The sequence below is a fragment of the Solanum dulcamara genome, chromosome 12 (assembly GCF_947179165.1).
Source record: "Solanum dulcamara chromosome 12, daSolDulc1.2, whole genome shotgun sequence".
Taxonomy (NCBI): Eukaryota; Viridiplantae; Streptophyta; class Magnoliopsida; order Solanales; family Solanaceae; genus Solanum; species Solanum dulcamara.
This window is the reverse complement of record NC_077248.1, coordinates 46,785,207-46,929,385: the sequence shown is the minus strand read 5'-3', so window position 1 is coordinate 46,929,385 and position 144,179 is coordinate 46,785,207. Positions and strand designations below refer to the sequence as shown.

Here is a 144,179-nt window from a genome sequence, read left to right as displayed (position 1 = left end):
GTTTTCGCTTTACCCTACTAATATTTGTTATTGACAGTCATTATTATTGGTTCTCCATCAAACCAATATACCTCTAAGAATATGTCATTGAGGATATACTTAAATTAAAACGTAATTTATATTTTGAAAAAGGAAGGCAACATATATAATGTCGCTCAAATGCGATAGAACAAGTTTATGACATTTCAGTTTGTTTTCATAGGCATGCAGAAACAACACTGGACATGCTTCAATGAGAGATGCACCGACAACAATACTGATGGTGAACACATTCTATATGGTAAACTCCTTCCCACCCCACCCACGGAAAAAAGGAGAAACCCCCTTTTATACTTTCACTTCCACAAAATCACCCTCATTTGGACAAGATATTCACTCATGATTCACCAAAATCGTTTTCGATAGTTGAAGCTGTAAACAATCTGGTGAGAACATTTTAATTTTAAATTGTACAAGACAAAGCACTTAAGTACGCTAGCGATTCTGACAGATTGAATTCTGTTGGGTTTTTTTTTTTGGAAAGACAAACAATAGGAATTCTTTTTCATAAAAAATAAGGCATAATAAGAAATCAGACCAAGTCAGATTGATCACTTGTTTCCAGTCTTCATTTTCACAGAAACACATCTTCTCAAACATTTTTCCATTAGAAACATAATTTCAAGGGAAAAGGGTCAAAAATACCCCTCTTTTTTATTAGCTAAGTTTGTCCTTAGATACGCCCCTGACATTGTCAAAGTATCCAAAAATATCACTCTTTTTAATGGTTGTCCACATGGCCTGACATTTGGGTGAGGTGGACACCACGTGGCATGTCACCTCAACGCCATTTTTTATTCATTGTTTTTCTTCTTTTTCTTTTTTCCTTCTCTTTCTTACTTTTCTTTTTCACAAACTTTTTTCCTTTTCCTCTTTTTCCAATGGCATTCCCCACCCGAAAATTCACCTGAAAAATAGATAAGAAGTAATTTTGACAAAGACATAGAGAAGCTGAAAATAAAAGGTTAAATTATTGGGAAAATCCAAAATTTATGTTCAACTTGGTTATTGGTCTTACACTCGTACTTCCGTGTGAACGCTTCTTTGACAAATCTGCCAAAGGTGGGATTTTTATACTTACAATTTGTTCTTTCATGCCTTTTGAAATTTTCTTCTTCTTTTTCTAAGTATTGTGGATTCTTGAGAAAATGAAGCTCTGTTTTGAAGTGGGGTTTGTTTATTCTGTTGTTTGAAATTTATGGCAACTGAAAGAAACGATTCCATTTCAATTTGAAGCTAGTTTCAGTGTTTAATTGAACTGCTAGAAACTGATTAAGGAAAGAAATTAATAAATTCTTTCTTTTCTGAATAATCTAATTGCTGTAGATACATGGACCATTCTATCTGGTTCATGTACTACTGCATTCTTTTTTTTCTTTTGTATGAACCAAGTATAACAAAGACGTTGAGCTCATCCCAGAGGTCACAAGCAGAAGGTTCCTGACGGATTCATAATTGGATATTGTGGCACCTCCACACATCTTTGTCACTGTCTTTTTTCAAGTGAAGTGTCGGGTGAGTTTGGGGATGTTTGGATTAGCTAACAAATGAAAGTAGAGGGGCATTTTTGACCCTTCTCCCTAGTTTCAACAATAGACCATTTAAAAGGAATGCCCCAAATTAACTGTGGCAAGCTCAATATGGGCTCTATTATCTTTTCCTTCAAACCACCAGTTGCTCAATTACTCTCAATCTCCTCTCGCCTCATCACCGCCATGAAAGCAAATCGACCATCTAACCTGGGAATTACACTGCACGCCAGCCTCCATTAGTTTCACAAGAAATTGGAGGTTCCTCATTAAACACACGACTCCTTTTCCATGATTGAAATACCATTTCTTTTTAGATGTCCCACTAGTGCTCCAGTTAACTCCCATAGACCTTCAATTGTATATTAAGGGTGTGTTTGGTATGAAGGAACATGTTTTACATTTCTTAGAACATAAGTAGTTTTCTTACTTAATTTCTAGTACTTGATAAGTAAGCTGAAAATATTGTTTCAAAAGCATTTATATATAATCAAGGTGAATACTATGAGGGTGGAGGTGGAGATAGGGGCTTTGGGGTGGGGTGAGGTGCACTGGAGGGTGAGGATGAGATAATTAATGTGGAATGCTACTTATGAAACCCGTTTTCTCTACTTCCACATGGGATGTCATTTTCCTCAATTTTAATGAACTTAATTTCCAAAAAATTTGACCAACCAAATATTAGAAAATCGGAGAACATTTTCTAGAAAATATTTTCCTCCATACACAACGCACCCTAAATACTATTCTTTCCATAGTTGAGTAGAGTCAAGAGTGGTTTCACAACAGCTTTAGGGGCCGTTTGGCTTAACTTAAAAAAGTAGCTTTTTAAAAGTAGTTTTTAAAAAGTCAAATTTTAGTAACTTTTAAGTTAAAAAAGGAAAAGTAGGGGAGTACCTACTTTTAAATTTTTTTAAGTCATTTTTAAAATATTCGAACACTCTAGAGGGCTAAAAACTACTTAACACGATCATACTTCAATATTTTTATTTATTTATTTTTTAACGGTGGTGTCCGGCCAAACTTGCACACAGCTAGACTAATTTCACGGGATATCTGTCACCTCCCACCAGTAACAGGTAGTAGGAAATTCTATCCACCAAGGCTAGAACATATGGAAAGAAATCACCTAGTGTTTTGTCACTGCAGGGAATTGAACCCGCGACTACCAGGCCACACCCTTGGGTGCTAGGTCATACTTCAATATTAGATGTTTCTATTTATTACTTTTACTACACAAAGGTTCAAGTCTATGCTACTCGGACTCTCAAAAATGTCAATGATGCATTTGGATTGTCCAAAAGTAGTGTATCTTTGGAGAATCCAACACGGGTGCAATATCATAAATGCGGCACAATTTAGGTTCAAAGCGCAACATCACAGAAAAAGCAATGAGATAGTAAATGAGGACTCCAGACTTGGAAAAGTTCATAGGAAAGACCCCAAATCCAAACGAATTTATAACAATGACAAATGAGAAAGAAATGAAAAAACATTTTCCACAAAATCATACCACTTTCACCATCAGACAACTCTCCAAGCCTTGAAATGGCATCTAGAAGTGCCTGCTCATGCTCCTGCAGAAGAAGAAAAGTCAGTATCCTTGTGCAGCAAATTTGTGAGTATTAACAGCTACTGGAAAGTGGAAAATTGAGTGTCAATAACCTTCAGCACTTTCTTTGCCTTCTCAACCTCCAGAGGATCTGGATGGCCAGCACCAAAGATCCTCTCCACCTAACCACATTAACCAGTCAATGAATCAATGCACAAAGTGAAATGTGAGGAAGACAACAAATGCAGCGCTTACCTCTTTGATCAATGTATCAGTATGAAGTAACTGAATATCATCAGATCCCTTCTTTCCTATGCCATTCTGTGATGGTGGAAAATCTTTTCTGGACTGAGCTTTAGTGAAGCCCCGACCTCTCCCAGCACCTGGAGCACTATCACGTCCAACAGGTCTAGTCATGGCATGACCTAATCCACCATAATTTCCATGATGAGAAATTCCAGGGTCTTCACCCTCCCACTGGATATCCTCAGGAGAAATCTGTCAGGGTATGGAAATACAAGTCAAAACCTTGAAGAAGCACTTCAAAAACAACTGAAAGAAATGTTGGAAGACAAAACTGATTACCATATTCCATACTATTTTGTTTCCTTTTTGATATACATTACCATACGCAAATTATGCAGAACTAGTGACAGGTGAATGAGGAGCTACACTTAACAGGAAAACTTTAGATTGTTCACATTTTGGAATATCAGGCATGTAACAGACATACATCTTGACGCCTCTTCAAAATGCTGCAGATGAATATCATGCAATGCCAATCCAAGAAATGAGGATATGCCCATTCATTTGGAATGGCGGTCCACTGAGCAAGTTAGTATGTCAATACCAGAATCAGAAGTCTCCTTATGTGATTAGTGCAAGTAGAATAATCATTCATTGAAGAATAACTAGTGCCTGAAACATTTAAGGGTCTTTTGGTAGAGCGCATTAGAAAAAATAATGCATGTATTAGTTTTATGTATTACTAGTACCTTGTTTGGTACATTTTTTCAACCTATGTACAACTAATACATGCATTAATTTAAGGGAAAAGACTCAAATATGCCATCAAACTTTGAGAAAAGGCTCATTTATGTCATTCGTTAAAAGTTTGGCTCATCTATGTCATTGCCGTTTGAAAAATAGCTCATCTATGCCGTTATTTTTTAACTCCGATTTTGCAAAACCACCCAAACAACTTTTAACACTTTTCAATTGAAGTTTTGGATCAAATGTACTCTTTTTGCTTCATCTTCTTTAAGAACACATGAAGAACACCAAAAACTCCAAATTTTCAACTTCTTCAATTTTTCACAAAATCACCTCAAATTTCAATAGTAGCATCCCTCCAAGCTAAATATCAAAACCCAATATCTTTTGAGCTTGAATTCAACCTAACTCAACAAGACACACTTAAAATTTCTTCAAAGTTTCAAAACTTCAACATCCTTCAATAGTAGAATTTTCTCCACAACTCACATCACTTGAAATTTTGAACATAGACTCAAATAACACTAGGGAAAAAAGTATTCCAAAAAAAATGGGAAATCAGTCCCAAAATTTCAAAAATCTTCTTTGATTCATGTTTTTGTTGTTGTTTTTGACACTAGAACCTTGTTCCGTACTGTTTTTTGAGTCTATGTTCAAATTTCAAGTGATTTAAAGTTGTGGAGAAAATTCTACCATTAAAGGAGGCTAAAGTTTTGAAACTTTAAAAATAATTTAAGTGTGTCTTGTTGAATTAGGTTGAATTTGATCTCAAAAGATATTGGATTTTGGTATCTAGCTCACAGGGAAGCTGCTCTTAAAATTTGAGGTGATTTCGTGAAGAATTGAAGAAATTGAAAATTTGGAGTTCTTGGTGTTTTTGAAGGAGCAAAAAGAGTACATTTGATCCAAAACTCCAATTGAAAAGTGTTAAAAATTGTTTGGTTGGTTTTGCAAAACCGAAGTTAAAAAATAATGGCATAGATGAGCATTTCTCAAATGGCAATGGCATAGATAAGTCAAACCTTTAACGGATGGCATAAAATGAGCTTTTTCTCAAAGTTCGATAGCATATTTGAATTGTTTCCCTTATTTTAATGGTATTAAGGTATGTATAACTAATACACGAAAATCCATGATATAAGTAATGCAAAAGGTTTTAATGCATGCATTAGCATGATTAAAGACACAATTGCCCCTCAAAACCTTTTCCACATCATTTCCACCATATTTGTGTGTGTGTGTGTGGGGGGGGGGGGGGGCTTATGTAAACAAATAATTCTTTTAGAAATTATGCAATGCATGTTATTTTTAATATACCAAATCAAACATGACATAAAAAATAATATCAGCATAACTAATGCAAGTAAAACTAATGCATGCATAACTAGTTCCAGTAATACTAATACACCATATTCAGCATTATTCTTATACACCATACCAAACAACTCCTTATAGCTTATTAACAATGGTTGAAGTGATACTACTTATCATACTCCAGAGAGTTCACTGCAACTTTTTCTTTGATGAAGCAGGAAATTTCATTAGAAAAAAAAAAAGCATCAAGCAGATTCTAGAAATTCCAATAAATACGAGACAACTCCTATGTAGACAAAAGACTATGCTAGGATCAGGTAGCTAACAAAGTCAAAAAAAGAAAATTATCAGTTCAATTTACAGTAGTTAGGTAATCCAGTTAAAGTTTATTAACAATGGTTTAAGTGATACTACTTTCATAGATTATTAACAATGGTTGAAGTGATACTACTTATCATACTCCAGAAAGCTCACTGCACGTAATCCAACTAAAGTTTTCAAATCATTTCAATAAACATCGAGGTTGACTAAACTCAATTGCCACAAAGTGACCTGTATTCTGCTGATGAAAGAAAAACCTGCTACAACTTAGAAAAAAGGTAACAGAGAAAAATTGAAAACGATAGTCTGAAACAGCTAAAAACCATCCTCCACCACAAAACAGATGATAAAAGGTAAGTGAGTTTTGGTAAAGCTGATCCAAGATACTATAAGCTTTTTTTCATAAAGAAAATCCCCATTCTAACCAACGTATAGCAGTCCGTGGAATACGAGAATATATATTATCCAAAACAAACTTCCCAAAAAACCCATATGCAAGACGACTTTAGTCATCCCTGGGAAAAAAACATAAGCTATCTCCAATAAACTCAGACAAAGGTGTCCTTCACATGCACCAGCAATGCTCCAACCGAAGGCTTTACAAGGAAGAAAAACGTAAGACTAATCATATAACACGATACACTTAAAACAGATTTATGTATGCTAAAATATCAACCTCATTTAGATGAAGACAGTCAAAAGACACGAATACAAACTCATCAATATATGGATGAGAGAAAAGGAAATTTCACAAAATCACTACTTGGCGATAAGATAATTAAGAGCTTGTACAACCAAACAATCTTAACATCAGCCATCCAAGGAGAACTGCGCTAGACAGAAAATGACAGAACTCTAACACTATACATAATTCTTTTTGAAACTGGGACTCTTTAACACTATACATAATACTGGCGATAACAACAAGAGTTGTTCTTGGTATCACTAGTTACTTATACTACAACTTTTGAGCTGACGCTTATACAGGGTTCTGCCAATTCATATTCCAGAGAATGGAAGTATGAAGAAGCCTTCCAAACTTAATTATATTTGGAAAGACACATGCAATGAAATATGGTTCTTACCATGAAACTAGGTATTACAACAACATACCCAATGCAATCCCACAAGTGGGGTTCGGGAGAGTAGGATGACCGCAAGCCTTACGCCTACCATTGTGGGGCAGAGAGGTTGCTTCCGATAGACCCTCCACTCACCATGAGTGAGTTACCAATAATTTACATGTCAACAACTATATACCCAGTGAATTCCCACAAAGTGGGGTCTAGGGAGGGTAGCGTGTACGCAGGCGTAAGACTGGGAGATAGAGAGGCTGTTTCCGAAAGATCCTTGGCTCTACCAATAATTTACAAGTAATAGGTTAAAAGCAGAACACATATAGTTGCCCATCAAAATTTGTGGTAACTTCTTATCAAGGGGAAATCAAGTAAAGTCAACTCACACAGGTTTATTGCCCTTCCCTAGCGTTTCTTTGAAAGATAAGGTCTATTTCATTATTAAGAATACTTTTGAACTTGCCTTCTGAATCTCTCCTACTATTTCTAATTGGTTGCTTGGAAGATCAAACTTGCCCATGAAAAGTTCAAGACATTCTTAACTACATTTTAAGCCAATAAATACATATCATACAATATTCCAAGTGGTAGAAAAGCAATGTTCTCGGTACCACCAACCTCATAAATCAATACAAAAAATAATTTTCCAATAGGACAAGCCAAAAAGTCATTTAAATGTTCTATTGCATGAGAAAATAGCATCTAACTACCTCAGCAAGGTTGACCCATTCCCACGTCTCATTTGCAGTACCCATATCATAAACAAGCGCATGTCTACCCTGAAAATTCGCAAGAAAACTTCAGCATTCAATCGTGAGGAGAAAAAAGAGTAAATGTTCCAAGTAAAAAAGATCAGGTGCACCTCAGCTCGATTAAAATCAGTTATGAGTGCTTCATAAAAATTATTGTCATCAGGCCATCTAGTTTTCACTTTCCTTCCAATCAATGGATCAAATGATGCTGCTTCAGCAGGTTCAGAAACCCGATTACCAAATTGGACTCTTCCAGAAGGACCAGGAGTAGGGTACTGCATTTTCATCGAAGACGCACCAGGCATCATCTGGCCCTATGAAGATACACATAGCAGGAAAACATCAGAACTATAGATTGATTGGTATGGTACGCAAGGTTCCAAGGTTCTTAGCACATCCGACTTACAGATTTATGCTTTTTACCCTTTGGCCCCACCATTGGTCCTCTCTTGGCAGCTGATGAAGATGGCTGGTTTGCAGCAGTCACTGGAGGTGGATGAAAAGTAGGAGATGGTCCAGCAAAGGATTGAGAAGGTAAAGATTGGGCTATCTTCTGTTTCTTCCGTGACGCTGAGACAGAAGGGCTGGGTATTGGATCATGAACAGATTGACCAGCACCAAGCATACCAGGTTGATGCCCACCAGATTGCCTCCATTCCCTGAAAGCAAGCGACGGTGTAACGTTAGCCTCAGAGCTTGACAAGCTCCATTATATGCAAAGATTAACTAAATAAATTTAAGAGGGTAATGTGAGGAGTAGATGTAAAAGCAGAACCTTATTCTTCTGATGACATCATCATTATTAACTCTAGCAAGAAGTTCTCTATGTTCTTCATTGGACAACCGTAACTCTTTTCTTAACTCAGTTATCAAGCTTTCTTTCTCCTGAAGAAATTATATTAGTGGAGCAGTCATTTAAACCTGATCAAAATAATACAACAACAGATTCACAAGTATACTAACAAAAATAATATTACCCATGTAATGGCATCAGCTTGAGCTTTAAAAGCTCTTAGAACTGAACTGTATGCTTCTTGCTCAAGTTGGTGAATTTGGGCCTCCATATCTGTTTCACCGTACATCCTCTGATAGGGAACAGAACCAATAACAGCAGACCTTCCATTTCCAGTAATGCGACCACTACCTCTTGGAATCCTATTTTGATGTGATGGAGGAAGATCATCATCAGTTCCTGCATAATATTGGGAGTTTTTGAGATCAAGAATGCTAGTAACCCTATGCATCATACAGAATTAAATAAAAACACAATACAAATAATAAAACACATCTATATGAGCACCATACTATTAAAAAGATATGTAAACTTTATTGCCAACACAGAGAATTATACAACTGTCACCTCATCAGAAGGGACCAAATACGGGTATGGACAACAACTACATTAAACAAAACGGATCCTCACCATTCCACTCTTGATATGGATTATGGATATAAGTATCACATTTTGTGCAATATACATTGACAGTAAACCTAAACTGCAGTGAAGGACAAAAAATAACAGCCATCAACAATAACAAGTCAGTTCGCCAGGCTATATGAATTCGATATAGCACCATTTGAACCCATAATAAAAGATAATGTCTTAAACCTAATATAAGCATACCAACACGTGTAAGCCTAAATCAAATTAGTTGAAATCACCTATACCATAGTGTTCTATTTTGTTCCCTAAGCTCACATTCATGGCGAGAGATGGTATCTCATTTATGACAACTTCCTTCCATGTGATTTAAGTTTATCTTGTCCCCTTAACCCTTCAACCGTCAATGGTTTAGCATAGGAACTGAAGTATTCGGAGATTTAGACAACACGTGGCCATACCATCTCAGGCGAGCTTCTTTAATCTTATACCACTCCCTAAATTTCCAAACTAAGATTTCAAATTTTACAATATTTCAGATCACGAGCATTCAAGTGGCATTCACATCCATAATGTAATTCAGATGCCCTCTATGATCACATTTTCTCCATAATAACAAAGTAAATGTTTTAAATTTAGAAGAAGAAAAAAATTAAAGGAGATGGATTCGAGCTCATTATTTCATAGAACACATTAATTCTTACAAGAAAATCAAACTAAATTTCTCTATAGGAAATAACCATGGAAAAGGACACGAACGTATCTCAAAGAAAAAGTTAAAAAGGAAAAGAATTCATTAAAATATGCCGGAACTAGACAGATTGAATACAACTGCTAAAAATTTCCAAGTCCAAAAACCTATTTGTAATAACAAGAGACAAGCAATTGGAATGTTTCACGTAAACAAGAATGTACATGTTAGCTCCACTAACCCTTAACCCCAACCACACTGGACAACCCTAATTGAACATTAAGTTGCAGAAACAAAACAAGAAAAATCAATTTTTTTTGTGAATGTAACAACTCACCACTGCTATCATAGGGCTCGTAGTCCATAGCCAGCTCGCAAACTGGAACTTGAAGAACCGAATAGAATAGAGTGAAGCCCAAAATGTAACAAATCAAATTGAACTCAAAACCCAATAGAAAACGAAAGAACAAAAGAGGCGGCGCGTGGGGTTGCAAGATTACGAGTTAGGGTTTTACAAGTACGCAAATCAATTGGGTGTAATTCAGAGAGAGAGAGAGAGAGAGAGAGGGGGGGCAAATATGAAAGTTGAAGAAGGGAGTATGAGTTTGGGAACACGGACGTGAAACAGGTTTGTAATATTTAGTTTAATGTTAGGATTTGAATTCCGCCTCCTTTGATCTTTTGCCGTTTTCTTTCTTTTTTCTTTCCCGTTTGATCTTTTTTGTTAGAGTCGTCGAATTCGCTTTTGCCCTCACGAAAAAAAATGTTTTCTGCCGCGACGAATTGGAAGCACGTGTTTTTGGCATCTGAATAATGAATTTATGAGATTGGTTGGACAATACTCCGAGTCACTTGCTAGGGGAAGCAAGGGATTCATCAGGTGTCAAAATTGAGCTCAAACCTAGATAATTCTTAAATTTCATGGAATTGACTCAAAACAGTTTGGATTGAGTGAATCAATCGATTCAAATCTAAATTTATTTTAAAAGAATTTTTAATTAAATTCAATTTAATCTCTAATTTCAATTTGTTTTAAGATTCTTTATTTGTATTGGTGTAATGTATGTTTTCATATTTAAGGAACTATCTATTTTATATCTTCTAGAATCTATTTGTTCATTTGTAATTTATTTATTTATTTTCTTAAATTGAAATTCGAATTTATGGTTATAAGAGGTAAATAAACAATATGTTAAAATTATTGAGATTAAGCGGGTCAAATTGAACGAGTCATGGCCCAACTCAATTTTTAGTTCATTTGAAGCCGAAGTAAATTTGGGCGGGTCATTACCCAATCCGATTTCTATATCAACCCTTTTTAATAAGTAAGGATTACACAAATCTCATAGTATTAAGAGCTAATTACATTTTATCGCTACTTTTTTTCAAATTACAAAAATTTTCGAATACATCTCAAAACATCCCGATACATCACGTAAAGCAATGTATCCAACCGATAAATCGCGTAAAGTGATGTATCCGACCGATACATTATATAAAGTGATATATTCGACGTCCCGATAAAGAGTGATGTATCGAAGAATAGGAGAGAGTAGGATTTTTGTAATTTTTTTCAAATGGTAGGGAGTTTTAGAAAATATGATAAAATAAGTTGTGTATTTAGGTAATATTTTTTTAATATCTCCAATTTTAACCCAGCTCGCCCATTTATCACTCCTAGATTCATCATGAACTCATAACTTTTTGATTCTATTCCATAAAAAGATACAAAATAATTTCATTTATCAAATTTAAGTCATATTTGTGGAGTTAACTAGTTTCAAATTACGTATATGTTGTATATGTATATATATTATTTTTAACTTTATAGCAGTTTTTCTCTGAGTGATACACATGAGAATATAATTGTGTAAATAGTTTATATGAAGAAAAAGGATTAAGTTCTCCCTATTGCTTTTTGCTTTAAAATTTTCATAAAGGTCTTTTAGAATAAATTTCAAAAACATTATTGTAAAATAGCTAATCGAAAACAATTGAAGATTGAAGCGGCTAAAATATCATTAGACTAGTCATTCAAATAGACAAATAACATCATTTCTTCGTTGTAATACTACTTTATATAAAGTACTTTTTTGCAACTTAATAAAATTGTAATATTAGGTTACACTCAATTTCAAAATTAGTGTGTTCCGAAGAACAAACTCCCATAGCCAATGCATTTTTGCTAGTTCTAACCACTAGAAATGCCGCAATATTAATGGACGATGGTGGAGATGGTAGTCTTCTTTTTCATACCTGCTTAACGGATAATACTACAAGCGTGAAGTTCGAGGGGAGTGGAACTTGAATATAATGGCTACTCTGATTTAACATCAAATTACTTGCGGATCGTTTGGTGGCTAGATAAGAAATAAGTTATTCATATATTAATTTTCATATAACTTATATGACGTTTGATAGAAAGATGAGAAATAAGTTATTCATGATAAAATTAATAAACATTTGGTTGACAATTTAGAAATCAACATAACTAATATATGTATAAGTTATGAAAAAATTCATGTATTAGTTTATGCAAGATAGAAGGTGGAATAACCAATACATAAATAATAAATTTCTACATAATTAATACATGCATAAAATAATACATAGACTCACTCATAACGAATACCTACTGTAACACCACGAAAACTTCTAGCAAAAATCCAAACAATTATTTGTATGTGTATAGGCCCAAATTCAATAATTTCTAATTTGTATGTATGTGTTAAGATCAATTTTGTATGTGTATAGGCCCAAATTTGATGATTTCTAATTTGTATGTGTGTGTTAAGATCAATTCCTAAGTGTTGGAAGAGTATTAGATGTGAATTGGGGTCATATATGACCTCCAACACCAAGTCAAGTTCAAAGTTTCTCTACAAATTGTGTTTTTCCATAAGATCATGAAACTTCAAACGACCAAGTTTGTTAGAATATAAAGAGTTAGATGACCCACAACCTATCAAATTAAAGGTTTATCACTATTTTTTCGACGGGTTGATTGTTCGTTAATTCGAGTTTGAATAGAAAATTATGATTGTTTTACTGGAATATGTTTGGACTGAAAAATTCGACAATGACTCTTGTTGATTCCACGAATCACCAAAATGCATAGCCGAAGTGGTTCAAAACCTCTAGAAACTGTTAATTTTGGAGATCCTAAGTCCCACTTTGGCGATATGTCGAATATTTTTGAAATGGAGCCTCTAAATCACCGATTTGGCTGATGGGATTCATTAAAGTGCCGTTTTCTTTGATTTTCCAGGTCTTCTAACATTCCAAGAGAGGTATTCTTCCCTTCTATCCTCTATCAACTTTCCAAACTCCATCTTATAACCTAATAACATCCTAATACATATAGCAACTCTCAAAATTCCTAATTCTCCTTCTCTCAAAGATCAAGAACATCAAGAAAGAGATTTTTCCAATTTTTCGAGATCTAGCTAAAGGCTCCAAGTTCAAGATTCTCTTCAAGAATCTTAGTATTTTTAATGAAGATTCTTTTCCAAACTTTGTTTTCAAGAACTCCATAGAAGGGCTTCTCAAGTTCAAATTATAAGGTTTCAAGCTCAAAGCTTTTCTCCCAGAATTTCAAAAGTTCAGGTATGTAAATCTATCATAATGAGGAACTAAGTTCTTCCTCACGACCTAAATCTATAATCTCAGTTATTACAATCAAAGTTAGAATTTCTCCCTTAAGTTCATGATTTTCAGGTTCTTATGTTTCGATTATGCCCATTTTTTATTCCATTATTGAAATCATTATTCTTCATGTTGTTGATGATCCTTGATTGATTTAGGGTTCATACTATTCTACCACATGAGTTTTTTTTAGCTAAAATTATTTGAAAACATTGTCATACTAATTCTTATTTATTGTTTTCATGAGTAAAGTATATTTCAAGATTTTAAAGAAGTTTTTTAAGAAAGAGTTCAAGAATAAATATATCTAATTTTAAGTGATTATTTTAGAAAAGTTTTAAGAAAGTATATTTTGCATCAAGATGTATATTTTCAAAAAGAAAGTATAGACGGTTTCTTAAAGAAAGTATACCTCAATTTTGAGAAAACATAGTCTTGTATTTTTTTAGAAAAGCATAGTCAACTTTTAAAGTAAAGTTCAGTTCAGTTCAGTTCTAAAGCAGTATTATTGAGCATAGGCCAAAGTAATAGATTTTCTGTTTTTTCTCTAAAGTGGGACACTTTTCCTAAAATGGGACACTTTTTCTAAAATGGGACATTTTTATAGTTATTGAATATTATTGCATTATTTTGTGAGTAGTATTAAGAATCGAGTTGGGTAAGGCTTAAGATAATTCAAACTCCCAAAACTGCACCACCACCGTAGGATAGGATCGTGCCATTGATTCAGGCGACTCCTCTTGATAAGGGCTCGAAGATTAGATCCAGTAGTTAATTTTGTCCTTTATGTGAGAAGCATGCATGAACAACGATAATTAGACATAAATAATATAAACATGGGATGCATGACCAATATCTTGAAAATATGAGTAAAACTTGAAAATATTTGAATATCATAATCATGTGGTCAATGCATCATAAACATCATGAGAAGTTTATACCATTCCAGATACCTTTGTGAGATATGACCTTTAACCGATATATAAGATTATGCGGGCTATAACATGGAATCTAGTGTTACTCCCACACCGAAAAGAGAGAAACTACTTGTCACGGTAGACTCCGTGAGAACATCATAAACTTGAGCTATTTGTGGATCCACTAGATAAGCCGTAAAGGCAAACCTACGCGGGTAATGTAGTTAGGGACTAGAGGTTGTTACTAGAGTTCCCTTGGGTCGCTCTTTGAGATTCCATACCAAACCCCACCTTAAAGTCCTCTCGGTGTTTATTTAGTATCCCAACGAAAGTGACATAAAACATACTCATTAACATCATTAGGAAAGACAATAATAGATATCAATCCAATATCATAAAATAGTCATAAGAGTATCACATTAGCATGATGATTCGTACAAGAATGAGAAAACCTTTCAATACTTATGAATCCGTGAGTCCATGAGAAAACCTTTCACCTCTTTAACATGAATATGTGAGAATTTCCTTTCACAACCATAGATATTTGCGTGAAACATTATTGAAATATCATTCATTACTTATCATGAGTCATTCAAAAGTCCTTGATAGCCATTCATAAATCATTCATAGAAATCCTTTATCAATCATGATCATAATTCTTTAAATTCACACTTGAAAGTAGCATAATGCATGGATCCATGAAAATCAATTGAAATCATGCAATTAAAACTTGAATCACACATAATTTAATCAATGATAATGAAATAAACTATAATTGAATTGACCCAACGCAATTTCATAAGAATTAGGGCTAGAAGATAATTATAAAAAAAGAATTTGAGAAAAAGCCTTTGGGACTCCATGGATGGAAGGATCCATGGATGAATTCCCATATAGCTTGGTCAATTAAAGCCCTAAAGGCAGTGTGAATAAGGAAGCTTGAACTTGGAGTTCCTTGAGACCCAGGGTCCTTTATACGGCCCGTGAAGGGTTTCATGGAGGTCCAAAAAGCTTAATTTTTCTGAGATCCTTTTTTAAACTTTATTTTTCGACTTTCGAACTTTCGGGGTCTTATATTTACCGTAGCAAGGTATTAGATGGCTCTAAAAATATGAGTAAGACATTGTATCATCATGAGGATCACGTGATAGTTGTCGATAAGAGAAACCCCTCAAGAAAAGTAAATTATGTTATTTTCAGTATTTTCTACTATCACATACATATTTAGTTGTAAAACTTAGTTGTTAAAGGACATGCATGCTTTACTTTTTAGTTGACAATTTTATAGTATACCTTCTGATTTACTCTTTTATTAAGTATATTCAGTTTAGCCAGTTGTTTCATTCAGCTATGTTACATACCATACTATCACAACCCAAGCCTAGGGTCTAGACATGACATGACGAATGAGGAACCTTAAAGTACCTCAAACAAGTCTCTTAGCATTCTTTTAGCCTTTCATAAGTAATGGCAATAAATAAACAAGCAGAAATCATAAGAGTAAATCTTCAACTTACATATGTCCAACAATACCTCTAACTTTTAGATTTAACAAGGCTAAGATAAGTCCCTAGCTCACCCTCAATCATAATAGAAAGATAAAGGAGTATTGTTCCCAGAATATGAGAACTCACCAAAAGTAGTCTTCAAACGAAATCTCAACTAGACACGTGGAGGAAAACGAGGAGGAGCACCCGTCCCTACATGATAATATCATATAGGCAAAAGAGTATGTGTTAGTTCTTTGAATGTACTAAGTATGTAAGCATGCATGAACATTGAGAAAACATTAAAATATTTATGTAATATGAAACATAATGCAATGCATGCATAATCAATAATATACATATCCTTTAAAAATTTATTTTGTGGGAAAATGACCATAACCGACATTTAATACCATGCGAGCTATTACATGGAATCCAACATAACCCCTTACGTTGGCCAGGGAGACTTCTTGCCGGGTAGAACTCCGTCAACTTCATTTATTTCTTTAACTTTAACTTTAAGGGCTATTTGTGGATCCATTAGCCTAAGCCTACAAGGGCTCCTATGTTGATACATAGTTAATGAGACAAAGGGTTGCTACTAGGATTTCCTTACCGAATCCCACCTCAATGACCCATTCGGTGCTAAGTCAATTCTACGGAATAGTTTAATACTTCAAGTATTATCATAGCATATAGCTTGAGAATTCAAAACATCATATTAGGTAGAATAGCTCGTTAAAACATTTGGTGATTCAAATATGCAAGAATTATCCTTATAGAATAAAGAATCCATCATTCATAGCATTTCATCATTCTTTTATTTTATAAAACTCCCTTTTTATCATAGACATTGCTTTCATAAATATTTATTTGGAGTCAAAGCTTTTAAGTCAAACTTCATTGAAAACATAGTAAAACTAGGTGGGTTCAAATCACTTCAACTTGCAAACATGTATGTAAATAAATATACATAAATACTTTAAAATCCATTAATTAAAAATCATGCTTTAAACAACCCACTATGAATTTCAAGAACCTTTAAAGAGATAAATAGACAAATTAGTTTCAAACCATCAATTCATACATATGAAATTATGTTGCATCAAAATAGATCAATAATCATTAGTTTAACCATGATTCATGCTATTAAGTAATAATAAGAATTACCCATAAGAAAATATTACTTGAAATCAAGAGACTTAATTGAAAGAGTTTTTGGACTACATGGGTGGAAGAACCCATTGATAAACACGCACATAACTTAGAGTAAAACTTAAAGAAAATAAACATAATTTATCATATAATCAAAATAATTTAGGCATGAGAGTGAAAAGAATACTCTCATTAAATCCTTACATACCTGGAATCTGAAGCGTTACTTAGAATCGAAGGACTTAATGAATATACTTGAATCCTAGTCTTTTCTTCTTGTTGGAGCATTTTGTGTACTATCCGAAGTATATCAATTATTGAAATAGTATTTCTACATTACTAAGAACTAAAACTATATTTTGAGAATGAGTAAAGAAGTGTATAGAGCGAAGAGTTGCTTGAAAAAGCTTGATGAACAAATTAATGAATTAAGGTGGGTATTTATAGGTGTAAAAGAGGGACCTAACAATAATTGAATAATTATAAAGAAAAATCTGAAAATTTAATGGAAGATTGTGATGTCATGGGTGATGTCAAATGAAAGACTATTGATGTCATGAGTGATGTCAAATGTATCTAGAGCTTTCCATGGTTGATGAGATGAACTTTCTTTTAACGGAATACCCTTTTTGGAGCTACGTTTGAATAAGATAACTTCCTCATTAGGATTTAGTGTCTCACATGAATTGTTGTTCTAGAAGTCTATTTTCATGTAGTTCAAGAATTAACTGATTTGGAGAATCCTACAGTAAGATGTGATTTTTCTTCTATAGACACTCCATCACATCACCCTGTCTTACAATAATTAATTTATTTGACCTACGTAACCTCCAAAACTTAAAATATGATCTTCACAAAAGTTGTAGGTAATGATATTGAAGTTCTTCAAAAATTTAAATCACCTAATTTGGACTATCATATGAAAAGTGATGCCCAAAATACAAAGCTATATCATTTTCATCGAGAATTGGAACATCATATACAATGTTTTTAGGGGATATTACACCAATGTAGGGGGTTATGTTGGATTCCATATAATAGTTTGCATGGTTTTAAATGTCGGTTATGGTCATTTTCCCATAAAATAAATATTTTAAAGGATATCTATATGATTGATTATGCATACATTTGTATTATGTTTCATATTACATAGATGTTTTAGTGTTTTCTCAATGTTAATGCATGCTTACATACTTAGTACATTCAAATTACTAACACATACTCTTTTACCTACATGATATCACCATGTAGGGACCAGTGCTCCTCCTCGTTCTCCTCCACTTGGCTAGTTGAGATTTCGTTTGAAGGCTAATTTTGGTTAGTTCCCTTGTTTCGGGAACAATACTCCTTCGTCTTTTATAGATTATAATATGTTGAGACCTATAGACACTTACTATGATAATTCATTCTTTTTTGATTGAGGGTAAGATAAGGACTTATCTTAGCCCTCGGTAAATCTAAAAGTTAGAGGTATTATTGGACATATGTAAGTTGAAAATTACTATTATGGTTTCTGCTTGTTTTTTTATCATTACCTATGAAAGGCTAAATGAATGTTAATAGGCTTGTTTGAGGTACTTTCAGATTCCTTATTCGCTATGTCATATCTAGGCCATAGGCTTGGGTCATAAAAAACTTGGTATCAGAGCCTGAGGTTTTGAATAGTCCCCAGAGTCCAACATACCACATCAGATAGGATCTTATTCATGGTTGTGAAGTGCGCCATAACTTGGAATAGGAAACTATGGGACGTTTAGGAAAGTTTTTACTTATTTCAAATTTATGTCATTCCTTAGAGTGTCCTAATCTTTCCTTTAACTAATGACCCATTTTGTATTTTCTAGATAATGACTTGTGGAAAAGCACCTCCAAAAGCAAGGGTTGATGATGAGGACCAAGCTCCTCCAGTTCCTAATGCCCCATATCATGAGGAAGGGGTAACCCATTTCGAGTTTTGCAATATCATTATGTTTTTGACTCAAGTCATAGCCAACTAAGGGAATCAAGGTGTTCCTTCTCCCCAAATGCAAAATTCGGCCTCTAGGATTCGATATTTCCAAAAGATGAATCCACCCGAGTTTAATTGTTCTAAACTAGATGAGGACCCTATAGAGTTCATTGATGAGGTGTACCAAATTGTGGCTATCATAGGTGTGCCACCGAATGAGAAGGCCGAGCTAGTGGCTTATCAACTCTAAGGTATGGCTCGAGTGTAGTACGAACAATGGGTTATTGAGAGGGATGAAAAAATAGGACCGATAGGATGGGAAGAGTTCAAAGGTGCCTTCCTAGACCGCTTTTTCCCATTGGAGCTAAGTGAGGCCAAAATCGAAGAGTTTATCAACCTCCGTCAAGGAAGTATGAGCGTGGGGGAGTATGCTCTCAAATTCACTAAGTTGTCAAAGTGTGCTCCCTTCATGGTCTCCAACCCAAGAGCTAGGATGAAAAAGTTTATTTTTGGTGTGTCAAGCTTAGTGTCAAAGGAGTGAAAAATGGCCACATTGGTCAAGGAGATGGACATATCTCGATTAATGACTTACACATAACAAATTGAAAAATAGAAGATGAGACAGAGATCAAGGGGGTTCAAAAAGGCTAGAGTGGATGGTGGAGGATTTAACCCTCAAAGGTCTGGTTATGGTAACAATGGCAAAGGCTAAGGTGGGCAACAGTTTATGGTTCAAGTTCCACTAATACTCCTCCTCTAAGGTTCAACAAGGACAAGGGTGCTAAACCAATGATTTCAAGAGAGAATGTTGCTACTTAAACTTTCCCCGCTTGCAAGAAGTGTGGAAGTACTTACAAAAGGGAATGCTTAGCCATCTCCAATGCATGCTTTAAGTATGGCAAGCTGGGCCACCATGCTAGGGATTGTAGAGATGGTGGTGGTAGGTTTGATGTGTCACCCGAAATGTTATTAGATCCTTATTTGGTGTCTACCCCCGTGGTTGAATCGGTTTTTGCTAGAAAGGTCTATAGGGGTTGTCCCGTGTCTATCTTGCATAAAATTATTTCGTGTGATCTTATTGAGCTTGACATGGTAGATTTCAATGTCATTCTTGGGATGGATTGGTTACATGCATCTTATGCTTCCATAGATTATAGGACTCATCGAGTCAAATTCCAATTTCTAAATGAATTTATTATTGAATGAGAGGGTCGTGATTCAGTGGTCAAGGGTAAGTTCATTTATTATCTTAAGGACCGAAAAATGATTCCTAAGGATTATATTTACCACATTGTGAGGGTTAGGGATATCGACTCCAAAAGTCTTCCTCTTGAGTCGGTTCCCACAGTCAATGAGTTCCTCGATGTCTTTTCCGATGACTTTCCCGGTATCCCTCCTAATAGGAAAGTTGATTTTAGTATCGATCTTCTCCCCGATATCCAACCTATCTCTATTCCTCTTTACCGGATGGCCTTGACAGAATTAAAAGAGTTGAAGGAATAATTAAATTACTTATTAGTAAAGGGGTTCATAAGACCAAGTATTTCGCCATGGGGTGTTCCTGTGTTATTTGTGAGAAAGAAGGATGGGTCGCATCAAATGTGCATAGACTACCAACAATTAAATAAGATGACCATTAAGAACAAGTACCCACTCCTTAGAATAGATTACTTGTTTGATCAATTGCAAGGGGCAAGTCACTTCTACATGATTGACTTCGGTCTGGCTATCACCAATTATGGGTGATGGAGTGTGACATTCCCAAAATGGCTTTTCGAACAAGGTATGGTCACTTTGAGTTTGTGGTGATGAGTTTTGGGTTGACGAATGCCCTGGTGACATTAATGGACTTGATGAATATTGTGTTTAAACCTTACCTTGATACTTTTGTGGTGGTCTTCATTGATGATATTTTGATTTACCCTCGGAGTGAGGAATAACATAAAAATCACTTGAGAGTTGTGCTTCAAATGTTGGGGGATAGGCAATTATTTGCAAAATTTAGTAAGTGTGAATTTTGGTTGAAGGAGGTGGCATTTCTTGATCACGTAGTGCCCGGTGATGGGATCAAGGTTGATCCTATAAAAATGGAGGTAGTCAAGAATTGACCTAGACCATTGTCTCCTTCAGACATTAGGAGCTTCTTGGGTCTAGCCGGTACTATAGAAGGTTCGTTGAACGATTTTCTTCCATCTCATCTCCTATGATGAAATTGATCCAAAAGAAAGCCAAATTCATATGGACGGTTGAGTGTGAGAAAAGTTTCCAAACCTTGAAAGATAAATTTATCTCCGCTCCTATTTTGACTCTACTAGAAGGATTAGAAGGGTTTGTAGTTTATTATGGTGCTTCAAAGATTGGTTTAGGTTGTGTCTTAATACAAAACAGAAAGGTCATAGCCTATGCTTCTAGACAATTAAAGGTGCATGAGCGTAACTACCCTACCCATGACCTTGAATTGGCGGCCATTGTTTTTGCTCTAAAGATTTGAAGGCATTACCTCTATGGGGTGTATATGGATGTGGATACCGATCATAAAAGTCTTCAATATGTGTTCACTCAAACGGATATTAATCTAAGGCAAATGAGGTGGCTAGAACTCCTTAAGGACTATGACATAAGTGTGCACTATCATTTAGGTAAAGCCAATGTGGTTTCCATTCACTTAGTAGAGTGTCTATGGGGAGTGTGGCCCATGTGGATGAAGGGAAGAGAGAGTTGGTGAAAGATGTTCACCGATTGGCTAGATTAGGGTTAAAGTTGTGTGGAACTGATGATGGTAGTATGGTTGTTCAAAATAGGTCAGAATCCTCTTTGGTGGTAGATGTTAAATCAAAGCAAGATCTTGACCCAACAATTATCGAGTTAAAGAAGTTGGTGAAGGAAAAGAAGATAGAGGTCTTTTTCCAAGGGGGAGATAGGGTGCTATACTACCAAGTCGGTTATGTGTCTGAATATTGATGGCCTAAAGAGTTTGATCTTGATGGAGGTTCATAATTCTACATACTCCATTCATCCCAGTTCGACGAAAATGTACCGAGACTTAAAAGAGTTCTATTGGTGTGGGGGGGGGGGATAAAGAAAGACATAGCAATGTTCGTGTCCGAATGTCTGAATTTCCAACAAGTGAAGGCCGAACATCAAAGTCCAGATAGCCTGGCCCAAGACATTGAAATCCCTACTTGGAAGTGGGAAGATGTGAATAGGGATTTTGTAGTGGGTTTACCCCATACCCGAAAGTGTCGTCATTCGATTTGGGTAATAATTGATAGAATGACTAAGTCGGCTCACTTCCTACCAATTAAGACTTCCTATAGTGCCGAATACTATGCCAAGTTGTATATTCGGGAGTTGGTGAGGTTACATGGTGTGCTGTTATCTATTATTTCAGATTATGGTACCCAATTCACTTCTTACCTTTGGAGATCATTTCAAAAGGGCTTTGGTACTAAAGTAAAATTGAGCACCACATTCCATTCTCAAATAGATGGGCAAGCCGAAAGGACGATTCAAATAATAGAGGATATGTTAAGGGCTTGTGTGTTGGAGTTTAAAGGAAATAGGATGATCATCTACTGAAATAGTTACTACTCAAGTATTGAGATGGCACCATTTGAGGCTTTGTATAGGAGATGGTGTAGAACCTGGTTGGTTGGTTCAAAGTAGGTGAGATGACCTTGTTGGGCCCCAATTTGGTACTTGATGGTTTAGAGAAGGTGAATATCATTAGAGAAAGGTTGAAGATGGCTCAAAGTCGTCAAAAGACCTATTTTGATACTAGAAGAAGGGATCTTGAGTTTAATGTGGGCGATTGAGTGTATCTGAAGGTTTCACCCATGAAGGCTGTGGTTCGGTTTGGTAAGAAAGGGAAATTGAGCCCTAGGTATGTAGGGACTTATAGAATCGTGAGACGTGTTGGCAAGGTTGCATATGAGTTGGAGTTGCCATTGGAAATGGTCATGGTTCATCCGATTTTCCATGTGTCTATGTTGATAAAATGTATGGGTGATCCTAGTTCCATTGTTCCTTTAAGAGTAGTGAATATGGAAGAAAACTAGACCTATGAAGAAGTTCCGGTTGAAATTTTAGACCGGCAAATTAAGAGATTGAGGAACAAATAAGTTGCATCTGTTAAAATCCTTTTGGAGGAATCAACAAATCGAAAGTGCTACATGGGAAGTGAAAGCGTATATGATTAAGCGATACCCTCGTCTTTTTCTTTCTACCCAAACCTAAGGTATTAAGTTGTCCTAGCTCAATTACTTGAAATCCTTGCATTTCAACTTTTCTTGTCATATGCATGCAAAATTATGAAATATATTTCGAATGATGTTTTAAATTGTACTATTGTATTAATGATGGGTTGTCGGTTTACACTCTACTCTACTCAAGCTAAGTCTTTTCTCATTCGAGGATGAATTTTCCCAAGGGGGAGATAGTAAACACCCCCTAAAAATATTGTATATGATGTTCCAATTCTAGATGAAAATAATATCTCTTATGTATTTTGGACATAAATTTTAATAGTTTACTCCAAATTAGGTGATTCAAATTTCTAAATAACTCAAACATCATTACCTACAAATTTAGTGAGACCATATTTTATGTTTCAGAGGTAAGTACGTCAAATAAATTAATTGTTGTAAGACATAGTGTTGTGATGAAATGAAGTATTTGTAGAAGAAAAACATATCTCACTGTAGGTTGCTCTAAATTGGTTGATTCTTGAATGACATGAAAGTAGACTTCTAGTAAAACAATTCATATTAAGACACCAAATCCTAATGAGGAAGTTATCTTTTTCAAACATAGCTTCGAAAAAGGGTATTTCGTTAAAAAGATGGTTCATCTCACCAACCATGGAAAGATCTAGATCCATTTGACATCACCCATGAAATCAATAGTCCTCTATTTGACATCAGCCATGACATCACAATCTTCCATTAAATTTTTAGATTTTTTTTTATAATTATTTTAATTATTGTTAAGTCCCTCCTCCACACTTATAAATACCCACTTTATTTTATCATTTTGTTCATCAAGCTTTTTCAAGCAACTCTTCTCTCTATACACTCCTTTACTCATTCTCAAAATATAGTTTTAGTTCTTATTAGTATAGAAATACTATTCTGGTGGTTCATATACTCCAGGTAGTAAATAAAATACTCTGGCAAGGAGAAAATGCTAGGATTTAAGAGTGTTTATTAAGTCCTTCGATTATGAGTAATGCTTCTGGTTCCATGTATTTTCTTTAATCTTTACTCTAAGTTAGGTGGGTATTTATCAATGGGTTCTTCCAACCATGTAGTCCAAAACTTTTTCAACCAAATCTCTTGATTTCAAGTAATATTTTCTTATGGGTAATTCTTATTTTTACTTAATAGAATTAATTATGGTTAAACTAATGATTATTGATCTATTTTTATGCAACATGATTTCATATGTATGAATTGATGGTTTGCAAGAAATTTCGCTATTTATCTCTTTAAAGGTTCTTGAAATTCATGGTGGATTGTTTAAGGCATGATTTTTAATTATTGGATTTCAAAGTTTTTATGCATATTCATTTACATATATGTTTGCAAGTTGAAGTTATTTGAACCCACCTAGTTTTACTATGTTTTCAATGAAGTTTGACTTGAAAGCTTTATCTCATTAATTATGTGTCAACATAGGAGTCCTTGTAGGCTTAGGCTAATGGATCCACAAATAGACCTTAAAGTTAAAGTTAAAGAAATGAATGAAGTTGACGAAGTTCTACCCGATAAGTAGTCTTCCCGACTAATGTAGGGGGTTATGTTGGATTCCATGTAGTAGCTCGCATATTCTTAAATGTCGGTTATTGTCATTTTTCCATAAAATGAATGTTGTAAAGGATATCTGTATGATTGATTATGCATTCATTGCATTATGTTTCATATTACATAAATATTTTAATGTTTTCTCAATGTTCATGCATGCTTACATATTTAGTACATTCAAAGTACTAACACATGCTCTTTTGCGTACATGATATCACCATATAGGGACCGATGTTCCTCCTCGTTCTCCTACACTTGGCTAGTTGAGATTTCGTTTGAAGGCTAATTTTGTTGAGTTCCCTTGTTTCGGGAATAATACTCCTTTTTTTTAGCTTATGATATGTTGAGACCTCTAGACACTTACTATGGAAATTCTTTTTATTTTGATTGAAGGTGAGCTAGGGACTTGTCTTAGCCGCCGGTAAATCTAAAATTTAGAGGTATTATTGGACATATGTAAGTTGAAGATTACTATTATGGTTTCCGCTTACTTTTTTTTATCATTGCCTATGAAAGGCTAAATGAATGTTAGGAGGCTTGTTTGAGGTACTTCGGGTTCTTCATTCTCCATGTCACGTCTAGGCCCTAGGCTTGGATCGTGACAAATTTTCTTCCAAATTTGGGGAGTAAGTTTTAGAAACACCTTGTCCCTAACCTAAAATTCTAAAGCACACCAATGTTTGTCAGCATACTTCTTTATTCATTTTGCTGCCTTTCTCAAGCTGGCTTGCGCCTCATCTAGCAACTCTTGCTTGTCTCGCGCATACCTATAAGCAGCAGGGAAACTGCCTTGTGATTTAGACTTAGCAACTTCTAGTGGTGTGTTAGGTTGAATGCCCAACACCAACTCAAGCAGACTCTTCTCTATTGCTGATTACCTATGCAGGTTGTAGCAGAACTGTGCACTGTCCAGCAATTCAACCAAATTCCTCTAACATGTAGTCACATAGTGTTTGAGATATTTTTAAGCAAATGATTGATCCTTTTAGTCTGTCTATCAGTTTGTGGGTGGTTTCCTGTTGAGAACTTCAAATAAGTACCCATCATTTTGAACAAAGCAGTCCAAAACCGACCAGTAAACCTAGCATCATGATCACTCACAATATCCAATGGAACACCAAAATTCTTTACAACATTCTTATAGAATAACTCAGCACCTATTTCAAAGGAACACAAAGTAAGGGCAGTAATAAAGATACCGTATTTTGAGACCCTGTCAACCACAACCATGATTGATTCTTTGTCATTGACTCTTGGAAATCCTCTAATGAAATTCATTAAAACAGAAGCCTATGGATGCTCTGCAATAGGTAGAGGCTGAAGTAACCCAGCTTCCTTCCATTTTTCTTTTTTGTTTTGTTGACACACTAGACATTATTTCATATAGGCCTCAATGTCATCTTCCATTTTTGGCCAGAAATAATTTTGGGACAACAATACCATCATCCTTTCAACACCTGATGCCCACATAAACAGTATCATATGTCTCATTTAGGAGTTTTGTTTGTAGCCCATCACCTTGAGGAACAATGATTCTTCCCCCTTTGAAATAAAACAGATCATTGTTGATCGAATGCCGACTAACTATACCCTCCTTCACTTGATCCATTAACTTAACATATAATGAATTATATGCAGCACTAACTTTGATCTTATCCAAAAAATTAGATTCAAGTCTAGTAATTGCATAAACAACTACAAATACCTTTTTGTGACTTAGCACCTCAGCTATTTGATTTTGCTTGTCTGGTTTATGTACCCACACGAAGTCATATTTAGTAAATATCTCTTGCCTTCTAGCCTACTTCGAACGCAGTTTCTGTTTAGTTTTAAAGTATGTATTAGCCATATTGTCTATCTTAATAACAAACTTCATCCCAAGTAGATACACCCTCCGGATTTGAAGACAATGGAGTAATGCCACCATCTCCTTCTCATGAGCAGAATACCTTTGCTTTGTAGGATTTAATTTTTTTCTCTCAAATGCAATAGGATACATCCTGCACTAGCACACCACCAATAGCATAATCAGAGGCATCAGTGTGTACCTCAATTGGAAGATCAAAGTCAGGAAGCCGAAATATTGTTCAGATGCAATGACCTTGTTTATGAATTAAAAGCCTTCTCTCTTGATTCTCACCAAGCCCATTTCACGTTCTTCTTTAGCTAATCCATGAATAGGGCAACCTTCTTTGAAAAGCCTGCTATGGACTTTCTATAATAGTTTGCAAGTCCTAAAAATGATCTCAGTTCTTTAACCACGCTGGGTTCTTGCCATTCTACAATTGCCTACACTTTCTTAGGGTCCATGCGCACTTGGTTTTCTCTTACCATATGGCCCAGAAATTTTATTTCACGACTAGAAAACTCATATTTTTCTATCTTGACCTAGAGTTGATATTCTCTAAGTTGTTGCAGCACTTTTCTTAAATGTAGCAGATGATCTTCTAGAGTCCTACTATATATGACTATATCATCTAAGTAGACTACTACAAAGTTATCAAGATACTCATAAAGTACATTGTTCATTAAGTTGCAGAAAGTAGCCAGGGCATTAGTCAGCCTAAACGGCATTACAAAGAATTCATAGGTACCATATCTAGTGACACAAGTGGTCATTGGGGCATCCCCCTCAGCAATACACACTTGCCAATAGCCAGACCTCAAATCCAACTTAGAAAAGAAACTAGCCTAGACGACCTATCCAGCATATCTTGAATCAACGACACCGGATACTTGTTCTTCATAATCACTTTGTTCAATGCCCTGTAATCAACACACATCCTAAGACTGTCGTCTTGCTTTTTTTAAAACAGCATAGGCGTACCAAATGGAGCCTTCGAAAGCTGAATCATTCTAGCATCAAGCAACTCAGACAATTTCTTGCGAAGTTCAGTCAACTCCAATGGCGATATACGGTAAGGAGGTCATGTCGGTGCCACTGATCCAAGAATTAGCTCAATCATGTGATCAATTTTCCTCCTTGGAGGCAACTCTTTAGGCAGTTTCGGAGGCATCACATCCTTGTACTCAGTTAATAACTTAACAACAACATCTGGAACTTTAATCTGCACATCCGATTTCACTTCAACCAACGTAGCAAGATAAGCAGGTTCACCTTTCTTCAAGCCTTTCTCAAAAGCCATAGCAGACAGTAGTGCAATAATTCCAGTATTTTTCTCACTTCCCTGGTTAAAAAGGTGGATTTATTTCATGAGTCCAGGGTCCTTCTCACCTATAAACATCAAACTATCTAAATGAAGAATAGGATCAACTTTGAATTTCCTCATAAAGTCGATTCCCAATAGCAAGTTAAAATCATTAAGTGGTACAATAGTCAGATTATGCACACCAGACTAGTTCCCTATTGTCAGAGGCACGTCAACAGCCATGCCATAGCCTGGTTGTGTGGTATAATTATCTGCCTTCATCCTTATTGCATAATCATTCACCTTTAGACTATATTCTTTGATAATCTTTGAGGCAACAAAAGTATGAGTAACACCAGTATCCACCATCGTAATCACACTCCTGTCCTTGATCTTTATGTCAATGTACATTAGAGTTCCATAGGCATCTTATAAATCATCCACCATTTCAGCAGCATTTATATAGACAACATGAGCAGCAATATCTTCATCTGTGTCCATTTTACTAACGCTAGACAAAGTGTTTAGCAAACGCAAAAGATTGACATAAGCAACAATATCCTGTCCCTTTACCTTTCCTTATTTCTCCTCTTCGGCCAGTAGATAATTTATTTTACCCTATTTAGGATAGTTCCTTACCTGATGGCCTAGTTTCTGATAAATCCAGCAAACCTTTTCACTAGTAGGCTTGCTTTGACTGGATGATGCAACATCCATCTTCCCCTTTCCTTCATGCCTTTGGTTTTCTTTCTTTCAGTCTTTACCCTTATCCATATTCTTAGTCTTAGCCGAAGGAGTTGGGTTAATAGTGGCACTGTTAGATCGGAAATCAATTAAGGCATTCGCTGTAACAATTGCACTTGGCAGATCTTGGACTTTCTGTCGGCATAATTCATTTTGTTCCCACCGCCACATTCTAGAAATGAAATTGTACAACTTATCTTTGTCAGACATATTTTGAATGTCCAATAACAACGATGAAAATTCCTTCATATACTCCCGATTAGATCTCAGTTGTTTCAAATGTTTGAACCTATCCTTAGCAACCCATGATGAGTTACTTTGCAGAAATTTCTCATGAAGTTCATCCCTTAGTTTTTCCCACGTATCAACCTTGGGCTTGTTTTCACTCTCATCGTCAACATTCTTTGTCTGCCACCAGAGAATGGTATCACCATGAAAGTAACAGACTAGAATAGTCAACTTGTCATTTGTAGAGACATGAGCACTAGAAAAGTAATGCTCTAGATCCACAAGAAATTTTCCAGTTCTTTGGAACCACGAACACCATCAAACAACTTGGGTTCAAGAACTTTGATCTTAACATGTTCTTCGCCTCCTTTGGGCAGATTTGCAACAGCCAGTCGAAGGACTATCACCTCCATCTTCAGATCTTTATTTTCCTTCTTAAGGCCCTAATTGTGTTCCTATAGACTCATGAAAAGCCTGCAATTCAACCAACTGGCCATCAACATTCCCATGATAAGTATGCATCACTGCATTGATGCCCTGAATTTGTGTCAGAACATTAATCGTACCTTCATCGCTTGCTGTCATGCCCATAATGGCCTCCAATCATTCAACCTTTTCTCATAAATCATTATAACTATTTCCACCAGCTATTGTCAGTGTCAAAACCCTTTTCTCTGATACCAGTTGTAAGGGGGTCAACTCATGATGATCTAACCCACTTTGGCAGCCTAACACTTAGACAACTCTTTTTCTTTTTTCCCTCAATTTCATTTGACACTTAGACAATGTCTATGAATATAGAAACACACCAGCACATATAGGAACAAGTCCCAACTTTATATTAAACTCGTGCTACAAAGAAGCATGCAAAATCAGCCTTACAAAAATCTGACCCAATGACTCTCTACCTGTGACTGGTCTACTTGTGCCATTAAATAGGCGACAACACCTAGTCACATGCCAGTCATGTGCTTGCAAAGTCAATTGACATTCCAATTAATAGGCCAAATTCAAAATTTAAATTAAACAAGTTTATCTACAATGCTGACAAAGGCCAAATGGCTAGAAATTGCCCAACCGCCCAACTGTCCATGTATGTATGAGGCACACGCGGGAAGTCTTTAATTATATCTCCAAAATTAGTCTCTGGCTACCCAAAATCATGCCTGCCCACATTCCTACACTGTACCTAGGTCCTGCCTCGCACAACTTGCCGTTGTGGTCCAGTCTCCTCAGGTTTTGCCTCTTCGTCCATCACTTAGACCACACTTGTTTAGCCACGTCCTTGCCAGGATCATAGCCTTGCCTTTCCTAAGCTATCCCAACCCTTGTCATACCTTAGCCATGTCTTGCCTTGCATGCCTTAGCCTTGCCTTAGCTTGCCCAGCCCTTGTCATGCCTTAGCCGTGTCTTGCCTTGCATGTCTTAGCCATGGCATTGCCAAGGTCTTGTCAATTAAACTTAATCTTGACTGATTGCATTGGGCCTTGACTAGGCTCATCATGTAAGTCCCTAGTCATGCCCGAGCCACTCAAACCATCAAGATGAGGGTCTAACAACGCCTACCAAGACCCACCAGTAGGTAAGCGAACCCATATCTCAAAATTATGAATAATGGGATGTAAGGGTAGAAGACCAATATTTAAACTAAAATAATAATAAAATAACCGAAACACAAATAAACAAGCGGAAGCAAATAAAAATATATACAAATAAAAAATCCATCCTAGAACCTGGAAGCCACATGTACAGTGCTACTAACAAAATGAGTACAAGTCTCAAAAGAGGACCACATAAACAAGACTGTCTCAAGAAGGAAAAACACAAGTCATAAATATATACAAAGGGAGAATAAGCTAGAGCAAGGCCTAATTGAAAATGAAACGAATTGTTGATTGTGTCATAAAGACCCTTATGTCCACACCCCAATCATCCCTGCAGAGGAATATGGTAAATTCAAAATTCTGTGTGCTCACCCTCGCCTCCGGTCAAGATTGCAGCTGGCTTAACATCAACGCTAATAGTTGGTGATCGGACCTCCATCATGAAAATAGATGTAAAGTATAGTATGAGTACCAAAATAACAAGTAACCAGTAAGCATCATATGTCGACTGAGCTAGAAAAGCAAAAGTAAACTGAAATGCAAGAAACTAAACACCACTAGAGACAAGAACAAGAAATCAAAGAGGTAGGTACACGAGCATACTCACACATAAAGAGAAAGAAAGAAGCTAACTAAATTCGCCAGGCTTCTATAAACCCGACGGGTATGCTCGTGTACAAGTCTAAAAGGAGCAACCCAAACGGACTCTCATAAGCCCGACAGGAGAAACGATAGTTGAAATGAAAAGAAGAAATATGATGTAGTATCATATATGTCACCACTTCCTGCGGACTTGAATCGAACCATTCCAAGAGCCTGAAGCTTTGAACTAGAAGCCTGAGAGCGTTTTAAGGACTTGAACCAAGGATAAGGCTAATCGTGGACTTGAACCACGTGCCAATAATACCAAGGACTTGAATTGAGGTAGAAGTAGCGATGGACTTGAACCAAGTGTGATAATAAGTAGCTATGTACTCGAACCATGGCTAAGCAAAGGCAAGGACTTAAAATGAGGCTATAATACCATGTCAAGGACTTGAATCGTGCCCGGTGGAGTGATTTGGGTATTGAACCACAAATAGATGCGAACCGATCAGAATTAGGATCAATGGCCATCCGAGCGTCACGGGTAGTACCCCCAATCTGAGTGCCATCAATAAACCACTCTAGCCCGAACCACATCCAACCAGAATCGATGAATATTGTTCTAAAACCAAGAATCTAGTGATATGGGACCGATGGAATCAGGGAGTTATGAATACATAGTTTCCAAGCTATGTTACTGCCTAGCTAAAGCTTAAACTATCAGACTCAAGTCTGCTATATCAGTCTATAAGGAGCTAAGTCATCCAAAGCAACGTCGGAGAAGTTCCAAGGACTAACGACGCTCAAAACACACAAGTCTATGATAAATACTAGTCTAATCCTAGACGAAGGCCAAACATGCTTCCTAACAACATAAAGCAAATACACAATACGCCACATGAAGTATAAAAAAATCAATAGTATCAGGAGACATGTTTAATAGCTTTAATTTCTCAAAAGTAGAGCCTAAGATATGATTTTTAGAAATTTAGTATGTTCAACACCTGATTACCCCAACCGAACAAAATTCAATATACAAATACTTAAACATTCTCAGTATAAAGAGGGGAAGTCGTAGCCTACCGTAGGCCGATCGCACGCATGCTCCATCTCACTAAACAAGAGTTTTTTCCTTCCGTACGACCTCTAAACATGGCCATGCTATCACAAATAGAATCACATCGTCAATACGGTTATTTTAACTCTAAAATTATCATATTTAGAGACAGATCAATTTTGGAGTCAAAAAATAAGTATGGGACCTACTCCAAAATTTTCCAAATTAACTCTATAATAGGTCCTAAACAGTACCCTAAACTTGTTTTCCAAAATACAGAACAATAAGGGGCTCGAATAAGCTCCAGCGATGACATGCATTAAAATTCATAATTTTCCACCATAAAGCTTATGGGACAGCTTCGCAAAATTTACCTCAAATGATGAGTCTACAACTATTTTCGAATACTAACCCACAAAGCCATGATAATTTTGGAGAATTGAGACTTTGAATCACTGAATTTGGTGGAGAAATAAGGGAGTTATCAAAGCTTGAAGATGCCAATAATGGTTGATTCCTGTCCTTGGTCTTAATTAAAAGATTAAGGAATTAGCCTTCGCGAACGCAACCTAAGTGGCCCGCGAACATGAAAGGTAGAGGTCTAAGCTTCCTCGAATGCGAAGGATATCCCGTGAATGTGGAGGCTTAACAACTTGAGCTCCATGAATGCAGCAAGGGTAATGCGGAGACTAGTCCACCAGGCCTCCATGAACGAGACCCTATGCCAGCGAACGTGAAGGGTAAAATACCCCTGCACCAGCAAGGTACTGCATCAACTGATTTTGCCAAACTTCAAATCCCTAATGGGGTGCTCAAAATTCATTTGGAAACTCATGCGAGCAAATGAGATAGCTACTCTGCCAAATTCAATATTTCAGACTCAATGGTGTATTTGAAATTCTCATACGAGTTTATTTTAATGAAAATCGGGTCCCACACCCAATTGCCATTTTAAGCCAAATTCAACAACTGGCCTCAAAATTAGACTGAAAGCCTAGAAAAGAGCATGAAGGGTCATTCTAGAACAAACTCAACATCCCAGAACTAACTACACTGACGGAATTTTCATTCGAGCGCATTTTTCAAGAATGTGACCAAAGTCAATCTTAGACCAAATTTCCAAGACTAAAGTGACAAATGACCTCAAACTAGCATGATTGCTTCGATACTCATGCCAACTATGCTACTTGCCTAATTTAGTAATTTCGGAGCTGATAGAACTGTTAGAATTCCTTTCTGAGGTCATTTACCTGAAGTAATGATCAAAATCAACTTTTCATATTATAAAAGCTCCAGAACATTGAAATAGGCCTAAAGCCCAAATGAATGACTAGGTGATCGAACAGTCCCACTACAGGAACACTCTACATAATAACATGAATACTTTAATACAAAAATGACCTGGAGGATCATTACAACATCTACTACTAAAAAAACTTTAGTCCGCGAAAGTAAGAGTCAAGAAGTACCTAAAAGCTCAAATAAGCCGGAGAACTGCTCCCATATCTCCTGCTTAGGCTCCCAAGTAGCCTCCTTGAGTAGGAGATGCCTACAACGGACCTTAACCACATGAATGGCTCTAGATCGCAACTATCTGACATCTCTGGCCAAAATAGCAGCTGGCTCCTCAATATAACTCAGATGATCATCCAACTCAACTGTATCATACTGGAGCTCATGAGACTCTCCTGGGACGTACCGGTGCAGTATCAAAATATGGAAAATTGGATGCATAACTAAAAAGTCTAGGGGAAAAACTAACTCATAAGAAATCTCACCCACTATTTTATAAATATGGAAAGGTCTAGTATATCTGGGACTATCCTTGGCTTGCCTCCCAAATCTCATCAAGCACTTCATAGGCGATACATAGAGGAATAATCTATCACCAATGATGAATCTCAACGGCCGACGCGTACAATCTTTATAACTCTGGTGTTTACTTTGAGCCATCCTAAGCCTATCCTAAATCACCCTTATATGATCTAAGTCCACTTGCATCAAATTTGTACCGCGCAGTCTAGGCTCCGTAGACTCAAACCAACCGACTAGAGAGCGACAACACCTACTATATAAGGCCTCAAATGGGGCCATCTGAATACTTAAGTGGTAACTATTATTATAGACAAACATTGCTAAAGGCAAAAAATGGTCCCACTGACCTCCAAAATCCATAACACAGGCATGTAACATATCCTCAGACCCTGAATAGTGCGTTTTGATTATCTATTAGTTTGCGGGTGGAAAGCCGTGCTAAGGTCCAAGAGGTTGAAGGTGATACATAGGAGGTTGAGGCCGACGTGATGAAATATTATCTCTATCTCTTTCCCTCTGTTCTGACTTGAGGTACTTAGTTTTCTCATGATTCACTTTTCCAAAATTCCTACATTTTAGATTTTCCATGTCTTTCATATGCATGCATGTCTATGAAATTGATTTTAAGTTATATTTTAGCTTGTGATTGGATATTCCTTGATTTATGCATTTTTAATGTGTCATTGCATTCATGTTGGGTTGCTATTCTTTTTCCCCGTTCCATTTATAATGATTTAGTTCTCATTCGAGAATGAATGTTCACACGGGTAAGATAATGTCAGACCACAAAAGTTTGAAATCCAAGTTAAGGAAAATGTTGCATAAATTGGACCTGGTGTACGCTTCTACAAGCCGACCTACGAGTCATAGGAATCCATACGAGTTGTAAGAAGGTAGTCGTAGAAGGCTTGGGCACTTGGAAAATTTTTGAGTTTTTGAGATGAGCTTATTTGGCAGGCCATATATCTTTTGATGAGCATTAGGTTAGGCTAACAGGTAAGGTCTTGAGGTAAGGAAAATTGGATAAGTATTGGATCAATCGAGGAAGATAATCTGCACACCGTATAAGGACCTATGACCCATATATGGAGATTGTAGGTCAAGGTGTGAAATTCCAGTAGCTTCATATTTTTTGCACTTGTTTTATGAGGAGTCCCTATGACCCAGAGGAAGGTTTGTAAGTTGAAGTTCAGAAACATGGTTTTTGGTTTTGGAAAAGTTAGGAAGACAAGAGGCTATGACGATCCATAAGGTCTTCGACGACCTGTAAATCTTGGTTGTAGGCCAAGTTTTAGAGACCATGTTTTGGAGGTCTAATTCCACGGGTCCATTGGATGACCCGTCATTGACCTACGACCTCAATTGTAGATCTCTTTGGCAGATTTTAAGAAGGGGTATTTTAGACTTTCCTCTTCTTTTAACTCCTAAACTACGCTGTTTTGGACTATTTTGTACGTCCTATAACTGCCCAAGACCTTTAATCTAACCTCATTCCCTCTCATTTATCAAAAATCCCTCTAAGGAACCAAGTTCTTTTCCTAAGGTTTCCTCTCAAGTTCAAGTATAGGGTTTCAAGTTCAAGGTCTTTTATCTTCTTTTCTTTATAGGTTTTTGATTTCCACGTATGTGGGAATGCAATGGATGTTCTTCCATCCATGGAGTCCTTAAAGTTTTCTCAATTATCTCTTTTATGAAATCCTCCTAACCCTACTTTAGATGATGATGCATTGGCTCAATTTAATTATGCTTTTACTTAATTCAAATGATATATTCATGCATGATTCAATCTCAATTACATGTTATCAATGAGTTTTACATGAACCTATGCATTATGCTATGAATTTCAAGTATAAACTATCTATTTATGATCAGTGATTCGATGAAGTACTATGTATGATTTATGAAAGTTATTAATTTTTGTTTTCAACCAAATAACCATGAATTGTGAAAGGTTTTCTCACAATATGAAAGAAATCATGATTTAGATGCTTAGAAAGGTAAGTGTCTATATGTTTATATTAGGATCGTGGTTTTTAAGGAGCTACTCGTATGATGTATTTTTTTGATGCATATTGGTTGATTATGGCCTTTCCTAAAGACTATAATTGTTGGGATTAACTTAGTAGAGAGAACACATTATGGGGACTCCACAACCTAGTAGCAACGTGTCACGACCCGACCTAGGGCCTAGTCATAACACGGCGATCAAAACTCTGAAGGGCTCCAACCAAGCCTCTTGTACATATCATAAGCATACATAAGGTAAAAATATAAAAGAGGAAATATCATAAGAGAGTCTAAATCATGAATAAAAATCTGAAAATGTTTTATGATAACATAGACTCAAACATATGTCCAACTAGATGCCTCTAAACATGAGTATGGGTGGGGGCTAAGACATGTCCCTAGCTCACCCTCAAATTTACAACGTAAACACAAGTTTTTTTAAAAGAGAAAAAAGAAACCAATTTGAAACTAGTCTCCGGTCAATGAGGACTCACCACAACACCTTCAAATAGGAATGCCTACTAGTTACGTAGAAATAAGGATCTTCAACCTCAACCCCTACATTATGAGACAATGTAGGCAAAAAGTATGCATTAGTACATTAGAATGTACTAAGTATGAGGGCGTGACATGCAATGTGAATCATGGAATGCAAAGGTCAAGTAAATCACATGATAAGATGCGATACGTAAAGTCATGAGAAAATCATATTGACCAAAGCATTTATAAGAATAAGTTCAAAATTATAACATACTTAAGAAATCATACATATGTGGAATAGGAACCATAGCCGACAATAAGACCATGCGAGCGATAACATGGAATCCGATGATACCTACATCGAGAAGGAGGAGGCTACTTTGCCAAGGTAGACTCCTAATCATGAACATGTGCTATATGTGGATCCACTAGCTAGGTCATAAAGGCAACCTACGGTGGCACGTAGTTTATGGGATATGGGGCTACTACTAAGGCTTTTGGTAGGGACCCCACCTCAAGTCCACTCGTTGCTAAGTCAAATTCCATGGAATATATACATAATATAAGATCATAATATCATATATCATAGTCATGATCATAGGCTTGAAATCATAGAATAACTCATTTTCATAACATACTTGTAATGTGAGAATTGTCCTTTCATCATTACAATCATATTTGCATAATTCATATCGGTAGGTCTTAGATCACCACATAGGGTCCTAAGTCACCTTTTAGGCCTTAGGTCACCACATAGGGCCCTAAGTCACCTTACTTCATAACTTGCATGCAAATTCATATCTTGAAACATACTTATAATCCATGATCATAATGGAAATACATAGTCATAATTCATACTTTGAAAATTCATGACCATAGCTTGAACTTGAAATTATGGTATGACATGAATGCATGATCAATTGACTTAAAAATCATAGAATTAACTTGAAAACATGCATGATCATAAATTTTATATCAGCCCATACATAATTCATATAGATAATATCATTTAGAAGTATAATTGAAAATACTCATAATTTGCATCATGAATCCTAGAAATAAAAATAGGAGAATTCATGGAAAAATCTTCAATTTAATTCAATAACCATCAAATTATATCAAAATAGACTCATGATCATGCTTTAAATTGAAATTCATGCAATTGGAATAGAGACCACAAAATCCAAAAAATACCATACTTTAATTTGATAGAACACCTTGAGAAATTGATTGGGATTCATGGATTAAAGGATCCATGAACCAATACCCACATACATTGAGTGAGAACACAAATTAATTTGGAAGAACTTTAGAATTTTGATAGAGAAATTGAGTGAATTTGCTTGAAGTCTTCAAAGGAAATCCTTGAGAGCCTTTTTGTAGAGAGAGAAATATTTGATAAATGAATTGTAGAAAAATGAATTGAATTAGAGGTTTAGGTTAATTTATTGAATTGAATTAGTTCCTAAAAATGTCTAGGTTCATTAACTAATAATTTGGGAAAAGTCTAAAATGCCCTTAAAAAGACTAAATTTGGCCAAAAGCCCTTCCTAGGTCCGCGACGCGGTCCTGTCGTGAACTATGCTGTCTTGTGCTGCTTCCCAAGTCTATGATGCGGTCTTGTCATGGACTACACTGTTTTGTGTTCTTTTCCAATCTAAAAATCCACTGAGACCATTTTCCCGCAGGTTTTGACCCCCTAATCGATATTTCGAACTCAAATTTTCCAAAAAGATTAAGGATAAAGTGTTACATGAGCGGCTTATTTCCAAGGCATTCTTAAGGTTTTTTGTGAGGGCTGTTACACAACCCTAGTTCAAAACTATGTTCCACTATAGGTGCCTTAATGGCCTAGCTAGTGGATCCACATATAGCTCGGGTTCATATTTATATGGAGTCTGCCTTGGAAAGTATCCTCTCTCTTCTCGGTGTGGGAATTACATCGGATTTCATGTTATAGCTTACATGGTCTTAAATATTGGTTAAGGTTAATATCCCACATATGTATGCCCTTTCCTTTATAATTCATTTAATGATGTTTTATGATGCATTGACCATACTAAATGCTTTCAAGTGTGTTTTTTCAAGCTTTACTTCATGTTTTCATGATTTTAGTCATGTATCAGAAGTTCATATCAACTATATCTGATTACCATTGCTTATGCATATTTCTGACATAATTAGTACATTCTATGTACTGACATATATTTTTTTCTACATTGTATCATACTGTAGGGCCCAAAGATCACTATACGTCTCTCGATCTTGGCTAGAGTTAGAGCTTAGAATCTACTTGCTCGTGAGTCCTCATGTTTCAAGGTCACAACAATTATTATTTCATTCGTTTTCTTATCACTTTATTTTCATATGTTTTGGTGAGCTAGGAATTTTTCTTATGCCCCGTCTATACTAGTAGAGGCATGTTAGATTGTTTATGTCTATATTGTCTCATTCTTTTGGAGATTTAGTTTGATATCTCTTAGATAGAGATATTCTTGTTGAGATTTATATTTCGCATTCATGTTTTATCTTCTTGATTCTTATTTACCTTATGTATGCTCATTTATGATATGCTAAGAGTATTGGTTGGGGTTTTTGAGATCCTAATCATTGTTTCACATCTAGAACTTTGCTTGGGTCGTGACTGGCCTGTACAACCTTATAAGGTTCTGAAAAAGAGCTCATAGAACTAGTGCACCATCAATCTTTTTCTGTATTTTCTTTCAAAGTCAACTTTTAGACTTTCAAGGTGTTACAGTTCATGAGATCCATATATGTTGCAGGAGCGTTATTCAAACCAATGAACATAACAAGGAACCCATAGTGACCATAACGAGTTTTGAAAAATGTCTTTGGGATGTACTTTATCTCACTTTCAACTTATGATAGTCGTATCTAATATCAATCTTTGTGAAACAAGTATTACCTTCAAGTTTGTCGAACATGTCATTAATTCTTAGGAGAGGATACTTGTTCTTTTTGGTGACATTATTCTACTGACAACAGTCAAAAAATATTCTAAGGGATCTATCTTTTCTTTGCACGAATAGGATAGGAGCGCCCAAAGGTAAGAAAATCAGTCCTAAAGTCTATACAACTTCTCTTACATCTATCCCAAAGTCTATCTCCCTATCAGGATGAACTCTAAGAAGATCATTGTGAAAGACTTCTAGGAACTTATTCACAACTAAAACTGACTAAAGGGATGGTGTCTCAGCACTTGTATCTTTAAATCTGACTATATGATAGACACACCCCTTAGAGATTAACTTTCTGGCCTTTTAGTATGAGATAAAATGACCCTTAGTCACTACTAGACTACCCTTCCACTCCAAGATTGACTCATTTTGAAACCAAAAATTGACTACTCGAGTTTTATAATTGATTGAGGCATAACAAGAATAAAGATAATCCATGTCTATAATGACATCAAAGTCCACCATATCCAACTCAACTAAGTCGGATGTGGTGTCCTTATGATAGATTAAGATGGTATAGTTTCTATAGGCTCTTTTAGCTATGATAGACTCACCAATAGGTGTAGAAATAATAAAAGGCACCGGAAGGCATTTGCTATAGACCCCAAAATTCATGTCTATGTAAGGAGTCACGAACAACAAACTAACACCTGGATCAAGTAAGGAATAAACATCAAAATAAAAGACTTTAAGCATACCAGTGTCAACATATGGCAGGTTCTCCTAGTCTTGTCGACTAGACATAGAGTACAGATGGTTTGAACCTTCCTAGTCCCAGAAGTTGAACCCCTTTGGGCAACCCAGCCTAATTGTGCTATTGAAAAAGACAGGGCCTTATTGTCCCCATTACTCTGCTTCCTCATTTTATGAAAATTACCCATTTGTCTACACTTGTAGAAACCAATAGTGCCATTATAACACTCTTCCAAATGGAGCATACCACACTTACCACAAGGTGGTTTCTGAAAAGATCCTTAGGCCACACTACTTTGCGATTGAGAACCCTGAGATTTGAAGTTCCGACTACTCTGGAAGTTCTGATTGTTCCTGTTAATCTACGTAGGTGCACTTTCCAATGATGGTGTATGATCATATGAACTTTTTTGGAAGAAGGACTGATTATCATTACCACTTCTCTTCTAACTAGGCTCATGTCTTATTGATTTTTCCGTCTTTCTCTAGTGTGTTTCCCTATCTCTCTTCTTATCTTCTTTAACCTATAGGGCATATACCATGATCCTGGAGATATCCATGTCAGAGATTAGAAGTGTCACCTAGAATTCCTTCTTCAAATGTTTACCCTATCTAAAGACAAACTTCCTAATTCTAGACCTCATATCCGGAACTATCTCTAAAGCATAACATTACAACTGGATGAACTTGAGGTTGTACTCTTTCACTTCTAGCCCTTCCCATTTTAGATTCACAAACTCTTTTACCTTTTCTTCCCTTAGTGTTGGGGGAAGAAATGGTCTAAGAATAAACCCTCAAACTCATCCCATGCAGGCAGTTCAACATCCTTACCACGACTATCCTCCTACTGATTATACCTAATGTTAGCTACATCTTTGATTTTATACACAACAATTTCACCTCCCTATGTCTCAATAATATGCATTGACTTAAGTATCTTTCATATCTCATTAATTAAGCTTTGTGGATCCACTTCTACCTTGTACCCTATGAACATTAGTGGATTCAACCTCAAGAAATCTCTAATCCTAGTCATAGTTGACGACTCTTGGGGTCTTGAGCTACTAACAATGGTTCCCTAATAACATTACCGTACATCCATCAACTAAGTGAGCATTATCATATTTCTTTTGAAATCTGCCTCACAGGTAAGGGGAGACTGAGGAGCAGGTATTTGTGGGAGCCTTGTAGTGCGAGATAGCACCTCTAGAATCCCACTATTACTTCCCTGATCTAGCAGGCAAGCTCCATTCCTATTCTACATCTTTGAGAGTGGAGGCATAGTTCTCGCATTTGTCTAGAAGGAAACTCAATGTTGGAGACATTCCTCTAGATTACGGTACACTTTGGAGGCATGATCTAAGAATGCACGAGTTAGAAGAAACTTTTATAGGGTTAAAATTTATCGCATGAATATTGAGTATGAAATAATGGTGATATTTCCTAATGTCCTCTAGCCTCCCTATTATAAATGTGGTGCACTTAATACTGATAAAAAGGATTGTACTAGACACGACTTTATAGACATCCTAGTACTCTTGAACTCTATACTTTGATACCAACTTTGTCATGCCCTGAGTCCACACCCTAGGTGTGACCAACACTCAAAAACCATTGCCGGTCCCAAGAAAACCCTTGGCTTGCTGACTAATAAGATGAATACTAAACTCACATATGGAAGCTTCAAAGGATAAGCATTTAAAATAATTATTAACTATCTTAGGTAAATGTCTAATAATACTCTGGATTTAATATGAGTAATGTTTATAACATCTGGTAAGAAACATCAAAATGACTCTCTAAGTTTTTCCATGAAGCCTTTATTAGCTAAAGTTAGGTGCCAGGACAAGCCTCATGGCTACCTCAAAATAACTACTAACACTAAAAGATCATAAATAAATGGAGCCATCTGAAGGCAAGGAGGTCTCACCAAAAGCTAACGAAGTATGATCTCAATAGAGCGCTTGTTGATGATCCTGAATACCTTTATCTGCCTCATAAAATGATGCAGCATCAAAAGACATCAGTACATGGAATGTACGGTATGTAATAAAGATTAAGAAAACAATAACTACACCGAATACTCAAACTCAGAAGGGATACCACACATAACTTGACTGAAACTAAAATAATGCAACAAGGCAATTTATATATGACTTTCTAAAATAGTACTTTACTTTTCTTGAGAAATTTCTCTAACAGACAACCACCATTATGAGCCTCATGTGATACTGTGTCTTGCCCATATTGCTTAAGCCATCCATTACCTTGCTAGGGTAAGGGACAAATTAAGCTCATGGGTTCATATAAAAATTTCTCATAGAGGATGGGTGAGGAGTCGCCTGAATCAAGTTATGATCCTATCTACACTAGCCGCACAATTCTTAACTATTATCCAAATTGATGCTCAATAATACTCCCAAAATATGCATGAACATTCATAATAATAATATCTAGGTTAAGTTAATACTCAAAATACTTCTTTAATCTTAAACTGAGCTTTTCATTAACTAACTAAAACTTCTTTTGAAACTATTTATGCTTTGTTAAAAATAGACATGGTTTTCACAATACAAATAGTGCATATGGAACCATTCAAGTTCCCTTAAAACTCATTTTCAATAATACTCTAAAATACTTGACCTTAAATTCCTTAAATCATGCATTATGAATTTAGAAAGCACTTATCCTGAACACTTGGTAATTTCTAAGTTTCAAATACATCAAGTCTACAACCCATTGTATAATCCATAAACTTGGTCCATAAATCCCAGACCATAAAATCCTATTTATGAGGTTGGACTCCATGAGTCCATCTACGATCTATAGTTACTTCTATGGGTCATCGACGATGTCTGTAAAAGTCTTTTTTTTGTAAAACTTAACTTCTTTTCTGGGCTTTTCTGATCTAATCTAAGTTATGATTTTTGGGGTGTTACACCAACTGGACCCAACCTCAACCCATTGAAATCGAGACATTAAAATGACTTGATTTTAATACACCAGCCCATGTTTCTCCTTCTCAAAGCCATTACCATAACTTCTCCCATAATCACCCTTTTTCCACCATAAACTAATCATTCACACACTCATATACAAAGCCCATATCACTCTCATAAGTTGTGGTCAAAGTTCAAAAAGTGCATTATTCGTTAATCTCTTCACAAGGTACCTATGGCACCAAGATTGAAAAGGACCTGTGATGAGTCTCAACAGAGAACTAAAAGAGCCGTAAGCACTCACCAACTATCTCAACAGAGAACTAAAAGAGCCGTAAGCACTCACCAACTGCATGATGAATCCACTAACTCTAATGATGAGGTTTATGAGGTTGAAGGTGGAGCTACTACCATAGCCCACCTAATTAGGTCTTCGATGAGACAATAGTATGATTCTTCCCAGTCTAAAAAGGGAGATAAATCTTCAATCACCGAATCTAGTCTTGAAAGATCTGGCTCAGAGTCTGATGATGAGAGTGGTACTAATGTCACTAAGTGTTTCACAAGAGAGTGAGCTAGTCAGAAGCGGTATGATCAAGGCACAATCACCTGATATTTTGAAGGCGATGTGATGGGTAGTTCAAGGGTCCAGAATGTATTTTCAAGAGGGCCGACTTTACTGCTCGAAGTAATTTAAAGAGAAGCTGCAATGACTCTCTAGGTCATTTTCTCCATTTTCTATTCTTTTCAATATTTATGGCTTTTATGTAGTGACCTCATTTCATTTATGACTTACTAGGACCAACAGATAAGTCGCCTGGTCGTTCGTTTGAATTTTATACAAGTTTCTATATTTTGTAGCTCTTGGAGTTTCAATGGTTGACTTTGGTAAAAACTTTATTTAACGTCCACAGAATGCAATTTTGATAATTCAGTTAGCTTTGGAATGTTGAGTTTCATCTAGAGGGACCTTTTGTTCAGGTTATGAGGTTTTTAAACTCATTTCGAGCAACCTTGTGGCTTATGAAAAAATATGAAGTTTAGGAGTGATACCCCTTTTTTTGTCATGAAGACCTCAGGTGGAAGTTTCAACATCTGTAATGAGTCTAGAATATTGGATTTAATGGGATAGTATAGTTCGTTTGTGTGCATGGGGTTCCAAATGAATTCTGAGTATCCTGTCATAGATTTTCAACTTTGGGAAAACTAGTTGATGTATATCAGATGGTCCAGCCTACATTTTTCCTTCACGTTTGTGGGCATCTAGTGGCATTTATGTTGTCTAGTGGACCAGGTCTCCATGTTTGCTAGTCTATTTCCATATTCATGAAGACTTGTGGGTTCGGCCGTGCGATCGCGTGCCCTAATCCACATTTGTAGAGGCTATAAATATGACCTACCATATATGTGGTGCTTTGTGGGTCCAACCTTTCATAATTGCAGACTGGTCCCTATAAAACCCAAGAATTTGGAAAGTTAAAAAAAGAGGATCAAGAATATGAAAAAAATTCACAAACCTACAATTTTGGCAAGGCCATCATGGGTGGTGACCTTGAGGTTCAATCTTATAGGGTGAGGTCCACAATAAGAAACCACAGGACCATAGTGATCACCACAGGCCGTGAAACCCTCTGTAATGACCCCTCCCCTAAGGCCTCAAAATATGACTCCAAGGCTAGGACCATGGTTGGCCACCACGGGCCGTGTAGTTCTTCACGAACCATGGTGGGTTCCATGGTGGTGATTCCTGTAGACCTACCAGCAGGACCTATACCACGCCCATGTTTCACGAGATGTAATACACTCCTTAGACCGTGAAAAGTTCAGTGGAGGAAGATCTGAAACTCTTCCCTACATCTCCCAAAATCCAAGTCCAAGTCAATCATCACTAACACCATCACGAGCTTTGGTGAGCATCACGGACCGTGATAGGTCCTCTGTGGTGAGTTCCAGTTATAGTTTAATGAGGGGTAATTCGTTATTTTATCTCCTTTTTCATTAAAGTATGTGGACGTTTTTAGGACTAGATTCATTACGAAAATATCCTAAAAACTCCTAAACCTATTCTTTTTCCTCATTAATTCCCAATCAACTCTAAGATTTCTCTCTAAAGGTTCATTCAAGGTTACATATTCTTCATCAAGCTTTGCTAGGGTTTCTTTAAGTACAAGTTTTCTTTTTCAGTTCTAAGTTCAAATTCAATCAAGGTATGCAGGGATTGATCCATGGTCCCTTTCACCCATGGAGTCCTAAGGTTTTCATTCAAAATTTCATGAATTTCAATTGGGTTTGTAATCCTGATTTGATGAATTGCATTAGGCTATTTTAATAATGCTTTAATCATTATATATGGTCAATATAAGTATGTTTCTTCATGAATTACATGATTTTAAGTTGAATTATGATTTTTCATAAATGAACTTATTTTCAAAGATGATATTATGGAGTATGATTATGAAGTTCAATGATTTTAAGTTATTTTCATGGTTTTCACTCCAATTGACTATGATTATGAGTTTTACTTTAAATTCAAGTATTAATTATGATCATGAAGTATAATTACATTCAAGTTATGAATTTCATTCAAGTATGAAGAAATGAGGGCCCTATGAAGTGAACTAGGACCTAATGAAATGAATTATGCAAGTATGGTTTATTATGATGAAAGTCCAATACTCACATTGTAATTATGTTATGAAATAAGCCATTATATGATTTATGAAGCTTATGAATAAGTTATGATATATGCTAAGTATGATTACTATGTTATGTATTCCATGGGATTTGACTTAGCACCAAATTTAATTGAGGTAGGGCCCCTACCAAAAACCTTAGTAGCAACCTCAAGTCTCCTAAACTATGTTCCACCATTGGTTTCCTTCATGGATTAGCTAGTGGATCCACATATAGTGTATGTACATGACCCGCCTAGTGCGATAAAGTCTACCTAGGCAAGTACATTCCCCTTTCTTCTATTTTATGGGGAGACATTGGGATTCCATGTTATAGCTCGCATGGTCTTATAGTCGGTTGTGGTTCTATCCCACATATGTAAAATTTCTAATATACTTTGATGATTTCAACTATGTTATTCAAATGATTTGATTATTATGATTCTCTCATGACTTTACTCATCTTATCTTACCATGCATTTTACTTGATCACTGTATCTTATGATTTATATTATTTGTCATGTCCTCATACTTAGTACATTCAAAACTACTAACACATATTTGTTTCATATGTTGTCTCATAATGTAGGGGTTGAGGATCACATTCCCATGCATGGCTAGTAGAACTTATTCAGGCAAAGCTTTGGTGAGTCCTCATCCACCAAGGACTAGTTATGAGTCTTTTTTCTTCATTTCAAAGTCTTTGTTATATTTTATTTGAGGGTGAGCTAGGTACATGTCTTAGCCCCTGCCATTGTCATAAAGTAGAGGCATTTGTTAGACCTATGTCATGGAGTCTATTTATTCAAGTTACTCTTCTTCCTATGATTGCATTTAGACTCTTCTTATGTTATATTCCACCCTTAATTTACTTTATGTATGCTTTATGATATGTCAAGAGGCTTGGTTGGAGCCCCTTCGATATTTTGATTGTTGTGATATGACTAGGCCCTAAGTCGGGTCGTGACAATTTTGGTATCAGAGCATAAGGTTTAAGATGTCCTAGGGTATCCAATATGCCGCATCAAGTAGAGTCATTTATGGTTGTGAAGCGCGCCACAACTATGGATAGGAGGCTATAAGGCATTTTAGGATATTCTTACTTCATTTATGGTCTATGTCGTCCTATAAAGTCTACCCTAAGACTTCCTTTCCCTAACGATCTTCCATTATGATTTTCAAAAAATACATATAGGAAGACCATCTTTCCCAAGAGGTAACAATGCTAACAAAGCTCAGGCACTTCCGGCTCCTCAACACAATGGTCCCCTACCCGACTAAGTTACTAATGCAGAGTTCCATACCGCTATTATAATGCTATCCCAAGTGGTGGGTAACGAAGGGGTTGTGCTTCCTCCTAATGTTCCTACTCTGGCTTCTAAGGTGAGGCATTATGCAAATATGAACCCTCTAGAGTCTCATGCCTTAATAGTTGATGAGGATCCTCAAGAATTTATTAATGAGGTCTACAAGATAGTGAGAATTATGGAGGTGTGTTCGTAAGAGAAAGAGGAGATGATAGCTTACCAACTCAACAGTGTTGCTCAAGTTTGGTACACCAATGGAAGGTAGAGAGAGTGGATGAAGGTCTTATTGATTAAGAAACCTTCACACTTGATTTCCTTAATCTCTTTTTCCTCTTGAGCTAAGGGAAGCCAAGGTGTTGAAGTTCATCAATCTTTGAAAAGGCAAAATGGGGAGGAGGGACTATGCCCAGAAATTCACCAAGCTCTCTAAGTATGATCCTTCATTGGTTGTTTATCTTTGTGCCCGAATGAGTCAATTCATATCAGGGGTATGCGACTTGGTTGCTAAGGAATGTCAAACTACTATGCTTATCAAGGAAATAGAAATATCTCAGCTCATGACTTTTGTCAAGAAAATTGAGAGAGAGAAACTTAAAGAGATGAGAATAAGAGATTCTAAGAGAGCCCGGTATGAAGCTGGGTTCTCAAATGCTAGGTCCAGTGGTAGTAGTGGTCTTTCTCAATATGGAAAAAGTTTGGGAAAGAAGTTTGTAAGAGATAGGGTGCCATACCCTAAGACTTAAGAAGGATGTATGAATGTAACTAGCCCTTCAATTCCCAAGTGTGAAAAATATGGGAAGAATTATGGAGGGAGATGTTTGATGGTAGCAGGTGCTTGCTTCGAATGTGGAAAAATGGGATGTAGGCAACCCAAGTTCCCTCATGTTACTAAGAAGGGTTGAGAAGGTTGTCCTCAAGGCCAAGTACCTCAAGGTGGTGAAGCTCCATAAGGTACCTAAGATCAACTTAAGGGTGGTCAACACAACAACCGATTTTATGCTTTTCATATAGGCAAAAGGTGGAGGAGACACTCGATGTTGTTATCAATATGTTATAGTTCTTTCACTATAATTTTTATGCCTTGCTTGATCCAGATGCAAATTTGTCTTTTGTTACTTCTTATGTGGCTATGAGGTTTGATGTTACTCTCAAAATATTGATGGAGCTTTTTTCCATTTATACTCCTATAGTTGTGTCGGTTATGGTTAAAAGAGTCTACAGAAATTGTCCCATATCGGTTTTGCATAAAGTTATCTAGTGTGATATTGTTGAACATGACATGACCGACTTCGACATCATTCTTGGTATGGATTGGTTATATTCCTCTTATGAAACCATTGATTGTAGAACCCGTAGTGTCAAATTTTAATTTCCTAATGAGCCTATTCTTGAATTAAAGGGTAATGATTTGGTGGTTAAGGGATGATTCATTTCATGTCTTAAGGATAGGAAAATGATTTCCAAGGGTTGCATCTACCATCTAGTTTGGGTTAAAGATACTAACTTCGAGACTCCTACTCTTGAGTCATAATCAGTTGTTAATGAGTTTTCGGAAGTTTTTGCTGAAGACCTCCTAGGTGTTCCTCTCGAAAGGAAAATAAACTTTGGTATTAATCTCTTTCTTGATACGCAACCTATCTCTATTCCTTCTTACCGTATGGCTCTGGAGGTACTTAAGGATTTGAAAGAGCAATTGAAGAATTTGTTGGATAAGGGTTTTATAAGACCAACAATTTCACCTTGGGGTGCTCCAGTGTTGTTTGTTAGGAAGAAAGATAGGTAACTCTGAATGTTTATAGATTATCGGCAATTGAACGAGATCACAATTAAGAATGAGTATCACATCCCAAGGATTGATGACTTGTTTAGTCAACTTCAAGGGGTAAGCTACTTTTGTAAGATTGACCTCTGATCGGATTATCATTAACTCCGAGTGAGGGAGTGTAACATTCCAAAGACGGCTTTTAGAACTCGGTATGGTCATTTTAAATTTTTGGTTATATCTTTTGGACTAACAAATGCCCCTACAGCTTTTATGGATTTGATGAATAGGGTATTTAGGAAATATTTGGATATGTTTGTGATTGTCTTTAATAATGATATTTTGATTTACTCACAAAGTGAGGAAGAGCATGCCAATCATTTGAGTATTGCGTTGCAAATTCTCAAAGACCAACAGTTGTATGCAAAGTTTAGCAAATGTGATTTTTGGGTAAGGTCGGTTGCTTTCCTTGGTTGCATTGTTTCCATAGAAGGAATTCATACTTGCATGAAATTTATAGAATTAGTCGGTTACCCAAGTTATGAATGTCATGCAAGTATGAATTTGTTGGACCTATGTCATGGAGTCTATGTATTCAAGTTACTCTTGTTCCTATGATCACGTTTAGACTCTTTTTATGTTATATTCCGAACTTACTTTAATTTATGTATGCTTTATGATATGTCAAGAGGCTTGGTTGGAGCCCATTCGAGATTTTGATTGTCGTGTTACGACTAAGGCCTAGGTCGGGTTATGACAATATTGGTATCAGAGCATAAGGTTTAAGATGTCCTAGGGTGTCCAACATGCCGTATCAAGTAGAGTCATTTATGGTTGTGAAGCGCGCCACAACTATGGATAGGAGGTTATAAGGCATTTTAGGATATTCTCACTTCTTTTATGGTCTATGTCGTCCTATAGAGTCTACCCTAAGACTTTATTTCCCTAACGATCTTCCATTATGATTTTTAGAAAATGCATCTAGGAAGACCATCTTTCCCAAGAGGGAACAATGCTAATAAAGCTCAAGCACTTCCAGCTCCTCAACACAATGGTCCCCTACCCGACCAAGTTACTAATGCAGAGTTCAGTACCGCTATTACAATGCTATCCCAAGTGGTAGGTAGCGAAGGGGTTGTGCTTCCTCCTAATGTTCTTACTCCGGCTTCTAAGGTGAGGGATTATGAAAATATGAACCCTCTGGAGTCTCATGCCTCAATAGTTGATGAGGATCCTCAAGAATTTATTGATGAGGTTTATAAGATAGTGAGCATTATAGAGGTATGTTTGTAAGAGAAAGAGGAGATGGTGGCTTACCAACTCAACAGTGTTGCTCAAGTTTGGTACACTAATAGAAGGTAAAGAGAGTGGATGAAGGTCCTATTGAATGGGAAAACTTCACACTTGATTTTCTTGATCTCTTTTTCCTCTTGAGCTAAGGGAAGCCAAGGTGTTGGAGTTCATCAATCTTCGAAAAGGCAAAATGGGGATGAGGGACTAAGCCCGGAAATTTGCCAAGCTCTCCAAGTATGATCCTTCATTGGTTGTCGATCCTTATGCCTGAATGAGTTAATTCATATCAGGGGTATGTTACTTGGTTGCTAAGGAATGTCGTACCACTATGCTTATCAAGGAAATGGACATATCTCATCTTACCATGCACTTTACTTGATCATTGTATCTTATGATTTATATTATATGTCATGTTCTCATACTTAATACATTCAAAAGTACTAACGCATATTTTTTGCCTACATTATCTCATAATATAGGGTTGAGGATCACATTCCTAGGTGTAGTCAGTAGAGCTTATTCTGGCAATGCTTTGGTGAGTCCTCATCTATCAGGGACAAGTTATGAGTCATTTGTTTTCATTTCTAAGACTTTCTTATATTTAGTTTGAGGGTGAGCTAGGGACATATCTTAGCCTCCGCCATTGTCATTAAGTAGAGACATTTATTAGACCTATGTCTTGGAGTCTATGTAGTCAAGTTACTCTTCTTCCTATGATCACATTTAGACTCTTCTTATGTTATATTCTGCATACTTTACTTTATGTATGATTTATGATATGTTAAGAGGCCTAGTTGGAGCCCCTTCGGGGTTTTGATCACCGTGTTATGACTAGGCCCTATCTCGAGTTTTGGCAAACTTTGAATCAGAGCATAAGGTTTAAGATATCCTAGAATATCCAACATGCCTCGTCAAGTAGAGTCTTATTCATGGTTGTGAAGGGAATCACAACTATGGATAGGAGGCTATAAGGCATTTTAGGAAATTCTCACTTCTTTCATGGTCTATGTCTTGCTATAGAGTCTACCCTAAGACTTCTTTTCCCTAACGATCTTCCTTTGCGATTTTCAGAAAATGCCACAAAGAAGACCAACTTTTGCAAGAGGGAATAATGCTAATGAATATCAAGCTCCTCTGATACCTCAAGACAATGGTCCCATACCCGACCAAGTTACTAATGCGGAGTTTTGAACTGCTATTATTATTCTAGCCCATGTGGTGGCTAGCAAGGGGTTGCAGTTCCTCCCAATGATCCTACTCCAACTTCTAGGGTGAGGAATTTTGCTCCCTCAGGAGTTTTATAGATCAAAAGTTGATAAGTATCCTCAAGAATTCATTGATGAGGTTTACAAGATAGTGAGAATTATGTGGGTGTCTTCGGAAAAGAAACTAGAGTTGGCATCTTACAAACTCAAGGGTGTTGCTCAAGTTTGGTACACTCAATGGAAGGTAGAGAGGGTTTGAAGGTCCTATTGAGTGGGAAGCCTTCAAACTTGCTTTCCTTGATCACTTTTTCCCTCTTGAGCTAAGGGAAGCCAAGGTGTTTGAGTTCATCAATCTTCGACAAGGCAAATGGGTATGAGGGACTATGCCCTCAAATTCACCAAGCTATCCAAGTATGCTCCTTCATTGGTTGTTGATTCACATGCCCAAATACGTTAATTCATATCGAGGGTATCCGATTTGGTTGCTAAGGAATGTCGTAGCACTATGATTATCAAGGAAATGGACATATCTCGGCTCATGACTTTTTTAAGAAAATTGAGGGAGAGAAACTCAAAAATATAAGAATGAGAGATTCTAAGAGAGCCTGATATAAAGGTAGGTTCTAAAATTCAAGGTCCAGTGGTAGAAGCGGTCGTTCTCAACAAGGCTAAAGTTCGAGAAAGAAGTTTGTAAGTAATAGGGTTACATAACCTAAGACTCAAGGAGAAGGTATGAATTCTATTAACCCTTTATTTTCCAAGTGTGCAAAATATAGGAGGAATCATGGAGGGAGTTGTTTGATGGGAATAGGTGCTTGTTTTGGATGTCGCAAAATGGGACATAGGCAATCTGAGTGCCCTCATATTACCAACAAGGGTAGAGAAGGTCGTCCTCAAGGACAAGTTACTCAAGGTCGGAAAGCTCCATAAGTTGCCTAAGCTCAACCTAAGGAGGACCAATGCAACAACTGATTTTATGCTCTTCATGGTAGGCAAGAGGTAGAGGAGACTCCCGATGTTGTTACCAGTATTTTATGGGTCTTTCACTATGATGTTTATGCCTTGCTTGATCCAGGTGCAAATTTTTCTTTTGTTACTCCTTACGTAGCTATGAGGTTTGATGTTAGTCCTGAAATATCGATGGAGCCTTTTTTGTTTATACTCCCGTAGGATTGAACCTGACATGACCGACTTCGACATCATTCTTGGTATAGATTAATTACATGCCTCTTATGCAACCATTGATTGTAGAACCCATAGAGTCAAGTTTCAATTTCCTAATAAGCCTATTCTTGAATGGAAGGGTAATGATTCGGTTGTGAAGGGTCTATTCATTTTATATCTTAAGGCTGGAAAAATGATTTCCAAGAGATGCATCTACCATCTAGTTTGGGTTAGAGATACTAACTGTGGGACTCCTACTTTTGAGTCAGTTTTTCCCAAAGTCCTCCTATCTGTTCCTCCTGAAAGGAAAATAGACTTTGGTATTGATATCTTACCAGATAAGCATCCTATCTCTATTCGTCCTTATCGTATGGCTCTAGTGGAACTTAAGGAGTTGAAAGAGAAATTGAAGGATTTGTTGGATAAGAGTTTTATAAGACCAAGCATTTCACCTTGGAGTGCTCCCGTGTTGTTTGTTAGGAAGAAATATAGGTCACTCTGAATGTGTATAGATTATAAAAAATTGAACAAGGTCACAATTAAGAATAAGTATCTCATCCCAAGGTTTGATTACTATTTTGATCAACTTCTAGGGGCAAGCTACTTTTCTAAGATTGACCTCCGATCAGGTTATCATCAACTCCGAGTGAGGGAGTGTGATATTCCAAAGATGGCTTTTAGAACTCGATATGGTCATTTTGAATGTTTGGTTATGTCTTTTAGATTAACAAATGCCCCTACAACTTTTATGGATTTAATGAACAGGGAATTTAGGAAATATTTGGATATATTTGTGATTATCTTTATTGATGATATTTTGATTTACTCACAGAGTAATAAAAAGCATGCCAATCATTTGAGGATTGTGTTGTAAATTCTAAAAGACCGATAGTTGTATGCAAAGTTTAGGAAATGTAATTTTTGGATAAGGTTGGTTGCTTTCCTTGGTCATATTGTTTTTGAAGAACGAATTATGGTTGATCGAAAAAAGATCGAGGCAGCTAAATATTGGCCTAGACCGTTGAGTTCTTTTGATATTTAGAGTTTCTTGGGTTTAGCTGATTATTATAGATAGTTAGTGGAAGGTTTCTCTTCTATTGCTTCACCCTTGACTGCTTTGACTAAAAATAAGGCGAAGGAAGACTGTAAATCTATTGAAGTTTTTCTACGCCTATTTCTAAAGGGCGAAATGATCAACTAAACCTCTTATCAATGGGTATTAGGCATAAAAATTTGGGAAGTTTCTTGTCTTAGTTTCACTTCCTTGAACTGTCTGCTACAGATTCCCTCTGACTCATAGTTAAGATCTTCACTTTTTTCTATCCCAGTAGACGAGCGAGCGTCTCCCTAACCCTGGGAACTGGGGCTTGGCCTTTTTTTCTATTGCATAAAAGAGATCCCTTCCCCTCGATCACTAGTGGTTGCTTTCGATCTGAAGCATTCTAGTGACATGAAAGTTATGCTCGATGCTCTCTTTCCCCTACTATGGATTTACCTGGTGAGCACAACTGTTGCTCAGGTAGGTGGTGCCGGTTTCCATGACAAAAGCTTCCAAGATAGCATTGTAATGCTTCCAAGAGAGCATTGTAATGCTCATATGAGAAAAGCTTCCAAGAGTTGAAGGATAGACTTATTTTCATTGTGGTGTTGACTTTACCGAAAGGTTCCGATGGTTTTGTGGTGTATTGTAATGCTTCACTAGTTGGTATTGGTTGTGTGCTAATGCAAAATGGCAAAGTGATAGCTTATACATCAAGGCAACTTAAGGTGCATGAAAAGAATTACCCAACTTATGACTTGGAGTTGGCAGCGATGGTATTTTCTTTGATGTTGTGGAGACACTATCTCTGTGGTATCCATGTAGATGATTTCACTGATCACAAAAGTTTACAATACGTGTTCACTCAAAAGGACTTGAATCTTCGACAAAGGAGGTAGCTTGAACTGTTAAAGGATTATTACATAGTGTTCTATACCATCCGAGTAAGGCGAATATGGTTATTGATGCTCTTAGTAGATTTTCCATTAGCAGTGTTACCTATTTTGATGATGAGATGAAATAGTTAGTTTGAGATGTGCATAAATTAGCCCATTTGGGTGTTCGATTGGTTGAATCCAAAGATGGTGGGTGTTGTTGTGCAAAATGGTTCTGAGTATTCTCTTGTTGTAAATGCAAAGGCAAAGCAAAATGATGATCCTGCCTTAGTAAAGTTGCTCTGATAGGACCCAAGTTGTTATTTGCGGCTATGGAGAAGGTTAGACTCATCAGAGAACGATTGAAAATGGACCAAAGCTGACAAAATTTCTATTCAGATATGAGAAGAAGGGAGTTTGAATTTGAAATCAATGATTAGGTTTACTTGAAAATTTCAGCAATGAAAGGTATGATGTGTTTTGGAATGAAAAGGAAGCTAAGTCCCCGCTATGTTGGGCCATATCAGATTTGAGGTGAATTATTCAAGTGGCCTATGAGTTGGATTTGACTTCAAATTTGGAAATGGTGGATCCTATGTTCCATGTGTCATTATTGAGGACGTTTGTTGGTAATCCTAGCTCTATTGTTCCATTGGAAAACATTGAGGTTAAGGAGTCTTTCTTATGAAGAGGTTCTAGTTGAGATCTTGGACCGGCAAGTTAGAAAATTGAGAAATAAAGAAATAGCTTCAGTTAAAGTATTATGGAGGAACCAAGAGGTTGAGCGTGCTATATGGGAGGCTAAGGCAGTTATGATGTCTGGATAACATCATCTCTTTTCTTTCATGACTAGTTGTGGTATGTAGTTCCTTCATGATCCAATCATCCCAAATCATGTATTTCAGTTGCTTTCATGGATTCATGTGTATTCATGTTTATGAAATGAGTTTTAAAGTCATGATTTAGGTTGAGATTAAAGATTTCATATTTTATACATTATCGAGATGTTTTGTATTCATGCTGGGATATTATATTCCTTTTCTATTATAACCCAATCCCGTAGGCCGCGACTGGGGTCCGACCTAGACCTCCTATATATATAACTATTAGATAGAAAAACTATATCTATGAACCCTAGTGGGTGATAAAATTTTCATAAATGTGTAGCCTCTTTCATTTGCATCATTTCATGAAAGGGCAAGCAAGCCGACAAGGCTTCCATAGCATAATAACATTTACAACTTATCATACAACCATAATCGAACAAAACTCACACATAACCCACATACATATGTCTACAGACCTCTATGAATAGTAACAGCAACATATGGCGGGACAGGGCCCCCGTCGTACCCCTGAACAAACAAATATATACATAGGAGGACTAATACCCAAAAAAACTAGGCTCTAGAACAGTGGAGCACTTCCGACATAGCTGAGCAGAAATCCTAAGCTAGCGGATCTCTAAAATGAACATCTGTACCTGTGGGCATGAAATGCAGCCCCCCGAAGAAAGAGGGTCAGTACGATACATGTACTGAGTATATAAAGCATAAACTATCATAACTAAGACAACAACTGAAATAGGGATGCAGGGGGCAAGTATAACATTTACCCATCTACCATACCTACATCTTATAAAATAAAGGCATACATATTATCCCCGCATTACATATACCATCCACTTATGGATAAGACATGCCAAGAGAAGAGAAGAGTTAAGCCTTACATACCCTCTGCTTTTCATCATCTAGGAAATAGTGAGAGACAATAACTCAATTAGCATAGGAGCTCTCACTTCAAGAAGTAGATAGGAGTCATGAATCATATTCGGAGCTTCATGAGTAGATTTTTCCGCACATTTCATATATATATATATCATACTTACATCAGTGACATGCTATGAGAAAGGTGGATAGCCTCACATACTTACTACTTTCCCTAATATAGAAGGCTTGAGGGCCCTAGTTCAATTACTGTAAGAGTTCTTTCATCAAGGGGTAAATAAGAACTGTGAATTACGCTTGGCATTTATGAGTAGATTTACCCTCAAGCTCATATCATTCATTACTTAGCTTAAATACATGCTAAAAGAAAAGAAAAGATAAGCTTTACATACCTCTTATCGATTGCTTTTAACCCGGCTTATCTCGTTGTCCTCCGAACCTATTAACACGAAGGTATTACTAATATTAATAACCTTTAACTTTTAAGATTCTAAATATACAACCAAACACCCATAGGAATCAATTCCTTATTCTCCTTTCTTGACTAGTCTCGACTAGTCTATTAGTTAGTTAAGAAGTTAATGGAATTCGAGCAGCATCTCCTCTATAACTCACCCTATCCGAACTTCCAATTAACCTCCAAACCTTAGCATCCATATTAATCACAAAAACCATCATCCAATAAACACTTACACCACTTCAATATTACATAAAACAAGTCCCAAACAGCCCGCTCAAACTACGACTTCAAAATACGGTTTTCAATCTTTATTTTGTAAAATCTTAACTACACGAAATGGGATGTGATATGGCTGAAACAGCAGAACTTATACCTATATTTAGACATGTTTCCAGACCTGAAACACTACAAAACAACTCCCAATACAACCCCACAATAACAATGACACAAGTTAAACTTTAAGTCAACTAGAATACGCCAAAACAGTCCCTACACGACCTGCTACCTTCTTCAGCAGTAACATGCATATTTTTATATTTCCTACTCACATTAATACATGAATAACATGTCCAAACCCTTACCAAAATGTGGGAGAAGAGAACAAGCCATACCTTGCTAAAAATCAACTTCAGAAGCTTATTAACATACTGAAAGTTAGCGGACTGTTTGTGGCGCTACTCCGCTCAATTTGAGCCAACTCGTGGCTGCCTCTTTCTAGCTCTCACGTTATTTTCTCTCCATTTTTGTCTAAGTTCATTGCTGAAAATGACTCCTTAGTCATTAATTATGTATATATATACTTTATTGGAAAGTGACACATGGCAGCCCCTAGGGGTGACACATGGAAGCCCCCTAGGGCACCACCTCACCCATGCAGCCCCTCATATGCTGCCACATGGAAGTATGGGGCCCACCCCAAGTAGGTGAGTTACCTACTTTCTTCAAGTACGTGCATCACCTACTTGCTTTGAGTAGGTGTGTCATCTCCTTATTTCTCTTTTGTGAGTTTGTAATCTCGCCTCACTTTAAGAGCCTATGTATTCCTTGATACTTAAGATCGACGTGTACTCAAGTAGCTTAGTTATTCAAGACATCCAAGTCGGTGGATTACGCGAGTAAGTCGAGTCCTCTGACCCATTACTTGGCCTCCAACTCCTTCTGAATTCTCATAACTCTATTTCCAACCTTCATTATTATGAGGCATCACATCCTCCCTTCCTTAGAGTTATTTGGTAACTTTATAGATAATGTGGATCACATGATAGCTTTAGAGAAGCTAAATAGGTGTTCCCATGTACCAAAAGTGTAGGGCATAATATTTCCAATTCCATTCATGCTAGCTTGAGTCCCATTCGAGGAAGAATGTTCCCAAGGGGAAGATATTGTAAGACCCCAGAAGTTGGAAAGTTAGAAAAATGAGGAAAAAAAGATGAAATTCCAGAAAACTCAGCTTTTGGGCATCAGGTGGCCTTCACGAGACCAAATATGGGCCATAAAGAGGACCACGGACGGTGAAAGGCTATAGTGGTCCATGCCATGCTAAATAGTTGTAGAGGTGAGAGCCACGATAGGCCACCATAACCCGTGGTGCAATCCATGGACCGTTATGGATTCTGTGGTAAACATCTCTATAGACCCCTCTAAGAATCCCCCCTTTATGCCTCTAGTCCACGTACCGTAGAATTCTCCACAGACCATGAAGGTATCCGTGGAGGAACTTCTAAAACTTTCCTACAAACTCCAAAAAATTAAAGTTCAAGGCGACCACCATGGGTCGTGGTGCTCATGACAGGCTGTGGTGGGTCTCGTGGTGAGAAGCCCTTTCAAAACCCTTTTTCAGAAATTCCAAGTCCTTTACCATGGAGGGGACCACGGACCGTGGTACCCTTCAAGATCCGTCGCGATGTGTTATACCCCATACTTTTTTACCTTGGAATGTTCTTAAGCTTTTTAAGTTTCTTGAAAGATTCTTAAGCTTCTTAGAAGTCACCACGTGAGCCGGAGAATCTATAATGCTACCAAACAACTCTAAGGAAGGGAGAATGTGATACCCCATAGTAGCAAAGATTGGAAATATGGTTATAATAATTTGGAAGAAGTTGGGGGACAAGTAATGAGTCACAGGACTCGACTTAAGTAAGTAAGTTACCAACTTGAAAATCTTACATTCATAAGCTACTTGAGTTCATACCAAGCTTACATAGCAAGGATTACATAGGTTCATAAAGTAAGACGAGATTACAAACCCACGAGGAGAAGAAGAGAGCGACACGTGGAAGCAAGAAGGAGTTTTGTAAATTAATTATATAGGGTGTACCATGATGTTATTAAGGTGTTAGTAATGAAAATTTATGGTTTGGAGCATCCCAAAACTTTATCAAACAGCCATGAAGTTTTAGGCGCGCTAAAGGAACTTCCGAGGCAAGTTTCGACGAGTTTGATGCGGTTTGGGCAAGGTAAGGGTTTCTCTTTTAAATTGGAGTTTATGATAATGTTATGAGGTATATTAAATGTCTTAAATAAGGTTGGAAGTGGAAAATTGCATAAGGATGCTTGACGTTTGAAATAAAATAAATTGAAGTTGTTATAGTTAAACCGAAGTCGAGTAGTGTATTGTGATTGTGGTGCTGCGGTTGAAGCTGGTTGTATGGAGTGTTGCATGGATGGAAAGTGTTCTAAAAGGGTGTGTTTACTTCTGGTTGCAGCCACACAACCCTCCATTTTGTATTGTTAAAGGTTTTATGAAATAAAGGTTAAAAACTCTATTTTGGTATCGTAGTTTTAAGCTGGTTGTTTGGAGTTGTATTGAATAATGTTGAGGCTATTTGATTGTATATATAGATGCTGGTTGTTTTAATATGGATGCTAAGATTAGCAGTTGGATAGGGAAAGTTATAGGGGAGATGTTGCCCGATTTTTGGTAACTTCAGAACTAGTAATGAACTAGTCGAGGGAAATGGATAAGGGAACTATTCCTATGGATACTTGGTTGTAGAGTTGGAAGTTGGAAAGTGGAAGGTTATTAATCTTAATATTGCTTCCCTGTTAAATAGGTACAAGATACGACGGGGCGAACGTGGTTAAGAGTAATCCGTAAAAGGTATGTGAAGCTACCTTCTTTCTCTTGGCATGTTTTTGGCATAAATATGTAGTGTTATCCTTCTTTTATTTTGGCATGTATTAGACGTAAGTTATGATCGATATGTATATGAAGCTTGGGGTAATTCTATTCATGACCTCTGAACATGATGCATGACTTATAATTCTGGTTTACTTATGAATGTTAAGGCTCTTAAGGTAGTTGAGTTATCACCCTCGAGCCTTCTATATGTGAAATAGTAATGGGATGCATAGGAAGCATGAACTATAATCCTTATTCACTTCTTGATATTAAAGTTCTTGAAGTAGTTTAACTACTACCCTCGAGTCTCCTATATGATAAATACTAATTGAATGAATAAGCTCTTATTCATAAGGGTCTCTACGATGACGAGCGTCTCCAATTCCATAAGCTGTTTAGCTTTGTCGCGATACACATCTACTATTCTTGAGACTCCAGCTGATATGATTCCTAATGAAATTTGGAAGGTACTCAGGATGATTACTACTCCGATCTTCAAGTGACAGTTCACTTGACTATTTCATTGAGTCTTGGATGATGTTTTAAGTTGCATATGGTTTCTCACTACTCTACTCGTATATGCCGTAACCCTTCTTTCTTTGCATCCTATGATGGGCCAAAAATTATATCAGGCACAACTTTACTACTCCTTCATCGAGTCCCGATCCGAGTATGTATATATATATGTATGAAGTATATGATGATAAAATACCATATATGATGAAGTAAACAATATAATGATGTTGTATGTGATGAAGTTATTCATCGAGCCCCGAGCCAAATATATATATATATATATATATGATGACATGATAAAAATATAGATCGACCCGTATGTTTCTCGGCATTATTTTAAATTATGGATTAGGCCGAATGTTTTTCGGTATATTTTATTATGTGATAATAGCACTGAGTCCCTAATGGGCCGGGTGCGGTACGATATGTACATTACTCTTTCACTGAAGCCCTCACTAATGGGCCGGATATGATAGATATGCATGCATATGAAACCATAGTGATGTACTTATAATGTATGAGATGATGTCGTATACGATGGTATGATACCGTATATGATGATATGGTAACATCGAGTCCTATAGCGGACCGGAGTGATATGTGAGGATGATATACATGCCCTCTTTTCATAAGATGCAGGTATAGTAAATTATTAACTGTTATACTTGTTTCATGCATCCCTATCTCAGTTGTTGTTTCAGTTATGATATGTTATACCTTATATACTTAGTACATATATCGTACTGACCCCCTTTTCTTCGGGGGGGGGGCTGTGTTTCATTCCCGTAGGTACAAATATTCATTTCAGCTCGCATAGTCTTATTGTCGTGTATGGTTCCTATCCCACATATGTATACTATCCTTATGTTCTCTTATGATTTCAAATATGTCCTTTAAAATTCTTTGATCATGAAGTAGAATAAAAATGTAAAGTTGTAAATTGAAAGGAAGAGTAGACAGGAAAGTGTAATAGGGGAAATTCTAGTGAACGTACGAGGTAAGTCCATTTTCATACTATTGATTGTGGGTGCCCTGTGTGGCTGCGATATGATGTGATATGATACATATATATGTATTTTTATACATATTGGCCCTGTGAGGCACTATTGGTATTTTCTGCATGCAGGTTTGAGATAGTAAGAAATACAGAGGAAACTCTGCCCAAATTTTCCTAGAAATAAAAAGAAAATGAGATACAGGATTGTAGTATGTCTTGAAAGGTCGTACCCATAATAATGATGAGATTTGGCTAAACCATGAGTATGGATGACCTCGAGAAATAAGTTAATTGTTGAATTGATTGAAATAGAAACTAGGAGGTCGATATTGATATGGTAAACCAAAGTTGGAAAAGACTTGTGACCCTAGGGAGATGATTTAGAGAAGACTAGTAGTTCTGGATAGAACAATATATTAAGGCACCAAAGAAATTGATACACAGGGATAAATTGTGATGAACTATAACTAAAAGGAGTAACAGTATGATTAAGACAAGAGTGCAAGGGAAACAGAATTGTGACGGATATGAAGTATTAATAAGACAGTTTGGGAGATATTAAGGATAAGACTAACTAAGAAGGGTAAGTAACCCATAGTAAGGATCGTGAAAAAGGTTAAGAAGTGTTATACTATGGGGTGGAATATAAACAGGACATGATGTGAATATAATGAGGATTGTTATGAAAATGAGTAAAGCCTAGTGAGAAAGTGGCTAGTGATAGGACGTGGTCCGTGTAATAAGAATACAAGGGTAAGTGTGAAATGGAAAAGAGGGCTATGGAACAAATAAGAAACACTTATCAAGTTCCGTAGGGAAAGTTGCGAATAAAGATTATGCGATAATGGAAATGATAGCGAGCACAAGGAAAGAAAGAATAACTGAAAGGAGTAAGCAAGAAGAAAGCGAGATGATAGTGTAACAATAGGTCATGACATGTGTAGCCGAAGATACGAATGCTAAAAGTGACAAAACTATGAAATACCAAGCTGTAGAAGGATGAGCAATGAGGTAGAATGGGTGTTAGGGATGATTGGTATGATACAAATAAAGATGGATGGACAGAATATATTTTGGAAATGAGAAAAAGGATTATGTGGAGGTAATGCATTAATACAGAGGTAGTATAAGATCCCTTTTGTGTGGAATAAAAGATAGACATAGACGGCATAAATAATAAGAAAAATCTTCGGAAGCACCCAAGATAGATATGATTAGATGAATGCAGATACGGAATGAAAGGGGAACGTATGATATGTACTTAAAAGTGCAATACGACTAAATGGTTATAAGGTAAGGCCCTGATTGAGGCGAACTTGGTATGTTGTTGAGGAAATTAAAAGCTGGTGTTGGGTAGACAGTAAGGGAAAGGGGTATAAGGTATAAAGGGATGGCGTGTGCACATAACATCACCCCGACAATAGTGGAATCCTTAAGAGACAAAGATGGTAAACTTAAGGAATAAATGGTGCAATATACATTCATCCCTAGAAACAAAGGATGTAGGTTGGGATAAAGCTACTCTTGTAAGAGAACCTTGGACAATTATCATCAGAATACAAGTATTGCCTAATTGAAATTGGAACGACTAAAAGTGCTAATTAACTTTTGATAAAGATAAGTGAAGTGTGGCCTTGGATGAGTTGTTCCATGGGTCACATTACACAAGTACAAATTAATAGATGAGATGTCGCACTATGTATGGAAAGGTTCTCGTCACTTCATAACTTAGTCAAGGTTTCGTACGTATAGAATCAAGTTATAAAGGATGAAGAAAGAGATGGACATGATACGATATCAAGCGGATTGGGAAAAGAGATTGGATGAGTTTTGAGATTGGACAAAGGTATAAGTACCCCCTCTTAAGGGGGGAAGCGGGTGAGAAGAATACAGGGGCAAGATGAAAATAATGAATACTATAATATAGCGGACATGGATGTTTAAACTTCAAGAAGATCCCGTGATGAAGCAAGTTAGAAGGGCTACAAACCAACAATAATGGGATAAAAGTCGAAATGGTATTTAAGGCGGTGTCAAGAAGTTTTTGGCAAAACCCTGCATGACATAACGTTAGAAGATGAGTGTGTGTAAAAAAACAAAGGGAACAACCAGGGAAGGGTATCAAATAACTCAAGAGATCGTGTGAAGGATAACGATACCATGCGGGGTCAAAAGCCAAGATGTTGGCTATAGCGTTGGTCAGAAATGATATTGCGATAGATAAATAACCAAGGAAAAGGGACAGCAAGCCTCTTATGATTGGAAGTGAGAATAGCAAGGAGTGAATAAAATAAAAGAAATAAGTATGATAAGATGGGACAAGCGAGTTTCAATGTGAATAAGATAGGTGAAGCAAAATAAACCCGAAGACAAAAAGACTACATCTACCTCATATAAGTTGTACCGACAGGGTTATGCAACCTATGAATATGTATGTGTTACGTATAGGGCCAAGTGAGTAAGTACGTAGTAAAAGGAATAAGGGTTTGATAAGGACAATACAATTATAATATTTTAGATACGTTAAAGAGAGGTAGAGAAGAGATATCCGTACTTGTTCCCTATATCCAAAGGTAGTCTAAACTCCTAAAGGGATTGGTAGACAAAGGTTATTGAGAACTCCCAAAAATCCTCATAAAACCCTATAAGATGAGTTAACATTCGAGGACGAATGTTCTAAAGGGAGGAAGAATGTTATACCCCATACTTTTGTACATTGGAACATTCTTAAGCTTCTTAAGTTTTTAAAGATTCTTAAGCTTTTTAAGTTTCTTGAAAGGTTCTTAAGCTTCTTAGAAGTCACCACGTGAGCCGTAGAATCTATAACGCTACCAAATAACTCTAAGGAAGGGAGAATGTGACACCCCATAGTAGGGAAGATTGGAAATATGGTTATAAGAATCCGGAAGAAGTTGGAGGCCAAGTAATGAGTCGTAGGACTCGACTTATGTACGTAAGCTACCAACTTAAAAATCTTACATTCTTAAGCTACTTGAGTTCATACCAAACTTACGTAGTAAGGATTACATAGGTTCGTAAAGTAATACGAGATTACGAACCTATAAGGAGAAGAAGAGAGCAACATATGGAAGCAAGAGATACTGTCATGTGGAAGCAGCTAGAGGTGACACGTGGCAGCAGCTGCAGTAAGAGGGTGGGCCCCACCTGCCATATGGCAGCCCATGAAGGGTGGTGCGATATGTTGGCCCAATAAGGGCTTGACACGTGTCACTACTTAGGGGTTGACACGTGTCACCCCTTAAAGTAGCCTATATATGTATGATTATAACTTTTTATTTCCATCCTTATCTCATAAGTCATCTTTATCAAAAGAAAATTCTAGAAAGAAGAAAAGAGAAAAGAAACTTGAGCTAGAGAGAAGAGAGAGCTTCGGTTTTGGGGAGAAAAAGAGGTAAGTTCTTTGATTTTGTTCTGTGAATTAATTATCTAGGGTATACCATGATGTTATTAAAGTGTTAATAATGAAAATTTATGGTTTGTAGAAGCCCAAAACATTATCAAACAGCCATGAAGTTTTAGGCGCGCTAAAGGAACTTCCGAGGCAAGTTTCGACAAGTTTGATGAGGTTCGGGCAAGGTAAGGGTTTCTATTTAAAATTGGAGTTTATGATGATGTTATGAGGTATATTACATGTCTTAAATAAGGTTGGAAGTGGAAAATTGTTTAAGGATGCTTGACGTTTGAAATAAACTAAATTGAAGTTGTTATAGTTAAACCGAAGTTGAGTAGTGTGTTGTGACTGTGATGCTGCGGTTGCAGCTAGTTGGATGGCGTGTTGCAGGGATGGAAAGTGTTCTAAAATTGGTGTGGATACTTCTGGTTGCAGCCACATAACCCTCCGTTTCATATTGTTAAAGGTTTTATGAAATAAAGGTTAAAAACTCTATTTTGGTATCGTAGTTTTGAGCTAGTTGTTTGGAGTTGTATTGAGTAATGTTGAGGCTATTTGATTTTATATATAGCATCTGGTTGTTTTTGGTAATATGGCTGCTAAGATTAGCAGTTGGACAGTTCAAGCTATAGGGGAGATGCTGCTCGATTTCCGGTAACTTCAGAACAAATAATGAACTAGTTGAGGGAAATGGATAAGGGAACTATTCCTATGGATACTTGGATGTAGAGTTAGAAGTTGGAGGGTTATTAATCTTAGTATTTCATCCATGTTAAATAGGTACAAGAGACAACGGGGCGAACGTGGTTAAGAGTAATCCATAAGAAGTATGTGAAGCTACCTTCTTTCTCTTGGCATGTTTTTGACATAAGTATGTAGAGCTATCCTTTTTTTCTTTTGGCATGTCTTAGATATAAGTTATGATCCATATGTATATGAAGCTTGGGGTAATTCTATTCATGAGCTCTGAACATGATGCATGACTCATAATTCTGGTTTACTTATGAATGTTAAGGCTCTTAAGGTAGTTGAATTATCACCCTCGAGCCTTCTATATGTGAAATAGTAATGGGATGCATAGAAAGCATGAACTATAATCCGTATTCACTTCTTGATATTAAAGTTCTTGAAGTAGTTGAACTACTACCCTCGAGTCTCCTATATGATAAATACTAATTGAATGCATAAGCTCTTATTCCTAAGGGTCTCTACGATGACGAACATCTCCAATTCCATAAGTTTTTTAGCTTTGTCTTGATACATGTCTACGATTCCTGAGATTCTAGCTGATATGATTCCTAACAACATTTAAAAGGTACTCAGGACGATTACTACTCTGGTCTTTAAGTGACGGTTCACTTGACTGTTTCATTGAGTCTTGGATGATGTTTTAAGTTGCATATGGTTTCTCACTACTCTACTCGTCCATGCCATAACCCTTCTTTCTCTGCATCCTACAATGGGCTGGAAATTATATCGGGCGCAGCTTTACTACTCCTTCACCGAGTCTCGGGCCAGGTATGTATATACATATGTATGAAGTATACAATGATACAATGTTGTATATGATGAAGTGAAGAATACGATGACGCCGTATGTGATGAAATTATCCACCGAGTTGTGGGCCGGATATATATATATATATATGATGTCATGATGAAAATATAGATCAAGCCATACGTTCCTTAATATTATTTTGAATTATGTATCGGTCCGAACGTTCCTCGGTATATTTTACTATGTGATAATGGCATTGAGTCCGTAATGGGCCAGGTGCGGTATGATATGTATACTACTTTTTCACCGAGTCCCTCACTAAAGGGCTGGATACGATAAATAGGCAGACATATGAAAACATAGTAATGTATTTGTAATGTATGAGATGATGCTGTATACGATGGTATGATGCCGTATATGATGATATAGTAACACCGAGTCCCATAGCGGGCCGGGAGTGACATGTGAGGATGATATACATTCCCTTTTTTCATAAGATGCAGGTATAGTAAATTGTTAACTGTTATACTTATTTCATGCATTCCTATCTCAGTTGTTGTTTTAATTATGATATGTTATGCTTTATATACTCAATACATATATCGTACTGACTCCCTTTTCTTTGGGGGGCTGTGTTTCATTCTCGCAGGTACAGATGTTCATTTCAGAGATCTGTCAGCTTAGGATTTCCGCTCAGCTATTTTGGAAGTGCTCCACTATTTTGGAGCCTAACATTTTGGTAATGGTCCTCCTATGTGTATATTTGTTTGTTCACGGGTACAGCGGGGGCTCTGTTCTACCATATGTTACCTTTACTATTCTTAGAGGTCGATGGACATATATATGTGGGTTGTATATGTATGCGTGTACAGTTTCCCTCATATGCTATGATAGCCTCGTCGGCGTATATGTAATCTTGCCTGTTGATACATTATAACTCAAACTTGGGAAAGGTTTACTTATAATTAGCAGGGTTATATGTAAGTGTCCAGTTCGGGCACCCGTCATGGCCTACAGGGTTCGGTCGTGACACGATGGCCCATTATGGGTCCTGAATTTAGCTTTGATGAAGGTTATTCAAGTCTTTTCCCTTGATATCATTAATGATTGTGGATGATTTATGGGACTAAGTTCATGCCTATTAACTATCCTAAAACATTCTAACTCTCTCATTCTCTCTTGACTGCCAAAATCCCAAAGTCTTTTTTCCTAAGTCTTCTCTCAAAATTTTCTTCTCTTTCAAGCAAATTCAATAAGATTTTTGAAGGTCAAGCTTTCAATCTCTACAAGCTAGGGCTATTCAAGGTTAATGTATGTGGGACTTCATTTAGGGGTACCTTTTACCCATGGAATTCTAAAGACTTCTCCTCAAATCCTATTTTAATTTCTTCAATTAAAAGCCCTAATTTTATGATTTGCATTGGGTCTTCTCAGTTATGATATATTTCAATTTTATTAATCTAATTATGAAAAATTCACACATATTACATGATTTCAAGTTGAATTTTAATGACCCATCTTTTATGCTAGTTTCAAGTATGATTTATGAGATATGATCATGATTTTTGAGTTCTATTTTATGAAAGCTTTATGCTATGAATTAAAGATGTTTTATGACAAGAAGTTCATGAATGATGATTCTATAATGTTTCAAGCAAAGTTAAAGATAGAGCAAGTTAAGTCATTAACAATGTTTATGATCAAAGATATCTAATAATGGAAGGCCTACACCCACATTGCATGAGTTATGTGATAGATGAGCTAATCCTATGATTTTACGAGATGAGGGTAAATAAGCTATTTTATGATGTTTTATAGAGATGGATTGATAGGTAGTTACAATCTTTCCCTATGATATGTATGATCATGTTTTATGAGTTCCGTTGGGATATTAACTAAGTACCTAGAAAATATGTAGATGGGGTTTAGTCCGGTAACGCAGTTAGTTACCCAAGAGAATCCTAGTAGCAACCTTTAGTCCTAAATTACGTTGCTCATATAGGTATATATATGTCAATATAACGAAGCTAGTGCATCCACATAGCCCAGTTAAAAGAGTTACTTAGGGAGTATATCCTAACAAGGTAGTCTCCCTTGTCGCGATCCAAGAGTCATTAGATTCCATGTATTAGCACGTATGGTCTTATATATTGGTTAAAGGTCATATCCTACATAGTTTCAGTTGAGGTATGATTTCTTATGATGTTTAGGAGCTTCTTTTGATGTATTGACCAATAAGATAAATTTTTTAACGTTGGTATGATTTTAGACATGTTTTAAAGATATTGGTCTTGCATCTCATGATTCAGTCATATGATTATTGTTCATGCAATTCTCATATACTTAGTGCATTCCATCTACTAACACATACTTTTTTCCTGCACTGTATCATAATATAGGGACTGACGATCATGCTCATCCTTCTCCCGCTCATAGCTAGAGTTTGCTATTATCTTTTTATTGGTGAGTCATCATAGTTTGAGGACATGACAAGTATTTTTCATCTAAAAATCATACTTCATTTCTCTATGTTGTCTATTGGTTGATCTAGGAGATTGTGTCATGCCCCCATCTAGTATTAGAGGCATGTTAGTTAGTACAAGTCTATGGTGTCATTTTTCTATTTTGAGACTTACATTTTATATGAGATTTTGCTCTTGTATAATGAGTTAGCTTTGTCTCTTAATTTCCTTATGTATGCTCACAAAAGATATGTTAAGAGTCTTAGTTGGAGTCCTTCGAAATTTTAATTATTGTGTTATGACTAGGCCCTAGGTCGGGTCATGACATTAAAAAGGAAAATGAAGATCGGAAGACGAAGGTGACAGTCCTTCGTCTGGCTATTGTAAATCTGCCCGAAGGAGGCAAAATACATGCCAAGATCAAAGTTCCTAAACCCAAGTCTTTTAATGGGGTTTGTGGTGCCAAAGAACTAGAAAATTTCTTGTGGGATCTGGAGCATTACCTTGCTAGTGCTCGTGTCCCTGTAAATGAAAAGTTTACAATTGCAGTTAGATACTTTTGTGGTGATGCCATTCTATGGTGCTGAACAAAGAATGTTGATGATGAGAGTGCAAACAGGCCCAAGGTTGATACTTGAGAAAAGAACTTAGGGAGGAACTTCATGAAGAATTCCTACCAAGTAACTCATCAAGGGTTGTTAGGGAGAGGTTCAAACATTTAAAACAAGTTGGATCCATTTGAGAGTATCTGAAGAAATTCACATCACTGTTGTTGGATATTCAGAACATGCTCTACTGGCCGAAGAAGAGAAACAAAAGAAGGGAAAAGGACAAGAAATTGTTGTTTATGTTAATCCTTTGTGTTTTCTAAACATTTTGTCTAGTGTTAGTAAAATGGACATAGACGAAGATGTTGTTGCTGATGTTGCCTACATAAATGTTGCTGAAATGGTGGATGATTTATTAGATGTCTATGGGACTCTAACGTACATCAACATGATGATCGAGAACAAGAGCGTGATTATGATGGCGGATACTGGTGCGACTCATACTTTTGTTGCCTCAAAAAAAACTTAAAGAGTATGGTTTGAAGGTGACTGATTGTGCAACGAGGATGGAGGCAGTAAATATTTCCACATAACCAGGGTTTGGCATGGCTCTTGATGTGCTTCAGACAATAGGACACTGGTCTAGTGTGCATAATTTGATTATTGTACCACTTGATAATTACAAATTGTTGTTGGGAATCAACTTTATGAGGAAATTTAGCATTGGTCATTTTCCTCATTTAGATGGTCTAATGTTTATGGGTGAGAAGGACCCTAAATTCGTGAAAGGAATCCACCCTTTTGAATAGAGAAGTAAGAAGAATACTGGAATTTTTGCACTACTATCTGCTATGGCTTCTGAGAAAGGCTTGAAAAGGGGTGAACCGTCTTATCTTGCTATCTTAGTTGAAGTGAAGCCAGATATGTAGATTAAAGTTCCATATGTTGTTGCTAAGTCACTAATCGAGTACAAGGATGTCATGCCTTTGAAACTGCCTAAAGAGTTGCCTCTAAGGAGAGAAATTGATCACAGGATTAAAAGGATTCCTAGATCAGTTCCACCAAAAAAACCTCTTTACCACATGACCCCATTAGAGTTGAATAAACTTCGCAAGCAATTGTCTAAGTTTCTTGATGTTGGGATGATTCAACTTTCGAAGGCTCCATTTGGTGAACCTATCCTATTCCAAAAGAATCAAGACGGCAGTCTGAGTATGTGTATTGATTACAGGGCATTGATCAAAGTGAATGTGAAGAACAAGTATCTGGTGCTGCTGTTTCAAGGCTTGTTGGATAGGTTGTCTAAGGGTAGTTTCTTTTCAAAGTTAGATTTATGGTCTAGCTATTGGCAAGTGCACATAGATGAGGGGCATGCCCCAAAGATCACTTGCATTACCAGATATGGTAGTTATGAATTCCTTATAATATCATTTTGGCTGACTAATGCCCCGACTACTTTCTACAACTTAATGAACAATGTACTTTATAAGTATCATCATGAATTTGTAGTAGTCTACTTAGATGATATAGTCAAATATAGTAGGACTATAGAAGATCATCTATTATATTTAGAAAAGATGCTGCAATGACTTAGAGAATACCAACTCTATGTCAAATTAGAAAAATATGAGTTTGCTAATTGCGAAATAAAGTTTCTTGTTCATTTGTTAATCAAAAACCAAGTGCGCATGGACCCTAAGAAAGTTCAAGAAATTGTTGAATGGTAAGCACCCTGTGAGGTTAAACAACTGAGATCATTTTTAGGACTTGCAAACTACAATAGGAAGATCGTAGCATGCTTTTCAAAGAAGGCTGCCCCATTGAAGGATTTTTTAAGAAGAACATGAAATGGGCTTGGTCAGAATCAAGAGAGAAGGCTTTTAATTCGTTAAAAAAGCCATTTGAGATACACATTGATGCCTCTGATAATGTTGTTGGCGGTGTGCTGGTTCAAGGAAAACATCCTGTTAAATTTGATAGGAGAAAATTAAATCCTGCGGAGCAAAGGTATTCAGCTCATAAGAAGGAAACGGTGCTAGTACTTCATTGTCTTCAAATCTAGATGGTGTATCTACTTGGGATGAAGTTTGTTGTCAAGATAGACAATGTCACTAATACATACTTCAAAACTTAATATAAAGTGAGTTTGAAGCACTCTAGGTGGAAAGAGATATTGGCCAAGTATGACTTCGTATGGATACATAAACCAGGAAAGCAAACTCAAGTGGCTGATGCACTTAGTCACAAAGAGGTATTTGCTACTGTTAATGCAATTACTAGACTTGTATGGGATTTTCTTAATAAGATCAAAGTTAGTGTTGTATAGGATTCATTATATATTAAGTTGATGGATTGAGTGAAAGAGGATACTGTTAGACGATTATGGATCGAGGATGATCTGCTGTATTTTAAATAGGAGAGAATCGTTGTCCACAAGGTGATGGGCTACGAAGAAAACTCCTAAAAGAGAAACATGATACAATTTATGTTGGGCATCAAAGTGTCGAAAAGATGATAGCATTGCTATCCTAAAATTATTTTTGGCTAAAAATAGAAGATTACATTGAGGCCTATGTGAAATCATATCTAGTGTATCAACTGGACAAGACGGAAAGAAGGAAGGAAGTTGGGTTACTTCAGCCTTTACCTATATCGGAGCATCTGTGGGCTTTTATTTCAATCAATTTCATTAGTAGATTTCCAAGAGTGAATGACAAAGCATTAATCATGGTTGTGATTGACAAGTTCTCAAAATACGATATCTTTACTGTTGCCTCTATTTTGTGTTCTTCTAAAATAGCTGCTGAGTTATTCAATAAGAATGTTATGAAGAATTTTGGTGATCCATTGGATATTTTGAGTAATCGTGATGCTAGGTTTACTGGTCAATTTTGGAATGCTTTGTTAAAAATTATGGGTACTAATTTTAAGTTCTCAACGGCGAACCACCCACAAACTGATGGACAAACTAAAAGGATCAATCATCTACTTGAAGAATATCTCTGATACTATGTGATTGTAAGTCAGAGGAATTAGGGTGAGTTACTGTACATAGCACAGTTCTGCTACAACTTACATAGGTTATCAGCAACAGAGAAGAGTCTATTTGAGTTGGCATTGGGCATTCAGCCTAACACATCACTTGAAGTTGCTAAGTCTAAATCACAAGGTAGTTGTCGTACTGCTTATATGTATGCATGAGACAAGCAAGAATTGCTAGATGAGGCATAAGACAACATGCGAAAGGAAGCAAAATAGATGAAGAAGTATGCAGATAAACAACAGCATGCTTTGGAATTTCAGGTTGGGATAAGGTGTTGCTAAAACTTACTCCCCAAATATGGAAGAAAATCAGTAGCGATACGATTCATTGTGGACTGATTTCAAAATATGATAGGATTTTTGAAGTCATAGTGGTGGGTGAACTTTCTTATTGGTTGAACTTGCCGAAAAGATTGAAAATTTACTATACATTCCATGTGAGTTTTCTGAAGCCTTTACATGAAGATGATGAGGATTTAACAAGGTCAGTAACCAGACATGCTCCTTTTGTTATAAGAAAGCAATTTGAAGAACAACTTGAGAGGATTCTAGATCATATGACTTTGGGTCAAAGCAAGAAGAATCGGCAAACAAAATTTTTGGTTCAATGGAAAGGGAAGCTAGTGTGTGATGCTACATGGGAGAAAGGTTCATAATTGTGGTAGTTTAAGGAAGAGATCAAGGCGTACTTAGATTCTGCATCATCGAGGACAATGAGCTCATCTGGTGGGGGAAGTTTGTTAGACCCTTAACTTGATGGTTCTAGTGGCTCGGAAATGACAAGGGATTTACATGATAAACTTAGTCAAGGCCCAATGCAATCAATCAAGATTAAATTCAATTGACAAGACCTTGGAAATGCTTTGGCTAACTCATGCAAGGCAAGACGTAGTTAAGGCATGACAAGGGTTGGGCAAAGCTAAGGGAAGACAATGCTATGATCATGGCAAGTTCATTGCTAAATAAGTTCGTGATCTAAGTACAAGAAAAAAGGGGCAAAGCCTGAGGAGACTGGACCACAATGGCAAGTTATGCAAGGCACGACTAGGGAACACTGCAGAAACATGAGCAGGGTCTAGTTTGGGCGGCTAGAGGAATATTTTGGCACCAAAAGTGAAGGATGACCCCGTGTGCCTCACACATGCATGGGGAGTTGGGCTGTTGGACAATTTGTAGCTGTTTTGCCTTTGTCAACATTGTAGATAAGCTTGTTTATTTGAAATTCAAATTTGGCCTATCAGTTGGGTATTTCAATTGACTTTGCAGGCATATGACTAGCGTGTGATTGGGTGTTGTGGCCTATTTATTGGCACAGGTAGACTAGTAACAAGCAAAGATTCATTAGGTCAAATTTTGTAAGGCTAATTTTCGTGTGCTTCTTTGTGGCATAATTTTAATACAAAGTTGGGACTTGTTCGTGTACGTGCTTGTATGTTTCTAATTTTGTAGGCATTGTTTAAGTGTGAAATGAGATTGAGGGAATAAAAATAAAGGTTGAGTCTAAGTGTTAGGCTGCCGAAGTGGGTTAGAACAACATAATTTGACCCCCTTACAGGTAGCATAGTCCATTTACACATATGGGGTTCCAGACGAATCCTGAACACCCAGTCAGAGTTTTTGAACTAAGAGAATATCAGCTAAAAAGTTGATATCTAGTGCTCATTATCCATTGCATGTATTTTCAAAGGGCGATTTCTCCCTCATTCTAGACTCAAAATTGGTGATTCAAAGGCCTAAGTTCAAGGAATTTTGTGGGGAATCCATTGATGAGCTCAGAATCTTGATTAGAATTTTCATGTGAGGTAAATTAGCGATTTTAGCTGCTGCTTATTGTCATTTTTGGAATGGAATTGTGGTGAACTTTGGGAAGTTATTTCTTGATCATTTTAGATCTGTTTTTTGCGATTCAAAAGTTTAAATTATGGGGTTTTCATGTGTATCGTTGTAGTGTGATTGGTTTTAGTTGTTGAGGCATCATTTTGGTAATTTTTCCGTATTAAGATGTTGTCCTATACAATTTTTGGATTAGATTTTTGGTGAATTTTGAGATTTGACATCTTGAGCAGTTTGGGTCCATTTTCAACTTTTCTTGAGGCTAAATTATTGGGTTTTCTGGGAGAAATATCAGGATGTTCTTGGTTTTAGCTGTGGAGACTTCATTTTTGGTATTTTCTTGTAAATAACTACTGTCATAGTTAGCTATTTAGCTAAATTTGGGTTTTTCTTGTGTGTTGCTTTTGAGGTGCTTCTAGGCTCCGAATTGTATCCTATTTTAGGATATAAGCTTGGGGTAGTGTTTTGGACTACTTTTTGGCTCCAATTTCAAAATTTTGGACGCAAGTCCCACATTTCTCATTTTAGATCCCAAAATTAGTCCGTCTTTGAAAATTGCAATTTTATTATTTAAATGACTGTAATAATATTTTGATTCTATTTTTGATAGTATGACAGCGTTCAAAGGCCATTTGGAAAGGAAAGGCTCGGAAAAAATGATTTGGAGCACGAGCGATTGGCATACGGTAGGCTACGAGTTTTATTTCTTTAGATTGAGATGAAGTGTGTGAAAACATATTGAAATTATTGGAATATTGGGTTGGGTAGCTTATTTATATGCCTTAAGGTAGAAAACATATCTTAGGTCCTATTTTAGATATTTCAAGTATTAAAAGTATGTGACTCTTGTTGCTATTTGGTGGTTCTATTACCAGTTTCTATCTCATATTATTGGTACTGCGATGTATGTTGGCCCTAGTGTAGGTTAGTGGAAACTTGCTTTAGATGCCCCGGCATCGCTTTGATGGGCTTAGATCCTCGTAGAATGGCGTAGCATACTAGAGTCTGGTAGTTGGGGCTTACCTAGGCAGTAATTGTGCTCTCATCAACAACCTTATCCATAATTTTCTAAGTTTGCGACTTTCAAGATTCATAGGTGTTCCTAAACCTTATTCTGTCCTTATTTCAATTCTAGTTGAAGACCAAGTGTATATGATGAGTTGGTTATTTATGGAAGGTGATCAATGGACGTTATACTTTATATATTTGTGCTCTGGACTTACTAAGGAAAGAGAGCTTTGGGTGATTTACTAGGCTTCTACTAGAAAAAGAAGTTGGATCAGCACATGGACTAGATACTTGTGTGATGCATCTGGGTATAGGCCCTACCTTTACAGACTCACTTCTTATATAGAGCATTGGGGTATAAGACCTACCTCTGTTGATTCATTCTTTATAAAAGAGATTTGGGGTCCGAGCCCTACCTCTCCTGAGTTGGCCATTAATGGTGAGTATCGGGGTCACAGGCCCTTCCTCTACAATACTATTAAATTGGACGAGTATCTAGGGTTACAGACCCGAACTCAGTCCCTAGGGCATCCACTCCTAGAGAACCTTAGCTCCTACCCTCTTTAATGTAGTCATTCTGTGTACTCGGTGGGCTTATAGGGGTTCGCTCGAGTTTTACTTTAAAGTGCTCACGTGTGTCCCAATAGGGCTTATACGAGCTCGGTTGGGTGTACTTAGTATAGATCCCTTAGCTTATTTTAACCTATCTTTATTACTGATACTTTTCCTTACCTTTGACACAATATTATGACTTTTACTTAGTTTATTCCTCTTTTTCATATTGCTTTCACCTTCCTTGCTTAGTCGGCCTATGATACATACTAGTACCTTTTATGTAGTACTCATACTATACTCTATATCTACTTTCGTGATACAAGTCTGAGCACCAACTACTGTCGTTGATAGATCGGCCATGTTGCATCCAGATTCGGAGACTAGGGTAAGCACATGTCATTTTGAGATCATTTTTGTCTCCTTCAGCTTGGATGGACCATCTTTTTATACTTTTGAGACTAGCCGGTGTTGTATATATATTTTTTTTCTAGTGTTAAAACTTGTACTTATTTTATTTTTGTAGCAACTCAGTACTAGTGACTTCCAGGTTCTGGGAGGGATTCAATATTTTATATTATATATATATATTATCTAGTTTCTCCTTATTTCAACATTTATTCTGTTTCTCTTAAATTTGTTTAGTATTTTTCCTTTATACCCATTATTTACAATTTTGGGTTACAGGTTTGGCTTACCTATCGGGGGGGTTATGGTAGGTTCCATCAAGACTTGAGAGATCGATTCATGACAGTAGAACACACTATGGATTGTAGTGTGAGTCTTGTACCCACTGACAGCTCACTTTTCTCATATTTTCTCTTCACTCATTGGGATCAATCTAACTTAAAGTAGCATGGGGTGTTACAGTAGTCATCTTCGAGGCAGGATACGGTCTGCATTTCTCAATTGTGTTGTGTCATATGAATTGCATGTGATTGAGGATTGTATACAAAAGATTTAGAAATACTTTCTTATTTCCATTTTTTTGATTCCCGTAGAAGTTTATGATTAGTCTTGGGTTGAGGGATCCCTATCTTAGTCTTTGAATACAAAGTTTGTCATGATCCAAACTACCCCCTTGCTGTGACATCATGAATAGGCTCCTGAAAGATCCTAAATATGCCAGTTGACATAAGCATAATACTAAGAATCAACATCATTAAATAAATCAAAAAGTAGATGATAAGTCACAAACGATAATCCCATCATAGAATAGAAAATTGGTAACCAAGACTATAATGCAGAATCTACGTATGAAATAAGCCTCAACAAACATAGGTAAGTTGCTAGGACATAATACTAGCTATCTCAAAATCTAAAACTGAAAGAGAATTACAGAAATGAAAGATAACATCATCCTTAGAGCATGAGGACTCAATAACTCTCATACTAAGAAGATCGGATATGTACTAACCGTGAATGTGAGATGGAGCATTAGAACTTATACTATAAAATAATATAGGTAAAAGTATGTAGTCAGTACTATGGAATGTACTAAGTATGGAGAATGTGTAATGCATAATATAAAATATGATAATATAATGACCAAGCTAAAATATGACATAAATTCCTCAAAACATCATTAAAACAAGATACGTGGTCAATGCACTAATTATAAGAAAATCATAATTTTAACATAACATAAGTGAGATATACTATTAACCGACATGAACCATGTGAGCTATAACATAAAACGCAGTGTCTTTCTTCCACACTAAAAAGAGATTGTCCTACTTCCCAAGGTAAGGATCATGAAACATGAGCGAATATGGACACTAATCTTAAGTTGACTGCCCAATTGGGACATCTTATGGGGGCACGTAGATCTAGGACGTGGGTACTAGCCACTAATCCAACTCTATGCTAGGTAATCTCTCAACAGAATATAAACATATCAGTCTTTGAAATGGTAAAAATCTAATAATACCAAGTTCATTATAAAATACTAGAAATCATAAGAATAACTCATTTCAACATATCATGATCATAACATAACCAAATCATGAGAGACACTCAATCAGAAGCATCTAAATCATGATAAGTTTTCCATAGTAAAATCACACATCAATTGGAAGTGGCTGAATCATGAAAACCTTTCACAATGAGAATACTTGAATCTGAAGCAACCTTGTTTTCGCAAGAATCATTTTGATTTTTCTTTGAAAAGCATCCTTAAATCATAGTTTCTTCAATTCATGATGCATGCATAATTTCAAAGCTTGACTACAAAATCAACATATTCATAAAGCATTGTTCCATATAAAAACTATTAAAACATACAATTAAGATTAAATCATGTATATTAAGATCAATAGGAGTGAACAAATTAATAAATTGTTTAACCCATAAAATAATCGTAGAAACCCTAGATTTTGGATGAAATCATAACGAGAATTTAAAGGTTCTTTGGAACTTAATGGATGAAAAAGAATCCACTAATGAAATTTCCACATACCTTGATGATTCTTAGATTTGGAATTGGAAGATAAAATTGAAGCTTGAAGAACCCTAATTCACCTTGAGAGATTCCTTGAAGAAGACTTGAGAGATTTTGCTATTTTGAGACAATGATAGGGATGGAGAAATTTGGAGGGAAAAATCAGTTATATGACTAAGGAATAGTTTAGAAATGACATAGTTTAGGAATTAAAAGAATAGAAAAAAATTGAAATAAACCTGGAAAATTAACCGTTGGAGGGACCTACGGTCCGTAAAAGCTTCCACGGACTGTGCTGGTCAAACATAGAAAATAAGGGAAAATGCAACTCTATGAAGTTTGGTCTACGACCACTCTCTACGGGTTGCAACCACTTCTATGGCCAGTAGACTCTTTCATCGTTGTCGCGGCCTAAATTTCAACTCTCTGAATCTCATCTATGCTTACCTACCTACGGACTATAGGACCTCATATGTCCATAGGTAGGTCCATAGACATCTATCTGAGACTTTTCCTTTTTTCCCAAATTTAGGACCTTCCTACGATTGTCATCTATGGATCATAGAATATTTTATGATAGTATATCACACTCGTGGACCTGCTGAACCAGGAACGCTTTCATGAAACTTTTTTTTAAAATCACACGTTCAAATTTTTGAGGTGTTATAGTTTTCCAATCAATTGAGAGAGACCCCATTTTGTTAATGTTTGATTGACTTTTAAGGTGTGGAATATTAGCCAAAAGTCTATTCAACTATAGTTGTTCCCATTCTTGCAAACCGGTGAAGCCAACTCATGGTTAGTGTAATTTCCCAAAGGGTTGATTACATCTTGGTCATAATTAAAGGTTTTTGTTCGTAAAAGGTTTTTCCCACCCTCATGGATGTTAAGATTGAGGGATGGGATTAACAACTTTGAACAAAATGGGTGTGACTAGGTCATTTACTCCATATCTATGTATTTTCATCATTTAAAGCCTTTCTATAGTGACCCCAAGTCATTTATAACTTGCTTGGATTGACAAATTAGTTACCTAGTCATTCGTTTGGTTTTTATATAAGTTTATGTGTTTTGGATCATTTAAATTTTAAATGGTTAACTTTTCAGTCAAAACTTCAAAAACATAGCCTCAAAATACATTTTTGATAGTTTTTTTAGGTTTGGAACATCGAATTTGGTCTAGAAGGGCCCTTGGTTTGGGTTTCGAGGCTTCTAGACTCATTTTGAGAAACCTTGGGGCTTATGACTAAAATGAAGCCTTTTGTGTGGGATCCATTTCACAATGAGACAACCTTCGATGAAAGTTTCTACATATCCCTTTAGTCCAGAATGTCAAACTTGGTGGGGTAGCTATCATGCCCCAAACCTATACCCTGAACGTGGCCGACACTCAAAAACCATTGTTGGTCCCAAGTGAAATACTTAGCCTGTCTAACTCACTCAGTGGAATAAATTAACTCATAAATATACTAAGATGGGTACAATGAGACACGAAAATTAATACTCTTTAGCATAAATCATAAAACTCAAATATAAGAATGTACGAGACTTAACTTAATGTTTTTAAAATATACTCAAGAAAAATAAACTGATCACTAGCTGACTAGTCTATGAAGCCTCTAGATTATTAACTCTGAAATAGGTACTGGGATAGATCCACGGCTACCCCAAACTAAAAATTCATAACTTAAAAGTAAAGACTCGGGAGCGCCTGTGAATGCAAAAAGGTCTCACCGAAGCTAGATAGAAAACATGATCGTTAACAATGCGCCTATTGAGGATCTTTATCACCTGTGTCTGCATCAAAAAATGATGCACGTCGAATGACGTCTATACATGGAATGTACGAGTATATAAACTAGCAAAAGGAAACTTACTCAGAATACTCAACTCAAGAACATGACTCTAAAAATAGCTCCACTCATATAAGCATGCATTATAATAAAACACTATGCCTTAAAAGGATACAGGTAATAATAATGTAACTCAGTGGATGAAAATATAATACCTTACTTCTTTAGGAAGTTTCTCTATTTGACAACCATCACTTATGAGTTACGTGATAATACAATGAACTGATGTCATTGCCACATCCGTCCAATACCTTGCTAGGATAAGGGACGCAAACTCATCAATGGATCCAATAAAAGTCCTCTTTTGGGATAATGAGGAGTCGCACAAATAAATAGTATGATCCTATCCTACTCTGGCTACGTAGTTTATGGGGTTCGAGTTGTTCTATACTCATACCCAAATTGGTGCTCAATACTACTCCCAAAATATAGTTTATTATGCTCAATACTATTCCTAAAATATAATTTATTTACTTGATTAACTCATTTACTCTCCTTTAGGCTTAGCTCAAAACTCAACTTATCTCATATTTAAAGAATATGATCTCAACTCAATAAAGGCACAAAACATGAAATTACTTCTCCACTCAATAACAAGCGAATATTTTAGTACATTAAAACTCAACTCATTTATACTCAAAATGCTCATTCTCAAATTAATAATTAAAAAACTTCTCAAACATAATTATTATTTGATGAAAATAATCATTTTGTACTCAAAACAATACATAAAATATTAAATTCAAAATCTATTGGAGACCATGTGAATGCAAACACAAATATATAATCCCAACATATCAACTCGTGGCTTCATCACTATATAATTGAATATGTATATACAAGGACTCAATGAAATTTATATAAATAACTCAAGAATTCGCATTATTGAAATTGAAAACTCAAACTTGAAACTCAATTTAACAATAAATAGATGTAGGCCCTGAGGAAGAACTTAGTACAATGTTAAGATAGTCTTACATACCTGGAATGAAGATTTGTTAAGTGAACATGAAGATAAGGATTGAAATTATGGAACCCTAGCATCTCCTCTTCTCTTTAATCCTAGTTCTCAAATGGTTTTAGGTGTTAATGAGAGAAAAATATTGTTGGATGCCATTAAGGGATTTAATTTAGTCCCAAAATGGCTTGGGTTAAGTTTGGGAAAGGACCAAAATAATCTTTAAAATAAAAAATGAGGTCCGATGGGCAAGATTGGTCGAGCTTACCATCCTGATAGGCAAGTCGCAAATCCCATGGTCGTTCGCACCTAAAACCCCTGAGTTTTTGATGAATTTTCTCTAAAGGTTTTGGAGAGAATGACTTGGCTCACCGACCAGTTGGTTAGTCGCCCATCCCTTCTCTAACTCACCAATTTGACCATCTCTCTACCCAAAATCTCTGAATTATTTGGCAAGGATCTTAGCTCACCAAGGCAACTCGGCGAGTCGCTATTCCTCCTAAACCTTGAGCATAACTCTAAGGACTTTTTGGTGAGCTTCAGGGATACTTGGCGTATCGGCCAGTACCATTTGGTTAGTCGCCAATTAGTTTAGCGAGCTCCAGCGGCCTGGGTTCCTTTTGGACTCAATTTCTGAAACTCAAGAAGGTATTAACTCAAAGATAGAAATAAGAATATTACCTTCAACATCGACACTAGGAGGAACGAATAGGTGAGGGTATTTGGCTTTGACATCCTCCTCGTCTTCCCATGTAGCTTTCTCAATAAATTAGTTTCTCCATAAAACTTTGACTGAACCAACCTCTTTGGTCCTCAATTTATGAACCTGACAATGGAGAATCTGGATAGGAACTTCTTCATAGGACAAGCTATCTTTCACTCTAATATTTTCTGTAGGAATAATGAGGGAAGGATTTCCCAAGTATTTATTAAGCACGGAGATATGAAACAATGGATGAACGGAATCTAACTCTAATGGAAGCTCTACTCTTCGAAAACATTGCCAACTCTCTTAATAATCTGATAGGGGCCAATGTTATGCAGAATCAACTTTTCTTTCTTCCCAAACCTCATAACACCATTCATGGGCGAAACTTTCTGATACACCCAATCATTTACCTCAAACTACAAGTCTCTTATCCTAACATTCATGAAGGATTTCTGATAACTTTGCACAGTTTTCAATCTCTCTTGAATGATTTTCACTTTCTCCATATCCCGATGAACTAATCTGGTCCTATCAACTCATCTTCACCAACTTTAAACCAACCAATCAGCGATCTACACCTCCTCCCATAAAGAGCTTCATATGGGGCCGTTTGAATGCTCGAATGGAGTTGTTATTGTAAGTAAACTCAATAAGAGGTAAGTGGTCATCTCAATTACCTTTGAAGACAATAATGTAGGCTCTCAACAAAATCCTCAAGGGTCCTAATTGTACGCTCTACCTGACCATCTATTTGCGAATAGAAAGTGGTACTAAAGTTTATCTTTAAATCCAATTTTTTTTCTGAAAATGACTTCCAAAACTGTGCAGTAAATTAGGTACCTATATTTAAGATGATGGACAAGGGAACTCCATGCAACCTGACTATCTCTCGAATATACAACATTATATAATCCTCTATTGAATCCTTAGTCTTAACAGGCAAGAAATGGACTGATTTGGTCATTATATCCATAATCACCTAAATAAATTCATGTTGCCTACAAGATCAGGGTAATCAGGTAATGAAATCCATACTAATCTTCTCCCACTTTTATTTTGGAAACTCTATATTCTGAGCTACACCACAAGGCCTTTAATGCTCAACTTTGACTTGTTAGGAATTCGGGCACTTGGATACAAAATCTGCTATATTGTTTCTTCATACCATTCCACCAATAGACTTCTCTCAATTCATGGTACATATTTTTAGAACCTCAATGGATGGAATACTTGGAGCTATGGGCCTCTTCCATTATTTTATCTCGGAGACTGTCAACACTTAGATCACATAACCTGTCTTGATATCTCAACACTTTATCTCTCCTATTGGAGAAATCCATTACTTTCTGCTTATGAACGTCATCTTTCAATTAGAGGAGAATAGGATTTTGATCTTGCTTTTCTTTTACTTCAATGAATAATGAAAAGCTGGCTCGATTCTGAACAAAAACACCTCTCTCATTAGAATTCACAAGATGAACTCCTAAATGTGCAAGTCTATGCACTACTTTGTATAAATCTTTCTTGTCCTACTCAACATGAGTAGTACTCCCCATGGACAAACTTTTAAGAGCATTAGAAACAACATTATTTTTACCTAGATGGTAGGGAATACTCACGTCGTAGTCCTTGAAAATTCTAGCCATCTTCTCTGCCTCAGGTTCAGCTTTTTCTGACTAAATTCCTATTGCAAGATCTTGTGATCTATGAACACATCTACATGCACACCATAAAGGTAATAAGACCAAATATTGAGAGAGTAAATACTGCTGCAGCCAATTCTAGATCATGAGTTGCATAATTCCTCTCGTGAATCTTAAGCAGTCTAGGAGTATAACTTATGACTTTGCCTTTGCGCAACAAAACACAACCCAAACTAACTCTAGATGCATCACAATAAATGAAAAATCCATCCGTTCCCTTGGGTAGGGACATAACTAGAGTAGTATTCAACCTCATTTTCAACTCTTGGAAACTCTTCTCATGAGCATCAAACTATTGAAACTTAATCTTCTTCTAAGTCAACCTTGTCAGTGGTGATGATATGGATGAGAATTTTTCAACAAATCTCCTATAGTAACCAGCCAAACCCAAAAAACTTCTTATGTCAGTCGGGGATGTAGGTCTGGGCCAGTTCTTAATAGCTTCAATTTTCTATGAGTCCACTCGAATACCATTTCTAGAAATAATATTTCCTAAGAATGCCACAGATACAATTAAAAACTTACACTTAGAGAACTTAGTATATAGTTACTTTCCCATAAGAGTTTGGAGAACAATTCTGAGATGGTTTGCATGCTCCTCTTCATTGGTCGAATAAATTGGAATGTCATTAATAAACACAATAACAGGCATATCCAAATACATCTTGAACACTCTATTCATGAGGTCCATAAATGCTGCAAGAGCATTAGTCAAACTTAATAAATAACTAGGAACTCATATTCACCATACATGGTTCTGAAGGTTGTCTTCGTGATATCACATTCCCTTACTTTTAATTAATGATAGCCTAATTTGAGGTCTATCTTAGAGAAATAAGTGGCACCCTCAAGTTGGTCGAAGAGATCATCGATTCATGAAAAAGGATATTTATTCTTTATGGTAAGGTTATTCAGCTGACATAGTCAATACATATTCTCAAAGAACTATATTTCTTATCAATGAATTGGATAGGAGCGCCCCAAGATGAGACACTTGGTCTAATGAATCCCTTATTTAAAATATCCCTTCAACCTTTATTTCAACTCTGTTGGAGCCATTCTAAATGGCGGGATAGAAATAGGTTGCATATCAAGAAGAACATCTATCCCAAAATCTATCTCTCTATCTGGAGGGACTCCAATCAAATCCTCAAGAAAGACTTCTGGAAACACATTCACTACTAGACTGACCAAAAGGATGGAGTCTCCACACTGTCATCTCTAACTCGAATAATGTGATAAATACACCCCTTGGAGACTAATATTCTGGCCTTAAGGTATGAAATGAATCAACTCTTAAGAAAAGATAGACTACCCTTCCACTCTATAACCGGCTCATTCAGAAACTAGAACTTAACGATCTGGGATCTACAATAAACTGAGGTATAACAAGCATAAAGCCAGTCCATTCTAAGAATGAAATCAAAGTCGACCATGTCTAACTCAACTAAATCTACAGAAGTGTTTTTATGGTAGACAAATACTATACAATCATGATAAACTCTCTTAGCTAAAATAGACTTACCAACAAGAGTAGAAACACTGAATGGTTCTAAGAGTCATTCAAGAAGAATTCCAAATTTAATAGCTACGTAAGGAGTCACAAAAGACAAGGTAGCACCTGGATCAAGTAATGCAGAAATGTCATGAGAAAAGAGTTGAAGCATACCAGTGATAATATCTGGTGAGTTTTCTTGGTCATATCGATTGGCCATAGCATATAGATGGTTTGGACCTCCACTTATATCCAAAGTAGCCCCTCTCTAATTACCTCTGTTGGGCTAAGCTACCGAAGAAGATTGGGCTCTAATTTCCCCATTATCCTACCTGTCTGACAGACAATCTCTTAAGAAATGACCCATTTGGCCATATATAAACAACCATTAGTGCCATCTTGACATTCTCCCAGGTGGAGTCTTCCACACTTACCACAAGTCCAATAAGGCAACTTCATGACAAACTTTAAACCATACTTCCTTGGGACTGAGGGCCTTGGGTTCTGAAATTCTGCTTACCTTGAGAATTTTGGTCATTCTTGTTGATGGCTGCAAGTGCACTCGCTGTAGATGGTGCATAACTAGAAGACCTTTTTTGGAAGAATGAACAATTACCATTTCCACCCTTTTGATGGTTTCCCTTATTACCTATGGACTTGGCCATGATGCTTGGGTTCTCCTCCCTGTCTTTCTTATCATCCTCAACTTTTTGGGCATATATCATGAGTCTGGAAGTGTCCATATTTGAGATCAGTAAAGCTGCTTGACACTCCTTTTTCACATATCTTCCCAAACCTAAAACAAACTTCCCCATCTTGGTTCTCACATTGGGAACCATCTCTGGAGCATACCTAGACAACTGAATAAATTTGAGGCTATGCTTCTTGACAGTCCTCCCCTCTTATTTCAGATTCATTAATTCCTCTACCTTCGTCTTTCTCAGCTCCTGTATAAATAAGTGGTCTATGAATACATTCTCAAACTTATCCTAGACCGCAGGCTCAACATCCTCACCTCTACTTTTCTTCCACTAGTTGTACTAGACATTAGCAACATCCTTCAACTGGTAGGAGACAACTCCTTCTATCTTTATGGCATGCATGGCCTTCAGGATCTTTTACATATCATCAATGAAGTTTTGAGGGTCTTCCTTAACTTTAGAATCAGTCAAGACTGGCAGATCATTCACAAAAGATCATCAATCATGTTAGTAGTAGACAGCTCTTGAGAACTAAAGCTCAAGACTGGGGGTATTCTAACGACCAGTCAATGTAGCCATCAACTGGGTGAGCATGGAGATAGCTCTTCTAAATTCAGTCTCAAAATTCATCGTGGGTCGAGTAGTCTCTAGAACATCCTTAGTCCTATTCTCAACATCATTCTCATTCAATAGATCGAGCTTTGTTTTGGGTCTGTATACTAGATGATTGGGGAATCTCGTCCTCAACAATGTTCCTCTGGCTCAAACTTCTTTTCAAAGGAATGATCTGAAAATCATTAAACATACAAATTAGGAGGAAATTTAATATAATTAAACTCTATAGAATAAGATGGAGTAAGAAATAAGTGAAATAATTCCTAAAGTCCTGTAGACTCTTTATTATAGAGGCCCTAGGACTCTTGAACTCTATGCTCTGATACCAAGTTTGTCTCACCCCGAGCCTAGCCCTGGATATGATCAATACTCAAAAATTATTTTGGGTACCAAGCGAACCACTTGGCATGGCTAACTCACTTAGTAGAAGACTATTAACTCATAAAGATACTCATATGGGTATAATGAGACATGTAACTTAATACTCTTTAGAATAAATCACGAAACTTAAATATAATAATGTATAAGACTTAACTCAATATTTTCAAAACTTACTCAAGGAAACTAAATTGATCACTGCTTGAGCAGTCTATGAAACCTCTAGATTACTTTATCTAAACTAGGTACCAGAACAGGCCTATGGCTACCCCAAACTAAAAATTAATATCTGAAAAGTAAAGACTTAAAAGCGTCTCTAATGTAAAGAGATCTCACCAAAGCTTGATAGAAAACTACATCTTTAATGATGCACCTGTTGAGGATCTCTATCACCTATGTCTGCAACATAAAATGACGCCAGTGTATAGAAATGGCTTAGCTTAAATAAGCATGCATTTAATAAAAGACAATACATTAAAAGGATATAGGTAATAATGATGTAACTCAATGTATGAAAACATAATACTCTACTTCTTTAGGGAGTTTTCTAAATGACAACCATCATTTATTAGCTATGTGATGATACAACAAATTGTTGTCATATCCACAACAGTCCAATACCTTGGACGCAAACTCATCTTTGGATCCAATAAAAGTCCTCTTTTGGGACAATAATGAGTTTCCCGAATGAATGGTACGATCCTATCTTATGCTGACTATATAGTTTATGGGGTTTGAGTTTTTCAATATTCTTAACCAAATCGATACTCAATACTACTCCCAAAATATAGTTTATTATGCTCATAACTCAAGCGAGTTTATTTTTTTGATTAACTCATTTAGTCTCCTTTAGACTTAGATGAAAACTCAACTCATCACATCTTTAAAGAATATGATCTCAACTCAATAAATTCATTAAATGTAAATTTACTTCTCAACTCAATCACAAATGAATATTTAAGTACATTAAAACTCAACTCATTTATACTCAAAATCCTCGTGCTGAAATTAATAATTAAAAGACTTCTCAAACTTAATTAAAATCATGCTCAAACTCTTGCTCAATTATTTGACGAAAATAATCATTCTCTATATAAAATATTAAATACAAACTCTATTAGGGTCCATGTAAATGCAAATGTGAATATATATAATCTGAACAACTCAACTCGTGACCTCTTCAATGTATAATTGAATATATATATCTCGTGACCTCTTCAATGTATAATTGAATATATATATATATATATATATATATATATATATATATATAAGGCCTCAATGAAATTTATATAAATAACTCAAGAATTCGCATTATCAAAATTGAAAACTCAACTTGAAACTCAATTTGACTATATAGAGATGTAGGGCACGAGGATGAACTTACTACAACATTATGATAGTCTTACATACCTAGAATGAAGATTGTTAATCAAAAATTGAAAATTATGTAATTAATTAATTTTTAAAAAAATGAAGATTAAGCTTGAAATCCTTGAAACCTAGCTTCTCCTATTCTCTTTAATCCTTGTTCTCAAAGGTGTTAATGAGAGAAAAACTTCATTGGTACTGTTAAGAGGTTTTAGTCTCAAAATTTCTTGGGTTAAATTTGGAAAGGACCAAAATAACCTTTAAAATAAAAGATGGGTTCCAGTGGACGAGATCAATCAAGCTCGTTGTCCTGATCCCCTTGCCATGCTCGCCTAAACTCCTTGAGTTTCTGATGAATTTCTCTGAAGTTTTTGGCGAGAAAGACTTGGCTCTATCCACCCCATTGGTGAGTCATATTCCCTTATCTAACTCACCCATTGATTGTCTCTCTACATAAAATCTCTAAATTATTTAGCAAGGATCTCGGCTCGCCAAGGCAACTCAGCAAGTCTCCATTCCTCCTTCATCTCCCCAAAAGTCTTTAGTTTTTAGCATAACTCTTAGGACTTTTTGGTGAGATTTCGGGACACTTAGGGTATCGCCCAGTACCATTTAGCGAGTCACCAATCAGTTTGGTGAGCTCCAACAGTCAGGGTTCCTCTTTTTGGACTCAATTTTTGAACTTTAACCCATGCTAGAATAATGGGGGGTGTTATAGTAACATAGTTCATTTGCATGAATGGGATTTTAAACCAATCTCAAGCACCCAATTGGAGTCTATTTGAACTTAGCAAACTTTTATCGGTGCCTATGTGGGTATAGCCGCATAAGAGGCCCTAACACTTCTTAAATGGTGGTTTCTTAAGTAGACACTGAGCCACTTTAGCAGGCCTTTCTACCGAAGGTCTAGCTTTTTAAGAGGACTCCCCCCTCCCCAATAAGGGCGTAACTTCTTTAGCGGACAAGGCACCACTTTAATGAGGCCGCTTAAGTTGTTAAGTAACTGCTAAAGTTGTCACCGGTGGTAGTTTATATCCATTTTAAGCCTCTTTTTCTCTAAGCGTTGGTCGATTTTTAGGATTTAAGAGGGCTATGTTCTATGTGAATTAAGTGTTTGATATTGGTATTAGCTGGGGAATTGTTGTTGGGCCTTGTTAGACCGATGAATTACACGATCAAACCAGTAAATCTCCTACCCTTTCCGCACTTTTAGGCTTCAATGGTGAACTATAGTTTTTGATGATGCATGATTTATTTTTTCTTATTTTAAAGTTCAGATTGTTCTCATTTTTGGGCATAAGTTTCTTGAGATGAATAGGAACCTTTGACGGATTTCTGGGATTCCTTTCACGGGTCCCACAATGCTATTTTTGCTTATTTTTAGATCTATTTTTTAATTATTGTGATTTGAATATCAAAACGATCGTATTGATATTATAATCATTAATATGATAGTTTAGTAGTGATCAGATGTGTGTCGAAAAGGTAAAGCTCTAGTTTGGTAGACTTTAGAGCATGCGTAACCGTCTTGGAGGTAGGCTATGGCTTACCGATCTTAGATTAAGCTTGTGTTTGTTATTAAATGATGTTTAGATAGTTTTGGGAGGGTTCTTACCATGTCACTTATTTAGTTGATAGAATACTTAGCTTAGCTTTCTTTTTTGGCTAAATTCAGGGGATTTAAGCATGTTTTACCTTGCCTTTGATGTATCTCATGCCATGTTGATGTTGTATGCCTTTTGTACTATTGTTTGTGAGTATTCTTGGCCTTATTCTAGGTATAGACTAGTGATTTCCATAGACACTGCTATTTAGAACCATTATGCCTTAGAAAATCCTTTGATATTGATTCGAAGAGTGTTAGATCCCTGTAGCCAAATGTAGTAGACTTTAGTCTGATAGTGAGTAGACATATATCAATGATAAATATTCTCTCACCAAATTTTCATTAATAATCTCCCTATTTTGTGGCCCCGGTGTTTTTCGTTCATGATTTTGGGCCTTGTTTGGACTAACTAGAATTGAGCTTGGGTTCCGAACTAGGAGTGAGTCATTAATGACTCTGGGGATGAGTTTGATATAGAGGATCCCTCTTTATGGTATCAGATGAAATATTGGATTTTTTGAAGTACTTTGAGGGTAGGGTTTGAGTTCTATTTGTTCTACCAATCACGATTTGAAGTCAGGGCACCTATCTACTAGCCGCGGTTCAAGGTCCAGGTACATATCTATTAGTCAGGTTAGAGTCCTGCCACTTTGGTTCTATTGGGTTTTTTGGGGTGTTAAAACCACAGTTAGAGTCTGGGTTTTTGTCTCTCCGGTCCTAGAATGTATCTACCATCAGTTTGGATTAGCCTTAGCTTTTCTCTGTGCCCATTGAGCATTAGGTATTTAATTTCCAACTTCAATCAGTCTATGATGCCTATTGAGTTTCAATTATTTTGATATTCATGCTACGCTCTGCATATTATTTCCTGATGTAGATCCGAGGGCTAGCCGACAACATTGATTCAATGCAACAACAGGAACTTATGGATGGTGGTCGGATTCACATAATCACTCTTGAAAGATTTGACTTATGTGAGTATGAAAGTATGCCATTTTCTATAAGAATTGGGCTTGCTTTCAACAATACTCACAAAATGTGTTGGCGAATAAAGCTTATGTCAACACCTTGATTAATTTTGGGTAAGTAGTGTGATACATTATTTACCATAAACAACATAGTTTAAGTTTAAGAACAGTACCGACTCTGGAGTAAAGATTATTATTTTACTAAGTAAAGATTCAATGTAGAACACACCTTCATGATTCATAATAGTCTCCCTTCGACTAAATTGATGAACTCTTTTATTTTAATATTAAAATGAGCGGTGGAATGATGGTGTATATATTTATTTTAATAATAAAACTACAATATAGAAGTGCATTATATCTTATCATATTAGTGGGCATAAAGTGGAGAAAGTAATGTCATTATTGTTTGTAACTCATGTAATCATTATGAAATGTCCTTCAAATTATATCCTAGTAATTGCCCCACTACATGACCTGATATAACTATCAATTTTCTTGACATCTATTAGATGGAAGAAATATTGCACACATATAAATGATATGTTCTTCCATGTGTTGGAGGCATGTAAAGAAGATCAGAAGTGGATGAGAAGCATTGGATTGTGTTTGTATTGTGAGGTGAGTATAGTGAAAGAGAGGTGAGACAAAGTTCAAGTCTTCAACTTATCCACTATAAACAAGAGTAATGTTATGTTGAAGGAATGTACTCTTATTGGTTGAGCATTGAACTCTTCAACGAGTCTAGGGTTGTTTTGAGTCACAAGTCGTCGTTAATTGACTGTTGTATATCATAGAGGGAAAAAGTTAAGAGTTATTCTACTGAATCGCTAAAGATAATACCACGGTGAATTTGAATCTCATTAAAAAAAGCGAGATAACCACACCTTAACCTAAATATTTATTTATTTTATTTTTTCAACGCTAATTTATGATGTATTTTAAAAAAATCTATGTATTAATAAAGCTCAATAATAAAAAGGTGAGACGGCATGTGTCATCGGAAAAGATCACTATTTATCTTTCTTCTCGTAATTTGAACTTTCTCCTTAATGTTTTGACCAAAAACTTTTAAACAATAATTTTCTCCCTAACTAATATTGACATTTATTTCATTTCTTCAAACCAAAAATGACTATCTTTCCTCATTACTTCCATTTATTTCATTTCCTTAAATGTCTTTCTTCAATCCATCAATTATATATTTTTTCACTTTTTGATCTTTCCTCTAATTTTCTCATAAATTTCTAATTAAAATAATATATATAATTTCTCTTTTATATATATATGTATAATAAAACTTAACATAAACAAGGTTATGTGACACCTCCCTATGGTCTATATTACTATTTATATGTCTTCTCATTAGAACATTCCATGTAAAAAACTCGAAAGTCACTCATTTTACTTTCTTAATTAGTTATTAACTTTTTTTTTCTTCCAAAGACAAACATTTAATTAAAAGTTATTAACTTTTTGTTTCATTCAAAGACGAATCAAATGTTACGTGTTGCCCTATTTATTCATCATTAAAAAGTCAATAATGAAGGAACATTATTGTGAGTAAATGTCAAAAAAACCGTTTCAAACTTATTTAAAGCCTTCATTATAGTTTTAGTGTTTAAATTATCCTCTCCCTTTATCATAAAAGACTCCTTATTTTTCTCTAAATTTAAATACAACTATAAAAATAGGCATACAATATATGTTGATCACCATCTCAAATTTTCACTACCAAAAAATGTGACATTTGTGGGGATTAAATTTCCATGTTGCGGCGGTCAACAAACCCCACAATCAGTTGTCATGGTGGTTTAGAAACCCCCCCCCCCTCCCAAATAACATTCGTTGCTATTAGTTTGCGTAGATTCTTTCGTGGCCGCCGTAATATTTTAGCGGTGGTTATATCGCGGTGGTCCAACCTCCATAATTCACAAAATTGTAAGTTTATTATTAAAAAAGTTGTGTGGGATTAAAACCCCCGCTATCTGCTCATTTAATGGGGACTAAGACCTACCCAACTTTGTACAATATTAACCTCCGCTATTGTTGATTTTTTATTTATTTATATATTTATAATTTTTACAAACTGATTGATCTAATATTTTACTATACAAATTGCTTTCTTAAATAAGGTAACATTAAGATATTATTGAACCACAAATGCATTAACATAAAACAAATATAATATTAGTCTCAAACTTACTTTAAACACATATATTCCAATCATTAAACACAAACATTAGTATCATCATTTATCTCAAAAACTAACATTGAGCACATTCATTCCAACCATTAATCATAAAGAATCTACTACATCCATTCAAGCAATTACTATACTTAATTATCTAATACAACTGCACGACGAAACTTCATTGGTTCTTATGTTCATGGGTGAAATGAATCCACTAGCTGCATCATTTGGCTACAAAAAGAATTTAAAATATAATTAATCAGAATGATCGCAACAAAAACATATTTAGTAAACTACAACTTAGCTAATTAAAAGAAACCAATATTCAAAAAACAGAGTAAGTAATCTCAGCAAAACACAAGATATGCATACAAGTTATCTGCATACAAATTGATATGCATACAAGCTATCTGCAAGATTTAGGAACCAACATTCAAGGAATTAAATTTCTATAAAGGATTACAAGTTCACAATAAAAATACTAAGTCATAAGCTATCTACATTGGCTTGTTGTTCGAATACTTAAGTCAGACATGCAATGGTGCTTCACAGTATAAGTTGAAGGGGTGAATCTGATAGAGAAGTATAGTCGTATTTAATAAGTGCTGAAGTAATAAACCTACAATCAAATACTATGGTACTGAAAAGTCTTTCTTTTCTAACAAAAATGTTTATTTAGCCGAGGCTCTCTTGGACAGACTTTGCAGCTCTAAACCAGTACTCCTGTACAGTAGCACAATAATACCAAAACACGAGGTGATTTCTTCCTATTAACCTGATATAGGGTCTACTTTCTCCTATATGTCTGCCTATTTTGCATCTAGATTTTATTTGACATGCGATCGCATGCACGTGCATGTTCATATTTCTACACCAATGGGTGAGCCCTTAGTGGTGGATCGAGTGTATCGATCATGTATTATTTCCTTAGCCGGGTATGATACTTAGATAGATATGATTATTCTAGGGATGGTAGATTTTGATGTGATATTGGGCATGGATTGGCTTTCTCCCTATCGTGCTATTCTTGATTGTTTTGCTAAGACTGTTACCTTAGCGATACCTAGTGCCATGAGGATTGAGTGGAAGGGTACTAGTAGCTCCTATCCTAGTAAATCTATATCATATATTTAGGCTCAGAGGTTGATTGATACGGGGTGTATGTCTTATTTGGCCTTCATTCGGGATACTAGTGTAGAGTCACCTCCTAAGTAGTCTATTCTCATGGTTAAGGAGTTTTTTGATGTGTTTCCTACTAATCTTCCTAGTGTTCCTCCGGATAGGGACATTGATTTTGCTATTGACTTGAAGCCGAGCACTAAGTCCATTTCTATTATTCCATATCACATGGCTCCGGTTGAGTTGGAAGGAGTTGAAGGATCAGTTGCAAAATTGTTGAGTAAGGAGTTTATTCGCCCTAGTGTGTTGCCTTGGGGTGCACCAGTTCTATTTATAAAGAAGAAAGGTGGGACTATGAGGATGTGTATTTATTATAGGCAGTTGAACAAGGTGACTATCAAGAACAGGTATCCTTTTCCCCGTATTAATGATTGATACACTTGAGGTCTGGTTATCATCAATTGCATATTAGGGCATCAGATATCGCTAAGATGGCTTTTCGGACTCGTTATGGCCACTATTAGTTCTTGGTGATGTCCTTTGGATTGACTAACACCCTTGCAACATTCATGGAGTTGATGAATGAGGTGTTTTTCCCTTACTTGGACTCCTTTGTGATAGTATTCATTGATGACATCTTGGTGTATTCCAAGTGTGAGTTTTGTCTCAATTCGGTGACATTCTTGGGACATGTGGTGTCCAAGGAGGGGATTAGAGTGGATCTGGCTAAGATTGAGTCAATTAGAAGTTGGATGAGGCCTATCTCTCCTACTGAGATTCGTTGTTTTGTGGGGTTAGCCAGTTATTATAAGAGGTTTGTGTAGGTTTCTCTTCTATTGCAACTCCATCGACCAAATTGACTCATAAAGAGTCTGAGTTTCTATTGATCCGATGAGTGTGAGGCAAGCTTTTAAAAGCTCAAGACTTTATTGACTTCGACTCCTGTTTTGATGCTACCCGAGGAGAGCGTGGACTTTACTATATATTGTGATACTTCCAAAGTTGGTTTAGGTGGTGTGTTGATGCAAAAGGGGAAAGTGATTGCCTATTCTTCTAGATAGTTGAAGGCCTATGAGAAGAGTTATCCTAGTCATGATTTGGCGTTAGCAGCTGTGGTCTTGGTGCTTAAGTTGTGGCGGCATTACTTGTACGATGTGCATTACGAGGTCTTCACCAATCATAGGAGTATTTAATATATATTCAGTTAGAGGGATCTTAACTTGAGGCAATGTAGAGAGTTTCTGAAGGACTGACATGACTATCTTGTATCACCCAGGAAAGGACAATGTGTTGGTAGATGTCTTAAGCAGAAAGTACTCTATATGGGGAGTCCTATCGCAATCTGAGTTAAGGAGTGACCATTGGCTAAAGATGTTCAAAGGTTGGCTAATAGCCTTGTTCGATTGCAGATTTTGGAGGGACATGCATAATCAGTATGTGTGTTCCAACTAGATAAAATATCAAGTCCGAAAAAGTCACTGATTGTCCACATTAGAGCTGCCCGCATTCTAAACATTTCATTTTTTGACGAATAAAAAGTTTCTACACCTTCATACCACAACTCACTTAACTCCTTAATAAGAGGTTGTAGGTATAAATCTATGTTATTCGCCACCATACGTGGACCTGGAATGATCATTGATAGAATCAAATTTGGTTTGTTGATAACGCTCATACTATACTTTTTTCGATTTAGAGTGTAGGACATCATTAGCAATATAAACCCAACGTATATGGTTGGTGTCGAATCCTACAAGGAACGGTGAAGAATAGAATTTGATTATGAAGTATGAAAGTGTTCTAGACTTTTGTAGCGTAAAAGTAAATGAAGTATAACATAACTTAAATCTATATTTTTGAGATATCAATTTAGAAGAGTTAACTAGATTTAATATCAATGTGATTAACACCAGTTTGGGTTGTAACAAGGTGGAAGTGGCTTCTAGGGGAGGTGCATAGTTAAGCCTGTTGTTTGGATAAGGGTAAATGCACAGCTCAATGTCATTAATGTTCAACGGATAGGCAAAGGTTAATCAATAATATGAATAGCATCTTTCGACCACTCTTCGTCTATACACGCAAGCACTTTTGAGCCTAAACATATGTACTAGAGAAACTAACTTGATCCTTAGCAAAACCATCGCTCACAAGAGAGATTATGATTGATAATTTTAACATAACGACCATTTGTTAATTCAGTCACTTCACATCACTATTTCAAGCTAAGATGAAGATCTAATATAGAAATATATTTGCAACCATAAATCATAAATGAATACACAACAAATTAACAAAACCTATATCAAACTAACAATTCTTGAGTTGTTGCAAAAATATAAATCCTAAAACAATAATTTAACTACATAGAACTAGAAGTATGGGGTTTAGCTACACATTGACAAATTAAAGTAATTGTCCTCCTTTCAATTCAGCAAAGTATCAACTCTAAATTCCAAATACCAAGTCTAAATTCCTCAAAAACCAAGTTAAAACCCCAAGCTAATAGAAAAGCTTTTTTCTCAGATCTAGGCAGTCAAAAACGTATTCTCTTTTCCCTAGGAAAATAAATTTATACTTGTGAAAAATACACGCCAAAAAGCTTTGCGCGAACCAATTCTGTGACTTTAGTTACGCTCATCGAAGTGGTCGGCGAGTCTCCATTTGTTCCTGCTTCTCGCCTTCCAGTGCATTTCTTCTTCAGTTCATGTACTATCTATTCGGCAATGATGATTGGGCTTGCCTACGAATTCGGCGAGTCGCTGTTTTAGCCTTTAGCCTCGATCTTCAGTCGCCCTCTTTCCCTAAAGTTTTGATTACTGAACTCGCCTTACTGATCAGTGGCTTTCCCTTTACCTTTCTTGTTGGCCTTTCTGGTCTTCAATTAAAACAATCTCTTAGCCACTTTTAGGCACACATGATGTATCTCTCCCTTTTCCACTCGGCGAGTCACCGAGTTTCCTTTAGTTTGCTGAGTCACTCTAGCTGTTGATCTTGATTTCAAACCAATTTAGTGAGCTCCAGAGTCCATTGGAAATTCACCAAAGTCTCTTTGCGAGCCTCAACATGCATTTTGCCTATTTTGCCCTTTTTTAGCTCTTTTCTTCATCATTATGCTCATGCCGTGTCCTTAACTCTTCACATCTGCAAATGATCTCTTTAGAGTCAATATTGGACATAATATAGGGAAAGAGGACACTAATTCATTGAGTTTTGAGCTATAAATAAGTCCAAACTCCTGACTCATCAGCACCCCCAACTTAAATTTTTGTTTGTCCTAAGTAAATCAAGAAACTAATCATTTCAAAACCAATGACTACAAGTAGTGCTCATTGAGACTCAACACATAAGTGAGAACGAGGTTCAAATTAGCATGTAATGTTCAATTATGCATTCAAGGCTTCAAACGATGACTAATCAATCTCAATGCAAGTTCATGCCCATAAATGTTCTCTCCAAAGTGCAAATTTATGCCCAATGCACATATTTGAATGCCCTCACATCAAGAAAGTAATTCCATACTTCAAAAGGCTATTCAAAGATTATAGTAAAGCAATCACACACAACTCTTACACTCACAAAGAAAAAAACATGTGTAGTTCCACCCATAGGTTTGCCATTATATTCCAACCAATAGATCAATTGGATCATACAAGATTAAAAAGGTCTTTTAAGGCTTGTAATGGGGCCGAGTGCAAGGTATGATCATTTGGGTTTAGTGACTCTTATTCCTTAGAACATGGATCAATGACAAATATCTTCCTTCCCTTTCGTTCGTCAAGTTCATGGATCACTCATTTTCATTCATAGCACTCTACGACTTTCGACTTATTCATTTGGACCCCCCTTTTTAGTTTTAACTGAAATGACATAACAACTTCCCTAATTTTTCTTTTCTTTTTCGATTCATCTCTTTTCTCTCTCTTTTTATATAGAGGGGTTCCATTTTCTTCTATCAAGCATCCAAGAGTGATCCTACATGACCAATTTCTCTAACTACTTTTCCAATTTTACCACATCCCCAACTTAGGCTTTTGGCCTAAGTTGACAATTCAACATATCCAATGCTCCAAGGAGTTTATAGGTAAGTAGAATAATGGAGTTTCAAAAGTTGGTTCAGCAATTTGGGTTCAAGTCTCATCCAAAGAAAAGGTTAGGCTCAAATGGTTCCAAATTAGGTTCACTCGCTCACAAGGGAATCACAAGAGGTTAAGGCAACTTTAGGTTCACTCATAAAAATCATGCCTAAGATTATTTCTTTCAATCACCAATTTTAACCGATTGGAAAAATGGGAAAAGGTCTAGGTGTCCTCATGCATATCTTTCAAGTAAGCATCAACATACATGGCATTCCAACATGAACATCGAGCATAACTCTATAATTTAAGCACACATGAAACGATCATTGCAAGACTCAAACTTGATATTTGATTAGTCACAATGAGATGCCAAGAGTTCACATAAGACTTATGCGACCTCTGTTGCCTCGTTGGAATCGCACAAAACATGTCATTCATCAAGAGCCCTATTCAAGTCATCGATATTAAACAAGACCGATTCTCGAATGTACAAGTGAACAATGGACACAACAATACCAATTTAAGTAGAGGTGCAAAGCACAAATTTCCAAAACTAAATATATACGAACGATCAAAATCATAAAATACTATTCACAACCCAAAATGGAAAAGTTTCCAAAAACCAATAGCAAATGGTTTAGGTAGCTAAGGTACCCTCACCCTACCAAAACAAGTACTTTCCTCAATGTGAAAAATAAAAAAAGAAAGTAAAAGAGATAGAGATAAGGATCCCCATATCAGGCTAAGCTTGAGAAGATCTCTAGACCGCAGGTGCATCCTCAACTGGGGCATTAGTTCCTAGTGTCTCGCTAGCAGGTACAAGAGGTGGTGCCATGGGTGATAGATCAGGAAGTGGTGGCTCACTAGGAAGCACAAGAGGTGATACCACAGGGGATGGATCGGTATGTGCACACTTTACAGCTACTTGAAGGTGCACATCCTCAAAATTAGCAAGGCCCTCATATTTGTCCTTGGTATGCTACTCAATCACACCCATGTCCTCCTCATCTATCTCGCAAAGCTCCTCATCATCATTACCAGCAATGAAATCAACTCCATTCATAGAAGTCAGAGTTGTCACAACACTAATAATTCCCTAAGATGGAGGAACCTCAGAAATTAGACCCTCGGGGACATCAACACCACACCATAATATAGTGATATATGTGGACCTAATCTCGTCTATATCCTTCCTCAAACCTGCAATGTTGGTCTAAATGGACTCCAAATCTATAAAATGTCCCCCATCCTTTTTCTGCTTCTGAACTCAAGCGGTGAAAGGAGCTACCTTCTCAGCAACCTCTGTCAAAGTGGCACGTTATCTCACTACCTCAACCCATAAGGAAGTAAGAAAAGCCTCAATCTCCATGGAAATCATATAGGGGACAGAAGCCTTAAGTCTCGAAGCTAAGAAATCTACTGAGTAGGAAATATTGCCCATTTTGTATAACATGGAATTTTTCAAAAGAGGATGGGATGTGGTACTATCCAGAGGGACTGTGGAAGTGGACGGAGTAGAAGATGACCCTGGCACAGTAGAAGTGGGAGGTGCAGTTCCTGCCTCCAAGGACTCTGTATCAACAATCGGTGTAGTATCAACCAGTGGTGGTCTCTACCTAGCCTCAACATCTCGAAAATAATCCGCACCAATCCTTCATATGTCACTATATATTGAGAGGGACACCCGCACATTAGAAGCCTCATTAAATGAGATCTTAGCCCACTCACACAAATCAGTAATCAAAACAAGGAACAGCAATGAAGTATACTATTGTCAAGCCCTCAAAAAGATCTTAGGGACAATGATAGAACCCAAGTTCAATCTATCCCTAACAATAATGCTCCCCAACAAATTCGCCTTAGGGTGACAAAGGATAGACTCATTTTGACTAGGCATCAAAGTGTTACTAATGAAGCTGAACCAATAACATGCAGCCACATTGATGTCCTTCTGCTCAATCTGTAGAAGGGGTAATATCAATAATCAAAGATGCCAACCAACCCTTCAAATCATCCAACATGCTAATGTGAATCTTGTTCGCCAACTCGTGACCAACTCTAATGGAGCAATGCAAAGCATCATTGATATCCGTCTCACTGCACTTTACCTCTTTGCCCCAACTGGTAACAACTAATAGTGGACCTACTACATTAGCCTTTTTCATACCCTTTGGAAGTGCATTGGCATAGGACTCATAAAACTCCCAAACACATGCAGGGACCTATGGAATCTGAGCTCTAGTGAAATGCTCCAATTGATGAAACTGAATAGTTCTCCAGATTTTTGGGTACATGTCAAATATTCTATTAGTAGAGAGTTGTTTATCCTCTAAAATAGAGTGAGGAATGCAGCCTCTAGTCTATTCATATAGTGGGCTCTAATGGGGACCACCTAGAGCACTGTGTTAGCCATAGGGTCATGAACTGCTTTGGAGCGCATTTTAATGCGGGAGCGCTCGTGGACCTACTCCTCACCCAAAGGGATAGGCTGAGACTTTACAATAGGTGCATGTTTGGGAGTCACAGAACCCTCACCCCATTGCATGGGTATGTCATCATCCGAGGAGGAGTCACTAGAACTGGACTCATCAACCAACTGGTGCTTGCTTTTTCCATTTACGGTGTCGTTTGCACTTATATGTAGAGGTGGACGTTAAGTAGATCTATGAGGTTCAGATATTTCATTGATAGAAATACCTCGAGCCCTTTTATGAGGCTAAAAGCCAAGATCATCTATACGATAACGCACCAGATGTTCATCCCTAGTCAGGCCTGCATGCTAAATATACACACAAGACAGAATTTGGGGATAGGTTCGTCCTAAACCAATTAAAAATCTAAGTATAGATTGCAAGAGGAAAAAGCTAGGCTAAAGCTCGCTGAAAGGATCGACGACTTGCTAAATTAAGAAAAGTGGGCTCAGTAAAGCTCACCAAAATTAGGAGGTCCAGGTGAAAGCAATTAGACAAGGTGCCAGGCATATAGGTGATATGTTGAAAACCTTCAATGATCTAGCAAGAGATCACCAAAAGGCATAGAACTGTGAGGCCCAAGAAGTTGGAAAGTTAGCACAAAGGAGATATCTCAAGAAAATGGAATCAATCCCAGGTCTACAACTTCTTATACGGATCATATTCATTTCTACGACTCGTAGAACGAGTCATAGAAATGAGCCATGGAGTGGGTACCTGATCTACTCGATAAATGTTGGGTCAAGATCTTGCTTTGATTTAACATCCACCACCAAAGAGGATTCAGACCTATTTTGAACAACCATACCACCATCGTTAGTACCACACAACTTTACCCCTAATCTAGCCAACCGGTGAACATCTTTCACCAACTCCCTCTTCCTTTCATCCACATGGGCCACACTCCCCATAGACACTCTACTAAGTGCATCAGCAACCATATTAGCTTTACTCAGATGATAGTGCACACTCATGTCATAGTCATTAAGGAGTTCTAGTTACCTCATTTGCCTTAGATTAACGTCCTTTTGGGTGAACACATATTGAAGACTTTTATGATCAGTATACATATCCACATGCACCCTATAGAGGTAATGCCTCCAAATCTTCAGAGCAAAAACAACGGCCGCCAATTCAAGGTCATGGGTAGGGTAGTTACGCTCATGCACCTTTAATTGCCTAGAAGCATAGGCTATGACCTTGCCGTTTTGCATTAAGACACAACCTAAACCAATCTTTGAAGCATCACAATAAACTACAAACCCTTCTAATCCTTCCGGGAGAATCAAAATAGCAGCAAAGGTAAGTCGATCTTTTAAGGTCTGGAAACTCTTCTCACACTCATCTGTCCATATGAATTTGGATTTCTTTTGGGTCAATTTTTTCATAGGAGATGAAATGGAAGAAAAACCTTTTGGCGAACCTTCTATAGTACCCGGCTAGACCCAAGAAGCTCCTAATGTCTGAAGGAGATAATGGTATAGGCCAATTTTTGACTGCCTTTATTTTCTTAGGATCAACCTTGATCCCATCACTGGACACTAAGTGACCAAGAAATGCCACCTTTTTAATCAAAATTCACACTTACTAAATTTTGTAAATAATTGCCTATCCTTCAATATTTGAAGCACAACTCTCAAGTGATTTTTTTGTTCTTCCTCACCCCGAGAGTAAATCAAAATATCGTCAATGAAGACCACCACAAAGGTATCAAGGTAAGGTTTGAACACCCTATTCATCAAGTCCATAAACACCGTCGATGCATTCGTCAACCCAAAACTCATCACCACAAACTCAAAGTGACCATACCTTGTTTGGAAGGCCATTTTAGGAATATCACACTCCCTCACCCGTAGTTGGTGATAGATGGACCAAAGGTCGATCTTGGAGAAGTGACTTGCCCCTTGCAATTGATCAAACAAGTCATTTATTCTAGGGAGTGGGTACTTATTCTTAATGGTCATCTTATTTAATTGTCGGTAGTCTATGCACATTCGAAGTGACCCATCCTTTTCTCTCACAAATAACACGAGAGCACCCCATGGCAAAACACTTGGTCTTATGAACCCCTTCTCTAACAAGTTATTTAATTGTTCCTTCAACTCTTTCAATTCTACCGGGTCCATACGGTAAGGAGGAATAAAGATAGGTTGGGTATCGAGGAGGAGATCGATACCAAAATCAACTTCCTTTTTGGGAGGGACACCGGAAAGGTCATCAGGAAAGACATCGAGAAATTCATTGACTATAGGAACCGACTCAAGAGGAGGAATTTTGGAGTTGACATCCCTAACCCTCACAATGTGGTAAATACAACCCTTAGAAATCATTTTGCGGGCCTTAAGATAAGAAATAAACTTACCCTTCACCATTGAATCACGACCCTCCCATTTAATAACAGGCTCATTTGAAAATTAGAACTTGACTCGATGAGTCCTATAATCTATGGAAGCATAAGATATATGTAACTAATCTATCCCAAGAATGACATCGAAATCTATTATGTCAAGTTCAACGAGATCACAAGGAATAACTTTATGCAAGATAGACACAAGGTAACCCCTATAGACCTTTCTAGCAATAACTGACTATTTCAGGTAAAACATCAAATCTATTAGCAAGGAATGGAGTAACAAAAGATAAATTTGCACCCGGATCTAATAGTGCATAACATCAAAAGAAAAGACCTTTAATATATCGGTAATGACATTGGGTGCATCCTCAACCTCTTGTCTCCCATGCAAGGCATAAAATCGGTTGGTGCATTAGACACTTCCTTGGATTTATTGACCATGATAAATTTGACCTTGAGGCCTACCACCACCATCTACACAATCCTTAGCATGGTGGCCCAACTTGTCACACTTAAAGCATGCATTGGAGCCGGCTAGGCATTCCCCTTTGTGAGTCCTTCCACACTTCTTGCAAGTGGGAAAAGTTTGAGTAGCAACATTCTCTTTTGGTACCATTGGTTTATCACCCTTGTCCTTGTTGAACCTTGGAGGAGGAGTATTGGTGGAACCTTGTCCCACAAATTGTTGCCCACCTTGACCTTTGTCATTGTTTCCATAATCGGACCTTTGAAGGTTAAACCCTCTACCATCTTCTCTAGCCTTTTTGAACCCCCTTGATCTCTCTCTAAGCTTCTCTTCTTCAATTTGTTCTGCTTAAGTCATTAACCGAGAGATGTCCATCTTCTTGACCAACATGGCCGTTTGGCACTCCTTGGACACCAAGCTTGAGACACCAGAAATAAACTTGCTCATCCTAGCTCTTGGGTCGGAGACCATGAAGAGAGCATACTTTGACAACTTAGTGAATTTGAGAGCATACTCTCTCACGCTCATACTCCCTTGACGGAGGTTGATGAACTCTTGGATTTTGGCCTCCCTTAGTTCCAATGGGAAGAAGCGGTCTAGGAAGGTACATTTGAACTCTTCTCATCCTATCAGCCCTATTTTTTCATCCCTCTCAATAACCCATTATTTGTACCACACTCGAGCCACACCTTTGAGTTGATAAGCCATTACCTTGGCCTTCTCATTTGGTGGCACACCCATGATAGCCACAATCCGATACACCTCATTAATGAACTCCATAGGGTCCTTATCTAGTTTAGAACCATTGAATGCGGGCGGATTCATCCTTTGGAAATCTCGAATCTTAGAGGCTGGATTTTGCATTTAGGGAGGAGGAACACCTAGATTCCCTTGGTTGGCTATGACTTGAGCTAACAAAGTAATAACACTGCAAAACTCGGCATGGGTTACCCCATCCTCATGATGTTGGGCATTGAGAACCGAAAGAGTTTGGTCCTCATCGTCAACCCTTACTCTTCGAGGTGCTCTTCCACGAGTCATTAGCTAGATAACACAAAATGGTTCGTTAGTTAAAGGAAAGCTTAGGACACTCTAAGGCATGACATGAATTTGAAAGAAGTGAAAAATTTTCTAAACGCCTCATAGTCTCCTCTTTATAATTGTGGTGCGCTTCAAAACCATGAACAAGACCCTATTCGATGCGGTATGTTGGACTCCAAGGACTATTCAAAACATCGGGCTCTGATACCAAGTTTGTCACAACTCAAACCTAGGTCCTAGACGTGACATGGCAAATGAGGAATCCAAAAGTACCTCAAACAAGCCTCTTAGCATTCTTTTAGCCTTTCATAGGTAATGATGATAAATGAATAAGAAGAAATCATAATAGTAAATATTCAACTTACATATGTCCAACAATACCTCTAACTATTAGATTTAACGGGGATAAGACAAGTCCTTAGCTCACCCTCAATCATAATAGAAGAAATGCCATAGTAAATATCTCAACAATCATAAGCTAGAAAGATAAAGGAGTATTGTTCTCGGAACATGGGAACTCACCAAAAGTAGTCTTCAATGAAATCTCAACTAGCCACGTGGAGAAGAACGAGGAGGAGCACTGGTCCCTACATAGTGATATCATGTAGGCAAAAGAATATGCATTAGTTCTTTGGATCCATGATTGGTTGATTCGTTCATACCCTGGCAAAGTATGAACGGACGTGGCAACAACGCCGGTTTATTATACTATCACTGGCTCATAAGTGATGGTTGTCGGATAAGATAAACTCCCATATAGGTCTTGATAGTACTCTAAGTCGGATTGAGTTGAATGGTATGTGATTGGTCCCGTTTAAATCATATTCTTGTTTAGACTTAGGACACTTGATTGAGTTGTTATTTCTCTTGAGTTGAGATTCTGAGTTGATTTGATTTTTCCTTGGTGTTTGTTTCATTCAGCCATTTTACATACTCGTACATTTTATGTACTAACGCCATTAGGCCTGCATCGTTTCATGATGCAGAGACATGTACTAGAGATCATCAACCAATGCACCATTGAATATCTCCCCACTTCTTGCTGGTTGGTGAGTCCTCCTAGTCTCCGGAGGATGCCGAGATTATCTATATAGCATTATTTTGTCTTTTTTATTTTGATTGTTGGTAGCCATGGGTTTGTTATCGGCACCTCCTAGATTATTGATAGAGGCTTCATAGACTAGAGTGTGGGAATGATGAGTCATTTGTTTGACTAGTTTTATTCTAGCTGATTATTGATTTGATAGTTGTTTGGCCTTTGGCCCTATATTATGGATAGCATTCCTATGATTGAGTCTTCCGCTAATAGAATGTGAATGAATGAAAGTGTGACTGGACCAGGTGGTTCGCTTGGAGGCCAGAAATGACCTTCGAGTGCCGGTCATGCCTAGGGTACCCTTCCGGGGAATGACAAACATAGTATCATAGCACAGTTCAAGAGTCCTAGGGAGTCTATGAAGCCATGTCTAGTAGAGTCTTGCTTATGGGTGTGTTGTGCACCACACTTATAATCAGGAGGCTATAAAACATTAAGAATTGTTTCACTTCTTTCATACTCTGAATTTGTGCGATAGAATTAAACTCTATAAAACTTCTTTTCTAATTCGTGCATTTGTACGTTACAGATAATGCCTCCTAAGCATACTGCTAGCCAGAGGAATGTTGATAACAAAGAGATGCCATAGTCAGAGGTACGCCCATCGAGAGCTAGGGGCCGACCTGCAAGGTATGCGAAGGCACCTCAAATGCCTACTACTCCGCCTGCACCAACTTTGGAAGAAGACTTTAGAGGAGCGATTTCCATGCTCACTCAACTAGTGGTTGCCCGAAATGGTAACCAGAGTTCGCCAACTCTTAGCTCTAGTTCCCAAGAGCCGTCTACTGCCACTAGAATTAGAGACTTTCTGAGAATGAATCCGTCGGCATTCACGGGTTCCAAGGTTAATGAAGACCCCAAAAATTTTATTGATGAGATGTGGAAGATCCTGAAAGCTATGCATGCTACGGAAATTGAGGGGGTTGAGTTGGTGTCTTATCAACTCAAAGATGTGGCAAACATTTGGTATAACCAATGGGAACAAGGTAGAGGTGAGGATGCTGAACCTGCTATGTGGGATGAATTTGAGGGAGCCTCTCTTGACCATTTCTTTCCCAGAGAATTGAGGGAAGCGAATGTGGAAGAGTTTGTGAATCTGAAACAAGAAAGTATGACCGTTAAGGAATATAGTCTAAAATTCATCCAGTTGTCCAGATATGCTCCAAAGATGATCCTAGATGCGAGGTCGAAGATGAGGAAGTTCGTCTCCAGATTGGGAAGACATGTAAAGAAGGAGTGCAAAGCGGAATTGTTGATCTCGGACATGGATACTTCTAGATTAATGGTGTATGATGAGAAGAGGAAAGACAGAGAAGAGCATCTGAGCAAAAAGGCAAAATCAGCGGGATATGAGAATGAACAGAGGCAGAACAAGGGTAACAGGTCTTTCTTCCAGAAGAGGCCTTCCAATTATGCCTCGTCTACCGCAAGTGCACCTATGCCGCAGAACAGGTATGATCGGCAGTGACAGAGTCACCAGAATTTTAGACCCCAGGGTCCTCAATCTCAGGTTAGCGTGGGTCAAGGTTCGAGAGGGAAGCCACCATGCGGCAAGTGTGGTAAGCTCCACTTGGGAGAGTGCAGAGTGGGAAGGGTTGGTTGTTATAAATGCGGCCAAATAGACTATTTTCAGAGGGAGTGTCCAACAGGAGGGAACAGAGCCCAATATTCTACCACCGCACCACCTACTAGAGGTAATCAGAGGGGCACTGCTTCAGGTTCGAGCGGAGGTACAAACCGTCTATATGCCATGGGTAGTCGCCAAGATTAAGAGGACTCCCCAAACTTCGTGACGGGTATGATTCGAGTCCTTTTTCTTGAATGTTATATTTTGATGGATCCGGGTGCCACACTATCTTTTATGACTCCTTACGTGGCAAGTAAATTCAATAGAATCCCTGAATGCCTTCATGAGCCTTTCTACGTAGCTACTTCTGTCGGTGATTCTGTCTTAGCTGAGACAGTCTATAGAGGTTGCACTGTGTCAATTCATCACAGGGATACCTTGGCTGACTTAGTTGAGTTAGACATGGTTGATTTTGATGTAATCCTTGGCATGAACTGGCTTTATGTTTGTTATGCCTCTATTGATTTTAGGACTCAGGTTGTCAAGTTCAAGTTCCTGAGTGAGGCTGTCATAGAGTGGAAGGGTAGCCCTGTCGTGCCTAAGGGTAAGTTTATTTCCTACCTTAGGGCTAGGAAGCTAATCTCAAAAGGGTGTATTTATCATATTGTCCGAGTGAAAAATGACAATGTTGAGTCTCCATCCCTCGAATCGGTTCCGATTGTCAATGAGTTTTCTGACGTCTTTCCTGAAGATCTACTTGGAGTCCCTCTTGATAGGGAGATCAACTTTGGGATTGATGTTCTTCCTGATACCCAGCCTATCTCAATCCCTTCATATAGAATGGCTCCGGCTGAGTTAAAAGAGTTGAAAGAACAGTTGAAGGACTTGTTAGATAAGAGATTCATTAGGCCGAGTCTCTCACCATGGGGTGCTCCTGTCCTATTCATGCGAAAGAAAGATGGGTCCCTTAGAATGTATATTGATTATAGGCAGCTGAACAAGGTCACCATAAAGAACAAATACCCTCTCCCCAGGATAGATGATTTATTTGACCAACTTCAAGGTGCCACCAGTTTCTCAAAGATAGACCTAAGATCGGGCTACCATCAGTTAAAGATGAGGGAGTGTGATATCCCAAAGAGAGCTTTTAGGACCCGTTATGGTCATTTTGAGTTCTTGGTGATGTCCTTCGGGTTGACTAATGCCCCCGCAGCTTTTATGGACCTCATGAACCGAGTATTTAAACCATATTTTGATATGTTTGTGATTGTATTCATAGATGATATTTTGGTTTTCTCCAAGAATGAGGAGGAGCACGCCCATCATCTTAGAGTCGTCTTGCAAACTTTGAAAGACCAGGTATTGTATGCAAAGTTCTCCGAATGTGAATTTTGGCTTGTATCAGTGGATTTTCTAGGCCATATTGTATCAAGAGATGGTATTCGGGTTGATGCTCAGAAGATTGAGGCAGTGAAAAATTAGCCCAGACCCACCTCTCCGATAGAGATCAGAAGCTTCTTGGGTCTGGCCAGCTATTATCGAAGTTTTGTAGAGGGATTCTCATCCATATCATCTCCATTGACCAAGCTGAACCAAAAGAAGGCTAAGTTCCAATGGTCTGATGCTTGTGAGGAGAGTTTCCAGAAATTGAAGACCAAGCTAACTACTGCTCCTATCCTAACTTTGCCCGATGGGACAGAGGGTTTTGTGATCTATTGTGATGCATCTAGGATCGGTTTGGGCTGTGTGTTGATGCAGAGAGGGAAGGTGATAGCCTATGCTTCAAGACAGCTTAAGGTCCATGAGAGGAATTACCCAACTCATGACCTTGAGCTGGCCGCTGTGGTATTTATGCTTAAAATTTGGCGCCACTACTTGTATGGAGTGCACGTTGATATGTTCACCGATCATAAGAGTTTACAATACGTCTTCAACTAGAGGGAACTCAATCTGAGGCAAAGGAGATAGCTCGAGCTACTCAAAGACTATGATATGAGCATCCTCTACCATCCAGGTAAAGCTAACGTTGTTGCTGATGCTCTTAGCAGGTTGTCTATGGGTAGCACTACCCATATAGAGGAGGGAAGGAAAGAATTGGCGAAGGAGGTACATAGGTTAGCTCGATTGGGAGTTCGTCTTGAAGAGAATAATAAAGGCGGAGTTAATGTTCAGGATGGGTCTGCATCCTCACTTGTGACAGAGGTGAAAGAGAAGAAAGACCAAGATCCTATCCTTCTCAAGTTGAAGGAAGTTGTTCACAAGCAAGAGGTAATGGTGTTTACCAAAAGGGGAGATGGTGTGCTAAGGTACCAAAATAGGTTGTGTGTACCAGATGTCAATGATGTTCGAGAAAGGATTATGGCCGAAGCGCATAGTTCTAGATACTCTATTCATCCTGGCTCTACAAAGATATACCATGACTTGAGGGAAGTTTATTGGTGAAGTGGAATGAAGAGAGATATCGCGGAATTTGTTTCTAAGTGCCCAAATTGCCAACAGGTTAAAGTTGAGCATCAAAGGCCATGTGGGTTAGCTCAAAATATAAAGATTTCGGAATGGAAGTAGGAGATGATCAACATGGACTTTATTATAGGTTTGCCGAGGTCCCGAAAGCAACATGATTCGATTTGGGTAATTGTGGATAGAATGATGAAATCAGCTCATTTCTTGGTCGTTAGGACTACTGACACCGCAGAAGATTATGCAAAATTATACATTCAGGAGATCATCAGATTGCACGGGGTTCCCCTGTCTATCATCTCAGACCAAGGAGCTCAATTCACTTCCCAATTTTGGAGATCCTTTCAGAAGGGACTGGGTTTGAAGGTGAACCTTAGTACGGCCTTTCATCCCCAGATAGATGGCCAAGCGGAGCGCACCATACAGATGTAGGAGGATATGTTGAGGGCATGTATACTTGACTTCAAAGGAAATTGGGATGATCACTTATCTCTCATAGAGTTTACATATAATAATAGCTATCATGCAAGCATTCAAATGGCTCCTTATGAAGCTTTGTATGGGAGGAGGTGTAGGTCACCGATTGGGTAGTTTAAAGTTGGTGAAGCTGAGTTGATTGGGCCTGATTTTGTTCACCAAGCCATGGAGAAGGTTAGAGTTATTCAAGATAGGCTAAAGACAGCCAGAAGCCGTTAAAAATCTTACAACGATGTGAGAAGGAAAGACTTAGAGTTTGAGGTGGATCATTGGGTGTACCTGAAAGTGTCACCCATAAAGAGCGTCATAAGGTTTAGAAGGAAGGAAAAGCTTAGTCCTCGATACATTGGTCCTTACCGGGTTGTGAGAAGGATAAGGAGTATCGCTTATGAATTGGAGTTACCCTCGGAGCTAGCCACCATTCATTCGGTATTTCATGTTTTGATGTTGAAGAAATGCTTGGGCGATCCCTCGCTGGTAGTCCCCATAGATAGTATAGGAGTTAAGGATAGCTTGTCCTATGAAGAGGTTCCGATTCAAATTCTTGACCGTCAAATTCGCAAATTGAGGAACAAAGAGATCACCTCAGTCAAAGTCCTGTGGAGAAATCAGTTTGTTGAGGAAGCCACATGGGAGGCGGAGGAAGATATGAAATCTAAATAACCACATCTATTCGTGCCTACTGAGGAGAATGTTGAAGGTAATGTCCATTTTCTTGACTTGAATTCGTTTGTGCATTTTGAGTTTGGATAGTAATTATTTTGAGAATTTGACTGGTTGCATGACTGAAGTCTGATTGTGATATATACCCCGAGTCCATCCTTGTTTTACTCGTCATTCGAGGACGAATGATCCCAAGGGGGAGATAATGTAACACCCCCCAAAATTCTTTACTAGGATTCGAACCCTTCTTCGTATATGTGTAGGATTGAACCCAACCATTGTGAAGTGTATGCATGAGTTAGGGTGAGTTCCCAAGGAATTGAAGAGTGTTAGAGGTGATGTGGGTCATAAAGGATCCCTAGAACCAAGCTAAGCTCAAAGAATTCATCCTGGCTAAGTTTTAGAATGAGTTCGTATAAGGGGTTGACTTCTAGCGACCATATCTTTTGAAATAGGATGATCTGGGTGGCCCATGACCTATTGAATTAAAGGTCATCAAGTCTTCTTCCCATAGCCGCCAAGATTGTAATTTTTGGAGTTCGGAGTCAAATGTTATAGCTATCCTAAGACGGACTAGTACTGCAGGAATTTCAAGCCTTGGTGACAATTGCTGGAAACCTGGGCTTGGCGCCGTAGTGGCGCAAGGAACAAGTCTCAGTAGTTTGGTCCCTAGAGCGACGCTCCACTAGGCGATGTGCAGGGTTTTTAAGCCTATTTTCCAGAACTCAGAAAATATGGACTTGGCGTTATAAGGGCGCGATGCGCCACTATTGCGCCACAAAATAGCCTCAGTAGTTTGGTCCTTGGCGCGATGCGCCACTATCATATGTGCAGGGTTTAAGCCTAAATTCGACTTGGCGTCGCAGTGGCACGACGCGCCACTATAGCGCCAAGAGTGTTTTAGCCGTTCTTTTCAGATTTTTGAAGAAAGGGCAATTTGAGTATTTCCCAAATTATATATACATAAGCCTTGAACGTTTTTGGGTCATTGTTTCAGTCCCTCTCTCTCTAATAGCCCTAGAAATCTCCCTCTCTTCCTCTTCTTCTCCATTTCCAACAAGGATTGCTTCAAGAGCTTCAAAGATTCAAGCTTTCCATTGAAGACCCAACATCAAAGTTTTCTTTAAGGCTTCACTAAGGTATGTAAGGCTACTCAAAGCATGGGTTGTGTCCACCCATGTGCCCTACATCTTCTTTGAGATTTATTGTCCATAAGAATGAAGTTTATTGATAGAGTTAGGTTCAAATAGGTCATTTTCATCTATTACCCTAATTTCTATTATGTGGAAGTTGTGGAGTCAAGAAAGTGATATGCTACATGTTGTTATGAGTGATTGAGATGAGAGGTCGAACTTATAGTGTTATTTTCTTAACTATGTTGATTATGAGGAAGAATGTCAATTTTTTTATATGTTGCTTATTCTTGAATTTTTGATTTAAAACCTTGGAGTTGTGTTGAGTCCCAAAAGATATAATTGGGATTGGTCGGATAGTATGATTGAGAAAGATTTGATTGTGATAGAGTTGATGAGTTGACAAGGTTGTAAATGAGACTTGTCGATATAATTTGATTGAGTTGATTGGATGGAGTTTTATGAGCATTGAGTCTTAAGAGGAGTATCGAGCACCGAAGTGGGTAAGAGTATAGTACATACTCGAACCCCATGAACTACGCCACCAACGTAGGAAAGGATTGAACTGTTAAAGTCGGATGCTTCCCATGGGATCGAACTGTTAAAGTCGGATGTTTCCCATTTTATTGTCCTGAAATGATAGGACTTGACTGATCGAGGGGATTCATGATTGCTTGATTCGTTCATACCCTGGCAAAGTATGAACGAACGTGGCAATAACGTCGGTTTATTATACTATCACTGGCTCATAAGTGATAATTGTCGGATAAGAGAAACTCCTATATAGGTCTTGATAGTACTCTAAGTCAAATTGAGTTGAATGGTATGTGATTGGTCCCGTCTAAATCATATTCTTGTTTAGACTTAGGATACTTGATTGAGTTGTTATTTCTCTTGAGTTGAGATTCTGAGTTGATTTGATTCTTCCTTGGTGTTTGTTTCATTCGGCCATTTTACATACTCGTACATTTCATGTACTGACGTTATTTGGCCTGCATCGTTTTATGATGCAGAGACATGTACTAGAGATCATCAACCAATGCACCATTGAAGATCTCCCTACTTCCTGCTGGTTGGTGAGTCCTCCTAGTCTCCGGAGGATGCCGAGATTATCTACATAGCATTATTTTGTCTCTTTTATTTTGATTATTGGTAGTCATGGGTTTGTCATCGGCACCTCCCAGATTGTTGATAGAGGCTTCATAGACTAGAGTGTGGGAATGATGAGTCATTCGTTTGACTAGTTTTATTCTAGCTAATTATTGATTTGATAGTTGTTTGGCCTTTGGCCCTATATTATGGATAGTATTCCTATGATTGAGTCTTCCTCCGATAGAATGTAAATGAATGAAAGTGTGACTGGACCAGGTGGTTCGCTTGGAGGCCAAAAATGGCCTTCGAGTGTCGACCACGCCTAGGGTACCCTCCCAAGGCGTGACAATACTCTCATTGAAGCCTTACATACCTAGAATCCAAAGCTTTAGTCGGAATCGAAGGACTTAATGAACACTCTTGAGTCCTAGCTTTTCTTCTCGTTGGAATGTTTTGTGTACTACCCAGAGTATATGAATAACCAGAATAGTATTTCTTCACTACTAAGAACTAAAACTATATTTGAGAATGAGTAAAGAAGTGTATAGAGAGAAGAGTTGCTTGAGAAAGTTTGATGAATAAAATAAGGAAATAAGGTAGGTATTAATAGGTGTGGAGGAGGGACCTAACAATAAATAAAATAATTATAAATAAAAAATCTAAAAATTTAATTAAAAATTGTGATGTCATGTGTGATGTTAAATGGAGGACAATTGATGTCATGAGTGATGTCAAATGTATCTAGATCTTTCCATGGTAGGTGAGATGAGTTCTTTTTAACAGAATACTCTTTTTCGGAGCTGCGTTTGAACAAGATAAATTCCTTATTAGGATTTGGTGTCATAAGAATTATAGATTTGGAAGTCTAATTTCATATCGTTCAAGAATCAACCAATTTGGATAATCTCACATTGAGATATGATTTTGCTTCTATAAATACTCTATTCCATCACAGCATCCTGTCTTACAATAATTAATTTATTTGACCTACTTAACCTTTGAAACTTAAAATATGGTCTATAAAAGTTGTAGGTAATGATCTTGTGACTACTCAGAAATTTGAATCACCCAATTTGGACAATCCTATGAAAAGTTATGCCTAAAATACAGAGACTATATCATTTTTAGGTGAGAATTGAAATATCATATACAATGTTTTTAGGGGATGTTACACTAAGGGTAAAAGCTAGGGAGTACAATAGGACAAGGACTGATTGTGGTAATTCCTCTCATGCTAAGTCCGGAAGTAGTGGGCGTCCTCATTTTCCAAAAAGGTATTCTTGTCAAGGTTCTTCGAATACTCCTACTCAAAGGTTTGACAAAGATAGGGTGCCCAACCCTAAGCCTCAAGGAGGTCCCCCAATTGGCCAAGTTACCCCGCATGTAAGAAGTATGGGAAGAACCGCAAAGGAGAATGTTGAGTGGGTTTCAATGTGTGTTATCAATGTGGCAAGATAGGTTATCATGCCGTGGGGTTAAAGATGGTCGTCCTAAAGGCTAAGTTGCTCATGGATGCCAAGTGCAACAAGGTGATCAAGTTTAACCAAAGGGTGGTTAACGCAATAATTAGCTTTATGCCCTTCATGGTAGGCAAGAAGTGGAAGAGACTCTCGATATTGTTACCGGTATGTTGTGGGTTTTTCAATATGATGCTTATGTTTTACTTAATCTGGGTGAAAATTTGTCTTTTGTTAACAATAATGTGGCCATGAGATTTGATGTTAGCCCCAAAATATTGTTAGAGCCTTTTTTTGTTTATACTCCTATAGGTGAGTCAGTTATGGCTAAAAGAGTATAGAAATTGTCCAATTTTGGTTTTTTATAAAGTTACCTTATGTGATCTAGTTGATCTTGATATGAATGATTTTGATTATATCCTTGGTATGTACTGGCTACATGTATGTTATGATTTTATTGATTGTCGAACCCGAGTGGTTAAGTTTCAATTTTCAAATGAGTCAGTCTTAGAATGGAAGGGTAGTAATTATGTATTTAAAGGTCTATTTATTTCATACCTAAAAGATCGAAAAATGATTTTTTAGGGTTGCATCTACCATCTTGTGAGGGTTAGGGATATTAATTCAGAAGCCCCTACTTTAGAGGCGGTCCCTATTGTTAATGATTTTCCGGATGTGTTTCCCTATGATCTACTAAGTCTTCCTCCCGAAAGAAAAATTGACTTTGGCATAGACCTTGTTCCCGATACCTAGCCTATTTCTATTTATCCTTATTGAATGGATCTGGCGGAACTAAAAGAGTTAAACGATCAATTAAAAGACTTGTTAGACAAAGGTTTCATTAGACCAAGTATATCCCCATGGGTTGATCTCATTTTGTTTTGTTAGAAAGAAGGATGGTTCGCTTCGTATGTGTATTGAATACTAACAATTGAAAAAAGTAACCATCAAAAATAAAGATTCAATTTCGAGGATAGATGATTTGTTTGACCTATTACAAAGGGCAAACTACTTCTCTAAGATTTTCCTCCGATCCAATTATCACCAATTAAGGGTAAGGGAGTCTGATATTCCAAGACAACATTTCAAACAAGGTATGGACAGTACGGGTTCTTAGTTATGTCATTTGAATTGACAAATACTCCTGCGGCATTCATGGACTTAATGAATAGGGTGTTCAAGCAATATTTGGACAATATTGTAATTGTATTTATTGATGACATTTTGGTTTACTCTCACAATAAGGAGGAGCATGCCAATCATTTGAGGAGTGTATTGCAAACTCTAAGGGACAAGCAATTATTTTCAAAATTCAGTAAGTGTGAGTTTTTTCTAAAGGAGGTTTGTTTTCTTGGTCACATTGTGCTTGATTAAGGGATTATGGTTGATCCTAAAAAAAACTAAGGCGTTTAAGAATTGTCCTATACCATTATCTCCTTCAGATATAGAAGTTTCTTGGGCCTAGTCGGATATTATAGAAGGTTTTTGGAAGGGTTTTCCTCGATTTTGTAACCTTTGACTAAGTTGACTCAGAAGAAAGTGAAGTTCCAATGGTCGGAGGCTTGTCAGAAGAGTTTCCAAGAATTGAAAGATTGTCATACTACTGCTCATATTTTGACTCTATTGGAAGGCTCTGATGGTTTTGTTATGTATTGTGATGCCTTAAGGGTTGGTATTGGATGTGCCTTTATGCAACATGGTAAGGTGATAGCCTATGCTTCTAGGCAACTTAAGGTACATGAAAAGAATTATCCGACTCATGACTTTGAGCTAGAGGCGGTTATGTTTGCTTTGAATATTTGGAGACACTATCTTTATGGTGTCCATGTGGATGTGTTCACCGATCACAAGAGTCTATAATATGTGTTTGAGCAAAAGGACTTGAACCTTCGATGAAGGAGATAGCTTGAATTGTTGAAAGACTATGATATGAGAGTGTTGTACCATTCGAGTAAAGATAATGCAGTTGTCGATGCAGAAAGTAGATTGTCCATAAATAGTATTGCACATGTTGAGAAAGGTAAGAAAGAATTGGTTAGGATGTACATATATTGGCTCGTTTAGGAGTTCAGTTGGCTGATTCCAATGATGGAGGTATTCGTGTTCAAAACGGTTTGGAATCATCTCTTGTTGCAGATGTCAAGGTTAAGCAAAATAATAATCCGGTATTGGTAGAATTGAAGAAGTTGGTTGCCGAAAAAGCCATCAAGTCTTTCTCTGAAGGGGGAGATGGTGTGCTTCATTATCAAGACCGGTTATGTGTCTAATGTTGATGGTTTGAGATAATTGATATTAGAAGAGGCCCATAGTTCTCAATATTTAATTCATCCGAGATCCACCAAGATGTATCATAATTTGAGGGAAGTGTATTGGTGGAATATCATGAAGAAGAATATAGCGGAGTTCATGGCTAGGTGTCCGAATTGTCAACAAGTTAAAGTTGAGCATCAAAAATTGAAAGGTTTAGCTCAAGAAATTAAGATTCCTACTCGGAAGTGGGAGGATGTGAATATGGACTTTGTGATGGGTTTGGCTCATACTAAGAAACAATATGATTCCATTTAGGTTGTTGAGGATCGAATGACTAAGTTGACTCATTTTCTACCAGTTAAGACTTCTTATAGTGCCAAAGAATATGCTAAATTATATGTTCGTGAGTTGGTAAAGTTGCATGATGTTCCCTTGTCTATTATATCAGATCGAGGTACTCAATTCACTTTGCATTTTTGAAAGTCATTTCAAAAGGGTCTTGGTACAAACGTTAAGCTAAGTACCACTTTCCACCCTCAAAGCAATGGCCAACCCAAAAGAAATATTCAAACATTAGAGGATATGTTAAGGGCAAGTGTCATTAATTTCAAAGGAAGTTGGAATGAGCATCAATCATTGATTGAGTTTGCGTACAATAATAGTTATCACTCTAGCATCCAAATGGCTCCTTTTGAAGAATTGTATGGGAGAAGGTGTAGGTCCCCCATGGGATGGTTTGAAGTAGGTGATATGGCCTTGATTGGTCCCAATTTAATTTTGGATGCCATGGAGAATTAAGACTCATAAGGGAGAGGTTGAAGACGGCTCAAGTCATCAAAATTCCTATTCGGATGTTAGGAAAAGGGAGCTTGAGTTTGAGGTGGATGATTGGGTCTATTTGAAGTTTTTATCCATGAAGGGTGTAATGCGTTTTGGTAAGAAAGGAAAATTGAGTCCTAGATATGTTGCACCTTATAAGATATTGAAGCGTATAGGCAAAGTGTCTTATGAGTTAGATTTGGCATTTAAGTTGCCTATGGTTCACTCGGTGTTTCATGTATATATGTTAATAAAGTTTGTAGGTGATCTAAATTCCATTGTACCATTGGAAGATATGAGTGTTGAAGAGAATTTGACTTATGAGGAGGTTTCGGTGGAAATTATAGACCGGCAAGTGAAGAAGCTAAGAAACAAAGAGGTTACGTCCTTCAAAGTATTGTGGATAAATCAACAAGTAGAGAGTGATATTTGGGAAGCGGAGGCGGATGTGATGAAATGATACCCGTATCTCTTTTCCTCTACTCAAGTCTAAGGTGGTGAATTATTCTTATTCAAATCGATTGAACTCCTATGTATTCAGTTCTTCCTATCTCACTCATATGAATGCATGTTCATGAAGATTGATTTTTAAGTCATGTTTTATGTTAAGTTTGAAAATCTCATGTTCTATGCATTCTAAGATGTCATTGTATTCATGATTGGGTTGCTAGTCCTCTTTCCATATCTTTTCCATGCTAGTTGAATCTCATTTGAGGACGAATGTTCCCAAAAGGGAGATATTGTTAGGCCTCGGAAGTTGGAAAGTTAGGACAAAGGAGAGATCTCAAGAAAATGAAACCAATCCCAGGTCTATGACTCCTTCTACGGATCGTAGTCAGTTCTTGCGAGTCGTAGAGTGGGTCCTTTATCCAGTGCCAGAAAATTCTCAAGACAGACCCTATGATTTAATAGGATGAGTCGTAGGCCTATCAACGAGTCATCACACAGAGTCATAACAAAAATTCAAAGACTCTTAAAGTTGCAGGTTTTTAAGACCTGCAGGACAAATGGGTCTACAACCCGTAAAGACTTTTACAAGTCGTAATTACGACTTGTACGAAAAGATTAGAGGCCCTAAAATCAGGGTCTTCTCAGACCTGCAGGATGACTCGTGACGACGAGTAATAGGACTCATTAGAAACATAAAAACAAACTCATAGGTTTAAATTCAGTTTTTAATGAAGGGTAACATTGTCTTTTCCCAAGTTTGGTTCAATGAACCTAGAAATTATTGTGGTCAAGTTAAAGCCTATAACTAACCAACCCTTCAAAATTCTCCCTATTCTAAATCATTCTCCTAAATTCTCTAAGGCAAGACTAAGGAAATCCCTCAAGGTTCTCTCAAGCTCTCCTACAAATTACAAGCTAGGGTTTCAAGTTCATCAAGGTCCTTCTTCAATTTTGGGTTTATTTCACCAAGGTATGTGGAGATTGATCCATGGGCTCCTTTCACCCATGGAGTCCCAAGATTCTCCTCAAAGATCTATTTAAATTTTATTGGTTTCTAACCCTAATTTAGATGAATTGCATTGAGTTATTTTAATTTGGTTTTAAATTGTTATAATTGATCATTTTCGGCATGTTTTTACATTAATTGCCTGATTTCATGTTGAATTATGAATGCCCATGCATTACGCTATTTCAATCATGATTATGAAGTTCAAAGAGAAGTTACATAAATTTTGATTATGAAGTTCTATGATTTTCAAAGAAAAGCTTTCATGAATGAAGTTGAGATTTATAATTTAATGATAAAAGTTATAATAATAATCAATGATGATCCAAGAAAGTTATTATGATTTGATAAGTACAATTCTCACACAATCATGTTTAGATAGTGATAAGGATAATTCTCACTAAAGTTTATGGATTCTTATGAATCATCAAGTTAATAAGCTACTCTAATGATTACTTTCACGATAAAGTTAATGATGATGCTTCTATGTTTTAATGAATTCCGCTGGGATATTTACCAAGTACCGAGAGGACTTGTAGGTGGGGTTTGGTCCAGTAAGGTAGTTAGTTACCCAAGGGAATCCTAGTAGTAACCTAAAGTCTCAAACTACATTGCCGTCATAGGTTGCCTTTATGGCCTAGCTAGTGGATCCACATATAGCTCTTGAAGTTAAAGTTGTTCTCACGGAGTTTAACTTTGCAAGTATCCTAACTCTTCTCGATGTGGGAGTTACATCAGATTTCATGTTATAACTCGCATGGTCTTAAGATGTCGGTTAAAGGTCTTATCCCATACAAGTTCTACGAAATGATCTAAGTTCAATTATGGAGTTTATCATGCATTGACCATAAGTTTTCATGTTATTTCAAATGCTTTTAAATTATTTTATCCTCATTATGATTGGTCATGCATCCTATGTCACATTGCGCATGTTCTATTCCTTGATCATGCATATCTCACATATTTTGTACCTTCTATGTACTAAGGCATATTTTGCATACCTTGTCTCATAATGTAGGGGTCGAAGACCATGTTCATCCTACTTGTGGCTAGAGTTGACTTAGCACTCTCAAGTTGTCATTGGTGAGTCCTCATTTATCGAGCACGGGACTTTCTTTTATGTTGATCACTTTGACTTTCTTCTATGGTTAGGGTGAGCTAGGTTCTTGTCCAACGCCCCCATCAAGTATAGACTTATTGGCATGTTTAGGCAATTAAAGGGGTGTAGTCCATTTTGGACATGGAGTTGAGTTTACTTTCTCTTTTGACATGTATTTTTAAGTTGTTTATTCTGCATACTTCAATATGTTTAATTGCCTTATATACACTAAGATGGCTTGTTGGGATCCCTCAGGTTTTCGATTGCCATGGTACATCTAGGCCTTAGGCTCGAATTGTGACAAGAATATATTTTGAAAAATCACTTTAATGCAAGGGAGTAAAGGACTGGGAGAAACAACTAATGGTAAGCCGCCAAGTTGATTCAGTGAGCCATCAGAAGCTTGCCGAATTGTTCGTAAAGAACTAGCAACTGAGTTCAAGCAAGGGGAATAAAAGGTGCCCTTTAGCAACTCGCAAGAAACATAGGCGAGTACTTTCAAGCTGGCCTAAAGGCCCAATATCAAAAACATACCTCAAATTTCAAAATTCTAACCCCCCACAGTAATTTCATAGCTCCTCTCATGCAATTTACACGAAAATTAAGGCAACCCATATAATATCCAATGACATAGGTACTCATACTTCCCTACGGGACTAACCAAATCACCATGTCCATACTTGATGCCTTATATGACATACTTGATGCCCATGTCCATGTTTCTACCCCTGTTAGAGAGTCGGTCATAGTCACTCATGTCTATCGTGCCTATTTTATAATGTTTATGGAGTTCCAGACTTGGGTAGACTTAGTGATTTTAGACATGACTAATTTCGATGTAATCTTAGGCATGATTTGGTTGTCTCCCTACTTTGATGTACTTAACTATAATGCAAAAATTGTGTCTCTAGAGATCTCGGGGAGGGAAAGTTAGAGTGGGAAGGGATGTACAAGCCTAAGCCAGCCTAGGACATATCCTTTCCAAGCTAGAAAAATTATGGGGCAGGGTTGTTTGGCCTATCTATCCCATATTCGGAAGGTTGATGTAGGGTCTCCCTCTATTGAGTCTATTCCAGTAGTGCATAAGTTTCCAGAAGTGTTTTCTTCAAATTTGTCTAGTATGCCTTCCAACAGAGACATAGATTTCTGCAATGACTTAGAACTGGGAACTCATCCAATTTTCATTCCTCCCTACTGCATGGCTCTGGTAGAGTTGAGAGAGCTTAAGGCTCAAATCCAAAAACTCCTTGATAAGGGATTCATCCGTCCCAATGCTTCTCCATGGGGTGTTCCAATGTTGTTTATTAAGAAAAAGGATGGTAGAATGAGAATGTGCATCGACTACTGATAACTGAATAAGGTTACCATCTGGAATAAATATCCCTTGCCTTATATTGACGATAATTTTGATCACTTGCAAGGTGCGTCAGTCTTTTTAAAGATTGATCTCCGGTCTAAGTACCATTAATTAAAGATCAGACCTGAGCATATGCCCAAAACAACTTTTAGAATCAGGTACGGGCACTATGAATTTTTGATAATGTCTTTTAAACTGACCAATGCACCTAAAGACTTCATGAGTTTGATGAATGGGGTATTCAACCATTCTTGGATTTGTTTGTTATTGTGTTTATAGATGATATTTTGATGTATTCAAGGAGTGAACACCAACATGCAAATCAGCTTTGTCTTGTTCTAGGTGTTCTAGGATAACAGAAGTTGTACGCAAAACTTTCTAAATGTGAGTTCTGGTTGCCCTCAGTTGCCTTTTTGGGTCATGTTGTTTCAAAGGAAGAGGAAATAGTAGACCCACAGAATATTGAAGTAGTTAAGAACTAGGCTGGGCCTAGCTTCGTGACTGAAGTTAGGAGTTTTGTGAGACTGGCCAGTTACTTATCACGACCCAACACTGTAGGTCGTGACTAGTGCCCGATTTGGGCACCCACATGTACCCTTAGCCCTACTGAGTATGTTAGCAGAATAAACAAATGTAGAAATTAAAAGAGATCGCTAGAGAGCGCATGAAAATAGATGTAGCACACGAAGGCCGTTAAGGCCGACACTAAACACAAGCCCAAAACACATATACAAAACCCAAAACACAAGTCTATAGACCTCTATCGAATGATAGCATAATCATATGACGGGACAGGGCCCCGTTGTACCCTTAACCAATATGTACAAATGTACAACAGAAAAGTTAGTACCAAAATAGGGCTCCGGACAAAGAAGCACTGCCAACCAATAGGGTGGATGTCCTAAGCTAACGGATCAGCAAATCGAGCGTATGTACCTATGGACATGTAATGCATCCCCCGAAGAAAGGGGGTCAGTACGAAAATGTACCGAATATTTAAAGAAAAAACTGTATTAAATAAAGTCATAACCAGAACAGAACATGCAAAACAAAGGCAAAATATCCACAAATATCAAAATATTTTTTTACAAACCCTGATAATGCAAGCGGAAACACATATGTCATATCCGACCCCATTATGGGACTCAATGAACAAAACGTGGTTGCCACCCCATCACTGACGCCACAGCACAGCATATATCCAGAGTAGGGAATATCTCTGTAACAAATTATATCATATCAGATGGCCATATCATATCATATCATCAGCATACGTGTACATGGCACAGCTTAATTCCACAAACCCATGTACAGGGCGTACCTGCCCCCTCACATAGGAGCACGGAAAATAATGTAAAGAGGTACGCACGATAACAAACCTGACTCGGGCTCAGTGAAAGAAACATTGAGGCATCCACGATGGAGTAGCAAGAAACTAGATGCAATTTAAATCATATTTGAGACTCGATGGGGTACTTAAAATGAGCTATTTTTCAAAAAGTCAAGACAAGAGTCATATCAAGTACCTTTTAAAAGTTACTATGGTTTATATTAAAATAGAACTTTTGGAATCATATACACATATCAAGGCATAACAAAATATCTTTTGCAAGTCAAGAAATTGTCCATCCTAATGTCTTTAAGAATAAGAACTTCCTTGGAGTCATATGTACTTCATCTATTTATTTCATAAAGATCATGCCCAAAAAGAAAAGAAGATTAGCTTTACCTACTTGTGCCCAAAATATGCCAAGAGATAGAATAAGCTTAACACACTTATGCCGAAGACATGCCAAAAGAAAGTATAAGCCTTACATACCTCTTACGGATTACTCTTAACACGTTCGCCTCATCGCCTCTTGAACCTATTTAACATGAAAGTAATACTAAGGTTAATGAAATTTTACTTTCCAATTCTAACTCCACAACCAAGTACCCATAGGAATCATTTTCTTATATAATACCCTCGACTAGTTTGTTACTAGTTCCGAAGTTACCAAAAATCGGGCAGCATCTCCCCTATAACTTAAACATCCCCGAGATTTCAACTCGAACACAATATCAACAACCATACCAATAACAACAACCAGCAGCATATATACAATTGAACCACCTCAACATTACACAATACAACTCCAAACAACTAGTTCAAAATTTACGATACCAAAATAGAATTTTTAACTTTTATTTCATAAAATCTTTAACCATACTAAACGGAGGGTCGTGTGGCTGCAACCAGCAATTCCCACACCCTTTTTAGAATACTTTTCAGCCCTGCAACACACAATAAAACTAGATGCAACCGCAGCACCACAACGACAATCCACTACTCGACTTTGATTTAGCTATAACCACTTCAATTTAGTTTGTTTATAGCGCCTAGCATCCTTAAGCAATTTTTCCTTTTCCAAACTTATTTAAGACATGTAATATACCTTGTAACAACATCATAAACTCCAAGTTGAAAGAAAAACCCTTACCTCACTCAAACTCGCCAAAACTTGTCGAAACTTGTCTTGGAAGTTCCTTTAGCACGTCTACAACTTTGTGGCTGCTTGCTAACGTTTTGGTGCTGCTCTGAACCATAAATTTATAATAATAACGCCTTCATAACATCATGGTATACCCTAGATAATTAATTCACGGAATAAAATCAGAGACTTACCATTTTTTCTCTCCAAAATTGTGGGTCTCTCTCTAGCCTAGAGTTCTCTTCTCTTCTCTTTTTCTCTAGAGTTTTCTTAAAGAAATGACTTTCTTGATAAGGATGAACATAATATATATATAGTCCATCTTAGGAGGTAACACGTGTCAACCCCTAAGTGGTGACACGTGTCAAGCCCTCATTGGGCCAATACACCACCTACTCCACCTATGGGCTGCCACGTGGCATATGGGGCCTACCCCCTTGCTCTAGTTGCTGCCATGTGGCACTCTCTTATGCTGTCACGTGACACTTTCTCATATTGCCATATGGCACCTTCTTTTCTCCTCGTAGGTTCGTAGTCTCATCTTCTTTTATGAATCTATGTAATTCTTGCTACGTAAGCTTGGTACGTACTCAAGTAACTTAAGTATGTAAAATTTTTAAGTTGGTAGCTTACGTATGTAACACATCCAAGGTAATAGTTTACACAAGTAAGTCGGGTCTTACGACTCACTACTTGGCCTCCAATTCCTTTTGGATTCCTATAACTTTATTTCTAATCTTCCCTTCCATGGGGTATCACATTCTCCTTTCCTTAGAGTTGTTTGATAGAATTATAGCCTATCCAGCTCACATGGTAACTTCTAAGAAGCTTTCAAGAACTTAGGAATCTTTCAAGAAACTTAAGAAGCTTTTAGAAGCTTTAAGAAAGTTTAGGAAACCTTAAGAAACTTAAGTGGCTTACGATCCTTCCATGAAACTTAAGAGTCTTTCAAGAGACTTAAGAACACATTCCAAGGTACAAAATTATGGGTGTAACATCCTTCCCCCTTTAGAACATTCATTCTCGAATGTGAACTAAAACCTTCCTCCAGATCTTATACCTACTATATGGAGAGTTTCTCTGTCCCATTGCTATAACATATACTTTCATCGAGCAATCAGTATCAAAGTTCCAAAGGTTAGAATTACTTGTAGACGTAGAGAATAGGTATGGATACTTGTGTTTCCTTTCCTCTTTCACTTCCCAAGGGGTCACCCATCCTAGTACTACTCTCACCTAAGCACACTTAACTTCAGAGCTCTGATGGGATCCGGTGCATTAGTGCTGGTATGATCGCATCCATCCCTTAAGGTCTCCACCAATGGTTCCTCAGACGGTCTCAGATATCGCGGCTTCTATTTATTTATTGCTGGCCTCGAGATCCATCCATCCCTTATGGGATCTCGTTTGAAGTTTAAGCGTTCATATTTACATATGATAGCGTCAGTTGATTTTCTCTTACGCTTGTATTTCTATTGTCCACTTCCCTTCTTTTAGAGTGTACCCATATCATCCTCTGTTTATTTTCAACTATTCACACGCAAATGATTCTGTTCCAACCCTTTAACATACTGCACCATGTCTACACCTTCTGTTAGATCATCTATACTTTAAGTGGACCCTATAAGAAATCTTAGTACAATCATGGGATGCTTAGAATTCTCGATAAATAGTACACACTATAGTCCAAGTACTGATACTTGAGTCATATAACTAATGTAGTAGTTTAGTCGAAGCCACATTTCATTCATCCTAATCAGTACGTTTCTACTGCTTATAATCATGTCCGATTCTCCATTTGGGGGCACTTATACTCTGATGACACGTGTTTCACGTTTTGTTATCACCTTTTTTTTCAAAGGATACCACTTGTTCCTTTAATAATTTCACAATGCCTCAGTTGTTTTGCAATTTTCCATTCCCTATCCTTGAGGGATCCCACTACTTCCAAAGTGGAGGTACATATACACAATACCCCTTTTTGCTTCATGAGCTTTAATCCTTATTGTGTACCCGATGTTAACTCCTAATCTTACTCACAATCACATTCCTTAGTTACTTCTTTACTAGGCTCTACGTACTTCCATGATGATCCTCATTATATTCAGACTATATTCTGCTCATGGTCAATCCCGGAGGGTAATATTTCTTAACTTTTATTCACGATCCTTACTCTGGGCTAATTCCACCTAATAGAGCAAGCGTACTTAATCCCTTATCCTTCCTTATAATTCTCATCCTTAATACCTCACAGGCTGTCTTAAGACACTCATATCCATCACCATTCTTCTCACTATATCAGTATTGACCTTCTACTTGCCACCCATATCACAATTAACTTATTTCCTAAAGTCAGTTGTATACCTAGTTTAGTCGGATCTTATTGTTACCGTGGATACGATTTCTCAAGATATATTACAACCTTTTATCTCATTCTTTTTCTATTTCCAAAAAAATTCATCAAAGTTTCCTCTATATTCCTTACTATCCCAAACCTGCACTCAGGAAATACCAATAATGCCTCACAGGGCCAATACATATATATTCATATCACAGCCTCACAGGGTCAATACATATATATTCATATCACAGCCTCACAGGGCCAATACATATATATATTCATATCATAGCCTCACAGGACGCCCAATATCAACAACAATATAAAATGATGGACTTACCTCGTATGTCCAACTCGAACTACACCCGTTACACTTTTGTGTCTACTTTTCCTTTTAATTTTCAACTTTACATTTCAATCATATTTCAATCTTCTTACCTTACCCAGCATGCCTCTTCCGCACCATTACTTACATGTATACTGTGTAGCTTCTAATATCATCCGTCACTTTCTTCTGTCGATGTCATTCTTTAGCTGAAACTAAAGATTAGAAAAAAAGGAATTTCATTTTCTATTGCTGGGCCCTATCACACGATTTAAGACAAGAAAGAAAGGTAACATCTTAAATGTCCTGTAGCCTCTTATTTATAGATGTGGTGGACCACACACCGATAAACCAAAATCTACTAGACACGATCTGTAGACATTCCAAGGACCAAACCTCTCTGATACCACTTTTGTCACGACCCAACTCTATAGACCGTGACTAGTGCCCGATTTGGACACCCATACATACCCTTAGCCCTACTGAGTATGTTAGCAGAATAAACAAATGTAGAAATCAAAAAAGATCGCTAGAGAGCGCACGAAAATAGATATAGCACACGAAGGCCGTTAAGGCCGTCACTAAACATAAGCCCAAAACACATATACAGAACCCACACCACAAGTCTATAGACCTCTACAGAACGATAGCATAATCATATGATGGGACAGGGCCCTGTCGTACCCCTAACCAATATGTACAAATGTACAACAAAAAAGTTAGTACCAAAATAAGGCTCTGAACAAAAGAGCACTACCAACCAACAGAGTGGATGTCCTAAGTGAGTAGAGCAGCAAACCGAGCATCTGTACCTGCGGGCATGTAACGCAGCCCCCAAAGAAAGGGGGTTAGTATGGAAAATATACCGAATATGTAAAGCAAGAAGTGTAATAAATAAATTCATCACAAGAATAGAACGTGCAAAACAAAGGCGAAATAGCTAGAAATATCAAAATGTTTTTTTACAACCCTTGATAATGCAAGCAGAAACACATATGCCATATCCGGCTCCATTACGGGATTCGGTAAAAAAATATGGTCGCCACCCCGTCAATGGAACCACAGCACAGCATACATCCAGAGTAGGGAATATCTCCATAACAAATCATATCATATTAGATGGCCATATCATATCATATCATCAGCATACGTGTACATGGCCCAGCATAACTCCACAAACTCATGTATAGGGTGTACCTGCCCCCACACATCGGGGCACGGCGAACAATGTAGAGAGGTACGCATGATAACAAATCTGGCCTAGGCTCAGTAAAAGAAGCATTGAGGCATCCACGATGGAGTAGCAAGAAACTAGATGCAATTTAAATTATATTTGAGACTCGATGGGGTACTTAAAATGAGCTATTATTCAAAAAGTCAAGACAAGAGTCATATCAAGTACCTTTTAAAAGTTACTGTGGTTTATATCAAAATAGAACTTTTGGAATCATATACACATATCAAGGCATAACAAAATATCTTTTGCAAGTCAAGAAATTGGCAATCTTAGTGTCTTTAAGAATAGGAACTTCCTTGGAGTCATATGTACTTCATCTATTTATTTCATAAAGATCATGCCCAAAAAGAAAAGAAGATTAGCTTTACCTACTTGTGCCCAAAATATGCCAAGAGATAGAATAAGCTTAACACACTTATGCCGAAGACATGCCAAAAGAAAGTATAAGCCTTACATACCTCTTACGGATTACTCTTAACACATTCGCCTCATCGCCTCTTGAACCTATTTAACATGAAAGTAATACTAAGGTTAATGAACTTTCACTTTCCAATTCTAACTCCAAAACCAAGTACCCATAGGAATTATTTCCTTATACAATACCCTCGACTAGTTTGTTAATAGTTTCGAAGTTACCAAAAATTGGGCAGCATCTCCCCTATAACTTAAACATCTCCGAGATTTCAACTTGAACACAATGTCAACAACCATACCAATAACAACAACCAGCAGCATATATACAATTGAACCACCTCAACATTACACAATACAACTCCAAACAACTAGCTCAAAATTTACAATACCAAAATAGAATTTTTAACCTTTATTTCATAAAATATTTAACCATACTAAATGGAGGGTCGTGTGGCTGAAACCAGCAGTACCCACACCCCTTTTAGAACACTTTTCATCCCTGCAACATACAATCAAACCAGCTGCAACCGCAGCACCACAACGACAACCCACTACTCAACTTTGATTTAGCTATAACCACTTCAATTTAGTTTATTTCTAGCGCGTAGCATCCTTAAGTAATATTTCCTTTTCCAACCTTATTTAAGACATATAATATACCTTGTAACAACATCATAAACTCCAAGTTGAAAGGAAAATCCTTACCTCGCCCAAACTCACTAAAACTTACCGAAACTTGCCTCGGAAGTTCCTTTAGCATGTCTACAACTTTGTGGTTGCTTGCTAACATTTTGGTGCTGCTCTAAACAATAAATTTATATTAATAATGCCTTAATAACATCATGGTATACCATAGATAATTAATTCATGAAATAAAATAGGAGACTTACCCTTTTTTTCTCTCCAAAACCATGGGTCTCTCTTTCTAGCCTAGAGCTCTCTTCTCTTCTCTTTTTCTCTAGAGTTTTCTTGAAGAAATGACTTTGTTGATAAGGATGAACATAAAACATATATATATATATATAGGCCACCTTAGGAGGTGACACATGTCAACCCCTAAGTGGTGACACGTGTCAAGCCTTCATTGGGCCAACACACCACCTTCTCCACCCATGGGCTGCCACATAGCATGTAGGTCCAACCCTCTTGCTCCAGCTGCTTCTATGTATCACTCTCTCATGTTGTCATGTGTCACTCTCTCATGTTGCCATGTGGCACCTTCTTTTCCCTTTGTGGGTTCATAATCTCATCTTCTTTTACGAATCTATATAATTCTTACTATGTAAGCTTGGTACGTACTCAAGTAACTTAAGTATGTAAAATTTCCAAGTTGGTAGCTTACGTATGTAACATATCCAAGGTAAGAGCTTACACAAGTAAGTCGGGTCCTACGACTCACTACTTGGCCTCCAATTCCTTTTGGATTCCTATAACTTTATTTCCAATCTTCCCTGCCATGGGGTATCACATTCTCCTTTCCTTAGAGTTGTTTGATAACGTTATAGCCTATCTGGCTCACATGATAACTTCTAAGAAGCTTTCAAGAACTTAGTAATCTTTCAAGAAACTTAAGAAGCTTTTAGAAGATTTTAAAAACTTTAGGAAACCTTAAGAAACTTAAGACGCTTACGATCCTTCCATGAAACTTAAGAGTTTTTCAAGAGACTTAAAAACGCATTCCAAGGTACAAAAGTACAAAGTGTAACATTACTATTATTGGTTCGTGAAGAACTTTGCTTCTATTGACACTCATTTGAATAGACTGACTAAAAAAATAAGGTGTCATTTGAATGGACTGACAAATGCGAAGAGAGCTTTCAAAAGCTTAAGACTCTTTTGACCACATCATCTATTTTGACCTTAGGTAAAGACTTCATTATTTATTGTGATACTTCACATTCCAATTTGGATGCTGTATTGATGTAGGATAAGAATATTGTAGCCTATGCTTCGCGGCAGTTGAAGTTGCATGAGAGGAACTACCCGACTCATGACATGGAGTTGGTAATGATAGTGTTTACCCTGAAAATCTGGAGGCATTATCTTTATGGTGTGAGGTGTTTATAGACCATCGTAGTTTGCAGCATGTATTCACCCAAAAAGACTTGAATTTGAGATAGCAAAGGTAGATGGAGTTGCTCAAAGACTATGATGTCACTATCCAGTATCATCTAGATAAGGCTAATGTGGTGGCAGACACAATAAGATGGAAACCGGTTAGTATGGGCAGTCTAACCTATTTGGAAGCCTGCAAACGACCTCTGGCTAGAGAGATTCAGGCCTTGGAGGCCAGATTCATGAGGCTAGGCATCTCGAAAAAAGGTAGGGTGCTGGACAGTGTTGATCTAAGACCCACTTTTATAGAAGAGATTAAAGCTAAATAGTTTGAAGATGTAAATCTGAATGAGATTAGAGAAAAAGTTTTGATGGGCAAGGCTCAGGATTCAGCACTTGATGCATGTTGGGTGCTCAACTTTAGGGGAAGGTTTTGTGCTCTCCGAGTGGAGGGCATAATTCAAAAAATTATGTCTAAATCTCATAGTTCGCAATATTCTATTTACCTGGAGTAACCAAGATGTATCATGACTTGAAACTTCTATATTGGTGGTTGGATATGAAGAAAGACATAACTGAATATATAGCCAAGTGCCAAAATTGTCAACAGGTGAAATATGAGCACCAAAGATCTGCAGGCTTATTCCAAAGAATACCCATTCCTGAATAGAAGTGGGAGAAGATAGCCATGGATTTTATGGTAGGACTTCTCAAGAACTTAGGGAAGTATGATTCCATTTGGGTGGCGGTTGACATGTTGACAAAGTTAGCACACTTTATTCTGGTTAGAGTGGACTACATGCACAATAATTGACAATGATTTATGTGAAGAAGATAGTAAGGTTCCACGAGGTGCCCGTCTCTTTCATTTTAGATTGTGGTATGCAGTTCACTTCTAAATTTTGGGGAAAGTTACATCTCAATGCTGGGCACTCAGCTCACTTTCAGCATGGCTTTTCATCCACAAACTGAAGAGCAGTCATAGAGGACTATCCAAGTGTTGTAAGATATGTTAAGTGCATGTGTGATTGACTTTGGGGGACATTGGAACAAGTTCTTACCCTTGTGCAAGTTCTCCTACAATAATAGTTATCACTCCAGCATTGAGATGGCACTACTTGAAGCTCTTTATGGGAGGGGATGCAGGTCTCACATAGGGTGGTTTGAAGATGGAGAAGTAGAGCCATTGAGGGTAAACTTAGTGAGGGATGCTCAAGATAAAGCAAGGAGCATCCAAGCTAAGCTTCTAGTAGCTCAAAGTCGTCAAAAAGAGTATGTTGACCATAAGGTAAGGGATATGACATTCGAGGTTGGTGATAAAGTGCTTCTAAAGGTGTCACCCATTAAGGGGGTAATGAGGTTTGGTAAAAAGGGCAATCTCAGTCCTCGCTATATTGGCCCTTTTGAAACTCTTGACTGTGTAGGGCTAGTGACATACAGATTGGCCTTACAACCTAGCTTGTTGGGGGTACATTCGGTGTTCCATGTGTCAATATTGAAAAAGTAACATGGGTATGGGACTACATTATTGAATGTGACTCAGTTTTGTTAAGCAAGGATCTTCAGTATGAAGATGAGTCAGTTGCAATCCTTGATCGTGATGTCCGTAAGTTGAGGACTAAGGAGATCAACATGGTAAAGGTACAATTGAAGCATCCTTCGGTGGAGGAAGATACTTGGGAGATTGATACGGACGTGCGAGATAAGTATCCTCAGTTGTTTGTCGAAGTAGGTACTACTTTCTATCTACTTTAGCCCTGTTTTTCCTAATTGATCACTCGGAGACGAGTGATAGATAAATTGGTATCGATTGTAATGATCTATCCTCGTCGTTATAAATAGGCAAATGGGGAAAGAATTTGGGCCAAAAAACTTCAGGTAGTAACTTTGGAAAAATTTAGCCTAGGCCAAACTTGGATGAATTCTGAGTCAGATGAGGTCTAGGGTGACCTTGTGATAGGTAGAGATCTAATATTTAATTTGGTTGGGTTAGATGAGAGACAAGATGATACGGAGCATTTACAGCTTTACGGAATCGCATTCGGGTGAGTAAAACTCCCTGAATTGGACTTGGCGTGAAGTATATAAATTAAGACACCTTGGGGAGAGGGTATTTTGTGAAAGGGGAGACTTGGAGACTCTTTACAAGCTCTCTATTTTCGCCTATCCCGTCAGAGCAGGATTAGTATAGTAAGGGAGGGGCCGTCAGAGCGGGACAGTCGCGACTTATTACGGGGTAAAAACCCAAAAATAATTTTCTGCATAAAAACTATTCTTAAGACGTTAGGAGGCGACCCATGGTATTTTTTATCACTTTTCCATGGATTTTCACGCAAAAGGTAAGATTTCTACTCCCCAAACTCATAATTTAATTTCTAGAACCCATAATCTATAATGGGTGATCTTGAGGGAGGGTTTCGACTTGAAAACTAACAGTGGAAAGTTGTCCTAAAATGGGGGTTAGGATCATGGGGTTGGCCTATGATGGAAATTGTGTTATAATTCATATTAGTTAGGCCATTTTGTTGATTTTTTGTGTGTATTTACTGTTTTTATACCAAGAACAAGCAGAATGAACTCGTAAAGGGAAAGCTCTTGTATCTTACAGTGGTTGAAGCTCGAATTCGAGGTAGGTGATGGTTTTGTTTTCTGTACATGTTTCGTGTACTTGTTAAATTGTTTCATTGTATGCATGTGTGTCTATGAATAGGAAAGTATGCTATCGAATATGTGAAATGATCACTTACTAGCCTGTTTTGTGATTAACCTGTTCTTGGTGATATAATGTGGACTATTATTGGTAAACTGTGTTTGATTTGCATAATTGGATCAGGTATCACATTCCAACACATAATTGAATCGGGTGTTATTTTCCAATAAACATTTGGATCGGGTGTCATGTTTCGACACAAACCTTGAATCGAGTGTCATATTCTGACATAAATTAAGTGTTTGCACGTCCCATGAGAGGACCCTTATGTAAAGTTACATGATATTGAGATTGTTGAATTGTGGTCTTGTTGAGTATTAATTGACATGAAAAGGATTAAGCTTATTCTGTATATATATGCTTACTATGTTGAGTTTACTTGTTCATGATCCGCTTACTGGCTAGCTGCGTGATCCTACCAGTACACTGTTGATTTTTATACTAATACTACACTTGCTCTGTCTTTGTTGAGTACAGGGCATATTCAGCCGACTGTAGAGAGACCTCGCTTAGGGTGACAATTGTTCGAGTTCAAGGGTGAGTTGTTTCTTTCAGGCTAACGTAGACTCTCTATTATTTCTGGTCCTTCTTCCGGGACTTAGATGTTTAGAGAGTGGTTAACTCTCTAATGAATTTCTTATGGAAATTGTACTCCCTTTCTAGACTTGTTGGTTCTGTAGAGTTTTGGTACGAATGACTTTCAATTCCTAGGATGTTTTCCGCATGTTTTAAGTTGTTGCCTAGACCTTCCTAAGTTTATGGGGATCTAGGCTTATATCTTTAATTAAGACTACTTTTGCATCCTTATCTTGTTTATTTACTGTGTTTGCTAATTGTTGGGCTATTGAAATGGTTCTTCCATCGGAAGATTAGTGTGGGTGTCAGTCACAGCGAGTTGGTGTCGTGACAATAATAGACTCAAATGAAGAAATGATATAATTTACACAATAACATAGCATATCAATTTCACATCATCTGAGATCGCAAAATAACTGATTATCTAAATCGCACAAAATTGAGCGATGAAAACTCACCTCCAAACAACATCGGTAACAATATACCTAAACGAATCACCAAAGGCAAAACACAAATAAGCAGAGAATAAAAAATTAAAACCCACATGCAAGATGAAAGAAGATGAAAACTATAATTTAATGACCAAAATCAAAGAATGTTGTTGACAGTCTGTTGTTGATTTTTATATCCTTTAGTGTGTACATCTTTCTTTTTTAAAAAAGTAAAAAAAAAAAATTTAAAAAAATCAAAGAAATCAGAAAGATGAATACCTTAAATCAGTAGATTCGCAATCCAAAACTTGACGAAATCAAAATTCCAAAAAAGTACAAGATGAAAAGCTCTATTTCTTCCAAATCAATTTGCATGCCAAAACTTAAATCTCACTAAATGGGTCGGAAAGGAGAGCTTCAAGAATGAGTGTAGGGATCTGCGAGAGTGAGAGAAGAGAGTTGTGAGAGTGAGAGAGAAATGGGTCTGTTGAGTGAACTAAGAGAGAGAAAGAGAAAGGGTTTATTAGAGTGAGATTAAAAAAATTAGAGTGAATATAATTTCTAAAGAAATAGCGGAGGTTACGACCCCCGCAACTTGAAAATTAGTGGCGCCTATAAAGACCCCCACATTTAATATAATTTTGGGGAGTTTATAGTAACCTCCAAAAATCCAGCCTTTTTTTGTAGTGTTTATGCAGTATGAATTTGCATAAATAGTAGGATATAAAGAGAATGAGGCCAAGGATAAAGCCATTACAATCCAAGATTATTTTGTAAGTGCAAAGCATCAACACTGCTACTATCTTTATGCTCTTGTAGTAATGTTGGATCATCAAAACATTATATGAATAATTCTTTCTTGATAACCTTTTAAGATACCAAATACTATTCACGTGAATATAACAAAAGGGGTCATCAGGCTTCTGCTAAGTGTTTAAAACTTCTTTGTTATTAGAGGGTGAACAAGAAGAAAAGCATGAATCAGAAGTTTTGAAGTAGTTTTAACTAAATCTGCTATTAATTTGATATTATTTCAACTCAAACTCTTGTATGAATATAATTATTTTTCTTCTTATGTCCTCTCCATCTCTTTTCATTGAAATACTTTTCATTTATATAAGAAAAAAATGACAATATTTAAGGAATATTTAGATATTGGGAAATTTTACATAAAATTAGGAGAAGACAAAATGAGTAGTATATGGAGTATAGGGCGAAAACAGAAAATTGAAACAAATTAAACAAAGAGTAGTAAGAAAAATAGAAAAATGGAGATATGTCAAGAGAAAGTAGGAAAAAAGGCTTCATATAATATCCCCGAAATTAGAGTTTAATTTACAAATAATAATCCATTAATTTTGTTCCATATATAGTCTTAGTTTGCCCCATATATAGTCTCACTAAATTTATAAAGCATAATTATTTATACTATATTAAAAGCATGAATACCCTTAAAAATATTGTTTGAGCTTTTTCCCCTTTATTAAAATATTACACTTTAGACAAAATTGTCTTTTCACCTTTTTCCTAAAAATAATTGTCATTTAATTATTATTCTAATATTTAAGATTTTAAAATTTATTAAAATTATAACTATTATATTTTTATTTATTTATAATAGGTAAGAACTCCTAATATAGTCTTGAATTTATATAAGAAGACTATTCACATTTAGAAAAGGAAATAATTTTAGTTTTAAAATGTAGAACAATACGAATTTTTTTTTGATTTTAGTACAAAGGGGACTCAACTTGACTTAGCTATTATAACAATATGAAAATTTTGATTAGAGTACAAAGTGGATTCAACTTGCCTTTATAATTATTTTCAATATAATTATCTATCTAACTATATTACGAAGGTCATTAGAAATATTAATTTAATTTTTTTTTAATTAAAAGATTTTATAATGGAAAAAACTGTTAAAATTACTATTTATACCTTTTATAAATCTTAATTAAATTACAATAAATAAAATAAACAAACAAATAAAGTTAATTAAAAATACTCTTTAAAAAAAAGAGATTCAATTTTTTTTTTAAATGGTTTACCTGGAAAGTCCCAATTCCATGTAATTACAACATCGACAAATTATAAATCACTAATGGATGGTAAAAACTCTTATATGCCGATTAATTGGCTCTATTTTTCATAAAGTTTATTTGATAGAAAGAAAATCTACCCAAGTAAATTGTCATCTTAGTTAAATTGAAAAAAAAAATTATAGGTGATATTATATAAAGGATGATGGAAAGAAAAGTTTTCTGATCATTTCAATCATGAAAAAAGTTTTCACCAAACTTTTAGATAAAAAGTTTTTAGGAGAAAAGTCTATTTTATCGAAAGTCTGTGAGAATCACACCAAATCAAGAGAGAAAATACTTTAAAATCGATTAAAAGAATTTAGTTTAGAAGCTAAACTCCATTTATTTCATTTGTATCAATTCTTCTAGATATAATGTTGCATGAATATTATTGTTCCTTTTCTTCTTTTCACTCATCATATGTTTGTTATTTTTGTAAAGTTATTAGACGTTCTTCAACTAATATATGAATAAACCTATATAAGTCATTATTTATTGATTTTTCAATATTCTTGTGCAGATAAAAAAGATTCATGTATAACTTTAAATAAATATTCAATTTTCACGTTTTCTTTATCTTAAAATCTTCCATTTTATTTCATGTCTGTGGATTTGGACAGTAATAATGATATTCCAGCTTAAGTATTAGGGTAAAATAGACATTTAAAAGTAATAATTGACATACAAGGGTGGAGAATGCCGTCTGTTTAAAATTGAGGAGGCAGTTTGATTTTTAACGTAAAGTTAGGGATGTAAATAATTTGACTCTTTTTAACGTAATACACACATGTAAAGCACGTACTCTAAACTAATAAAGTATTTAAATGGTAGGAGATATTGTTTATCTTTTAAAAAAAGCAAAAAGGGGGGATATTTTAAAATATTACGGGAAAAAAAGAAAGGAAGTGACTCTGATTTAAGAGGAAATTTCGGGAACAAAGATATCTCTCTCTCTCTCTCTCTCTATATATATATATATATATATATATATATATATAATAGGAGAGGTAAAAACGTCTACGTGTCAGCACCACAAAAAATAAAATTAATTATTTAACAATGAATTAGAAAAATAATTAATTAATATAAAATTTGAAAAAAAAAGACTCAGACATAACTACCCTCATATTTTTAATCAATTTGAAATAAAAATAAAAATAAAAATTGCAAACCCTAAAAAAAAATTAAAAACTGAAAAAACACTAAATATCTAATTTTTAGTATTACTTTAACATTTTACCTTTTTAAAATTTAAATTTTAATAGGCAAAAAACTGCCATTATATCTTTTACTTCTTAAAATAATAGAAAAGAAAAAAGATAATCAAAATTAATGTGCATTAGCCATTTTTTCAATTAAAAATAATAAATGATACTAATAAAAAAAACAAAAATGCCCACTCATTAAATAATACTGTGAAGATATACTTTATTTCTAAAAAAATATAACTGATTTGAAATGAGACTTTTTTAAATACACGATATTTTTAATCAATTTGAAATAATATTAAAATTGCCAAGTGTCTGCAAACAATCAATATAAAATTTGAATTAAAATCCAAAAATATGTAACAGAGTCTCATTACTAAACTAACTCATTCACTTAATGCTATAAAAAAAACCAAAAAAAAAACTACAACATGGCAAAGTGGTTACTTTTTTTAATTTGAATTTAAAGTGGTTATCTAAAACTACTCTACCTCTTATCTCTATGTATACATAAATAAATTCAATTAAAAAAATTAATGAATCTCTTCTTCTGTAAATGTATAATGTTATTTGTTGAATTATTTGCATTTTTCTTAACTTCATATTCTTCTTCTATTGAGCGAAAATGTAGATTAATAGATGGCTAGTCAAAGAAAATTTACTAGAGAAAGAAGTGAAGTCCAAGAAGAAGAAGAAGAAGAATATTTATCAAAATATTCGGTGATTTAAATAATCAAAGGTAAAATAGACAATCCTTATAAAAAAAAAGAACAATATTTATCAAAATATCTGGAGAATTTAAATAATCGAATGTAAAATAGACAATCCTTAAAGAGTTAAAGGATCTCTTCTTCTTCAAATGTATAGTGTTATTTGTTGTATTATTTTCATTCTTCTTAACTTCATCTTTTGGGGTTGGGGGGGGAGGGCGAATATGTAGATTATTTAGATGATTAGCCGAAGAAAATTTAACAGAGAAAGAAGTGAAAGTCCAAGAAAAAGAAAAAGAAAAAGAAGAACAATATTTATCAAAATGCCCGGAGGATTTAAATAATCAAAAGTAAAATAGACAATCCTTATAAAAAAAAAACTAAAGGAGCTCTTCTTCTTAACTTCATCTTCTTTTTTTTGGGCGAATATGCAGATTATTAGATGGCTAACCGAAGAAAAGAAATAATATATTTTTAGAGAAAGAAGTGAAAGTCCAAAAATAAGAAGAACAATATTTATCAAAATGTCCGGATGATGTAAATAATCAAAGGTAAAATAGATAATCCTTAAGAAAAGAATTAATGGGTCTCTTCTTCTCCAAATGTATAATGTTATTCGTTGAATTATTTTCATTCTTCTTAACTCCATCATCATTTTTTGGGCGAATATGCAGATTATTAGATGGCTAGCCGAAGAAAATTTAAATATATTCTCAGATAGAGAAGTGAAAGTCCAAGAAGAAGAACATTATTTATCAAAATGTCCGAAAAATGTAAATAGTCAAAAAGTAAAATAGATAATGCATGAAAAAATTAAAACAAAAATAATACATAGTTATCTAATGTTGGATTAGAAGTGACTTTAAATAGAAAATAATAAAATTGATATATATTAATTTTGTTTTTTTTCCTTTAAATTTGAGGTCTTAAAGAACCACAAAATGCAGAATACTCGTGTTGCAAATGAGAAGCTCATTATCAATTGGTTAACGTAAGTTATTACTTATTTATGACAATTTGAATTGATAAAATAATTCTTATATAATATGTTTTAATTATATAAATATACATATACTTCTACTAAACTACACATTAAAAAATAACAAAAAAAAGAAATAAAAAAATTCCTAACTACACATTAATTTTCCACTTCTAAATTTTTTTTTAAAAATAATAAGGTTAAAGTAAATAAAACGTGCAATCGATGAGATGGGTTATTCAATCAAGAATATGAATAGTACATATTCTTAAGTAAATATATTAATTTTGAAAAGTATTAATTTAAAATTCAAATTTAACCTTTTTAAAAAAACGGTTAACTAACCCATACAAACTACACTAAAATTAATGGAAAAAAAATCAACAATTTCCTAACACTCATATCAACTTCTCACGTGATTTACTTTGTACGTTCTTAATTTTTTTTTATAAATTTTTGACATTTAGTTTAAATGAAAAGAAATTAAATTAATACACTTGAATTTACATGCTCCTAAAAAAATGGAATGGTTCTATCATTTAAGGCAATTTGTAACAGTCATGAAAAAGAAATCTGAAAAAGTTAATATCTAATAAAAAAAAAATCAGGATAGTTAAAAATGAAAAAAATGGGACAGTATAATCGGAAAAAAGAGTCAATTTTACTAAGGAGGTTATGAATAATAGTGCAAAAAATACATGCAAAGAATGAATTTATTTTATATAAAAATATCATTAATACATTCAAACTGTTAAATAATTTTGAATTTTAATATATAAGATTAAATATAATTTGTTTAGGAAGTAGAAATATATGTAACACAATATTAAAATTATGTAGTAGACAAAGATATTAAGTGACGAACTAATATAAAGTAATTTGACAATATAATAGTTTTAAGAAACGATAAATATAATAAAGAGAAATGGGGAATAAAAAACTTACAGAATCAATGGATGATATATTTGTTTTCTTTTATAACAAAAAAAATTAATTTTCTGATAAAATCAAATTCAATCATGAATTCAACATAATATAATATTAAGTAATAATATATTCAACATATTTTTATAAAATGAGCCTGAAATTAAAAATATATACACATACCTAAAATATTTTTGATAGATTCTTATATCAATAATAACATAAATTAAATGAGAGTAATGGGATATGTTAATTATTAATTTAAATTATTGCTTAGAATGAAAATTAAATTAAAATCGTTCATGAAGAAAAATATTTTTAAGAAAGAGTATAAAAAAAGGATAAAATAAAAATAAATGCAGATGTTTTCACAAAAGATTTTACCATAAAGTTATTGTTCTTTTTGTTATTGATCATGGGATGATGAAATTATTATTTATTTTTAATTATGTGTTTTAAATTTAATTTGTGATTTTGTTAATCGAGAATTTATAGGATATGAAGTAACAAAAACTTATGAATGTTTTTAGAAGTCTATGTTTTATTTGAAGTGTTTGAAACTTATACGATTTGCAATCTATCAATATAAACTTATTTGATAAACATGTGACGTTATCTTTAAGAAAAAGAGAATTAATTATCAGAAAAAGACACAGGTACAATATTTTCATGCCACTTTATGCGTGGTTAATAAAAATTTGTCAATACTTTATCCTTTATATTAGAATACCTATTAGACAAAGAAATGAATTGTGTTCAAATAGAATTGCTTACTTATTTATTCAACATATTTTGAATATTTTTTAAATTCTTAATATAATGATTATATATTTCCTAAAATTTTGATAACTAATGCATATGCAACAATTTAGTTTTTTGAATTGTGATTTTGCATCTCTTAATGGATTTTTTAAATAAAATTATCTTTCTTCTATCCTTATCCATTCAAGTTATTAAAAACTTCTTAGTTTTATGCTTATCATTATTATAATCATAGGAATTTCCTTAGTTATATTTTATTTTAATTTAATGATTAAATTTTCTCATATCCTTATTATTCTAACAAGTGGAGATATGAACGGGGTGAAAGTATTTATGATTTTGAATAATTTGAAAAATAACTAAATTAAATGATGCTAAAAATTATTATTTTCAAATTTAGACAATGAACTAAGCTTATATATTGATTTGTTTTCATAAATTTTCTATTATAATCTATTAAGGTTCTAAATGGTAACATTATCTCATATAAACTTTAAAATATTATTTTTATAATAAGTTAAATTTTGAAATTATCAATAAATTAGTATATTATGATTATTTTTATCAATTGACCGTGCAACGCGTGGATATGTATACTAGTTATAATTTAAAAGTCACATAATTAACGTTTGAGGAAGAAGGAAAAATAAATAAAAATGGGGGTTAGTTTTCTATTTTTCATTTTTAGTTCATTTCATATTATATACAACAACAACAACTTGGGGAGGGTAAAGTGTACGCAGACCTTACTCCTACCAAGGTAGAACGATTGTTTCCGAAAGACCCTCGGCTCAATGAAAGCATAAAAAGAGGTCAGATAAGGCTAGCGATATGAGAAAGCAAATAACGAAAGCGACACAAATAAAATAGAGTAATCAAAGTACAAAAAGTAATACATAATAACAAAAATCAGAGCACAAGAAATTATAGTGCACTAAGGCGCCTACTAATAAGGAAGAATAACGAGACTATGTACTAACCTTTTACCCTAATGTGGGTCCTCCAAACCCTCCTATCTAAGGTCATGTCTTCGGTAAGCTGTAACTGCTCCATGTCCTGTCTAATCACCTCTCCCCAATATTTCTTCGGCCTACCCCTACCTCTTCTGAAACCATCCATGGCCAACCTCTCACACCTCCGCACTGAGACATCTGTGTCTCTCCTCTTCACATGCCTAAACCATCTCAGTCGAATTTCTTGCATCGTGTCTTCCACCGAGGCCACTCCTACCTTGTCCCAAATAGCCTTATTTCTGATTCTGTTGCTCCTGGTATGCCCACACATCCATCTCAACATTCTCATCTCGACAACTTTCATCCTTTGAACGTGAGAGACCTTAACTAACCAACACTCCACCCCATATAACATAGCTGGTCTAACCACAACTTTGTAGAACTTTTCCTTAAGTTGTGGTGGCACCTTCTTGTCACATAGCACACTGGAAGCGAGCCTCTATTTCATCCACCCTACTCCAATACGATATGTGACATCATCGTCAATCTCCTCGCTGCCTTGCATGATAGACCAAAGGTACTTAAAACTACTTTTATTTTGGATGGCCTGGTCACCAAGCCTAACTTCCGCGCCAACCTCCTGAGGTGTCCCATTGAACTTGCACTCTAAGTACTCTATCTTGGTCCTACTCAGCTTAAACCCTTTAGACTCCAAGGTATGTCTCCAATCCTCCAGCTTAGCGTTAACTCCGCTACGAGTCTCATCGATCAAGACTATGTCGTCCGCAAAAAAGCATACACCATGGCACCTTACCTTGAATTTGTCTCGTCAATCCATCCATCACCAAGGAAAATAAAAATGAACTAAGAGTTGGTCCTTGATGTAACCCCATCACAATCGAAAAGTGCTCTGAGTCCCCTCATATTGTCTTTACCCTAGTTTTGGCATCCTCATACATATCCTTGATCACCCTAAGGTACGCCACAGGTACACCTTTAGCCTCCAAACATCTCCATAGTATCTCTCGTGGAATTTTATCATAGGACTTTTCTAGGTCGATGAATACTATATGTAAGTCCCTCTTCCTCTCCCTATACTGCTCCACCAGTCTCCTCATAAGATGGATGGCTTTCGTAGTTGAGCGTCCTGACATAAATCCAAACTGATACTCTAAAATAGACACGCCTCTCCTCACCCTCATCTCCACCACTCTTTCCCACATTTTTATAGTATGATTTAGAAGTTCGATACCTCTATAGTTGTTGCAGCTTTGGATATCCCCCTTGTTTTTGTATAGAGGGATCATTACGCTCAACCTCCATTCTTTGGACATCGTTGCTATCTCAAATATGACATCAAATAACCTAGTCAGCCACTCTAAACGTACCGAACTACGGAAGGTTACCAAGTGGTCCTCCTTCTTTGAGAAACTCGAATTGGCTATCACCAACCCAAAAGCTCTTGCGAAATCCAAAAGTGAAACTCCTCCTCTATTTCTGTCCCCGAAGCCAAAGCCTCCATGCACATCATCATACCCTCCTGAAATAGACCTGATGTGCCCATTGAAATCTTCTCCCATGAAAAGCTTCTTAGTATGCGATATGCCTCTCATTAACTCGTCCAAATCCTCCCAACGACCACTTTAATCGACATCATCCTATCAGTGACTCTCCTAACCTCCACCACCTGATCCCTTAAATCACTGTCTACTAAAATGCCTACCCCATTCCTATACTTTGATCTACCAGGGAACCAAAGCTTATACATGTCTACCTCCTTAGCTTTAGGACCTACCCATTTGGTCTCTTGGACACACACTATATTAATCTTCCTCTTCTTTAGAATCTTAACTAGCTCTATGGACTTTCCCATTAACGTCCCAATGTTCCAAGAACCTACTCTCAGTCTAGACGCTCCTTTAACCCACTTACCCCTCCTTACCCTCATTCCCGTCCCCGTCTCCGTCCCCATCCCTGAACTAGAACATGACCCTAGTCTATCATCACTATTCAAAGCCACGGAAATGCGTATGAACTAATAAATTATTCAAAGGTCTAAAGTCCGCAAAATGTAACTACAAGTGTATGAACAAAGAATAGATATGAAAATCAGAGGTACCAACTCCAGTTGAAATGAACCTGGTTGCCACCGAAAAATACTGTTCACATCGGAGTACTGTTCACATCAGAGTTACTGTTCACGTCGGATTGCCAAGATGCTGTTCACAACGACCTGGATCTGAATAGCAGGCTGGAATGAATTTGTTTGAGAACCAGTCAATGCCGGAGAGCCAAAGTCAGTTTTCTTACTAGAAGATGGATCTGATGAAACAATAGATTGTAGCCACAAATTACCCTGCAAAGAAGAGAAAAGAAACATACCCACAAAATGTTTCTCTGTGTGTTGTTTGAAGAAGGAGTGAAGGAAGAAAAAAGAGATGCTTTCATTTCATATTATATAAAATTCATATAAATAAAAAAATATGATTGGATGCATACAAAATTATTACTGTAAGGAATTAAATTCAAAAAAGAATATACTTCACAAAATTGATAAGTACCGTGTAATAGCATTATATATAACAAATAAATAAAAAAGATGGTTGAATGCATAAAAAGAATATTAGACTATTAATAAAGATTAAAATTTCTAGAAATTATACTTCACAAATTTGTTAGTACTATGTGTAGTATTTTATTACAAAAGAATTATAAATGAAAAGATTTATATTTGTGACCCAGTTAATTTAAGGAAATCGAAATTTTGTTCTAGTTTATTTAAAGTCTTTGTTTAGTTGTTTATGATAGATTCTATAATTTTAGGAGGCGTACTAGACATGCCAGATAAACTAGATACTACTAAAGATCTTTAAAATTTTTTAGAATTAGTAAATTATGCTAGAAATTTTATCAAAGATTTAGAAAAAATAGCAGGACCTTTATATGCCAAAATAGATAGTAAAGGACAATATATATATATATTGTCCTATATATATATATATATAACAAAATATCTTATATTGTAGATAATTCACAAATGAATTTATCTTGAATAGTGAATTCATTGATGTTTGTGTAAAGTTGGTCTATGGAGTAGTGATATGGTACCTTCTGTAGGCAGAAGAAAGAGTGTACATTTTTTTTTTCTTTTTTTTTGTAACTTTGCCTTCGTTCCGTACATTTCCCC

The 144,179-nt window shown here is 36.5% G+C and overlaps 2 protein-coding genes and 1 pseudogene across 16 annotated transcripts in view; all 3 read right to left on the bottom strand.

Moving 5' to 3' along the window:
* Positions 1-10,451, bottom strand: part of LOC129875982 (protein EMSY-LIKE 3-like) — an 11,033-nt gene extending 582 nt beyond the window's left edge. The window contains exons 1-10 of one of the 2 annotated variants that reach the window (XM_055951251.1): positions 9,986-10,451; positions 8,554-8,768; positions 8,352-8,461; positions 7,983-8,235; positions 7,687-7,890; positions 7,535-7,603; positions 3,376-3,618; positions 3,234-3,302; positions 3,082-3,145; positions 165-946 (exon numbers count right to left, since the gene is read on the bottom strand). In XM_055951251.1, the coding sequence (XP_055807226.1) occupies positions 876-946; positions 3,082-3,145; positions 3,234-3,302; positions 3,376-3,618; positions 7,535-7,603; positions 7,687-7,890; positions 7,983-8,235; positions 8,352-8,461; positions 8,554-8,768; positions 9,986-10,013 (1,326 nt within the window). In that variant the 5' untranslated portion in view covers positions 10,014-10,451 and the 3' untranslated portion in view covers positions 165-875. Of the gene's footprint in view, positions 1-164; positions 947-3,081; positions 3,146-3,233; positions 3,303-3,375; positions 3,619-7,534; positions 7,604-7,686; positions 7,891-7,982; positions 8,236-8,351; positions 8,462-8,553; positions 8,769-9,985 lie in introns of those variants that run through there. The other variant, XM_055951252.1, reaches the window with a different exon arrangement.
* A 20,143-nt stretch (positions 10,452-30,594) lies between these two features.
* LOC129877874 (uncharacterized) lies at positions 30,595-134,255 on the bottom strand. Of its 14 annotated transcripts, XR_008763646.1 has the most exons (9): positions 134,130-134,255; positions 133,652-133,809; positions 133,400-133,426; positions 127,645-127,690; positions 126,711-126,761; positions 86,561-86,623; positions 79,547-79,609; positions 41,872-41,931; positions 36,072-36,348 (listed from the first exon to the last, which is right to left on the bottom strand). XR_008763646.1 is itself a non-coding variant. In XM_055953408.1 (8 exons), the coding sequence occupies exons 3-8, from the start codon at positions 133,410-133,412 to the stop codon at positions 92,558-92,560; spliced, it is 354 nt and encodes a 117-aa protein (XP_055809383.1). In that variant the 5' UTR covers positions 133,413-133,426; positions 133,652-133,809; positions 134,130-134,255; the 3' UTR covers positions 92,319-92,557. The 14 variants fall into 14 exon arrangements, 1 of the variants encoding a protein (XP_055809383.1); XR_008763643.1 differs by lacking the exons at positions 36,072-36,348; positions 126,711-126,761; positions 127,645-127,690 and adding exons at positions 30,595-30,759; positions 122,635-122,680; XR_008763649.1 differs by lacking the exon at positions 127,645-127,690.
* On the bottom strand, positions 124,479-124,579 carry LOC129877908 (5S ribosomal RNA; annotated as a pseudogene).
* Positions 134,256-144,179: the final 9,924 nt, after the last annotated feature.

What these genes read in the sequence shown, in the direction of transcription:
- LOC129877874 (XM_055953408.1), bottom strand. An exon ending in TTAAGAGTAATCCGTAAGAG is followed by an intron (nt 126,762 to 127,644) that starts GTATGTAAGGCT and finishes ACATGCCCGCAG; the next exon opens with GTACAGATGCTCGGTTTGCT. An exon ending in TTGTTCAGAGCCTTATTTTG is followed by an intron (nt 122,681 to 126,675) that starts GTACTAACTTTT and finishes CATGTTAAATAG; the next exon opens with GTTCAAGAGGCGATGAGGCG.